This window comes from Polypterus senegalus, chromosome 10 (assembly GCF_016835505.1).
Source record: "Polypterus senegalus isolate Bchr_013 chromosome 10, ASM1683550v1, whole genome shotgun sequence".
Classification (NCBI taxonomy): domain Eukaryota; kingdom Metazoa; phylum Chordata; class Cladistia; order Polypteriformes; family Polypteridae; genus Polypterus; species Polypterus senegalus.
In genome coordinates, this window is record NC_053163.1 from 153,580,118 (window position 1) to 153,724,296 (window position 144,179).

The 144,179-nt window shown below is 42.8% G+C and overlaps 1 long non-coding RNA gene across 3 annotated transcripts; it reads left to right on the plus strand.

Moving 5' to 3' along the window:
• Nucleotides 1–2,151: 2,151 nt before the first annotated feature.
• LOC120537857 lies at nucleotides 2,152–117,705 on the plus strand. Of its 3 annotated transcripts, none has more exons than XR_005635400.1 (5): nucleotides 2,152–2,244; nucleotides 2,822–2,962; nucleotides 52,035–52,075; nucleotides 101,204–101,292; nucleotides 117,452–117,705. It is a non-coding gene; the product is annotated as an uncharacterized LOC120537857 (long non-coding RNA). The 3 variants fall into 3 exon arrangements; XR_005635401.1 differs by lacking the exon at nucleotides 2,152–2,244 and adding an exon at nucleotides 2,279–2,363; XR_005635402.1 differs by lacking the exon at nucleotides 2,152–2,244 and adding an exon at nucleotides 2,371–2,495.
• The last annotated feature ends 26,474 nt before the right edge of the window (nucleotides 117,706–144,179 follow it).

Below are 144,179 nucleotides of genomic sequence, written 5' to 3' on the forward strand. Positions count from 1 at the left end.
GTGTGTTGTGGCCACTGCGTGCATTGAGGTGAACGTTGTTGTTCATTTATTTAATGTTACTTAATGGAGCGCAAAAAATAAACATTTTCAAATTAAGTGCATTTGGCTAAAATTGAATTGTAGTACTCGTAGACGTTATACTCAGTTCTTTTTAGGTGTATTCCTCCATTTTAAAATTCACAAACATCTACCCAACCAGGAAACATTTCAAGCCATTTCGAAATTTATAATATTTTTATACACTATGTGACGGATGGTCGAGGCCCATGCCCAGCCGAGATGCCCCTGCAGCACATGTTCCAGGGGGGCAAGCATGGGAAACACAATATCTCCCCCTGAATGCCAGATGGCAGTCTCCCTGGGTTTCAGCGCTGCCTTGGACTCCTGCAGGGCTTCATGGGAGTTGGAGTTTGATGCAGCCCTTTTGGGTTCCACAGGCAGTGCCAGGGTGTGGTGCAGCAGGAGCTGTTGGCCCCATTTGGGCACTAGTTTCATCGCACCTGAAAGTGCAGCCGGATGTTGGCAATGAAGCACCTGGAGCACTTCTGGGTGCCTAATAAAAGGAGCCAGCAACCACCAGTCATTGGCCAGAGTCGGGTGGGTGAGGACGAAGCTTAGAGGATTAGTGGTGGTGCAGAGGAAGAGAGAAGTGTGGTGTGTTTTAGTGCTTTATTGGTACACATGGGACTGGGTTGTGCCTGTGGGGATTAGGGGGAAGACATACCGCTCAGGTGAAAAACAATAAAAGCTTGTTGATTTTTATACATGTCTCTGTGTCCATCTGTGTTGGGTCAGGCACCTATATAGCGCCTTTCTTACAACTAGCAATTCTGCAGAATTGTTGATAAAAGAATCGTCCGTCTCTCCATTATATAAAGTTTTGATTATATTTGTATATCCATTCCTCTATTATATAATGCCTTTCATATCTTTGTCTGTCATATACTGCAGATAAATTAATGTCAATCTATCGCTATTTCTATTATATAGTGCCTTTCATGTTAATCTATCTATTATAATCTGCCATTCATATTTACTTTTTTATCTCTGTATCTGTTATTTAGTGACATCTATCTATCTATCTATCTATCTATCTATTATATAGTGCCTTTCATCTATCTATCTATCTATTATATAGTGCCTTTCACATCTATCTATCTAATTTATAGTGCCTTTCATATCTATATATTATATAGTGCCTTTCTCTATCTATCTAATTTGTAGTGTCTTTAATATCTATGTGTTTTATAGTGCCTTTAACATCTGTCTTTCTATATGTTGTATAATGTATTTCATACTTATGTATCTATCTGGCATGTAGTGCCAATCATATCAATATATGCTTTATAGTGTCCTTAATATCTATCTATCTATCTATCTATCTATCTATCTATCTATCTATCTATCTATCTATCTATTATATAGTGCCTTTCATCTATCTATCTATCTATTATATAGTGCCTTTCACATCTATCTATCTAATTTATAGTGCCTTTCATATCTATATATTATATAGTGCCTTTCTCTATCTATCTAATTTGTAGTGTCTTTAATATCTATGTGTTTTATAGTGCCTTTAACATCTGTCTTTCTATATGTTGTATAATGTATTTCATACTTATGTATCTATCTGGCATGTAGTGCCAATCATATCAATATATGCTTTATAGTGTCCTTAATATCTATCTATCTATCTATCTATCTATCTATCTATCTATCTATCTATCTATCTATCTATCTATATGTCTGTCTGTCTGTCTAATTTTCACACCTTTTTAATAAAGTCCCTTCTTCCAGTAGGTGTCCAATGACAATCCTCCCTTTAATAATGATAGCATAAACAAATAATTTGATAGTAACAGCTTTCCTGCTGCCAGTGTTTGTGGCATGCGCTTCAATCTCATACAAAACCGCGTATATATATTTTTTTTTTATTTCACTTTAACGTTTTCCCGATCCAGATGTCATACTCAGCGGTGGCAGAAGACCTGATTGTGCCCCGCCACCTTCATTTGCATGCGTCCTCTTCAAGCGAGGTAGGAAAAACAATGAGGTAATCAAGGACGTAATATGAAGAAGCAACAATTGGTCCGTGTACAGCCCTCCTCTTCGAGCTCCCACCCTTTCTCCTTCGTGGTGGAGTATAAAAAAAATAGACATAAGCCCCCCGAGGCAGAAGCGGAACCTTGGCAAGAAGGTCCGAGGCTTCAGAAAAGTAGGGGGCTGGACTTGGATAAATAAGAGGTGAGGGGGTTAGGGGTTACTGATAAGGCAGCGGGGATGTTTAGCTAAAGGATGCCGGGAAGCGAGTTTACCGCGCGGCGGCGTGTAGGCACGGAGAAAAAAGAGAAAGAGAAAGAGAAGTAACTAATCACCTGTAGAGCGCGGTCGGCGCGTTCAAGGGCTGCTAGACAGCGACGGCAGCAGGCAGACAACGAGCTTTCAGGAGGCAGTCCTATTTATATGCCAAGTTTATTTTTTGTTCCGCATTGCCCGTACGACTGTGTAATAATAATATGTGCTGAAGATGTGACTGTAATGAAAGGTTCAGCATTGTAATGGAGTACATTACTCCATTGAAACATACGCATGCAATTAGTTGGCAGTTCGTTGATTTGTGTGCCCCTTCATGTGTTCATTTTCGAGTGTAAAAGAAACGGGAGCTTAACTTCCGCGGTCGTAGAATATCCCTTAAGTAAAAAGATTATAAAGTGACGAGTGTGTTAAGTAGCCTATTAAGCGAAGGTCGACATCTTACGATTGACGAGTTTGTATCATTTGATATTTTTCTTTTTTTCTTTTTACTCTTTTGAAACGGAAGCTAAGGATGTTTGCTGATGTTAAAAAACCGACACTCCGCTCTTCTTCTACCCGAAGTTGGGCTGCGTAGGTAGACGTCAGATTTCAGCACCAGAAAATGGACAGCTCTCCATCTGTGAGGAAGCCTCAAGACCCTCTGAAGGTAACCAAGGCTTGATTTCTTCTTCTTTTAATGTATGTAATGTTGGATTAATGTTAAGGAAACAACCGTTACAGTTGTATATGTACTAGAAAGATTTTTTTTTTTTTTAAATACATATTTATTTTCTACTCAGCTTTTGCTTTTGTCAATACCTATGAATAGCAGATAATGGGGAGTAGTGGTAATGACTTTGGATTTCAAACCCTGAGCTTGTGGGTTGAAATCTCTCTACTGAAACTATGTGACTGTGAGTAAGAGTCTTCACCTGTCTGTGGTCTAATTGGGAGAAAAGAAATATAAGCAATTGTATGTGAAATGTTGTAAGTCGACTTGCATGAAGGCATTAGTCTATTAATAAAGTAACATAGCGTATGAACAGCTAGCTGCCTTACACTTGAATAGCCAGATGTTTTTATATCCCTGTGTGTAAAACTTAATTTATACTATTTACAATAAGTCAGTGTTCAGAAAGGTTAGTGGTATTGTTTCCTATAAATACTACAGGACAGCAACACAACAGGAATTTTACAAAAACACCTTTCAATTTTTATACCATTACGGTGGACCATTCACATTTTCATTATTTCTTTCTATAATTATAATCATTTGTGTAAATAATTATTTCTTGAAATATTTATTGTATTTTATTTCACTCACTACATTATTTCTCTGTCTTCCTTTTTGTTCATGTGCTGATTAATCGTTTATTGGGTCTTGAAGTGAGTTTATTTATTTATTTGTATTTTTTTTTTCTAATTCTGTTATTCAATGCTTTTCCTATCTTTCTGTCAAAATGCACTCCTACAAATAACAGTTCTTTAATTGCACTTTCCTGGGTTGTGTAGACCCATTGTGTGATAATGAATCGTTTCATTTGTGAAATATATAATATATAACTGGGTCTTTGGGCTTTGAAAAGGGGTCCTAATTTGTGGACAAAGCAGAACTCATTAATTTAGGGTGGGCTACCTAGCAGGACCCTAACAGACCATCAAGAAGACCTCAGCGGTGCCTGGGCTACTGTGTGCAGCAAACGTCCTGTAGAAATCAGGAATCCAGCAGTGTTTCTTAAATGTCTTACCATCTGTTCATGGTTATTTATGGAACCTGTAATGGGTCTAAATAAATGAAAGGTTCCTTCTGGAACCTTCACATGGGTGGGTTTTTGGCTATCAAAAATGGTTCCCTTATGGCACTGATCTGAAGAGCCACTTTGAAACCTTTATTTTGGAGAGTGTTTGTATTGTTGGGCAAGTGTATACTAAATGAACACAATAATGAACATTACACCAAAAATTATTAGAAGAGGAAAGGCAAAATATAACTGAAGGCTTTATATTTGTTTAGAGCAAGAGTGTTCAAATGAAATTATTTACTATTTTTGAATTATCAAGTATTTCTACCAGTGTGGTGTGTGCGTATTTATATATATATATATATATATGTGTGTGTGTGTGTGTGTGTGTGTGTGTGTGTGTGTGTGTGTGTGTATTTATATATATATATTTATCTCTGTGTGTGTATTTATATATATATATATATTTATCTGTGTGTGTGTGTGTGTGAGTGTTTGTGTGTGTGTGTGTGAGTGTGTGTGTATTTATATATATATATATTTATCTGTGTGTATGTGTGTGTGAGTGTGAACTGATGGCAAACAAGGCACCTCAGAGTGGTAGAATCGGAGAAGCAGGCTTTGCAGAGATCTGCTCAAGAGAGCTTCACACACACAAGGACACCAAGAAAAGGCACCAAAGGTACACATAGAGCAAGAGATGTCAAATATTTTAAAATTTAATTAATTACCTGTCTGTTTATGAGAAGTCACACAGCCAGTATATAAATACACAAACCCTGGAAAAAATGATTTCATCCGCATATTTAGAGGCTGTTCACAAAGCTTTTTTACTTCGCAGCAAATAAACAAATTACAGATAAAACACAAAGCAATTCCTCTTTAACAGCTAAACATTCTGGCTTTGTTGAACATGCTTCAAAAAATTAAATTAAATTATTTTAATTAATCGCAACAGCAGATGAGGTGTGGTGCCAGGGGTTATATAGCTTTATAGCACATAGATAGATACAGATATGAATGACATTAAAGCACACACACACACATACATACATATTATGTATAATATAATATATACATTTAGGACTAAGTAGGCTAGGAAATGATGATATCAGAAACACAGATGGACACATAAATATGAAAGTCATTATTAGATAGATAGATAGATAGATAGATAGATAGATAGATAGATAGATAGATAGATAGATAGATAGATAGATAGATAGATAGATAGATGTAAGGCACTATAGATAGATAGATAGATAGATAGATAGATAGATAGATAGATAGATAGATAGATAGATAGATAGATAGATAGATAGATAGATAGATATGAAAGGCACTATATGATAGATAGATAGATAGATACTTTGCAATATGCTGATCGATAGACATGAAAATTATCACATGCTATTAATGGAAGGCACTATATAATGCACATACATAAAAGGTAATATGTAAGATACATTGCCAGATAGAGAAGTAGATGTGACTGACACTGCATTAAGACACTCAGACAGGTGGATAAAGAAGATTCTGTAGATGCTGAGAAATGCTCGTCTCTCACGGAGCCACTGGCGATCTGCTCGGATTAGTCCCTGATTTTGGTTTTAATCGACAGCTTATGGCCTGGTATGTTCTGAAAATTGTTAAAATTTCAAGTAATAAAGTGCAAGTCGTATTTGCCTTTTCCTTCGTTCCGTGTGCCCGCGGGTTTCATTGCATATACAGTAATATCTTTGGTCTTTCAAACTCAATGAAAATATTGCAATATTTTTCTGTTATTCGCTCCCAGTGTAGTCGCTCATTAATAGTTTCATTAAAGGTGACCAACAGTAATTCGGGCGTTCGTTAATTTAATCGGACACGTATTTTCGTCGTTCATGTGCGTATAAAGATTATTATTAACGCGCTAAGTGTTATTGTTCCGAGCAGAGTCCTGACTTTCGGTCTTCTGTTTCATGTGGCGTAGTAGCTGAGGGTTTGTGTGGCTTCACTGTGTGACCCTGAGCACGCCACTTCACCTGCCTGGGCTAAAACGAATTATTATCAGAACTTTTCACTCGTAAAGGGAGCATTCGAGATAAAAAAAAAACGGGCAGCAGACTTGGACGGGGCGCCAGCACAACACACAACGGTGTCCATTCGATTTTTCAATGAAGTTAGCGTGTTTGGAATATGAAATAAGCCCTCAAGACGTTTTCAGGTTTGTGTTACAATAGGTCACATACTGAGAAGGATTGAATTGTTTCATTTTATTGCAGGAAGGTTCAATCCGTTTCTGTTTTACTAATATCATCTCCAAACTTCAAAGCTAAACGGAGATTTAGAGTAACAGTGCGTGTTCCTGTCTTAAAAGAAAACGTGTGTTACTCAATTAAAGTAATGGCCCGCTTTTCCAGCTGAACGTTTCCATAAGGTATGTAGACTTTGAACTGAAAGAAAGAATAATGCAACGTATTGTAGTTTCTGACCATGAACCTTTAAAGAAGGTTCGGAAAATGGAGGGAAGGCTGGCAGTTTAACACGATGTACCCCCCTCGTACGGTTCATGTCCAGCACAGGAGCTTCTGCTTGCAACATAATATCCAGCCATTTGTCTTGCCTTGGATATGTAATGGATGAAGAGGGTTCACAAAATGGAGGGCAGGCTGGATGGACAGGTGTAACACGATATATCCCATTATACTGTTCCCGTCTTGCGAAAATTAGAAAAACAAGTGAAGAGGCTTTATTGTATTGCCATTGCCGTATCGCTCAATTGCATGTTGTGTGACTGTTCCTCCAAACTGTGACAAAATAACGTAATATAAAATTCTCTTTACTTGTTTTGAGTCGTGGAGACCGAAGCCTCTCCCAGCAGTATTGCGTGTAAGGTGGCAAATAACTCTGGACGGGACACCACTCATTCACGTACACATCCACACTCATATCTTTTATATTTAACATGTATTTGCTTAACAAACACTTTTATCCAAAGTGACTTACAAAGGAGGTCAACGTAATCGAGTTAACATCAGTCTAATGGAATAAGTTTGACAGGACAAGTTACAGAACTGGTCTTCATAAGTGAAAAACTCAGACCAAAGTACAAGCGAGGAAGACTTATAAAAAGGCTAATAACTAATATCCATCGCTCGGGAATTCACCAAATACGAGAGCCTTCTAGCGCATCCTAAACACATCGAGGGAGTTCGAATTCCAAATCTTATATTCGGCTAATTCGGAATTGTTCATCCGGTGCCGGCCAAAGTCTATATGGAGCCCTACAGGCCGTGCGCCCCTCCAGTTTCATAAATGGCGCCCCTCGGTGTCCATAGCGCGCATTCAGGTTGGCTTCTGAAGATGGGGGTGTCCAGATCACTCGCACTTTGGTGCCCATGCAGAGCACACAGGGGGATTATATAGATCGCGCGCAGCCTGAGGTTCATAAACGGCGCCCTTCGCCTTTCGTTGCCCTGAGCGCGTGCCATTAGGTGTCTGGAGCGCGCACCCCTTAACTTTCAAAACGGCGCCCAATATGGCGGCAGCCTATACGCCGCCTAAATGTATTTATTGACCAACTCGATATCCGTCAACCTAACACGTGCCTCTTTGGTGATGTGACTGAAAACCGGAGTGGCTGATCACAAAGAGAAAGTTCAAATTCCATACATGCGATGGTCCCGCTTTCTTAAAAATAAAGGTGTTCTTCAGAGTGATGCCTAAAAGAACAATCCACGGGAAGGTTCCTGAAAGAGCCTTTATTTAATTTACATCTGTTACAAACTCCATAAATGTCCATGTGCAGAGGATTGCAGATTTGTGAAACACCAGCGGATTCCCGATTTTAAACGGACTCTTGCTTGCATAATAAAGAAAGCTTAGTTCCTTCTTTCTTGATCTGTCAGAATCATGTTAGATCGCCATAATTTAAAGATTTCTGTCGTATTCACATATTGGAAATTTTTTCAAAAACCAAAGATCCGCAAAAGAACCCTGAATGGAAATGATTATTTACCAAGAAATGGATCTGCGATGAACCATCCATTCATCTATTATCCAACCCGCTATATCCTAACTACAGGGTCACGGGGGTCTGCTGGAGCCAATCCCAGCCAACACAGGGCGCAAGGCAGGAAGCAAATCCCCGGGTAGGGCGCCAGCGTATCGCAGGGCACACACACACACACACCAAGCACACACTAGAGACAATTTAGAATCGCCAATCCACCTAACCTGCATGTCTTTGGACTGTGGGAGGAAACCGGAGTACCCGAAGGAAACTGTGATGAACCGATTTACCGAAATTTAGTGCCATTACAGAACCGTTACTTTTAAGAGTTCAGGATCGATGGTCACTGAACGCCACAATCTTTGACAGCAATTTGATGTATCCAATCCCTTTATTTTCCAAGTTTAATAACTAAAGTCTCGCGGGGTACATTTCAACAACTACAAATGATTTCGAATCAAGCAATCGATTCAAACGGAGCACAGTGTACATCTCCTACACTTCCGAAAGTATGGCGCTTTACTAATTTGTGTGGTTCCTTGTTGATTGAACCATCTTTTGACAAAGAAACATTTCAATCTGGGAAGGGAAGTGATATGAAGTTAGTTCTTTTGGATTTTTTTAAAGGTTCCTAATATGTGGATCAAGTAGAAATCCTTAATGTATGGTATAGGAGATCAAGATACAAGCAGATCAAGAAAACCTGAACTGAGCCTGTGTTACCGCAAGAGTCCTTTTAATATCAGGAAGTCATTGATGTTTCAATAATCTTTTATTACCTGCTCACGGTTATTTATGGTACCTTTTACAGGTGTAAATAAATAAAATTTCATTCTAGAAACTTCATGGATTTTCTGGGAAACACAATTGGTTCCTCTGGTGTCGGTCTGAAGATAGACGTTGGCACATGTCATTTTTACACCGCATAAGAAATACATATATATACAGTATATCAATAATAATTCATTTTGACTATTTATGAAATATAATTTGTATATATTCATCATATGTCGCCATTTATACATTTTTGAGTTGAGGCAGTGTGGCAAAGTATTTAAGGCTTTGGATTTCACGTCCCGATGCTGTGGATTCAAATCCCTCTGCTGACCAAGTTTAACTCTGAGCAAGTCACTTCACGGGCCTGTGCTCCAAATGAAAAAAAACAAAAAACTAAATAAATGGATCCAACTGTATTTCAAATATTGTAAGGTGTCTGCTAATAATAAATGATGCTAACAATGGTTAAGATCTGCAAAGTTTATTTGTTGGAACTTAAAATTATAATCAGTTTGGTGCACGCCGCCTCCACCTCCCCTTCCATATATATATATATATATATATATATATATATATATATATATATATATATATATATATATATATATATATATATATATATATATATAATACAGGGCTCTCTCAGTGCATTATATTTTGTAAGACATTAACATAACTTTTAAAATAATAAATAACCAAAATGTGAGAAATTGAGGATTTACGGTTTATTATACACACTACAACACTTTGAATGTTTCCACTGTTTAACGTTATCATTGTAATTTTAGCAATAGCAAGCCATTAACAGGAACGCTAAGGTGGGCTCTGTTTGCCTCCAGCCCCTGATCTTCGAGAGACAGACCCTCATCCCCTCCCTGTATGCCTTGTGAAATTCCTGGAGGACTCCTGCGAAATCTCCACAGAGGACTCCCACCCCCGCGTCAAATGCGCAAAACTCCACGGGGAGTCCCACCTCACTCCAAAATAACGGAGGTGAGATGGGGGTGTCTAAGCCCGTAATAAATAAGAAGTTAGCGACTCTCCTGGTCACCCCTAACAGCTCACGGTCTTAGCAAATTCAAGTCCCAACTGCTGCTGCCCGTTTTGCACGTTCATCTCGTGTCGCGTATTTTCCTCCGTTTTTCCTCCACTCACCCCTAGGCACGCTGGTTATGTTACTTGTCGACTTTAAATTGACTCCAGAGTGAGTGGGTCCTGCGACTCTAGCGGCGCTCTGTCCAGGGTATTTCCCGTCTAACTCCCTATACTGTCAGGGTGGGCTCCAGCGCTTCCCCGCGACTCTAAATTGGATAAAGCGCGTCTGATAAAACAGTGAATGGACATGAATGCGGGCAAAATTTGCCTTCAATGTCCTCTGTCATTGTATCATGTACGTACAGCGCCAATCCATTTTAATTCTAGATTGTAATGTGACAAAACCTGACAAACAGCGAGGGGGATGAATGATTTCACAAGGCATTTCAAATATCCTTATAATGAAACAATTTGTTTTAACAATGATCGTTAAATGTAGCCCTCCGTGTGAAGTACGATGTACCGACATTCTGTTCAGATTTGGTTAAACCTAGTAAAGGAAAAAAGTGATAAAAGAATGGCGGACGAATGTATTGTTCTAATTGCTAAATTAAATCAGACTAAAGCATGTTGAATAATTGGTTTGGAGGTTAAACTTTTGTATATTTTTATGTGTAAAAACGGTGGACAATGCCACTGCTTCACGGACCCCAGTGGCCCAACGATCGAATTGTGGGTGAGCGGTCTTTTAACGCGCATGCGCAGCTTGCTTGTTCACCCTGGGGTGCGCACCTCTCCTTCTTCTCTAATTGATTGCTCAGCTAATGTAAATAACTCGTGTGTGTGTGTGTGAGTTAGCAGACAGACGCCCCTTTAAAGGCTGGGTAATGCCCATTTGCGCCCAGGGATGTTTGGATAGGCTTCGGCTCTTTGCAGTCTGGAATTAGACTAATGGGCTTTGTTAGGTCACAAAAATCTTCCCATGTGATAGTGCATAGGCAGAGTGCAATACAAAAAAAAAACGCAATGTTCATTTCTAACCCGCTTAATCCTGATCACGGTCGCGGAAATACAGCAGCTAGCATAGGGCGTGAGGCAGGAACAAACCCTGGACAGGGTGCCAATCCTTCACAGGGCGAACATTGTACTTGTACATTCAATCCAGTGTCGGTAATTTCCCTAGCCATCTTATTTTTGGACTGTGGGAGAAAAACGGAGCATACAGAGGAAACCCACAATAGCACGTTGAAAATATACAAAATACACACAGGAAGGACCCGGGAAACACATTCGGGTCTCCTTGCTGCAAAGCGGCAGCGCTACCACTGTGTTCTCGATACGAAAAAATGTCAGTCATTTTCCAACCCGCTATATCCCAGCACATGGTCACGGGGGTCTGCTGGAGCCAATCCCAACCAACACAGGGCGCAAGGCAGGAACAAATCCCGGTCAGGGCGCCAGCCCACCGCAGGGCACACACACACCAAGCACACACGAAAAAATGTGATGAAGCAAATTATTTTAAATTAAGAAAAAGATAAGTGAAAAAAAACCTCCGATATATAATAGTAAGCCGTTCTGTTTCATTCTGAAGTTGTCGACGCTTCGAAACTCAAATTTGCGCGACATCAGTGCCGCTCATTACGCCGCTCTCATTTAACGAAACCATCCATCCATCCATCCTCTTCCGCTTATCCGGGGTCGGGTCGCGGGGGCAGCAGCTTAAGCAGAAACAACAGTCAGGACCCTTCCCCCCACCCGAAGGCGGATGGAGGCCACCCTCTCGTCCACCGGGGTAAACCCCAATGCACAGGCTCCAAGTCGGGGCAATAAGTATGCCCACACCTGCTCGGCGTCTCTCACCGGGGGCAACTCCAGAGTGGTAGAGAGTCCAGCCCTTCTCAAGAAGATTGGTTTCAGAGTCCAAGCTGTGCGTCGAGGTGAGTCCGACTATATCTAGCCGGAACCTTTCGACCTCGCGCACTAGCTCAGGCTCCTTCCCCTTCAGAGAGGTGACATTTAACGAAGCGATCTGTGCAAAAAGGAACTTTATGCCCCACCAGGTCAGGTGGTCGACAACACACCCTTAAGAAATGGCTTTTCAAAACAATGCCATAGAGGGGAACGTTTTGGTTTCCAGAAGAACAATCCGTATGATGGTTCCAGAAAGATCGCTGTACAATTCAGACGAACTAGCCGGTTGTCTATAGTGGCAAGATGTGTGTATGGGAGGATTAGGCATTTTTTTTTTAAATACCGTCCTACTAAAATTCGGGCTCAATAAGACTGTCCGAGGATATTTATGCTAGCTTTGCATACTACCGAAACAAAATCCAACAACAATAATAGTAATACTTTCGCTACTACTACTACTACTACTACTATTACTACTCCGAATATAATAATAATAATAATAATAATAATAATAATAATAATAATAATAATAATAATAATAATAATCTAACTGGCATAGTATAGAAGACACAGACCTGGCAAAATAAAATTAAACGATCAAAACGACAACAGGACTGCAGCTCTTGAACGCGTTGCTAAAGGCTGATTTAATTCAATAATCATCTCCCAAATGGCCTTAACATTAACACTTGGCGTCAAAACTTTGCAAATATCGTTCACTGTTGTTCAGCGCCAAGTATGAGGTTCGCTCTTGGCACTCTAAAGCAGTTCTCGATACTCCGCCTCTCACTTTAACGCATTTGTGCAATGATTGGATAGTTAAATCGCCTTATTTGCATACACGGGATTAAAGTAAGTAGGAATTGTGGAAAAGATTATTATGTAAAGGTAATCATTATGCTTTAGTGTCATTCATTTTTGTGATTCTCTTATTTATCAATTTAATTTATTAATTTTAATGGCATTTATATGTAGCATAGCTGACTTGGTAGTTTTAAAACTAGACTAATACCAACATCATAAAGTGTATAAAAATCTAATAGTTTAAATAGTACTTTTATCTGAATGGTATTTGAAGTTTGGAAAGTGTTTATTCCCTTTTCCTCTCTTAGAAAGAAGAAATATTCAATGCGTCAAATAAATAAAACGTGCCTGATGTGAAACAATTCCTATTTGCTTTTTTAAGCAGCACCTCTCAAAGTCATATTTTTCTGAAATTTGTCTTGTAAACAGACTTTTTTCTAAATAATCAACACCCTCTTTCACATTCTCATATAAATGATCTGTTCCTTATCCAACCCCTCTATACTTCACTGTCCCAAATCCTGTCTCCAGGATTGTCTGTACAGGTCTGGCAGTGATGATTCCATTCAAAGCAAAGCAGGTGGCAGTTGCCATTTTACAACTTCGCCTAGGGCAGCAAAAATATTAGAGCCGGTTCTGTTTATATATCCGTATAATGTTTAGAAGCCCACAAACAGATGGTAACAGATTTGTGAAATACCATTTGGTTCCTGATTTTGAATGGACCTCTGCTGCTCATTCATTCATGTTAAACTCAGGTTTTCTTGACCTTTTGTACCATGCAAAGTAGTTTACTATACAATAAAGATTTTGTCCACAAAGCAGGGGCGATTCTATGGGGGTCGGAGGTGTTGGAGGGGTTCAGAAGCAAGAACGCCTCAATGTAAGCATTGTATATCAAAGAGAGACCTCCACTCCCAGACCTTACATCAGTCTTCCACCACCTGAATCGTTCACTTCCATGGGTGGACAAACACCAACCCCCCAGCCTTCCCCGTCCTGTGAGATCTAAACGATACTCATGAATTGACTCACTCTAACCTCCGATTGGGACCCCATTCTCCTGAAATTCTCCCCTGTTACACAAAAGCTTCTGATTTTAAAATGGTTTATGTCTTGCACATCCAATTCTTTCCAAATACCTCCAAGACACACACACAAACACTCACACACACACACACACAGTTTACAATTTCTGGCTTCACTACTTATTTCAAAGCTAACGAAACAATTTTATATGCAATGAGGCCTGATATAATAAAACGGTCGAGCAAAGGGTCTACAAGGAACCACTCAATGATTCATTTCTTGCCTGGAGTCTCCATGTTTTTTCCATGTTCATATTTATTTATTTACTTTCTTATTTTTTTTTATTTATCTTTTTTTTCCATTTCCTTTCACATTACAAAGATGAGCATGCTAAGTTAATAAATCTATCTATTTATCATATAGTGCCTTTCACTCTATCTATCTATCTATCTATCTATCTATCTATCTATCTATCTATCTATCTATCTATATATATATATATATATATATATATATATATATATATATATATATATATATATATAAATCAAAAATATCCCCACCTAAAGAAAATGTTATACTTTTTGTGTGTCACTATGCCTATGCCATCCCTGAAGGTCGTATATTATTATACTAGGATAATCTTACCTGGAAAAATTTGTAGTTGACATGGACATTTTAATATCAACTGTCATTTATTCTTGGGTTGCTACATCTTATTCCATGTTGTAGTTATTGCACTTCTTTTATAAGCTGCCTTTAAGGTGTAAATGTTAGTCGTGGCTTATGGTGTGATATCACCCTCATTAATTGTTGAATTGAGATTCTAAAACATTTTTATGTTGATGAGCCAATTTTTTTAATAGTACCTACCATGTTTAAGTTTTCAAAATATAACATGTATTATCTGTAGACAGTAGTAGCACTGTAGTTAGTGTAGCATTGCATTAATGGTTAGTGGGCATCATTGTGGCTCCTTAAGCAGTTATTAATATTATTTCCCAGCTCCAAATTCATGGGTTTAAATCCTCATTGGTCAATATCTGTGTCCAGTTTGCATGTTGTCTTCATGAGCTTTGTTTTACACTGTACTCCAGTTTCCACCTGTTTAAAATAAGTTCTTGTTAAGGTTAATTGTCAACTCTGTATTTTCATCCTTTGTGCCAGTGTGCTGTTTAGTGCAATAGCATAATGGCAACTTATGCAGGTAGATTAGAACCTATGTTCTATATGTCAGGTTCAGAAAGGTAAAGAATAGGTTCAGAAAATAGAGCAATGGACCTGAAGTCTTTTATTTACTATTTAACAGAATTATTCACAATGTTAATATGATGATAATGATTGTGGATTATGGTGCATCAGGTAGTCCTGCCATCTTGTATGGACTTCCAATTTCTGTCTTTAGCTACAATTCCATTACTGTGGAGCTGCCTTCTCGTGAGAAGAAAATATAATTTGTAAATCAAGAACATAATTAGATAGATAGATAGATAGATAGATAGATAGATAGATAGATAGATAGATAGATAGATAGATAGATAGATAGATAGATAGATAGATAGATAGATAGAGAGATAGATAGATAGATAGATACTTTACAATATGCTGATCGATAGACATGAAAATTATCACATGATATTAATGGAAGGCACTATATAATGCACATACATAAAAGGTAATATGTAAGATACATTGCCAGATAGAGAAGTAGATGTGACTGACACTGCATTAAAGACAAAGACACTCAGACAGGTGGATAAAGAAGATTCTGTAGATGCTGAGAAGTGCTCGTCTCCCACGGAGCCAGGCACTATATAATAGATAGATAGATAGATAGATAGATAGATAGATAGATAGATAGATAGATAGATAGATAGATAGATAGATAGATAGATAGATAGAAAGGCACTATATAATAGATAGATAGATAGATAGATAGATAGATAGATAGATAGATAGATAGATAGATAGATAGATAGAAAGGCACTATATAATAGATAGATAGATAGATAGATAGATAGATAGATAGATAGATAGATAGATAGATAGATAGATAGATAGATAGATAGATAGATAGATAGATAGATAGACAGACATATGTGAGAGGCGCTATATGCCAGACAGACCCCTCGGTGTGTAGGTGGCTCTCTGCGTGTGCTCTGTGAGAGGCTGGCAGTCATTCTGAAGCTCTGATGATGACGAGTGTGTTCAAGGTTCTCTAGTTTGTCTGGATTTAATTGTCAAATTAGCCTTCATTTCCACTGAGATTCAATGATTGTACTGACATTCTCAGAGATGTTTTATATGGAAATCAAGGATTTTCACAGTATAGGAAACTTTTTTTTTGACAGTATTCTTCTAGTGACGGAATATTAAATAGCATAGAGATTTCTTTAAAAATAGCTTACCCTTATTTTTATTGGATTATAGCTTCCAGTGTGAGTCAATGTTATACAATTAGGTGTGTTGAGTTTATTAATTACAGCTGCTTTAAAGTCCCCAATTTTTTATAGTGGAAATGCAACTTATATAAAATGTAATTTATTGTGTATTAATAGGCAGGGATAGCCAGCTACCCCCAAGACACTGAATTGAATGAGATGGGGATGAGAAAGTTACATAACCTTATGCTATTCAGTAAATTTCCTTTGTTACTGAAGACGGAATGGACTGCAATTTCATTTATGAACATATATTTTATTTGAGTGGCTATTTGAATTTTGCCAGCAATTATGTTAAAGATGCCAAGCTGTACTGTGATCTGCTCTCATCACACACCTAAAATCGGGAGTCTTGTTCCAACCCCTTTAATCGGTGACAGCGTCTGTTTCACTTGTGACTCACCTTGTCTAGCAGGTTGTCTGGGTGGGCTGGCACCCCTGCTGTGGTGCTCATATCTGTGTGACGGTTCAGCAAACCCACGTCCATCACAGCTTAGAAGGAGCACAAATCAGGCAGTCATAAGTCACCTTTTTGTTTTCTGTCATTTAATTCTTAGAGTAAATCACCACTGCAAATAAATAGGTGGATTATTTAAGAAAAGTCTGTTTTTTTGGGGTTTTTTTTAAGCAGAGCGACACAGCAGTTACCACAACTACCTCACAGTTCCATATTCCTGGGGTCAGACCGTTTGCATTGATGCACAAAGCACATACAAACCCTGAAGAGAAAAAATGGCATTACGTGAATAAAGATCAATGGGGACAGTTTGTGTAGTAAGTACCAGTAAAATATTTGCAGTCTGGAGACTTATAATAAATTTAAATATCATCGAAATATTTAGAGAAGATGAGGTAATGAACAAACGGATTCTGGTATTAAAACAGCAAAGAGGATCTGTTTAACATAATATAATATAATATAATATAATATAATAAAATATAATATAATATAATATAATATAATCTCTCTATTATAAAAGAAAATCTTGAGATGAGACGATTGCCAAGAGATGTTTTCAAGTCCCGCCCTCCTCTCCACCATTTTCGGTTAACGGCCCACACCGACAGTCCTCTCGGACAATCCTAGCACCGAAAAACGATGAAGTCAAACAAATTAATGTGAAAATTGTCATTCGGTTACACGGCAAATTCGTTAAATGTGTATCAATAGACTACACTGAAACAGTTGGTGATGATGGTGTGGAAGATGAAAACAACAACTTAAAATATCATGAAGAATATCTACAACCGTTAACACCGTCTGGTCTTCCACCACATGAATTACTGTTGAAAGAAGGATGAATCGTAATGTTATATTGTAATTTATGTCTGAATGATGGGCTATGCAATAGGATAAGATTAGTTGTATTCAAAATTGGTCGAACAATTCTGACATGTAAAATTTTAACAGGCGACAAAGAAAGGTAGCGTAGTACATCTTCACTAATGACATTAGACACCAAAGGAGATCTTGATACGCCATTCACATTAAAACGTTTACAGTTTCCCGTTAGAATAGCTTTTGCAAAGATAATTAACAAATCACAGGAACAAACATTTGAAAAAGTAATTTTATTTATTAGAGAGAAAGGAACGAAATTCAATCACAGGCAGTGATACGTTGCATTGTCACGATGTAAGTCCAAAGACGGAATCAAAATTCAATGCGATATTGACGAAAAGTTAATTCCAAATTTTGTTTTTACTGACATTTTGCAGTTAAAGTGTAAGACAGTTTAAAAAGTATTTGCATGGTAATTTCAAAGCCAAACAATTCGAAACGTATAACACAACGAATACCTCTAACGCAACATGAAACATAATTTTCTTTCAATTTCAAACGTTTTACTATTTTTTACTATGGTTTATTACTCGCTGCGATGTAAAATAGTTAAGTCTATTATGAATTGGTAACAATTCCCATGAAAATAACAATCTGTTTAAATTGTACATCCGCATCCTCAAACGCGAGCGGCAGATCCGCGAAGTGGCTAGCGTGTAGTACCTGCCCAGGGGTTGGCAAGTGAAGCAAGCAGGGGACAGAGCCTCAAAATATAATATAATATAATATAATATAATATAATATAATATAATATAATATAATATAATATAATATGGAATGACAATTGACTGGCTGTTCCTGTCTTGTGCCTGCTGGAATGGGCACTGACTCACCAAAACCCTGAATTGAACAAGGATGGAAAATAAGTGAATAATCTTATATATAAAGGTCTACGCGTGGAAGTGTGTGTGTCTGTCTCTCCGGCCCGGAAGTGTGAGGCTACAGCTTAAAGCTCAAAGAGTCGCCAAAGTGAAACCGATGAGAAAAGAAACTCGCTTAGCCGCTACTACACAAGCAAGACAAGCACATCGGCAAAACGAGACCTCCAAGGAGAGAGAAACTTACTTGGCCGCTGGTAGACAATGAAGGCGAGCACATTGACAAAACGAAACAACAGAGAAAGAAAGAACCTCGCTTAGCCGTTAATGCACAACCGATGCGATTGATTGATTGAAGTACCAGAATCTATGGTTTCTAGGGGCCCGGGCCTTTTACAGCACGAGCTTATACAGCCAGTGCAATATAATGCAATAATTTCAAGGTAAGATTGTCACTTAGGAGAAGGAAGACAGAAGTTTTAACATAAGGTAATTATACTGGCTGAACTTGCCACTTGACTGTGGCAACCTGCTGCATTTTGATTAGCACCTACAAATAAAAAAATCACTTTACTCTGTAAAAATGACAATAAGGACCCTATAAACATATAACAAAGTTCAGCCACTAGGGGGAGGTGTAGTCTGGGATAACATCAGTAACAGAGTTCAGCCACTAGAGGGCAATTTAGTCTGGGATAATATCAGTAATAGAATTCAGAAACTGAAGCTCACGATAGTAGGCAGGATTACATAGATAGATAGATAGATAGATAGATAGATAGATAGATAGATAGATAGATAGATAGATAGATAGATAGATAGATGTGAAAGGCACTATATAATAGATAGATAGATATACTTGATTTCTCCCTAAGGGGAAATTACAACTTTACTGAAGCTTGAGAAGGAGAAATATATAGATGATCGTATATTCTGTAATATCATTAATATCATGCCATGTCCTATTTTAATCTGCTTAGTCCAGAAAGGGTTGAGTGGGACGATTGAGACTACCCCAGCTAGCAAAGCAGGGAGCCACTTCATTGCAGGGAAAACACACGCACACAGTTTAGAAATTAGAGGGCCGTGTTGTCTCAGATATCATTAGTAACAGCATTTAAGCTGTAGATGGGAATGTTGTCAGGGATAACATCAGTAGCAGAGTTCTGACACTAGATGGCAATGTCAGCACCTGACCTCTGTAGTAAGTAAGTTAACTCTACTCCATAATCCTGGAGCAAAAGAGTTACAACATGGTGCATGTTGACTAGCACAGGCAGACAGTACTGTAGTTTCACTGTACTCTGTACATGTGACAATAATGACCCAACAAAACCTATTAACCTATAAATCTATAATATTTTCATTTTGAGGTAAATTAACAATTTAACGAAAGAATGACAGAAGTTTTAATGTAAGGTGATCATAATCACTAAGCGGGGTCACCAGAGAGCAGCATAATGCTGGGTTTTGATTAGCATGTACAAATAAAAATTCACCATATTTTGTACAAGTGACAATAACGACACTATAAAACCTATTATACTAAAACAGAGTTCAAACACTACAGTGTGATGTAGTCAGAGATACTGTTGTTTCACAGTAAGGTCGTCATTTCATGTAAGGAAGACTGATGTTTCAAGGTAAGGTAATGTTTCATGAATCTTGATGCTGGAGAGTGGCAACCTGCTGCATTTTGATTAGCACCTTCAAATGAAATTTTGACTGTACTCTGTACAAGTAACAATAAGGATTCCATAAAGCTATAAACCTATGACAAAGTTCAGACTCTAAAGGGCGATGTAGTTGGCAATATCATTGTTTTAAGGGAATGCAGATATTTCATGAAAGAAATATAGCAGTTTCAGCTCAAGGTTGTTATACTCACTAACCCTGGTGCAGGAGATTGATGTTGATTAGCACATCCACTGTGCTCTGTATATGTGACAATAATGAACCTATTAACCTATAATATAATATAATATAATATAATATAATATAATATAATATAATATAATATAATATAATATAATATAAAGGATACCAGGGTTTGTGTCCCAGGTCCTCCCTGCAGGGCCTTTGCCTGTTCTTCCTGTATCTGTGTGAGTTCTCTACTGGTGTTCCAGTTTCCTCCCACAGTCAAAAGACATGCAGGTTATTATATTATCTTGTCAGTTATTTTCCAACCCATCATATCCTAATACAGGGTCACAGGGGTCTGCTGGAGCCAATCCCAACCAGTACAGGGCAGGAACAAATCCCAGGCAAGGGGGCCAGCACACATGGGGCAATTTAGGATCACCAATGCACCCATCCTGCATGCATGTCTTTGGACTGTGGGAGGAAACTGGAGCACCCGGGGAAAACCCACCCAGACACGGGGAGAACATGCAAACTCCACTAAGGGAGTACCCCGGAAGCGAACCCGGGTCTCCTAACTATGAGACAGCAGCGCTACCACTGTGCCACCATGCTGCCCTATATTATATTATCCATCCATTTGCTAACCCGCTGAATCCAAATAGGGTCACGGGTGTCTGCTGGAGCCAATCCCAGCCAACACAGGGCACAAGGCAGGAACCAATCCTGGGCAGGGTGCCAACCCACCGCAGGACACACACAAACACACCCACACACCAAGCACACATTAGGGCCAATTTAGAATCGCCAATCCACCTAACCGGCATGTCTTTGGATTGTGGGAGGAAACCGGAGCACCCGGAGGAAACCCACGCAGACACGGGGAGAACATGCAAACTCCACGCAGGGAGGACCCGGGAAGTGAACCCGGGTCTCCTAACTATGAGGCAGCAGCGCTACCACTGTGCCACCCTATATTATATTATATTATATTATATTATATTATATTATATTATATTATATTATATTATATTATATTATCCATCCATCCATCCATTATCCAACCCTCTATATCCTAACTGCAGGGTCATGGGGGTCCACTGGAGCCAATCCCAGCCAACACAGGGCGCAAGGTAGGAAACAAACCCCGGGCAGGCACCAGCCCACAGTATTATATTATATTATATTATATTATATTATATTATATTATATTATATTATATTATATTATATTATATTATCCAACCATCCATTATCCAACCCGCTACTGTATATCCTAACACAAGGTCATAACGTCACTGAGCCAATCCCAGCCAACACAGGGCACAAGGCAGAAAACAAACCTCGGGCAGGCGCCAGCCTACTGCAGCATATTATATTATATTATATTATATTATATTATATTATATTATATTATATTATATTATATTATATTATATTATATTATCCATCCATCCATTATCCAACCCTCTATATCCTAACTGCAGGGTCATGGGGTCCACTGGAGCCAATCCCAGCCAACACAGGGCAAGGTAGGAAACAAACCCCGGCAGGCACCAGCCCACAGTATTATATTATATTATATTATATTATATTATATTATATTATATTATATTATATTATATTATATTATCCAACCATCCATTATCCAACCCGCTACTGTATATCCTAACACAAGGTCATGGGCGTCCGCCGGAGCCAATCCCAGCCAACACAGGGCACAAGGCAGAAAACAAACCTCGGGCAGGCGCCAGCCTACTGCAGCATATTATATTATATTATATTATATTATATTATATTATATTATATTATATTATGAAGAAGACTGCAGTGAATTGCTGCCGCCTGAAGCCTTGCAGGAGAGTCTCTTGGTCCTTCCGTCTTTCTTCTTGTCTCCCCTGTTGCTTTCCTCAGCTTTTCTCTCAGACTGAAGCCATCCTTGTCGCGAGGGTATGTTTCAACTCTAGCTTTATTTACTTATTGATTCATTTATTAATTATTGGGTCATCCCAAATCAAACTCAGCTTTTATGGGCTCCCCGTATTTCTTAGATGAGTGCCATTAGCTGTTAAATTATTCCGTACCTTCAGGTTTAGGACCACCCTGGCTACTTTTCAAAATGATTGAGCGATGAAAGGATTACTCCTAGTCAACTGTTTACTTGAATCTAAGTGGTGTTTCACAGTTTAAAAATAGATGCCTACGTTGCCCATAAATTGTACACCTTCGTGACGGTGAGACAACCGTCAGCCCACCATGGTGTATTTTTGGGTTGCAGCTCGCTTGATGCAAACTCAGAATGAAATCAAATAATAATTAAAAAAAAAAAAATGTACAAAAAAAAAAGTATTGTGACATAAATTCAGGCAGCTAGTGTGACACGATAAGCATAATCATTCAAATGTAAGAAAAGCAATCTGTGAACAATGGAAGCTGCCAGCGATTCTCGGCCTAATGTCAGTGCAATTTGGTTCTCCCAAGCCCCCGCCCACCCCCTAAAACCCGATATCTCTTGTTGGTTAAACTCCCCTCTAATGGCCTGTCATGTAAAAGCAGACTAATGGCCCCCACGTCCGACTGCTACGCCTAATGGCTCTGAACCCTCTATGTCCTTACAGCGGGCGGCCTGACTTGAGACGAGATGGAAACCGCCTGGTTTGGGCTTTGCAGGTAGATAACGGGAATAATTAGCGATCAGATATCGGACAATCTGACAGTGGGGTTGTTGTAGAGGGCTGTCGATGACAAACTCCCCCATTGAATTTTCCACTCCCCCTCCTTCATCAAAGTCATTAGGAAATGAATCGCTGATGCTATCTGCGCCTGTTCTCTCGGTTGCCCACTGACTCGGGGCCGTGTTGCGTAGTTACCAGTCCTGCACATTAAATACCGGAAATTCAGCAGAGAGGGACACAACAGCATTGCAGGGATTATTTTAAGAAAAGAGCAAAAATAATTGGCGGCGCTCATTGGAGAATACTGACCAATTACCATCTCCGTATATGACAGATTATTAAAGAGCAGCTGGGACAGATAATGCCATTAATAACGTCACGCTTAATGGAAAAGTCTTCCTCCTGCTCTCTTATCTCGCCTTATAAAAATCTAGCTGACATTCAGTGGTGCCTTCTTTGCTAAGGACGCCTCAGGAAGAAGGCAGAAAGGGTCCCCTTTGTTCCTTGAGGCTTCCAGAGTCTTCAGTGTACGCTGGTTGCTCACCGTATCAGATGGCAGAAGGTGCGTCCGTATGTTTGTAGTTGCCGTCTCATTGATTTTCCCCGTTACATTCCATTTGACTTCGGTTACTAAGATGATTGAAATTAACACCTAATGAAAGGACCGGCTTCTAGTACATTCTATTGAATTCTCGATCAGCGATCGTGATGGCCAACGGAAAATTCTCCAAGCTTGAAGATTTAGGTGATTCAAAGTCATTTTTGCTTCCACCACCATAACCTATAGTCTATCGGGGAGGTGTGAAAGCTTTAGATTCGTCAAAAATTTCGATCTCTGGTGTGATGGAAGGGCCAAACCAGGCCCAAAGAATGGAAGGATGGGGTAAGGCAGCTACATTGCGACATTACCACCCTCCAAGACTTCCCTGCAGCACAGGGCACCATGGGATTTGGAGTTTGGCTTCACAGCCCTACTGGGTACCGTGGGTGCCAACAGGAGCTGCTGCAGGGAGCCCTGGGAGTTTCTACTCCAAAGTCACAAGGACGGAAGCCCCGAAGTACTTCCAGGCTGAAGAAAATGCAAGTTCTCCATCTGACCTGCTTCTGTCCTTCCGTCCACATGACTTGCCAGCACTTCCTAGTCAAGGACTATAAAAAAGGACTGCGAGGTAGAGTAGGGAGGAGGGAGAAAAAGCTTGCTGGGTTCACAGGAGAGAATTGAGAATATCCATCCATCCATCCATTATCCAACCTGCTATATGCTAACTACAGGGTCACGGGGGTGTGCTGGAGCCAATCCCAGCCAACACAGGGTGCAAGGCAGGAAACAAACCCCGGGCAGGGCGCCAGCCCACCGCAGATTGAGAATACCATTGTGTTTATTTAATTGTCTGATGGTGGCTGTGGTGCTAGAAGGGCACCGTGAAAGAAGAACTCTTGAGTAAATATTGTATTGGTGCTTTTAACCTGTGTCCTGTGCGTCTGTCTGTCTGTTGGGTTTAAAGGGGCAACAGTGCCACCTAGCGTCTTACCCTAGGTTTTTCGACAGATCTCGATATTGTAGGTTCCCCTGATAGCGATATGATCGATATCTGTCTGTGTGTCACAGTCACTTGACGATGGTCTAGAGCTAAAATAGCCTGTTACGAGATGACGATGTGCTTATTCGTTTTTGAGCCAAATCATGCAAGAGAAAGAGGCACACGAGAGGAGCCCTCAAATACCGTAATTCTGCAGGGAATGATGAATTCTTCTTGTCAACTGCTATGGTAATGAGCTCTTTTATGATCAGAAAGATCAACAATCGTTATATCAGCATCAGAGCGATAAATAATTAATGAAATATCATAGAAGAGCTTGGGTAACTTGGTCCTGGGGTGCAAAGCCTACTGACGCTCACATGCAACTTTTTATACCAATAGCGTCATCTTCCTCCAAAAATCCTAGATTTCCATCTTCTCATTCCTTGTTGTGTCATAGTTTTACTTCAAGATATCCATATTGTTGTATTCAATTGAGTAAGAATATACAGTCATCCATTTTCTAAATCCTCTCCTCCAGGGTAGGGTCAGGGCAAGCATTGGGCACAAGCAGGGCTATTTTAACACATGGGCACGCTGGGCAGTTGCCCGGGGACCCTATGCTAATCTATGTTTGTTGTGACTTGCTGAGTGGTTGTGCAGGTAGGTGCTTCAGTGCACTGCTTTGCCCGGGGGCCTATAATGCCATTAAGACAGCCCTGGGCACAAGGCAGGATAAATGCCAGCTCATCACAGGGTGAACACACATACACATAACAATGCCAATCCACCTAACCTGCATTTCTTTGGACTGTGGGAGGAAGCTCGTGTGAAGAGCATGTGAACTTCAGCCCCATTCTCTTTGTGGCAAGGCAACAGTGCCACCGCTCTGCCACCATGCTTTTTGCTGTCTTGTGCCATGAGTTATAAAAGGCTACTCTGGAGATAATGGGCACAATGTGTGTTATGTCAGACCCACTCAATACGTGCCATGGTGCTGACCATGTATTTGTCAACCCACTCAATTCAGGGCAGAGTCCCCTGCAGGGCACATTCATGTGCACATCCAAACACACCCATTTAGCACCAGCTTACAGTTTATCTTTGGGATAGGAGAACAATAACCAATGTGTCTCCATAAAGACCATGATCTGGCTGGGTTTTGAGCCCAGGACTCTGAAGCAGTGAGGCAAATTGAAGTTCAGGTTTATTAGAGTGTGTACAGAAGACCATGAAGTTCTCACTACTGCCAGCCACAACCACACAAGATGCTCCTCTGGTCTATAAATGATCTAATCTATCCATCCACATATTTATATTCTAACCCACTTACCCAATTCAGCATTACAGCAACCTGGTGCCCACATCATATCATGTTACAATATTCTCAATCCTGATTAATCCAGGTCGTGGGTGCGTGACATTATGGGTAAGTTGGGGAGGCTGGAGCCTATCCTGGCAGCACTGTCTTCAAGACAGGAAGCAATTCTGGACAGGCCACCAGTCCATCATAAAGCTCACTCATACACACACACACACACTCACAGGGGACTAATTTGGTTAACTTAACCATCACATCTTTGGGGATGTTTGGAAGGAAAAAAAAGACAAAAAGACCCAGGAAGAACACGCAAACTCCATATGGATAACAGGCAGGCTCAATTATGGAATGCATGCTGGACCTGCTGGCAGTAGCAATGGAGAAGAGAATGAAGACCACATTGAGTGCCGTAACGTATGATGCTGTGCATCCTATCTTTGACACTCTAGTCCTTACAAAAATTAAATATATTACAATATACTGTATGTGAAAAATATCTGGACATATGCTTTCAATGTAATGTGGCATATTTGTAGTTCAAAGGTATATTTTTAAGATTATATCTGAAATGAAAGAAGTCATATACAGGTATTTCTCTTAATATATTGTAACAAATTCATTTCCATATATATTGTGCATAAGATATTTAATATACTGTGCGTCCAGACAAATAGCAGATCATTCATGGCTTATTAGCTTGCCCAGTGATTCCAATTTGCCCATCACCATGAAGGGGCTGCCCTCAGCTCTACAAAGGCTGAGGAAATCTCACAGTCCCATGCGGTTCATTGAATGCACTGGCATTGGTGAGTCACTATGGGGATTATTCAGTGCCTTTGTGAATTTACTGGATTTACTGTCACAAAACAGGGTCTGATAAAGACCATTGACACATTCCTGGTGTGATTTTTAGGCTAAACAAGAAATAAATTGTTGGTGTTGGTGGTGGTGGTTGTGGTTTGGTCCTTTTTGGCAACTCGTTTTGCCTTTTCTGCTCTTTGGAACTTCATTGTGCTACAGTGCATTATTTTAATATAATAAATATTTGTTATTTATGAAGATTTGACATTTACCTTCTCATTACTAGAGTCTGACTGTGAGATATACCCTCCCCGTTGGCATTTTTGAGACAATTTTTGGATATTTTGTGCTTACAACAACAACAACAACATTTATTTCTATAGCACAGTTTCATACAAAAAGTAGCTCAAAGTGCTTTACATAATGAAGAATAGAAAAATAAAAGACACAGTAAGAAAATAAAATAAGTCAACATTAATTAACATCGAATAAGAGTAAGGTCCAATGGCCAGGGTGGACAGAAAAAGCAAAAAAAACTCCAGACGGCTGGAGAAAAAAATTTAATCTGTAGAGATTCCAGACCATGAGACCGCCCAGTACCCTCTGGGCATTCTACCTAACATAAATGAAACAGTCCTCTTTGGATTTAGGGTTCTCACGGAAGGACTTGATGATGATGGTCACGTAGACTTCTGGCTTTTAATCCATCCATCATTGTTGGAGCATCATGAAGCTTTGAGTAGGTGGTGGTGGTGCAGGAACCATAAGGTCATGAAAATAGTATATGATCACTAGAATTTAAAAATATAAGGTAATAGCTTTCTAAACTGTATGCTGCAGTATATTATTTCTAGTATTATATATATATATATATATATATATATATATATATATATATATATATATATATATATATATATATATATATATATACTAGAGGGTTCACCCCCTGCTCGCTTTGCTCGCCAATCCCTCCACCACCCCACCTGCGCTACATGCCATTTTGCGTCTCTGCCGCTCGTGTTGTGAAGAGGGGGACTGAACGCACCCCAAAGAAGACACAGCCGCTCCTCCTAAACACCCTCTTAAACAGTGATACAATGGGAAACAAATACAGTTTGTTTTTTTACCTCCTCTTTGCTCGATCAGCTGCTGCTGCTGCTGCTGTGCTGTGTGATCTGCATCTCCAGCGGCGCTTCGAACATTTAAAACTCTGTACAGCAACTGTCCTACTCTTTGTCTTTTATTTCCGACCCTGGGTGTGGTTACATCTCTTGGCACAAAATCTAATCTCGTGGGACATGAGTTCTTTATATTGTTTAGTTTAAAAACGGAATAAGAATCTGAAAATCTAACAACATCACATTAAAGTTTGATAAACTCTGAAAAGAATGATACCAAACATATATATGTAGGTTTTATAAGCCCAATTTAAAGCGTAACAAAAACTGTGACATAAAATCGTTGCACAAAATCATTGCACTTTTAGGCATAGGATTTTATATATATAGGGTATATATATATATTAAAAAATATTGCAACAAACGAAAACTTCAATAGTTTACACATTTTTAAATATGTGTCATTGTACTGGAAGATATTGTAATTTAGCTGTTTTAAAATATATTGTATCATATTTTTAAAACATATTCTTATTGGATCAAAATATATTTTTTTAAAATATATTGTACATATATTTTATTTTTGTAAGGGAGCATTGGGGACCAATGAATATTCAGCAGAAGGGGCTCTGCCACAGCTGTGGCAATACACCTTAAGAAATCTTCATTGTGACTGCTAGCCAGGCAATTAAATAAGATTTCTACAATTTTAGTGTTTCTGAAAAAGCAAAATACCCCCTTGGGATAAATAAAACCTGCTTTATCTATCTATCTATCTATCTATCTATCTATCTATCTATCTATTTATCTATCTATCTATCTATCTATCTATCTATCTATCTATCTATCTATCTATTATATAGTGCCTTTCACAGTTATCTATCTATCTATCTATCTATCTATCTATCTATCTATCTATCTATCTATCTGTCTGTCTATCTATGTATTATATAGTGTTATCTAGTGCTTTTCATATCTATCTATCTATCTATCTATCTATCTATCTATCTATCTATCTATCTATCTATCTATCTATGTATTATATAGTGTTATATAGTGCTTTTCATATCTATCTATCTATCTATCTATCTATCTATCTATCTATCTATCTATCTATCTATCTATCTATCTGTCTATCTATCTATCTATTAAGACCCCCGCAGGCCTCTGGGTCACTTCTTAACAGAGCTGATTATATTTTAACCAATGCGGCACGTGGACACCTGGCTTTGATTTCAGCCTAAAACACTGCAGACAGTCATTACGGGCAGTCATTTGGGTGTCACCCCCTGAGATGGTTTCACCCGGTGTGGTCAGCACGCCCTGCACTCTCCCAGTAACTCCACTGCTATCGGTCTGTCTATCATATGGTGCCTTTCTTACGTATTACACAGTGCCTTTAATATCTATGTTTTATATAGTGCCCTTTATGTTTCTATCTATTATATAGTGCCTTTCATCTCTATCTATCTAAACAGACCAACATCATTCCACTCAGCCCACAGGAAGGCTTCCCTCAGCACACCCCCTCATCCGAGGTCTCGTGAAGTTTGTGCGGTGGGCTGTGTTTGTAAACATGAATAAAAAGAAAGATAAACACCCCCCCCACCCCCACTCCTTTCGCTCCTTGACGACTCGTCGGTTTCCTAAAGCTCATTTCTGATTGCCCAGATTCACTCTGCCTCAGTAAATAGTCTTTGACTGGATGGAAGCAGAATTATTTGCAGGGGGCTGTCCCTGGATATGAATGGATCCAACGTTTGCACAGCGGGAGAGCCATTCAAGAGAGAAATGTGTATTTGTGCAGCAGCCGGGACAGATCTGTACGGTAATAGAGAGCAGCAGTAGCGACATCAAACAAACAAGTAAGCAGTTTCAAAATCTGACAATAAAATGTCATAGTGGTGGGGGTCTGATAATCTCTAGCTGATGGGGGCTCACGCCGCCTTCTGACTATTATGCTGCCTTTGGCTGCTGTCCTCCCCGGTGTTTTGTAGCATCGTTAGATGGGATTTGATTGATTCCAGCAACTCGTCTTTCAGATTGAGTATCTCTGGGGTTTCTTTTTTGGATTTATGTTAATGCCTTGGAATTGTAAGATGCTGCCCCCTTTGAGAGGGCCCTGTGTAAAGCAAGAAAAAAAATATTTTTAGAAGGGGAAGTTGGGGTGGGGCGTGCAACATGCTGATTATAATTTTAACTTCCAGTAAGGAAACCTTGCAGATTTTCACCATTGTTGGCATCATTTATAATTAGGCTGACACCTGACAATGTTTTTTTAGTTGGCGCACAGGCGGGTGAAGTGACTTGCTCAGGGTCACACTGTGTCAGCAGTGCCATTTAAACCCACAGGGTATATAGTCAGTCAGTCATTATCCAACCCACTATATCCTAACACAGGGTTACGGGGTCTGCTGGAGCCAAGCCCAGCCAGCACAGGGCACAAGGCAGGAACAAATCCCCAGGCAGGGTGCCAGTCCACCGCAGGGCACACACATAAACACACACCCAGCACACACTAGGGACAATTTAGAATCACCAATGCACCTAACCTTCATGTCTTTGGACTGTGGGAGGAAAGTCTTAACCACGTATTTGGGAGTTGGTAGTTTTGCCAGGTCAAGTGACACCCAAGTCACAATGTGCCAGAGGTGGGGACTGGACTGGCAGCCTTGTAACAGTTATATTATCACATTGGGCAGAATAGATGGAAATTTGTACTGGCACGTGCCAATCAACACGTAATGTCACCACTCTCCAGTGCCATGTTAAACAACAACATGAAAGTGCGTTACATTATATTACTGTAATATTGTCCAGATCCTAGAACTATAACAGAAGGAACTTTCTTAGATTTAATATGAATGTCTCAAGCAATCACTCAGCAGCACCACAGGGGGGCAGTACTGATAAAGTTTGCACAGTATATGCAATACTGGCTTGAGACTCTAATAATGGAGTGCAAAGGATTATGGGATGGTATGTGTGAGGGGCTTGTCCACAGACAACAGTGAAAGTCTGTATTTGTATTACGTTTACATTTGTAATTGTGTGAAAAAGTAAGTGCACCCTTTGGAGAAAAAAATATATATTTACAGTATATATATATATTTACTTTCTTGTATACAAAGTACAGTAAAACCTTGGATTGCGAATAACTCAGTCTGCAAGTGTTTTGCAAGACGAGCATAAAGTCACTCAGTCAGTCATTTTCCAACCTGCTATATCCTAACACAGGGTCATGGGGGTCTGCTGGAGCCAATCCCAGCCAACGCAGAGCACAAGGCAGGAACAAATCCCCGAGCAGGGTGCCAGCCCACCACAGGGCACACACGCACACACACCAAGCATACACTAAGGACAATCTAGGATCGCCAAGGCACCTAACCAGCATGTCTTTGGACTGTGGGAGGAAACCCACACAGACACGGGGAGAACATGCAAACTCAATGCAGGGAGGACCCTGGAAGAACACCCAGGTCTCCTAACTGCGAGGCAGCAGTGCTACCCACTGCGCCACCATGCCACCCTACAAGCAACAATGTTTAATAAATTGTAACTTGACAAACGAGCGAGGTCTTGCAATACGAGTAGTACGTATTGTGAACACGGTGACCGTGGGATCCAAGAGGACGGGGCCGCTCCTCCTAAACCCCCTCTTAAACAGTGATACAATGGGAGATAAACACGGCTTTTCATCTTCTCTTTGCGGGATCAGCTGCTAGCCTGCTGCTTGCTGTCGTACCCCATGATCTGCATCTCGCGTGGGGCTTTGAATATTTAAAAGACCGTAACCTCACTGCCTTGTCTCTCTTCCCCCAGACATTCTCTCTCTGGTCAGGGCTGCCATTCGACGTGAAAAATTGTGTGTTCTTTTGATCGAGAGCCGGAGCTGTGGCGACCGGTTTTGACAGTGCGTCCGGATCGCTCCTGTAGTTTGTTCCACCTGTATTCAAATAAAGTTTCAGTCTCTTGAAAACCCGACAGTATACGCTTTGTCTGTCGAGCCAATGGTTTCTCTCTCTCTCTCGCTGCAGAATTGTGGGTAATCGTCTCCCATGCTCGGCCTCAGTCGCCGTGTCTCACTCGTATTGTCAACATCTGTGCGAGCGTATACTGTATACTAAAGTATTGTGACCACGTGTGTGTGCGTGTAACGATTCTTTTCAAAGGTAAAGTGTCGGTTAATTTGTTTTATGAATTTTTACTTTATATTTTGTATTAAGCATTTTCATATGAATATTTTTGGGTTGTGGAACAAATAATCTGACTTTCCATTATTTCTTATGGGGAAATTCGCTTTGAAAGACGAGTGTTTGGATTACAAGCACGTATCTGAAACGAATTAAGCTCGCAAACCGAGGCACCACTGTATAGGGAAAGTATTGTAATCACCCATAAACTCAACCTCGAGATTTTGATGAACCTTGATGTTTTAGACCTTCCTGAGTCCGACTTACTTTCTCATAGGGAAAGTAATGTAATCCTCCAAAAATTCGATTTTGAGATTTTTTTTGACGAATCCCAACATTTTAGACCTCCCTGAGTCTGAAAATACCATTCATCCATCATCCAACCTGCTATATCGCAACTACAGGGCCACGGGGGTCTGTTGGAGCCAATAACAGCCAACACACGGCGCAAGGCAGGAAACAAATCCTGGGCAGGGCACACACCAAGGACAATTTAGGATCGCCAATGCACCTAACTTGCATGTCTTTGGAAGGAAACCGGACCACCAGGAGGAAGCCCACACAGACACGGGGATAACATGCAAACTCCACACAGGGAGGACCCGGGAAGCGAACCCAGGTCTCTTTACTGTGAGGCACCAGCACTACCCACTGCACCACCGTGCCACCCTCTGAAAACACCATTTTTGAGATTACGTCTGTGTGTCTTTGTGTGTGTGTGTTGTAACAAAAGGCGCTATATAAGCGCCTGACCCGACACAGACACACACTGGAGGCAAGTATAAAAGAAACTTTTAACTTTTCTTTTCCGTGACCCCCACAGGCACAACACAGGCCCAAGTACACAAAATAAAGCACACCGCACTCTTCTTCCTCCACCACTCCTCCCAGTCATCTTCGTCCTCTTCCACCCGACTTGAGTGGTGGCTGCTGGCCCCTTTTATAGTCCACCCGGGTGTGGCGAATACGCCACCCATAAGGGCGCAACAGTCCCAGCTGCAGCACCCCCCTGGCAGCACCTGCGGGACCCAACAGGGCTGCACCCAACACCAATTCCCATGGAGCCCTGCGGGAAACCGAGCTCCAACCTATGGGGGGCTGCCATCAGGGGGAGGTATTACACAGTCCATGGCTGCTCCCCCTGAACATATAGCGAAGGGGCGTCCCAGCTGGGCATAGACCCTGGGCGTCCACCACAGTGTGTATTAGGTCCAAAACGTGGATTTCTATCAACTTTTGGGCTGTTTCAGTTAACCACAAGTGGTACTTTACCTTTTATTCATGCAGCTGCAGAGTCCGATTTATTCACATTTACTTTTATAATAATTGTTCAATGTATTATTAATTTGATTTGATTTGTTGTTGATGGTTCTTTAATGTACATAATATAAAAATATAATCATTGCAGTTTACCCCTCAAATATCCATCCCGATTTTTAACATACGTAGACATACCAAGATTTGATCTTCATTTAAACAGTATCAATAGATAAGGGTGATTTAACATAACAAACGTCACCACCACATTGAAATGTTGTAGTCCATTGTCAAATTTTAATCAACGTAAATGCAAATGTTGCATGTGGATAAAGTAAGTCCATTCCTCCATTTATCACCGCCGCCAACAACTCAATTTTGAATCAGGTGCTAATGATCAGAACATTTCCTGAAGCTGTCATCTTATATAAAGCTCAGGCATTTTGCTTTGGTTTGCTCTTAGCTTTTGTTGAAGGGTCTTATCACTATGATGAGATCAAACGGGGTCTCTGAGGCCTTCAGAAAGAAGCTTCTAGATGGCCATGAGCCTGGGAAGAGATCCAGAAGAGGTCTCCAAACAACTGGAAATCAACCGTCCATACGATCATCTACAAGTGGAGATTTCCAGCAAATGCTGTCTTGTCCAGGCCAGGCCACTGAAACAAGTTCGGTTAAACTACAATTGGACCTTTCAACATGATAAAGATCTGAAGCACGCCAGCAAATCCACCAAGGAAAGGCTCAATGAGAAGAAATGGAGGGTTATGGACTGGCTTAGTCATAGCCCTTGTTTGAATCCCATTGAAATGTTGAAACAGGTGGAACATCCAAGAAAACCCATAAACATCTTGAAAATGACCAGAGCAGAAAACAAGATGCTGAAAGAAGTCTCCAAGATGTTCAGAATTTCATCATTGGACCTCCGGGTAGCTCTGGCCAATGTTAATAGCAAAGTGCCTTAGCCTACCATTAAAAAGAGGTGTGCTAGGAGGAAGCCAGAAGGAACATCAGGGCACGACTAAACTTCCATGAGCAACAAGGCAAAGACTGGAACTACTAGTCAAAAGCCTTGGTTTGAATCCCATTGAAATGTTGAAACAGGCAGAACATCCAAGAAGACCCACAAATGTCTTGCAACTGATGCAGAGCAAAACAGAAGATAGAGAAACAAGTCTCTAAGAAGCTCAGAATTTCAAAGCTTCACCTCCAGGTAGCTCTTAGCACCGTTGATATCAAAATGCATCAGTCTACCATTAGAAACAGTCAACACAAATGAGCTCTACATGCAATGAGTGCCGTGATGAAACCTGAAAGAACATCGGGGCAAGACTAAAGTTTCTTTGAACATCTAGGCAAAAACCAGAACTCCTGGAATGATGTGCTCTGGACAGATGAGGCAAAGAGAGAGTTATTACGGCCACAGAACCTGGAGACATATTTATTAAAAATTAAAGACAGAATTTGACCAGAAGAGCCTGACACCAATTGTAAAGTATGGTGCTGGACATGTTTTGGTTTGAGGTCAGGGCCAAGGCAGCTTGCGGTCACTGAGTCAGCTATGAATTTGTGCGCTAGAGGAAAATATGAGGCCATCTGTCCAAAATTTGAAGCTGAACTAGAGCTGGACCTTTCAACATGATATAGATCCAAAGCACACTAGCAAATCCACCAAGGAAAGGCTCAATTAGAAGAAATGGAGGGTTATGGACTGACTTAGTCATAGCCCTTGTTTGAATCCCATTGAGATGTTGAAACAGGCGGATCATGCAAGAAAACCCATAAACATCTTAAAAATGACCAGAGCAGAAAACAAGATGCTGAAAGAAGTCTCCAAGATGTTCAGAATATGATTCTTGGACCTCCGGGTAGCTCTGGCCAATGTTAATATCAAAGTGCCTTAGCCTACCATTAGAAAGAGGTTACGCAAATAATCTGCATGGGAGGCGTGCTAGGAGGAAGCCAAAAGGAACATCAGGGCACGACTAAACTTCCATGAGCAACAAGGCAAAGACTGGAACTACAAGTCAAAAGCCTTGGTTTGAATCCAATTGAAATGTTGAAACAGGCAGAACATCCAAGAAAACCCACAAATGTCTTGCAACTGATGCAGAGCAAAACTCAACATGGAGAAAGAAGTCTCTAAGAAGCTCAGAATTTCAAAGCTTCATCTCCAGGTAGCCCTGGGCACCATTGATATCAAAGTGTATGAGCCTGCCATTAGAAGGAGGCAACACAAATGAGATCTACATGCAAGGTGTGATACGAGGACACCGGAAAGAACATCAGGGCAAGTCTAAAGTTTCAATGAACACCTACAGTAGGCAAAGGCCAGAGCATCTCGAATGATGTGCTCTGGACTGACTATGCAAAGGGAGAGTTATTAGGCCACAGCACCAGGAGACATCTTTGGTGAAAACTAAAGACAGAATTTGAACAGAAGAGACTGATACCAACTGTAAAGTATGGTGCTGGACATGTTCTGATTTGGGGTCAGAGCCTGTGCAGCTTGCAGTAATTCAGTCAGCTATGAGTTCTGCATCACATCAATGTGCGCTAGAGGAGAATATGAGGCCATCTGTCCAAAAGTTGACGTTAAACAAGAGCTGGACCTTTCAACATGATTAAGATTCAAAGCACACCAGCAAATCCACCAAGGAAAGATTAAATGAGAGGAAATGGAAAGTTATGGACTTGCTTAGTCACAACCTTAGTTTGAAACCCATTGAAATGTTGAAACGGGCAGAACATGCAAGGAAAAAAAGCAACTGATGAAAAGCAGAAAACAAGATGGAGAAACAAGTCTTTAAGAAGTCCAGAATTTCAAAACTTGACCTCCTGGTAGCTTTGGCCAATGTTCATATCAAAGTACGTGAGTCTACCATTAGAAAGAAGCTACAGAAATAATCTGCATGGGAGGCATGCTAGAAGGAGGCCGGGAAGAACATTAGGGAAAGACTAAAGTTCCATGAACATCTCTGGAACCAAGTGTTCTGGAGAGATGAAGCAAAGAGAGAGCTATTTGGCCACAGTACGAGAAAACATCCATCCATCCTTTCATTATCCAACCCGCTATGTCCTTACTACAGGGTCACGGGAGTCTGCTGGAGCCAATCCCAGCCAACAGAGGGCACAAGGCAGGAAACAAACCCTGGGCAGGGCGCCAGCCCACCGCGGACCAGAAAACATGTTTGATGAAAATCAAAGGCAGCATTTGACCCGAAAAGCCGGATAACAACTGTAAAGCAAAGTTGGTGGAAATGTTCTCGTTTGGGTTTGGGCAATTCACCATCAGAGAATACGCTAGGAATTCTTCATTATACCAGAGAGGGCTTGAGGACAATGTGAGACCATCTGTGAGAAGACTGAAACTTTCAACATGAAAGTGGACCTTGCAATATGACAATGACCCTAAACATACCAGTAAATCCACCAAGGAATGGCTGAAAGATTCTGGAATGGCCACGTCAAAGCCAGCAAGATGCTGTGGTGGGGAGGGGAGATTTGTGCAGGCAAGACCCCCCACTCCCACAACCCCCTCGAACATCTCACAGCTGAAAGAATTCTATATGGAGGAGTGAGGAAAAATCTTACCCCCAGCCAATCTCAGAGACTGCTAGACAGTTCTAGAAAATGCCACCTTGAGGAGGGAACACCAGCAATTAGAGCCAAGGGAGGGGGGCTCACTTTTTCCACAGATAGAAATGGCATATCTGTTTATTGTTTGTTAAATACATTATTGCAAGCTTGAATTTTCTTTTTTTTTCAGTTATATCACCTTTATCTAAACATAAATGTATTGTTTAAAAGAAAGTCAGATCTTGATATGTCCACTGCAAAACAAAAGGCGCTATATTGACTCCTCCTCCTGACTCAGACTCCCGGAGTGGTGGCTGCTGGCCCCTTTTATGGTCCACCCAGAAGTGCTCCAGGTGCTTGATGGCCAAGTTCCGGCTGCACTTCCGGGTGTGGCGAAAACACTGCCCATAAGTGCTCAGGAGTCCCAGCTGTAGCACCCCCTGGTGGCGCCTGTGGGACCCAACAGGGCTGCACCAAACTCCAGTTCCCATGGAGCCTTGCAAGAAACCAAGGCACCACTCCAACCCAGGGGGGTTGCCATCTGGCATCCAGGGGGAGGTATTGCCATGGCTGCTCCCCCTGAACATATACCAATGGGGCATCCCGGCCGGGCATGGACCCCGGCCGTCTGCCACACCACATATGTTAAAAAAGCAAAAAACATTTCATAGGGTGCACTTACTTTTTCACATCTCTGTATGCGTAATGCAAATGTGGGCTTTCTCTCTTGACTGTGGACAGAGGATTCACCTATTGCTCCTCACTCATCCCACCCCACAATCCATTGCCCTCCGTTATGTGAGTCTGAAGCCAGTGCTGCATATTAATACACTAATAGTGCTGCCCCCTTGTGGTACCCTTGTGTAATTGTTTGAGGCATTTGTTTTAGATCTATGAGAGCTCCTTCTAGTTCCGGACAACATTAATATTTACATATTTTGCAAATCAAGACTTCTATCATTTTTGAATATTTCCAAAAAATTTATAGCACTTTTGTATACCTCACTTTCCATATTTCAGAATCTTTCTATGGTGAAAGCCAGGATGGAGAAGCTCTGTGTGGCATTTGAACAGCAAGCATTTCATTTTGACCTTTGGCTCAGTGAATCAACGTGAAATAAAAACGAGAACGACTCTCATGCAGACCCTTGATTTGCCCAGCCTATTTGAAGGGGATCTGTCCCCCCACTACCACCCCCCTGTGACCACTCCACCCCCACCCCCCACCCCGGGAACTGAGAAAACAAGAGATGCCTTTGAAGCCCTGTTCTCTGAAAAATATGAATTCCCAGCAGGTGTGAGAGAAGAGGTCCTCCTATCAAGGCTACGCGGGGTCTCGCTGTTTACATTACCATTTCAATCTTCCAATTTAGAAGAAGACCACAGCGGTGTTTGAAATCTTATTTATCCAAAGCCGCAATTATGACAATGAAGTGCCCGCCGCACATGCCCACTCAGCCTAAAGATAAGTGTGTGGCTGACAGATAAGAAGAATCTGGAGGACTCAAGCACTGCATTGAAAGACAGCAAAGCGAGCGTAAAATCTCCTGCACAACAAAGAGAAATCTGAAAACGCAGACTGGGGCAGACCAACACAAATGATTCCCACCCTTTACTTTATATAGTGCCTTTTGCTTTTGGCTGACTCCTTTATTCAAGATGACTTTCAACATCTAAGATGTAATTGGTTACATTTCTGCATTAACCCCCCCTCCCCCAATCGTTGGAGCTGAGACTGGCATTGTGAGGAGTGCCAGGCACCTGGTAATGGTCACAAGATTTGAACCCACAAGCTCACGGGGGTCCAAAGCCTTAACCACTGCCCCACACTGCCTGTCTGTCTGCATGAGACACCAACTCAAGGAACATTTTTTTTTGGTTTATACTCCCTCACTTTGGCCACTAGGGGGCCTCACTGTCACTTTACCCAATGAAGCCGCTAGCTTTCCACAGTCAGCCAGTCAATCATTTTCCAACCCGCTATATTCTAACACAGGGTCACGACCTGCATGTCTTTGGACTTGTGGGAGAAAACCGGAACACCCAGAGGAAACCCACGCAGACACGGGGAGAACATGCAAACTCCATGCAGGGAGGACCCACTGCACCACCGTGCCACCCTAGCTTTCCACAGGTAAAGTGAAATTTATTTTATAACACTGCCACTGTCCCCAAGGAAATAAGGGGTTGTGTTTACAGCTGGAGTGGTGGTGGGTTAAGGGAGCTCTTCAAGGGTCACCCCACAAGTCTCTACGCAGTGTTGAACCTGCAACCTTTGGCTTGCAATACGTAGACATGGCCATTAGGGTTAGGGTTAGGGTTATGGACCACAAATTACTTGCTTCACTGTGTGAGTCTGGGTGAAGAACTTAAGCCAGAAGTTCTCTGCCCGGAGAAAGAGTCAAACTTGACCTACTGGCTAGATTATTTCTTGTATATTTATTCATCTTTTTGTTATTTAAATATCATTCATCTGCAAACTCCAGTCGTGCCCTGATGTTCTTTCTGATTTCCTCCTCACAGACCTCCCATTTGCGTATCCTCTTTCTAATGGTCAAACAACTCTGTCTTTGCATCATCTGCCCAGAGCACATGCTTCCAGAAGTTCTAGTGTTTGCCTTGGTGCTCATGGAAGTTTAGTCATGCCCTGATGTTCCTTCCTAGCACACCTCCCATGCAGATTATTTGCGTACCCTCTTTCTAATGGTAGACTCTGGCACTTTGATATTAACATTGGCCACTGGAGGTCCAGTGATGAAATTCTGGATGTCTTGGAGACTTCCTTTTCCATTTTTTTTTTGTTCTGTTCTGATCATTTACAAGACATTTGCTGGTTTTCTCGCACATTCTGCCTATTTCAACATTTCAATGGGGCTCAAACCAAGGCTTTGACTAAGCCAGTCCACAACCCTCAATTGCTTCTCATTGAGCCCTTCCTTGGTGGATTTGCTGGTGTGCTTCTTTATCATGTTGAAAGGTCCAGCTCTTGTTCAATGTTAACTTTTGGACGGATGGTCTCACATTCTCCTCTAGTGCTCATTGATGTGAGGCAGAATTCATAGCTGACTCAGTGACTGTAAACTGCCTTGGCCATGACCTCAAACCAGAACTTGTCCCTCACCATGCTTTACAATTGGAATCAGGCTCTTCTGGTCAAATTCTTAGTTTTTCACTAAACATGTCTCCTGGTTCTGTGGGCTAATAACTCTCTCTTTGCATCGTCTGTCCAGAGCACATCATTCCAGGAGTTCTTGTCTTTGCCTACTGTAGGTGTTCATTGAAACTTTAGTCTTTCCAGCATCCACATGGCACACCTCGCGTATAGATCTCGTTTTTGTTGCCTCTTTTTAATGGTAGGCTCATGCACTTTGATATCAATGGTGCCCGTTACTTCTCATTGAGCCCTTCCTTGGTGAGTTTGGTGGTGTTCTTCAGATCTTTATGATGTTGAAAGGTCCAGTTCTAGTTCAGATGGTCTCATGTTCTCTTCTAGCACACATTCATATGCATAGCTGACTCGATGACTGCAAGCTGCCCAGGCCCTGAGGAAGAAAAGCAGCCCCAAACCAGACCAATTCCACTGCCATACTTAACAGTTGGTATGAAGTTCTCCTTCTGAAATGTGCCAAACATGTCTATTGTTACTACTGGCCAAACAACTCTATCTTTGCTTCATTTGTCCAGAGCACATTGTTCCAGAAGTTCTGCTTTTTGCAGAGATGGTTAATGGCAGACACGATAAACTACCACTTGCATTTCATTGTAGTTAACACGTTGGAGTGAATTTAATGTTGGCACAGATAATCTTCCATGGGGGTGGCACAGTGGTAGCGGTGCTGTCTCACAGTTAGGAGACCAGGGTTCGCTTCCCTGCGTGGAGTTTGCATGTTCTCCCCGTGTCTGCGTGGGTTTCCTCCCACAGTCCAAAGACATTCAGGTTAGGTGCATTGGCGATTCTAAATTGTCCCTAGTGTGTGCTTGGTGTGTGGGTATGTGTGCCCTGCGGTGGGCTGGCGCCCTGCCCGGGGTTTGTTTTCTGCCTTGCTCCCTGTACTGGCTGGGATTGGCTCCAGCAGACCTCCATTACCCTGTAGTTAGGATATAGCGGGATGGATAATAGATAATCTTCCATGGTCTCTTGACAGAGAGTGAGGGAAAGGTCAAGTGCCCACGAACACTGCAATCAAGTGACAAGAATTCAACAAAAGCTATAGGTACACATCGACTTTTAATTTAGTTTAAAGTTTACTAGAGATGTTTCAATATATAAACAGAGTGGTAGCGCAGAGCTGGCATTCCTTCCTTATGGTGTCGGCTGTATTAGGTTTGCATGTCCCTTTCTTGTGTATTGGCTGCTATTAGTGTGTGTGTTGAACTGAGTAGTATCCCCTGTTTTAACAACGAATACTGGAGATGTGTCACTAACAGTTTTCATGTTTAAAATACATTTAGTCCTTCATGTAGTAAATAACATGCATCCCCTTTTTTCCATCCCCAATCCGAGCCCCGCGGGCTGAACTTTATCCACCGTGCCACATTGTTTCAAAATTTCTTTCACAAATAACTGAATTAAAACCAAGCAGATACTCTAATAAGAGGTTTCTGTTTGTGGATTTCAAGCAGCGCACTCTTTCCTGATCGGCTGTGTGGCCAAACCCTGAAAAAGGATCAGCACAACATCCACCATTTGGGCTTCTTGCCTTATAGCCAGTGCCACCGCGATAATCAGAGGCTCCTGGTGACCCTCAACTGGGCAGATTAAATTTAGCTGTTAGCATATTCAGGATTAAATGTGTGTGGATTACAACAACATATGTTCAGTTCTTCCAGTTGATTACCACTGTGCACAATAACCACTTCCTCAGCAGCTGCTATTAGACGTCTGGCTGATGTGGCACTGATAGCAGCAGGCAATTTTTTGTGGGGAGGGGGGACCACCTCCTTCTTCTTCTTCTTTTACTGCTTTTTCTTCTTTTTCTTTTTCTTCTTCTTTTCATCTTCTTATTCTTTTTTCTGTTTTTTCTTCTTTTTCTTCTTCTTCATCATCATCTTCATCCACGTCTTTTTCCCATTCTGCGTGGAGTTGATATGCTTGATCAACCTTCTCCACACAGCTTGGCCCTGCACCTCCAACCCCAAGCAGACCCGTTTGCCTTCAGGTCTTCTTTTTCTTTATCCATCCCCATTGGCCTCCAACCCTCCTTGTCTCTTCCCCTGGACTTCAATTCCCATCACTCTTTTTCCCACATATTCCCTGTCTCTCCTCATCACATGTCCACACCAACTTCAACCTCATTTCCTGTACTTTCTCAGATATCTCTCCCACTTTTGGTGTACCTCTGAATGTCTCTTTTATTTCTTATCCATCCATTATCCAACTCTTTATATCCTAATTACAGGGTCACGGGGGTCTGCTGGAGCCAATCCCAGCCAACACAGGTTGCAGGGCAGGGCACACACCAAGGACAATTTAGGATCGCCAATGCACCTAACTTGCATGTCTTTGGACCACCAGGAGGAAGCCCACACAGACACGGGGATAACATGCAAACTCCATGCAGGGAGGACCCGGGAAGCGAACCCAGGTCTCTTTACTGTGAGGCAGCAGCACTACCCACTGCACCACCGTGCCGCCCTCTGAAAATACCATTTTTGAGATTACGTCTGTGTGTCTTTGTGTGTGTGTACCCACCGCAGCTTATTTCTTATTCTGTCCTTTATTGTAACTCCACTCATCGACATTCTCATTTCTTACACATGCAACGTCTTCTCCTGCAGTGCCCATGTCTCATCTCCATACATCCTTACTGGTCTGACCGCAGTCTTAAAAACCTGACCTTTAACCTTCTCCTTAATTCTTCGATCACACAATACTCCAGACACCAGTTGCTCCATCCTGTCTCTAGCTTGGGGTGCTTGCTCCCTGGGATTGTGTTCTTTATCGATGCAGAACAGACTCCAGCCATACACACTCCTTTAGTAATCATGTAAGAAATAATTAGATGAGCACAATATGGTACAAATAGAGATATATGTATTTAACTTGCTTTCAGATGTAGTTTCCAGGCCCAAAATACAATATATAATCATTTATACATAAATATCCAGGCTGGAGAGACGTATAGTTGCCATTCAGTTCTACTTTGGGAAAGGCCAACAGCAATACGAGTTTGGGTTGGCAGGGTGGGGGGCAGCATTGGTCAGTTCCTGGCTTTGTGATGGATCCTCATCAGTGTAAATACTCACATCTTTGCGTAGAATTCTTTATGAACCTTGCCTGGTATGGGCAATTGTGCACATCCGTCTCCCCATTCTCATCTCTCATCTCCTTTTCTCCTGCACTCCCTTCACTGCTCATGTCTCAGCTCCATTCATCATTGCAGTTATACCACTGTCTTACAAACCTCACCTTTAACATCCACCTTCATTCTTCAATCACACGACACTCCTGATAACTTCTTCCTTCTGCTCCATCCACACTGCACTCTGTTGGGTTATCTCTGCATCAGATCTTCCATCTTGGGCTACCACCGATGCTACATATTTCAATTTCTCCACTCTTTTCAATGGCTCTCCATGCTTCTAGATCCTGATTATCATTAAACCGCATATATTCTCTCTTCTGTATTCCTATTAATCTTCAATCGTCCATCTTCCTAAGCCCTTCCCCAACTACCTCTCCATATCCCCTTTGCTGGTACTAACACAAGACAGAGTCATCAGTACAAAAGCCTGCACCGGGGGGACTGGTGTTTTATCCCACGAGTCAACATATCCATAACCAGATTAATGAGGTTTGTACTCGAAGAAAATCCCTGGTGCTGACCTCCCCTAACTGGAGTCTTCTCTGTTACCCCAATACTGCTTTTCCCTCATACATCTCCTGGACAATCCTCACACACTTCTCTGGTCCTTCTTTCTCTCTCAGGCACCTTCAAAACTCTTGATGCGGCCCACTACTATCTACCTTCTCCAAATCAATACACACCGCATGCAGTCCTTACCATTTTCTCAATGCTTCCCTATCTTTAAATCATTCTTGAGCTCTTTTGCTCTTGCAGTGATCACCACTTTCAGCTCAAGCAGCTTGTTTCGGTTTTCCCCGTGTGCCGCCGATGAAGTTGATGATTCCAGCTCGAGAGGATTGGTTGACAACGCGGAAGGTAATTCCATTTTCAGTTTCAATGAATCTTCTGGAATCGACGAGCTATCCTGGCCCCTTTCACGCTCGACGACGCAGTATCAATCAATCAATCAATCAACATTTATTTATATAGCACATATTCATACAAAAAAATGTAGCTCAAAGTGCTTTACAAAATGAATAGAAAAATAGAAGACACAATAAAAAATAATCATAAGTCAACATTAATTAACATAGAATAAGAGTAAGGTCCGATGGCCAGGGTGGACAGAAAAAACAAAAAAAAACTCCAAAAGCTGGAGAAAAAATAAAATCTGTAGGGGTTCCAGACCAAGAGACCGCCCAGTCCCCTCTGGGCAATCTACCTAACATAAATCATCATATTTTCATGGAAGGACCTGATGATGATGGTCACGTAGACTTCTGGCTTTCAGTCCATCATTGTTGGAGCATCATGATGCTTTGAGTAGGTGGTGGTGGCGCAGGCCGCCACCACAAAGAAACCGGAAAAAGAAACAGAAGAGAGAGTAGGGGTCAGTACGGATTTTAGAGCCACCATGAATAGTTATTATGAAGAATTGAACATACAGAGTATCAGGATTATGTTAAAGTGAAGTTATAAAAAGGCCATGTTAAAGTAATGTGTTTTCAGCAGTGTTTTAAATTGCTCCACTGTATTTGCCTGGCGAATTCCTATTGGCAGGCTATTCCAGATTTTAGGTGCATAGCAGCAGAAGGCCGCCTCACCACTTCTTTTAAGTTTAGCTTTTGGAATTATAAGGAGACACTCATTTGAAGATCTAAGGTTACGATTTGGAATATAACGTGTCAGGCATTCCGATATATAAGATGGAGCGAGATTATTTAAGGCTTTATAAACCATAAGCAGTATTTTAAAGTCAATCCTGAATGACACAGGCAACCAGTGTAGTGACATCAAAACTGGAGAAATGTGTTCGGATTTTCTTTTCCCAGTTAGGATTCTAGCAGCTGCATTCTGCACTCGTTGCAAGTGATTTATGTCTTTTTTGGGTAGTCCTGAGAGGAGTGCGTTACAGTAATCTAGTCTACTGAAAACAAAAGCGTGAATTAATTTCTCAGCATCTTTCAATGATATAAGAGGTCTAACTTTAGCTATGTTTCTTAAATGAAAAATGCTGTCCTAGTGGTCTGATGAATATGCGATTTAAAATTCAGATTACAGTCAACGGTTACCCCTAAATTTTTTACTTCCGTCTTAACTTTTAATCCTAGTGCATTAAGTTTATTTCTGATAACCTCGCTGAATCCATTATTGCCAATTACCAAAATTTCAGTTTTCTCTTTATTTAGTTTGAGAAAATTACTATTCATCCATTCAGAAATACCAGTAAGACATTGTGTTAGTGTATCGAAAGAGTCGGAGTCATCAGGTGCTATAGATAAGTACAGCTGTGTGTCATCAGCATAGCTGTGGTAGCTCACATTGTAACCTGAGATAATCTGACCTAACGGAAGCATATAGATTGAGAATAACAGCGGACCCAGGATAGAGCCTTGTGGAACACCATATCGGATATCATGTGTCTTTGAGATTTGATTACCACAACTCACAAAGAATTTTCTCCCTGCCAGGTAGGATTCAAACCAATTTAAGACACTGCCAGAGAGGCCCAGTAGCGTCCGGTCCCAGGAAATCTGTACTTTCGCCTATCTGTTCCAGGTCAGTTTCTGAAAGGCCATACCTTGAAACTTGAACTTGGACTTGATGCCTGTCTAGGCTTGGATGGAGCTTTAGCTGTCTTTTCCGTATTTTTCTGAGCCCGTTTCTGCTGGTTATGTTAATATATGCTTAGATATACTGTAATTAAGACTCCTTGGATTAAGAAAATACAGGATACCTCAGGATGATAAAAACAGAAGAGAAAAAATAACACTGCTGCTAACGGAGTTCCGCTCCAGATGTCCATCTCCAGTACCGGATGAGACCAAACCTTGATGCTTCTCTATAAGCCGATTCATTGATAAGACTGCATCAGCTGTTCCTCTCCCTGGAATAAAACCCAAACTGATCCTCTTCTATGGTGGTCTCTCCCCTAAGCCTTCTCTCTATTACCCTTTCCCAAATTTCCATTGTTTGTGACATCAGATTTATCCCTCCACAGTTTCCACCATCCTGAATGTCGCTCTTCTCCTTATAAATGGGCAAAGTCACACCATTTCCTCCACGTGAGGATGCTGTTTCTACACTCCTCTGGTATTCTCTTCTTTTCAAAGATCTGAATTTGATCCTACAGGACATCTTTTCCCTCTTCTTCTTAGATCTTCCATACTTCAGCTGGAATTTCATGTAGCCCTGTTGCATTTCCATGTTTCCTTCTTTACTTCCTCCCTTCGTATTCCTGGGACTCGTCCTTCATTTGGAACTCCATCCCCAAATACCACCCTTGGATTTTCTTCAAAGTATGTCTTCCATCCTTTCTTGATCCTATCATGCTCATGCAAGACCACATCTTCTTTATCTGACTTTAAGTCTTTGCTATTCTACAAATCCTTCTCTCTCCCTTTTTTGTCTCCTATTTTTCATTCGTTTCTTCCAAAGCTTGCATCTTGCCTCTCACCACTGCCCTCTTTGCCTCCTTGTTCTCTATCTTTCTCCTTCACTGTTTGGTAGCATGTCTTCTTTGCCTCCTTCTTAGTCTTTATCACATCCTGTACCCCTCTGTTCCACCATCTTTTTCTTCCCAGGTGGGCTCCACCCTGTCGTTCTACCCAACACCTCTTCACCTGCTCTTAATACAGCTTTGCTATTCTTCTCCCACCCACCATTCCCCCACCCTCTCAAATGACAGCACTTCACTTTTATAGGAAATAACACAATGATTATGTTTCTGGTACATATCCCTTCTTATATGCTTATGTGCCATGAATGAATCAGACAACAAGTCAAAAAGGGTTGGGGGTCCCTAAGTATACCCCATATAATCGAGAGTTGAGATATACAGTGGAACCTCGGGTCACGATCGTAATTTGTTCCAAAACTCTGGTCTTGACCCGATTTGGTCGTGACCCGAAGTAATTTCCCCCATAGGATTGAATGTAATGTGGGGTACAGCCCAGACACAGACAGGTAGACATGATGTTTTCACCCAACGCACTTTTATTTTATACTATTATTTACAATAGAGTGCACAAACCCAGTGCCGCAGCACCAATCACTCCTCAAGTCCAGGCCTTCTCGCAATGCCTCCACTCCGCTCCTCCGAGCTCTGTCCTCTTCCACCCGACTCCAGCCATCGAATGGAGGGAGGCGGCCCCTTATATACATGCCTGGATGGGCTTCAGGTGCTTCCCGACACTCCCCTGTGTGACGTAAGTGCCGGCTGTGCATCCGGAAGCACTCCGAGTGTCCCCGGTCCTCTTCCCCCCAGCACTTCCGGATGTGGCGGAAGTGCTGAGGTCCAGGGCTCCAAAGACACCGGGGCGCCCCCTGGCAGTGACCATGGGCCCCTACAGGGTTGAGCTTCAAAGCTCTGTACCCGTGGTCCCCAAAGCTATCAGGGCGGTCGCCCCCCACATGGTCTAGGGATGGCGCAAGCTCTCTTCCGGTCCTCCTGGGTGTCTCGGCCGGGTCGCCACCCCAGCCATCTCTGACAGTAAATACAATGAATCCATTCCAGATCGTACAAACTGTATGTAAATATATATTTTTTAAAGATTTTTAAGCACAAATATAGTTAATAATACCATAGAATGCACAGAGTAATAGTAAACTAAATGTAAAAACATTGAATAACACTCAGAAAACCTTGAACAACGGAGAAAACTAACATTGCAAGAGTTCACGCTATAGCCTTACAAACCGATCACTTTTGTTTAATGAGTTTTAAGCACAGGGAAGAAAATGAACATTTGAAAAATCCATAATTTAATAAACCACCACATTGCCACAATGTTACTCTCCATGCCTTACCACACTATGAATGCCACTTCTCTTGCGAAACTTTTCAAACCTTCCTCTACTGGCTTTAAATTCCTCACTTTCACCACTCGTAGAAGGATAGTTTTGCAGCAAATCTCCATGAATCTTCCTGGCTTTCTCACATAACATCACCTCGCTTACGCTATCCCCTGCAAGTTGCTTCTCGTTCAGCCACACTAGCAACAGTTTTTCAAACTCTTCCAGCACTTGAGGCCTCTGCTTGGTTAACATCGTAACTCCTTTTGCAACATGAGCTTCTTTAATGGCCTCTTTCTGCTTTAGAGTAGTCGAAATCATAGATTTTGACATCTTGTACTCGGCGGCAAGATCAGTAACATGAACGCCACGCTCATACTTTTCAATAATTTCTTTCTTTACTTCGATTTTTAATTTTCTTCAAACCTTTCTTCTCACCACTCTTCACTTGCTTAGAAGCCATGGTTAACTGCAAAAGCACACGAAATACTGTAGAGCAGGAGTGCCCAATGCGTCGATCGCAATCGACCAGTAGATCGCAAAGGTAGTGCAGGTAGATCGCGTTGCATTCAAAAATGTTTTTTTTTAAACGTTAGTTTATCATACTGTATATACTCCCTATGCCCATATACAGTGGGTACGGAAAGTATTCAGACCCCTTCAATGTTTCACTCTTTGTTATATTGCAGCCATTTGCTAAAATCATTTAAATAATTTTTTTCCCTCATTAATGTACACACAGCACCCCATATTGACAGACAAAAAAAAATAATTTTTGAAATTGTTGCAGATTTATTAAAAAAGAAAAACTGAAATATCACCTGGTCCTAAGTATTCAGACCCTTTGCTCAGTATTTAGTAGAAGCCCCCTTTTGAGCTCATACAGCCACTTGGGAAAGATGCAACAAGTTTTTCACACCTGGATTTGGGGATCCTCTGCCATTCCTCCTTGCAGATCCTCTCCAGTTCTGTCAGGTTGGATGGTAAACGTTGGTGGACAGCCATTTTTAGGTCTCCAGAGATGCTCAATTGGGTTTAAGTCAGGGCTCTGGCTGGGCCATTCAAGAACAGTCGCAGAGTTGTTGTGAAGCCACTCCTTTGTTATTTTAGCTGTGTGCTTAGGGTCATTGTCTTGTTGGAAGGTAAACCTTCGGCCCAGTCTGAGGTCCTTAGCACTCTGGAGAAGGTTTTTGTCCAGGATATCCCTGTACTTGGCCGCATTCATCTTTCTCTCGATTGCAACCAGTCGTCCAGTCCCTGCAGCTGAAAAACACCCCCACAGCATGATGCTGCCACCGCCATGCTTCACTGTGGGGACTGTATTGGACAAGTGATGAGCAGTGCCTGGTTGTCTCCACACATTCCGCTTAGAATTAAGGCCAAAAAGTTCTATCTTGGTCTCTTTAGACCAGAGAATCTTATTTCTCACCATCTCGGAGTCCGTCAGGTGTCTTTTAGCAAACTCCATGCGGGCTGTCATGTGTCTTGCCTCTCCTCAGTGTGGAGAACCGGAAGGGAAACGAAATAGAGCACAAAGAGTTCCCAGTGAAAGCACGCATGCAAACACACACATCTGACAGAGAACAATGCAACACGTGCGGAAATCATTGGCGCGCACAAACCGAAAGGGAAACTGGCTTGTTCGTATACCGAGTGTGTGGTCGTGAACAGATGCAAAAGTTTGGTGAACTTTTTTGATCGCAACCCGATTTGTACGTGTTCCAAGACATTCATGACCCGAGGTTCCACTGTAGTTGGAAAATATACACAGTAGCTGCAGAGACGTCTTCTTCAGATGAGAGTCTTTTTAGGGTTGACCTGAAGACAGAGCCACTTTTTCAGGAACACGAGGCCAAAGGGGCAGATTCCAGTGGCCGGAAAGCGGAAGTGACATCATAGGTGGATGGCCTGTCAATCATCCATTCTGCAGAGCGAGGGACAGAAAACGCATCATGGGACAGTGCCATCACTCCCTGGATAGGAGTGCAATTACCAGTATATGAGCCCAGAAATGGTCTTGTGTGTGACAGCACTTATCTACGCTTGTCTGTAATCCCTGAGCGTTTCAGGATGCTGTCTGCTTCATGCAGACCCCTGAATTGTCTTCTCATCTCCCTTTGTTATGGAACAGGGTGCCCCTTATATGTACAATCACGACTCTGACGGCACCGGCTCTGACTTGAAGTTGGCAACAGAGTTGTTTGTTCAAGAACGTGAGGAAAAAGGGGCGGATTCTGGAGGTCGAAAGGCAGAAGTGACATCATAGGTGGATGGCCTGTCAGTCATCCATACTGCAGAGCAAGGGACAGAAAAGGCATCATGGGACAGTGCCATCACTCTCTGGATAGGAGTGTAATTACCAGTATATGAGCCCTTGAGCTGTCTTCCATGCACACGAGTGTGACAACACTTATCTACGCTTGTCTATAATCCCAGAGCGTTTCAGGATGCCGTCTGCTTCATGCAGACCCCTGAATTGTCTTCACAGCTCCCTTTGCTACAGAACAGGGTGCTCCTTATACGTGCAATCACGACTCTGACGACACCTGCTCTGACTTGAAGTTGGAGACAGAGCCATTTTTCAGTAGCATGAGACAGAAGGGGTGGACTCCGGAGGCCAGAAGGCGTAAGTGACATCATAGACGGATGGCCTGTGTGACATCAGGGGTCGCATTTGCCCCCATGAAACCCACAGACAACACGTCCAGACACCAGGGTAATTAAAGAAATTAATTTAATATTTCTTCAGTTGTGCACAAAGCACCTCCACCTCCACAATACTCAATAATAATAATAATGAACGCAATAATCAATAACAATAAATCCTCCTCTCCACCCAGCAGCTCAGTCACACTTCCTCCCAACTCAGGCTCAGTCTGCTGGGTTTCCCACAATCTTTTTTATAGTCCTTGACCCGGAAGTGCTTCTGTCCTTCAGTCCATGTGATTTCATAGCACTTCCGGGTCAGATGAAAACTTCTTCTTTTCTTCAGCCCGGAAGTACTTTAGTTCTTCCATCCCCGTGACTTGTAAGTACTTCCTGGTTATAATAGAAACAATGTTCATGTCTCCCTGCAGCAGCCCCTGGTGGCCCCCACGGTATCCAGCAGGGCTGTGAAGCCAAACTCCATGATCCATGATGCCCTGCTGGAATTCGGGACACCTTCATGTTGCAGGGAGGTCTCCATCTAGCAGCGTGGGGGTATTGGCTGGGATAAACTGCCGGCCATATATCACACCTGTCAATCATCCATTCTGCAGAGCGAGGGACAGAAAAGGCATTATGTGACAGTGCCATCACTCCCTGGCTAGGAGTGTAATTACCAGTATATGAGCCCTGAAATGGTCTTGTGCGTGACAGCACTTATTTACGATCGTGTGTAATCCTGGAACATTTCAGGATGCTGTCTGCTTCATACAGACCACTGAAATGTCTTCTCATCTCCCTTTGTTATGGAACAGGGTGCCCCTTATATGTGCAATCACGACTCTGATGTCACCAGCTCCGACTTGAAGTTGGAGACAGAGCTGTTTTTCAGGAACGTAAGACAGAAGGGGAGGATTCTGGAGGCTGCAAGGCAGAAGTGACATCATAGACGGATGGCCTGTCAATCATCCATTCTGCAGAGCGAGAGATAAAAAAAAGGCATTATGTGACAGTGCCATCACCCCCTGACTTGTTATGTAATTACCAGTCTATGAGACCTGAAATTGTCTTGTGTGCGACAGCACTTATCTACGCTCGTGTGTAATCCTGGAACGTTTCAGGATGCTGCCTGCTTCATACAGACTCCTGAATTGTCTTCTTGACCCACTTTGCTGCAGAACAAGGAGACCCCCTTATGTGTGTGATCACAATGCTGATGACACCTGCTCTTCAGTACTGTGATCTCCAGGATTAAAGGCCTAAAAGGCATAGAAGACATTCTGGAGACTCAACAAACACCTCCCAACCTATAGAACGGAAATGCTTCTTTGAAAATGCTGGAAAAATGCTCAAGAAACACCTGAAAAACTGGAAAAACATCTGTAAAAAGTTATTTAAAAAAATAAAAATTGCTAAGTAAAACCCTGGAAATTGTCACCATTGAAGTGTGAAAAGTTCCTTAAACTCTTGGCTTAATTTTTTTAAGAATGTCTATCTAGACAAGACTCTCCATTTGAAAACTCCTGGATGTTTTATTTTAATGGACGTTTTTCAGAGCGTTTGCTGTGGTACAGCACTGGGTCACCATAGGGTTGTATTTGATCATAAACTTTGTTGTCTAAACTTTTCATGAAAATTGGAGATTAATTTTTTTTTTTGGCCGTCACGGCAAGACACAGGGCGTGAAACTTTTGGGAGAGTATTCTTTTAAGCCGAAACTTCAGAGTGTTCATCAGCTTTGGTATAACTTAGCGATTGTGGTTTGTTGATGACTCCTGTTTTGTTTTTTGTAGATGTTCGGACTTTCTGCTCTTGACCACGGATCTTGGATCAGGTACAGTCCCTTGATTTTGTATTTTGATTTTGTTCTTATGATTTTTCTTCTTTTTACTTTCTCATATACAAAGTATAGGGAAAGCATTGTAATCGTCCAAAGATTCGATGTCGCGATTTTGATGAATCTCAACGTTTTAGACCTCCCCGAGTCTGAAAATACATTTTTTATATTCTTGTATAGGGAAAGTATTGGAATCGTCCAAAAATTCAGTTTCAAGATTTTGATGAATCTCGACAATTAGACCTCCCTGAGTCTGAAAATGTAATTTTTACTTTCTTGTATAGGGAAAGTATTGGAATCGTCCAAAAATTAGATTTTGAGATTTTGATGAATCGTGATTTTTTAGACCTCCCTGAGTCCGAAAATACCAATTTTGGAATTATGTCTGTGTGCGTGTGTATGTAAATATGATAACTTGAGTACGCTTTCACTTCTGTCAAGCAAAGTTTGTATACAAGTATTAGGTACAAAATGTACATTTCTTTCAACTTTTGAGCTGTTTCCGCTAACCAGAAGTGGTAGTTTACCTGTAATGTTTCCGCAAAAATATTAAAAAGTTGATCATTTCATATTATTGTAAAGCGCCACATTCTACGTATTTTTTGCTGTTTTGCATTTTTTCGAAAAACGACCAGTTTTCGAGAAAATCACAATTTTCTGTTTGATGTTTAAATCGTAATAGATATGTATTTCAGAACATTTTCCTTTACGTAAACAAAATTTTGTGTATACGTATTACATTATACACATTACTAAAGTCTCTTGCAACTTTTGACCCACTTCCACTTACATTTACCTGAACCAAAATTAAATTATCATGGCAAATTTTTTGTTCATGCAACTGCAGGGTCTGATTTATTCAACTTTACTTTTATAATAATTGTTCGATATATTATTGATTTGATTTGATTTGTTGCTGATGGTTTTTTAATGTACATAATATAAAAATATAATCATTGTCTTGTAGTTTACTCCTCAAATATCCATCCCCATATCTGAGTATAAGAGAAAGTCGAGGGGAGGCCACTCCCAATTTTTTCATTTTGTAATGCTATAATCTCCTTAATCCTTAATAGTATTGTGATTTGTGTTCATTTACATTTTTTTGTTTGTTGTTTCTGTGGTACTGTAGTGGGCTTTTTTAGATTCATATTATGTTTCAAAACAAGTAAAAATTCCGTTAGCTGTTATTTGATTTATTCCAGTTTCTTACTTTTTTTGCATCTTTTCTGACACCAGTTAGTTTATCACTGGCAGTGCCATTTTCTAGAACGGTCACTACCACATCGTTTAGGAAACGACCCTGAAATGTGTGACATCACTGACCCGTCATTATAAAGGTCACATCATGCACTGCCTCCATCATCCGAGTTTACGGAGAGCAGGTGTGAAATCAAGATCAGTGTCACGTCTGGAGAAAACCAGGCACTGCTGATGAGCTACCTGATTCTATCCCTACAGTGGTGGTGGCAGCATTAAGCTGTGCGGAGACAATGGGTCAGGTTTGAGTGAAGGATTAGTGCAGCCAAATACAGAGAGGTCCTTAACGAACGCCTGCTCCAGAGTGCATGCCACCTTAGACTGGGCTGATGGTTCACCTTTCAGCACGACAATGACCCAAGTATTCAGACCTTTAATTCAGTACTTTGTAGAAGCTCCTTTGGCAGTCTTCTTGGTAAAATGTCTACTGTACCTCGATTTGGATATTTTATTCCATTCTCTCTGGCATATCCTCTCAAGTGCCATTAGGTTGGATGAGAAGTGTCTGTAAACTGCCATCTTCAAGTCTCTCCACACACGTTCTGTTAGGGTTTATGTGTAGGCCACTCAAGGACACTCAGAAACTTGTCCCAAAGTCACCCCAGCATTATCTCGGTTGTATGCTTTGAGTCACTGTCAAGCTGAAAGTTGAACCGTTGCTCCAGTCTGAGCTGGCATGCAGCAGGTTTTCTTCAAGGACGCCTCTCTGTATTCATCTGCATTCATCCTTCCCTGAGATCTAACAAGTCTCCCTGTAACCATGTTGAAGAGCGAGGGTACGGGGACGACTTGGTGATTCACCATCTGAGGTATAAAATCTTGCTGAAATACACTCACGGGCCACTTTATTAGGTATACCTCACTGGTACCAGGATGGAACCCTTTTTGTCTTCAGAGCTGCTGTAATTCTTCCTGGCATAGATTCAGCAAGGTGCTGGAAACATTCCTCAGTAATTTTGGTATATATGACAGCATCACATAGTCCCTGCAGATTTGTCAGCTGCCCATCCATGATGTGAATCTCCTATACCTTCACATCATAAAGGTGCTCTGTTGGAATGAGATCTGGTGATTGTGGAGACCATTTGAGTCCAGTGAGCTCATTGTCATGTTCAAGAAACCAGTTTGAGATCATCTGAGCTTTGTGGCATTGAGCGTTATCCTGCTGGGAGTAGCCATCAGAAGATGGGGACACTACGGTCATAAAGGAATGGATATGGTCAGCAACAATACTCTGTGGGATTTAAATGATAGTTGGTACTAAGGGGCCAAAAGTGTGGCAAGAAAATACCCCTGACATCATTACACCACCACAACCACCATAAACCATTGATAATAAGGCATTATGGATCCATGCTTTCATGTTGTTGATGCAAAATTCTGACTCTAATATCCAAATGTTACAGCAGAAATCGAGAATCATCAGATCAGGCAATCTTTTTCCAGTCTCGATTGTCCAATTTGGGTGAGTCCGTATGAATTGTAGCCTCAGTTGCCTGTTCTTAGCTGCCAGGAGTGGAACCTGGTGTGGTCTCCTGCTGCCGTAGCCCACCTGCTTCAAGGTTCGACATGTTGTGCTTTCAGAAGATGGGCACACAGTGGTCATAAAGGCATGGACATGCTCAGCAACAATACTCAGCTCAGGTAGGCTGAGACATTTCAACGATGCTCAGTTGATACTAAGAAGCCCAAAGTGCACCAAGAAAATATTGCAAATACAAGAATTAGACAAGAGCACATATTTACAGATCATACTGACTTCTTGTGCAATGACAATGACTGGCTTCGAAGTCGATTTAGATTTCTAAGAGCTCTCCTCTTGGAGTTGTTTGAGGAATTGTGCTCTATCTACTCTGTTGGAAGTTCTGCCCACCCAAAAGAGCTTTTCAACGTGAACTGTCTGTCCAATCGGGTACTTCTCAGTCATCACTGAGTCGCGCCATACCAGCTGTATAGGATGGCATTATCCGCTTGTCATCCAGATACATAGGATTTCCTTACACTGTGATTGAACGGGCAAACATCAAAGCACAATTCGCAGCAATGTCTGGTTTTTCAAATGTTACCAGAGCGGTCAACTGTACACATGTTGCTATATAGGTGCCTTCGGAGAATGAATTTGCTTATTTTTTTAAGCTTCACATTCTGTTAATGTGAAAATGATCTGTGATGTGAAAATCCAGCTATCCATCCGTTATCCAACCCGCTATATTAGAACATTAGAACAATCTAGACGAGAACAGGCCATTCAGCCCAACAAAGTTCGCCAGTCCTATCCACTTGTTTCCTCCAAGAAGTCGAGTTTTGAAAGTCCCTAACGTCTTACTGTCTACCACACTACTGGGTTGCTTATTCCAAGTGTCTATCGTTCTTTGTGTAAAGAAAAACTTCCTAATGTTTGTGCGAAATTTACCCTTAACAAGTTTCCAACTGTGTCCCCGTGTTCTTGATGAACTCATTTTAAAATACAAGTCTCGATCCACTGGACTAATTCCCTTCAGAATTTTAAACACCTCAATCATGTCACCTCTTAATCTTCTTTTGCTTAAACTGTAAAGGCTCAGCTCTTTTAATCTTTCCTCATAATTCAACCCCTGTAGACCTGGAATCAGCCTAGTCGCTCTTCTCTGGACCTTCTCTAGTGCTGCTATGTCCTTTTTGTAGCCTGGAGACCAAAACTGCACACAGGATTCCAGATGAGGCCTCACCAGTGTGTTATAAAGCTTGAGCAGAACCTCCTGTGACTTGTACTCCACAGATCAAGGCGCTATATAACCTGGCATTCTGTTAGCCTTCTAAATGGCTTCTGAACACTGTTGGGAAGTTGATAGCTTAGAGTCCATTATGACTCCTAAATCCTTCTCATAAGGTGGACTCTCGATTTTCCAACAGCCCATTGTGTATTCAAACCTAATATTTTGACTTCCTATGTGTAATACTTTACATTTACTGACATTAAATTTCATCTGCCACAAATCTGCCCAAGCCTGTATGCTATCCAAGTCCTTCTGATAGATAGATAGATAGATAGATAGATAGATAGATAGATAGATAGATAGATAGATAGATAGATAGATAGATAGATAGATAGATAGATAGATAAAAGGCACTATATAATAGATAGATAGATAGATAGATAGATAGATAGATAGATAGATAGATAGATAGATAGATAGATAGATAGATAGTGTGAACGATAGGGGGCACTCTCGCTCCCTTGAACCCCTGTCCACGACTCCAGACACAAGGTAAAAGTCCAAATGTTGACTTTATTTTTCTCCCACAGTGCACAAAGCACACTCTTCTGCACAATAATCATATAATTCACAAATACTCAATAATAAACAATAAACCAATCCTCCAGCTCCCAGACGCGTTGCCACCCTTCCACCCAGCTCAGCTCGTTGTCTGGGAGTTCCCATAGTCCTTTTAGAATCCCTGACCCGGAAGCGTTCTCAATCCCCAGTCCATGTGATCCTCAGTCAGTTTCAGGTCAGGTAAAATTTCTTTTCTTCAACCCGGAAGTCCGTCGCTCTTCCTGTGACAAACCTCTGGGTCACAGGGCACGAAGAAGCCCTCGGTCCTCCCTGCAGCTCCCTCCTGTGGCCCCCACGGCATCCAGCAGGGCTTTGCATAAAAACTCCAATGTCCATGATGCCCTGCTGGTCTTCTGGGGACCTCCACGCTGCAAGGAGGGCTCCACCTGGCGGCTTGGGGGTATTGGCCGGGATAAATGGCCATCCATCACAATAGATAGATAGATAGATAGATAGATAGATAGATAGATAGATAGATAGATAGATAGATAGATAGATAGATAGATACTTTATTAATCCCAAGGGGAAATTCACATAATACTGTAATGATATAACAGATTTCGAAGTATCTGCTAATCCACCTATCTTGGTATCATCTGCAAACTTAACCAGCTTGTTCCTTATATTCCTATCTAAATCATTTATATATATTAAAAATAGCAGCGGCCCTAGCACTGACCCCTGTGGAACACCACTCTTAACATCGGCTAGTTCTGATGAGGTTCCTCGCACCATCACCCTCTGCTTCCTGTGTCTGAGCCAATTCTGCACCCATCTAAAAACATCACCCTGAATTCCCACTTCTTTTAACTTGATGCCCAACCTCTCATGTGGCACCTTATCAAATGCTTTCTGAAAGTCCAGATAAATAATATCATAAGCTCCACTTTGATCGTATCCTTTTGTTGCCTCCTCATAGAATTCCAACATGTTAGTAAAACACGACCTCCCTCTTCTGAACCCATGCTGACTGTTCAGAATTTCTCCTGTCCTTGCCATGTGTTGCTCAATCTTATCCTTAATAATTCTTTCCATTAATTTTACTGTGATGCATGTTAAGCTTACTGGCCTATAGTTTTTTGGATCTGCCCTGTCACCCTTTTTATATAATGGGATGATATTTGCCATTTTCAAGTCCTTCGGAATCCTACCAGTGCTCAGTGACTTCCTAAAAATATATGTCAACTACACATATCCTAACTACAGGGTCACGGGGCTCTGCTGGTGCCAATCCCAGCCAACACAGGGCACCAGGCAGGGAACAAACCCTGGGCAGGGTACATTAATGTTGTGGCGAGATATATAAGTGTTTCTGAACTTGAACTTTTGAGTCTCCACCATGCTGTGCCACTCCATCACTTTCCTTTGGTTGTTTACACCACTGCTTAACCCACCAAATTGTACAGTTTTCCTTACCTACACTTCACTGAGCAGGTCCTCCATTTGCTGAAATTCGTCTTTTTTTATTTTTTTAATTTTAGTGTAATCATTCCATACAAATCGATCAATTTTTACAAAAAATAGGATTGAAAACAAGTCGACCCCGACCCCTGAAAGAGAGAGAGCATAGCCAATGGGGTAAAACTTAAGGCTTGTAAACATACCTAAATTGATGAATTTAATAGGCCAATAGAGATGAATGGAGAAGAAAAAGAAATGCGGAAATAATCGCTTCCTCTGTGCTTTAAGAGCTTATTCTAAAATATTATTGATTAGATCCTGCCAGGTTTTGAAAAAATTCTGTACAGATCTTCTAACTGAATATTTGATTTTATCCAATTTCAGATAGTATAAAACATTGGTTTCCCATTGACTTAAAAGAGGAGAGTTAGGATTCTTCCAGTTAAGCAAAATCAGTCTGCGTGCCAAAAGTGCAGTGAAGGCCATTACAGTTTGTTTGTCCTTCTCCACTTTAAGCCCCTCTGTGAACCCACCATACACCGCTGTTAGTGGGTTAGGAGGGATTGTGACCCCAAGGCTGTCTGAAAGGCACTTGAAAATTTTGGCCCAAAATGATGTTAGTTTGGTGCAGGCCCAAAACATGTGACCCAGTGAAGCTGGGACTTGATTGCAACGTTCACAGGTTGGCTCTCACCCTGGAAACATTTTGGACAGTTTTAGTCGAGACAGATGTGCTCGATATATCATTTTGAGTTGAATAATTGTATGCTTTGCACATATGGAGCTCGAGTGAATTCTCTGCATTGCTACTTTCCACTCCTTTTCTGAGATGTTGATTAAGAGATCTTTTTCCCAGTGTCCTCTTGGACCTTTGAAAGGGAGGGACTGTAAAATAATTTTATATATTGCAGAGATGGTGTCTAAGTCCTTGAAACTGAGCAAAATTTTTCCAGCATGGACGAGGGTGCAGGATGAGGAAAATTAGGCAGGTTCTGTTTTAAAAAGTTCCTAATTTGAAGATAGTAAAAGAAATGTGTAGCTGGAATGTTAAATTTGGAATGTAATTGTTCATAGGATGCACAGATGTTGTCTATACAAAGATCTCTTAGCAAGTTAATTCCAAATTTTTTCCAGATATTAAAAACTGCATATGTTTGTGAAGGTCAAAAGAGGTGGTTCTCTTGCAGAGGTGCCACAGATAAAAGCTTCTCCATCTTAAAATGCTTTCTGCATTGGTTCATATTCTCAGTGAGTGAAGCACAATTGGGTTATTAGTATATTGCCGATAACTTGCATTTATTGGGGCACAAAGCAGGGAATATAAAGAAGTACTGCAGGATTTTAGTTCTATTGCAGACCAGGCCTGTGTGTGTTCATCTATTTGTGTCCAGGTTTTTATAGCTTGTATGTTTGCTGCCCAGTAATAAAACTGAAAGTTAGGTAGAGCCATGCCACCTTCTGCCTTAGATCATTGTAGGGTCGCTCTTTGGATACGTGGATGTTTTGAGTTCCAAATAAATGAGGTTATTGTTGAATTTAATTGCTTAAAAAATAATTTATTGATGTACATTGGAATGTTTTGAAATAAAAAAAAGAAGCTTCGGAAGGATATTCATCTTAACAACGTTAATTCTTCCAGCTAGCGTGAGATGAAGGGTTGACCATCTACAGTATACAAGTCTTGCTTAAATTCGTCTTTTTCACACATGCTTTTGCCATTGTCTTTTAACAAAACACTGAACGGGAGAGGCTATTTGTATTGATTTGAATATTTAAATAGGTGAAATTCTTGGAGGAGTTGGGGTGGGGCTATAGGCACGTGGATTCGTGTTTAAAATTCACGTTAATTGGGACTTATAAAGGGAAACTGAGTGGAACTTGGCTTACACACAGTTTTACTCATCTGATTTTTTTTGTGCGTACACACATTTCTCGTTTTGTCCATACAGCATGTCCCATACAAGGCGTTATAGATGAGGCCCCTAGAGGTTCGTTAATAAAATTTTATTGTGGATTTGAGCAAGAAAATACACTGTAAGAAAAAACACAGACAACTGTGAAGAATTGGGGCACATGAAGGCAAACCGCATATAATCTAAATAAAATGCAGGTTTATAAACACATTGAAAGAAAAGTGAAATATCATTGTAGACTCGAGTCTCCAAAATAGACTGCTCAAGATAGCGGAGCTCTTGTTGAAAAAGACTTCCAGCAAGAAGAGGCAGGTCCAGGCAGGAGGACACCAGAAGTGATATCAAGGGTGGTAAAGCCGTCAGTCGTCCAATCTAAAGACACAAGATATTAGACAACAGCGCCCTCTTGTGTTCCATTACCGTTATCTGAGCTTTTAAGCTGCTCTGATGCGCAAAACCCCGTACGGCAAAAAAAATATGAAAATGTGAATATCAAAAAAAATCTTGTTTATAAAACCTGTATGCAGTTAACCCTTTAAATATCAAGGTCATCTTATAAATGTGCGTACGTGAACGTGTCTCAAACCCCACCCAGTTGCCATCCTGAAACATCCATATATGGACTGTGCCGATCAACCTCACACACATGTGATGAAGGTGAGACAATGGCGACAGCAAGAGAAGAGAAGTTAAAAGCAAAACCTATGAAGGATAGAAGTTCTCGTCTCCAAAGAAGGGGCACGCAGAGAACCTTTATTTGGTGGCCTAAGTGTGAGTGTAAAAAGCGCAAATGCTTTGATTGGCAACCTGTTATCACCCCCATGAATGTGGTGAGCTCTATTAGTCACACCAAGCTTGAAATAAGAAAAAGATTCACTGGCAGAGTGTGAATGCAATGTGAGTGGAAAAAGCCCGTCTACCTTTCCTGATTTCTATGTGCGACTGGCATAATAATAATAATTATTATTATTATCTTCTTCTTTTAGCTGCTCCTGTTAGGAGTCACCACAGAGGATCATCTTCTTCCATATCTTCCTGTCCTCGTCATCTTGTTCTGTCACACCAGTCATCTGCATGTCCTCTCTCACCACCAGTGCAGGATTTAAGTATAAGCTACACAAGCTATAGCTTAGGGCCCCCGCCTTCTTGGGGCCCCCCAAAACAAATCATATTTGGCACTTACATTGAATATCTGGACTTATAAAGGGCCCCATGTCTCAAATAGCTTAGGGCCTTATCAAGTCTAAATCCGGCCCTGCTCACCACATCCATAAACCTTCTCTTAGGCCTTCCTCTTTTCCTCTTCCCTGGCAGCTCTATCCTTAGTGCCCTTCTCCCAATATACCCAGCATCTCCCCTCTGCACATGTCCAAACCAACACAATCTTGTCTTTTTGACTTTTTCTCTGAACCGTCCCACTTGAGTTGACCCTCTAATGTCCTCATTTCTAATCCTGTCCATCCTCGCACACCCAATGCAAGTCTTAGCATCTTTAACTCTGACTAATAATAATAATAAAAATAAAAAAAAAAAAAAGAAATAAAAATTTTAAAAATCAATAATAATAATAATTCATTTTATTTATATAGGGCCTCTCCAATATGCCTTTTCCATGGGTTATTATGCGCCATTATGCCAGAGCAGTCCTAATGTGTGTCAGTCTCATCTCTGCATCACAGATAATTTGCACGTTCGTTGGTTTTATCTTCATACGGTTAACAAAAGCAGCTTCATAGTTGTGTGGTGGGCGCCCTTTTTGCAAGGCGGTGAAGTGGTGGCTCTGAGGCTAAGGATCTGCGCTGGTATCATGAAAGTTGCCGGTTCAAGTCCCTGTCACTGCCAAAAGAGATCCTACTCTGCTGGGCCCTTGAGCAAGACCTTTAACCTTCAATTGCTCCAGGGGCGCTCGCTGTACAATGGCTGACCCTGCTCTCCGACCACAAGGGGTATGTGAAAACTAACACATTCCTGATATGAGAAATTGTTTAAGGTAAAACAAAAAAAAAAAGATGAGTGCAATAAGTTTCACTGATTACATTAGGAAAACTGGAAATGACTGCAAATTGCCTTTTGATCTTGGCCTGTACACCCACACCATACAGAAACTGAATGTCTGTTTACGACTTCCAGCACAATCGGCATGATGGAGCTAATGCTTGGCTGAGTAATTCCTGACCTGTTCTTCCAGTTCCCTCTGGTAGGTGCTGTTACCAGAAAGCCAACCATTGTTAAAACCTAAATTAGAGCTGGTAAAGCCCGATTTCATGCAGTATGACTTTATAACGCCAGTGTTAAAATTTACCACACAGCAAGTCATACATCGGGGGTAACAGAATTCTGCTGGTCCATAAAAGTTTGTTCCCTTTGTACAGTATATGATCATTTGCATTGTTTTCAAGCAGCCAAATTGTGTCATACCATTAGGCTCTGAATAGGGTGTCGGGTGTAAGATTGTAAAGGTGCTCACAAGTTGCATCAGCCAGTGATGAGTCACTCATAGTATCACCAGCTACAGGGACGCCTATAAAAACGGCAAGCCGGCAAAGTCGCACACAGAATACCATCTGGATTGTCAACGGTGAGCAGTCCGTTTAAGGATTGTGATCCACCTAAAAGAGTCACGTATGGAGCAAAGAATCCATTCTGACTCTTAGAAAAAAAAAATGAAAATTTGACTTTGCAATGGGTGGCACGGTGGCGCAGTGGTAGCACTGCCGCCTTGCAGTAAGGAGACCTGGGTTCGCTTCTCAGGTCCTCTCTGCATGTGTTTCCTCCAGGTGCTCCGGTTTCCATCCAAAGACATGCAGGTTGGGTGCATCAGCCATCCTAAATTGTCCCTAGTGTGTGCTTGGTGTGTGTGTGTGTGTGCCCTGTGGTGGGCTGGCGCCCTGCCTGGGGTTTGTTCCTGCCTTGCTCCCTGTGCTGGTTGGGATTGGCTCCAGCAGACCCCTTGTGACCCTGTAGTTAGGATATAGCAGGTTGGATAATGGATGGATGGATGACTTTGCAATCATTTATTCAATGAAAAATGAACAGATACTATTAAAAGGAAGCCCACCCTTGGCTCTAATACCTGGTGCTGCCCACTGAATCTGCATTTCTTAAAACTGTGTAGCAACCTCTAGCATCATCCATGCAGCTATGTGACGATTGAGATATTGAGATGGGGGTACAAATCCTCCCATGCCATCTTGATGGGTTTAAACTGGGGCTTTGGCTTGGCCATTCCAGAACCTTCCATTTCTTTTTTTTTTTCAGCCATTCCTTGGTGCATTTTCTAGCTTGTTTAGGCTCATTGTCATGTTGAGCTTCAATCTTCTGACAGTGGTCTCACATTATCCGCCAACATATCGTGCCCCCACTTTCTGGTACAATGAAGAATTCCTAGTGGATTCTCTGATGGTGAACTGCAAAGATCCTGAAGCTGCAAAGCAATCCCAAACCAGAACATTTCCATCGCCATGCTTTACAGTCTGTGGTGGGCTGGCACCCTGCCCGGGGTTTGTTTCCTGCCGTGTGCCCTGTGTTGGCTGGGGTTGGCTCCAGCAGACCCCCTTGACCCAGCAGTTAGGATATAGCGGGTTGGATAATGGATGAATGGATGGATGCTTTACAGTTGCTTTCAGGCTCTTCTGGTCAAACTGATTTCATCAAACATGTCTTCTGCTACTATAGCCAAATAAGTCTCTCATTGTTCCAGAAGTCCTACTTGGGTGTTTATGGGCAAAACTTTAGTCTTGTCCTGGTGTTAATTTCTGGTTTCCACCTCACACCCCTTATTATTTGTGTAACTTCTTTCCAATAATTCTGCATCCAGCCCTTCAAGCAGGTCCTCCATCTTACAAGGAAAACATGGGACTTGGTGACAGGACTGGCACTCCAGCCACCTTTCAAAAACTTCACACGGTTCCAGTGTGGTGCTGAGGTGTCACCCGCTGCACTCTGGTCCCAATCCAGATGTTACCTGATGTGGTGGGTGCAGCAACGTGCCATCAGCACAGGCTCCCAACCTCTCTCTCTTTTTCCAATGGTAGACTCATGCACTTCGACACCCATAATGGCCAGAGCTACCTGGACATCCTGTGATGAACATTCTGGACTTCTTAGAGACTTGTTTCATCATCTTGCGTTCTGCTCCTGGGATGGTCTGGAGAACTTGGCAGTTGTATGAAATCCTTTTCCCTTGAAGATGACCTTCATTATAGTAGACTGGTTGATTTCCAGTTGCCTGGAGACCTTTTTAAATGCCTTCTCAGACTTATAGACATCTAGAACCTTCTTTCTGAAGGCTTCCGAGAGCTTTTTTGATCTCGGCCTTGTCCTAACGTACACTTCAACAAGAAAGAACAAGCAAAAAACGAAATGTTTGTGTTCGTTTAAATAATGCAGGAGCAGACAAGACCTTCACTCCTGAAGTTCTAATCATCTGCGCCTGATTGTAACTTCAGGTATTTGAGGTAGTGGTAATGATGGGGTGCATTTACTTTGTCCACACTTGATAATTTGCATTTATGTTTCCTTAAATGATACCATGGACTACAAAACGTAAATGTAGCCTGATGGCTGTTATATTATATCACCTTCATCTATAGGGTGGTCCAGATCTAATTATGCAATTTTCATTACGCTATAACTTATTAAGTTTATTACGTAGAAAATCACCCGTTAAATCCCAGACCATCGAGAAGTGTACAAACTGATGACATGAAGAATCGCCTTCGCGGCAAACTGGAATCGTCCCCGCATAAATCAAAGTCATCCAGACAATCTGGATCTGCATAATTAGATCTGGACCACCCTGTATAGGTACGAATGAAGGTTACTTGAAAGATAATTAAATGAAAGTCAAATCTTGAGATGTCCACAAATGTTAAAAAATAAAAAAAAAATCATAGGGTGTACTTAACATTTTCAGTCAGTCAGTCATTGTCCATCCTGCTATATTCTAACACAGGGGTCTGCTGGAGCCAATCCCAGCCAGCACAGGACACAAGGCAGGAACATATCCCTGGGCAGGGTGCCAGCCCATCACAGCGCACACTCACCTACCTACTAGGGACAATTTCTGACCACCAATGCACCTAACCTGCCTGACTTTGGACTGTGGGAGGAAACCCAGGCAGACCATGCAAACTCCACACAGGGAGGACCTGAGAAGTGAGCCCAGGTCTCCTTACTGCAAGGCAGCAATGCTACCACTGCACCACTGTGCCGCCCCTAAGACGTTCACATAACTGTATTTGAGGGAACTTACATAGAAATGCATTCCTTTGATTAATCACTAAGGATGCTCTCTTTTTGCTTTTTCATTTTTCTGTACCTGTGGACATGTAGCCATCTGAGGCTGTTACTTATTTTGTCACAGCCCCCCACTGTCAAAAGCACGCAGAGCCTTTGGAGTTACACGAGCTTAAAGGGGGGGCTGGTCAGGGCCTGGGAAGAGCAGCTGAGCCGATGGCGAGGGTCACACCTTTGAACCCTGTAGGTGGTGGTGAAGCATCCCAACCAGCACATCCACTTCAAAATGGAGCTCCTGGAGCGACTCTCATTAAAGTATGGAAGTATTCTCAGGCAATTTCAGGGTTCTGTTCATTTCATCAGGACAGACACACCATTATCTGTGTTTCCGGGGTACGGTGACAGGTCTGTGCACACAAACAGGCACAAGGCACCTCAGCATACATCGACATACTTCATACTTCAACATACAGTAGACCTGCAGCCCTAAACACAGTGGAAGGACAACACCACCTCACCGAGGGGACGCAGCTGATGTAGTGACTCATTATATCTGTATCTGTAGTATAATGATAATCATCTCCATAGGCACTACACCGCAGAAAATGAAATCTAACATTAAATCTTGTTTTCCTTATTGTATGAATTATTGATTTATCAAAAAAAAAATATTTATGATTATTTAGCTTACTTTAAGAAATCTTGTCAAGTACATTTTGCATAACCCATTAGCAGATGCTTTTTGCTAAATTAAAGCAAAGTTGTTTTGTCTACTGCGGTGGGCTGGCACCCTGCCCGGGATTTGTTCCTGCCTTATGCCCTGTGCTGGGCTGGGATTGGCTCTGGCAGACCCCCGCGACTCTGTGTTAGGATATAGCGGGTTGAGTAATGAATGACTGACTGTTTTGTCTGGTTTTGGCCTGTGCATTTTTTGCAGTGTATATAAAAGATACAAGATACATTGTAAGCATTATGTCATAGATCTGAAAAAAACACAGAGAGGTAGATAAGGCACTATGATTTAGACAGATAGAAAAGGCACTATAAGTCATAGATAGATAGATAGATAGATAGATAGATAGATAGATAGATAGATAGATAGATAGATAGATAGATAGATAGATAGATAGATAGATAGATAGATAGATAGATAGTAAAGGCACTATGTGATAGATAGATAGATAGATAGATAGATAGATAGATAGATAGATAGATAGATAGATAGATAGATAGTAAAGGCACTATATAATAGATAGATGGACAGATATCTATGACTGGCACTATAAGATAGATAGATAGATAGATAGATAGATAGATAGATAGATAGATAGATAGATAGAAGGCACTATATGATGATAGATAGATAGATAGATAGATAGATAGATAGATAGATAAAAGGCACTATATAATGGATAGATAGATAGATAAATAGATAGAGTGAAAGGCACTATATAATAGATAGATAGATAGATAGATAGATAGATAGATAGATAGATAGATAGATAGATGTGAAAGGCACTATATAACGCCTGAAGAAGATGTGAGGGAATGGGATTGTGTGGAGAGGTAGTGGGATGATTGGAGCGGAGTTGGGAAATGTCAGTGGCAGACAGTGGAGGGAGAATGTTGGGTGTTAGTTGGAAGGAGGCATAACGGGTGGCAGCGCGGGTGAGAATTGACTGCTAATGGTGGTCACCCTATCCATAAAGTAATGGGGCAGGAGGTGGATGAGAGTTAAGAGGGGAAGTGAAAGCAGAAAACAGTGTCAGTGGTGCTGTTAATTCTGGTCTGGTAGAACCTTACCTTAGCATTGAAGAAAAGGAAGAAGGAACCGATACTTAGCCAGGTCTGTCCAAGCTTTGGACTTCCTCCATTTCCTTTTGGCTGTCCTGAGCTCGGCCCGTTGGTTACAGAGTGCTTCGGAAAGTCAGGGATAGGAGGGTCTTTCACGTGAAGGCCTGGAAGAGAGAGAACAAACATTGTCAAGTCAGGAAGACAGAATCGAGAATAGGGTGTCTGCAGCAGTGTTGGTGTCAAATAACAGAGAGATGAATGTAATGAGTAATAAAGAGATGAATCTGAAAGATGCTATAAAATATAGACTAATAGATCAAAAAGACTCTATAAAACATAAAGAATTAAGGTACCATTTAACAGAGCAATCAGAAAGGCACTATAAAATATAGACTGACAGATCAGAATAAAACATACAAACATAAGGTACCATATTATAGAAATAGGTGCATCTCAATAAATTAGAATATCATCGAAAAGTTAATTTATTTCAGTAGTTCAATTCAAAAAGTGAAACTCATATAGATTAATTGCACACAGAGTGATATATTTCAAGCATTTATTTCTTTTCATTTTCCTGATTATGACCTACAGGTAATGAAAACCCAAAATTCGGTATCTCAGAAAATTAGAATATTGCGATAAAGTTCAATATTGTAGACTCCTGGTGTTCCACTCCACTCAGCCTGCAAAGGGGTCCTGAGCCTTGAAATGGTCTCTCAGTCTGGTTCAGTAGGCCACACAATCAGACTGCTGACTTGACGGTTGTCCAGAAGAGAGTCATTGACACCCTCCTACAAAGGGAGAGGAAGCCACAGAAGGTCATTGCTAAAGAAGCTGGCTGTACACAGAGTGCTGTATCCAAGCACCTTAATGGAAAGTTGATTGGAAGGAAAAAATATGACAGCAGAAAAGGTGCACAAGCAACAGGGAGAAGCGCATCCTGGAGAGGATTGTGAAGAATTTGAAGGAGATTCCCAAGGAGTGGACTGCGGCTGGAGTCAGTGCTCCAAAAGCCCACCACACACAGGCGTATCCGGGACGTGGGCTACAACTGTCACAGCATTCCTTGTGTCAGGCCACTCCTGAACCAGAGACAACGTCAGAAGCATCTTACCTGGGCTAATGAGAAAAGGACAGGACTGTTAACAGCTCAGTGGTCCAAAGTCCTCTTTTCAGATGAAAGCCCATTTTACATTTCATTTGGAAATCAAAGGTCTCAGAGTCTGGAGGAAAAGTGGAGAGGCACAGAATCCAAGTTGCTTGAGTTTCCACAGTCAGTGATGATTTGGGGAGCCATGTCCTGTCATCTGCTGGTGTTAGTCCACTGTGTTTTATCAAGTCCAAAGTCAGCACAGCCAGACGTCTACCAGGAAATCTGAGAGCACTTCATGCGTCCCTCTGCTAACAAGCTTTATGGAGATGCTGACTTAATTTTCCAGCAGGACTTGGCACCTGCCCACACTGCCAAAAGTACCAATACCTGGTTAAATGACCATGGTATCAATGTGCTTGGTTGGCCAGCAAACTCGCCTGACCTAAACCATTAGAGAATCTGTGAGGAAGAGGAAGATGAGAGACACCAGAGTCAGCAATGCAGATGAGCTGAAGGCCGCGATCAAAACATCCTGGGCTTCCATAACACCTCAGCAGTGCCACAGGCTGATCGCCTCCATGCCACGCCTCATTGATGCAGTCATTCATGCCAAAGGAACCCCGACCAAGTATTGCCAACATTTCTGTATTAAAAATCATTTTGAATTTTCATTACCTGTAGGCCATAATTAGCTAAATGAAAAGAAATAAACGCTTGAAATATATCACGCTGTGTTTAATGAATCTTTATAATATACGAGTTTCATTTCCTGATTGAAGGGGCAGCACGATGGTGCAGTGGGTAGCGCTGCTGCCTCGCAGTAAGGAGACCCGGGTTCGCTTCCTGGGTCCTCCCTGCATGGAGTTTGCATGTTCTCCCTGTGTCTGCGTGGGTTTCCTCCCACAGTCCAAAGACATGCAGGTTAGGTGCATTGGCGATCCTAAACTGTCGAGTGTGTGTGCCCTTCAGTGGGCTGGCACCCTGCCTGTGCTGGTTGGGATTGGCTCCAGCAGACCCCTGTGTTAGGATATAGCGGGTTGGACAATGACTTGATTGAATTGCTGAAATAAATTAACTTTTCAATGGCTTTCTAATTTATTGAGATGCGCCTGTAGATATGAAAGGCACTATCAAACAAAGACACAAAGGGCACTAGAGAGTTCAATTGATCAATCGGTCAGTCGGTGGGTGTTTTTGCCTTCCCAGCTCTTTCCCCAGCAGTACCCTAGTGTGACATTACAGCTGACACGTATGACAAGTCAGACGGCTTTAGTTCTTCTGCGCAATGCCTGACTTGGCTTTCTGAGTGTGCCTTTTCGGTTTCTGACGTGCTTATCCTTTTGATCCCACATGTGCAGCACCCCCAGCCCAACTCACCCCGTTCCGTTCCCACCAAATAGCCCAGCACTTCAAACACTCCTTGAGGTCTCGTGTCCCAGTGAGGACGACTGAACTGACCCTCCGACGCCGTGTCTGCTACTCTGCCTTCCCACATCTGGACAAGTCTTGGCTTTCTTCAAGTGAGAATTGAAAAGTATTGAGTGTTGAGCGAGCAAGACAGAGATGAGGGATGTGAAGAGAGGCTTTGTGTTTTCGTCGGCGACATAGTGAGAGCACACGTACAGTAAGTCAGATATGGGGGGCTGTGTGCGACCTGACATACGTACGTGACCTGGAGTACGCAAGTGACGGGTGGTGTTTGGGTGGTTAGAACGAGAAGATGGCATGCTAGTTAAGCGATCAGCTGCTGACTGAAGCCCACGTCAAAGACACCTTTCATCCGCTGACAGCTGGCATTGTCAGCTGGCACTGCCAGGCAGCATATGTGCTTTCCAGATGTGTAGTGCAGAAATGCTGCTGTGCGTATCAGTCCAGTGATAGAGATACAAAAGTCATTTTCAAATGTTCCCTTGTCTTCAGGCTTCCTTAACTGAAAGTCGGTCGACTGTTCCCAGCGATTCCGGTTGCTATGGAATTAGAAATTGAAGGAAAGAAAAAAGGTGCCAGCTGTTGTGGTTACGATGAGCTCAAAAGACTTGGTAGAAATGGCAGTTACAAGCCTCCCCATCCAGTGTTAATTTTGACAACGCATTTTCATTGAGTTTTAGCCTTAGTCTAAATTACATTTTAGTTTTAGTCCCTTTTTAGTCATTTAATTATTGTTAGTTTTAGTCGATAAAAAGTAAATCTGTGGGCAGCATGGTGGTGCAGTGGTAGCGCTGCTGCCTCGCAGTAAGGAGACCCAGGGTCGCTTCCCAGGTCCTCCTTGCTTGGAGTTTTCTCCTCGTGTCCTCCCACAGTCCAAAGACATACAGGTTAGGTGGATTGGCGATTCTAAATTGTCCCTAGTGTGTGCTTGGTGTGTGTGTGTGTGCCCTGCAATGGGCTGGCACCCTGACCAGGGATTTGTTCCTGCCTTGCACCCTGTGTTGGCTGAGATTGGCTCCAGCAGACCCCCGTGACCCTGTAGTTAGGATATAGCGGGTTGGATAATGGATGGCTGGATGGATATCTTATTTCACATAGAATATACTGTACCTCTAAACTATTATACTAATAGGCACAATAATGAGACAAACCACACATAGTGTTTATTGAATATAAAATGAAGAGTAGGTGAAGGAAGGACTTACTCCAAAGACTTACTCTTGGTCAGATAATGGCAGCTCTGGTCTGTCATCGCAGTGTTCTGGCCCTCAACATGCCTTAGTTATGCTGCTATAAGATTTTACCCAAACAAATGTATATGACAAAAGTGCTTTTCTTGCATTCTTCACATTTTAGGGGTAACCCTAAACCAAACAAATAATTCAAACTAGCCGACCCGCGGTGTAGCATACGCCGCATAATTATTCATTGATGGGTGAACACTTCCTAAAAGACACAGTTCAGCAATCCCCTATTCAGCATTGAGACAGGGCGGCGGCCATCACTCCGGGTTCGGTGTCGGTCTAACAAAGGAAAAAAAGAAGGGGCACAGAAACGACAGGGAGAACAGAAGCTTGCGGGGACAAAAAAAGATGGTAGCAATCAGAGAGACCTGTTAGCAAAGCAAAGCATCCCAAACCGAGAAGAACAATGAAAAGTCAACGTGGCTCAGAGGTGCATGTCTATCTATCTATCTATCTATCTATCTATTATATAGTGCCTTGCATATCTATCTATCTATTATATAGTGCCTTTCATATTTATCTATCTATCTATCTATCTATCTATCTATCTATCTATCTATCTATCTATCTATCTATTATATAGTGCCTTTCACATCTATCTATCTATCTATCTATCTATCTATCTATCTATCTATCTATCTATCTATTATTTATATAGATTTAGTGTTTAAATATTCATATTCAGCACTGAAGCAGTGCTGTTTTGTGGTACTCTAAATGTACGTATCATAGGGTTGCCAGATTAGAAAATTAGAAATATGGGACACTCTTACAATCTCTCTCTATATTATATATTGTGGTAAGCGGCCCGGACACAGACAGGTGGACACCAATGGTTCATCACCCAACACACATTTATTTACACCGTTCATATTTACAATAGTAAAGTGTCACACACAACCCCACTACTTCCCCAAAGTCCAGGCCCTTCCAATGCCTCTCTTTCTTCAGCCCGCCTCCACTCCACTCCTCTCTTCTCCTCTCCGTCTATCTTTCCCCCGACTCAAGCCCCTGAATGGAGGGAGGCGACCCCTTTTATAATCACCCAGATGTGCTCCAGGTGCCTCCCGATTAGCTTTCGCCAGCACTCCCCAGTGTGGTGGAAGTACCGGCTGCGTACCCGGATGCACTCCAGGTGTCCCTGGTCGTCTTCCCCCCAGCACTTCCAGGTGTGGCGGAAGTGCTAAGGACCAGGGCTCTCCAGGCAGTGGGCCGCCCCCTGGTGATGACCACGGGCCCCTATTGGGTTGAGCTTCCAAGCTCAGTTCCTATGGTCCCTAAAGCCACCAGGGCAGTCACCCTCTCATGGTCTGGAGGAGGCGTAAGCCCTCCTCCGGTCGTCCTGGGCGTCCCGGCTGGGTACCATCCCCACCCACATGCCACAATATAAACTAGGGGGCTGTGCCCCTGCTCGTTTCGCTCGCCCACAGACCACCACCCAGCTCCCCCTCCCATCAACAGGGCGCTCTACGCTCCAGGACGCTCCAGCCCTCGCATTGTAAAGCACGGGTGGAGGGGCTGAACGCACACTAAGGAGATGCGGTCTGATCAGCTGCTGTCTTTCTGCTTTGTGTTCTGCTTGTCATCAATCATTTAAAAGCCTGTACAGCAGCTGTCCTTTTGTCTCACTGACTTGTCTCGCGGAATGTCAGATTGTCTTCCGAGAAGATTACGTATCGTCTCCTTCCAAGCCTTCCAAGATTTATGGGTTATGAGAAAAACAAAAGTAAAATCATTTGAAAATTATTTAAAACAAGCTAAAATAAATTCTGTAAAAGTGAAATCATTTGAAAAGATTTATTTACTACAGACAACAGAGAAATAGTATTAGTATTTACTACAGGCAGTTAGGAAAAAAGTGGGCCATGGCAAGCAGCAACAACACACTTTGTTGACAGTCACTGTTATGTTGCAATGCTGATCCAGAACTGCACAGCAGCACCGCTGGAGAGCAAAACAGTAAGAATGTCGCCGTCCTCAGCCAACCACAGCAACTGAACAAGTTACAAACAGGCAGCAAGCACTCGTTTCCTCGTTACATTTGGGTTATTTTCATCAAGGGAACCTGAGAAAAGAAAGTATAATTACTTATAAAGTTATGACTAAGTACCGTAAGAAGGTAGTAAGAATATATTTTTATTACGAAATTTGAAAATGAACAAAATACGGGCTGCGGTGGGCTGGCGCCCTGCCCGGGGATTTGTTCCTGCCTTGCTCCCTGTGCTGGCTGGGATTGGCTCCAGCAGACCCCTGTGCCCCTGTGTTAGGATATAGCGGGATTGGGGAAATTCCTGACTGACTGACTAAATATGGGACATTTGGGTGTCCCTGAAAGGTCAGTACGGGACAGGGGACAATTTATGAAATATGGGACATGTCCCGTATATAAGGGACGTCTGGGAACCCTTACATATTGTATTCATTTGGAGAAGCGCTTCAAGCACTGAAATCCTAAATACTGTAGCGACGGACGGCACTGACGTCCCAGTAGGCTTTGCGGCGCTGCAGCTAAAATTAAACAGTTACTTATGATTTAATTTATCCTGTTTTTTAAAAACGTTCTTGTGTTTAATTGTTGGGTTTTAGCTTCGGGCAACGGTAGTGTTTTATTAAAGAGTAGTAGTGGGTGGAGTTTGCCTGTTCCACCACTACCCGATGCTGCCTGGTGTATGAGTCCGGGTATCGGGACTAAAGAACAGGAGCGGACTGGGTCTCAAAACCATCTTTCAACGAGTGACGTCACGGCCCCCGGCCCATTATTCATTGACATTTGTGATGAGTACGCTGTTCGCTGCTTGCTGTGAGCCTATGATATGAACTCTATCGAAACTATTGCCAAACGTAATCTGAACACTGTTGTTTAGACACAACTTAAAATTTTATGACATGCTTAGAAATAAAATTTAGTGAAAAATGTAGTAACAGGGCTTACACGTTATTAGAGTGCATGTCAAATTCAATGTCATGTCCAAGTACCAGTATCCTAGTAGGCTAGTAGCTGCTCATTTACAAAGGAATAAATGATAACCGAGGTTATAATGAAAACCTCACATGACTGAAAAGTTCCATTAACTTAACGATAAACTATACATGTTCCGTCCTAATACGAAAAATTCCTATCCTGTGCTTTATAACTTTATTTCATCATATTAATAATCGCAGCTGAAAACCACTAATTATCGCTCATGCCGAAGACCAGAGAACAATAACATGCATAATACATAATCTAAAAGTAGAATTTAAATACTAGATATGAGGCCAAATAAATTGCAATATGCTAACCGAAATGTAGAGGTATCGAAACAGAAATCGACAAAAGGCAGTTTTGATCAAATGTTTCGCTGCAACGTTGTGTACTGACAACTAAAACAACTTGATGACGTAATACAGTATATTATATAGGACTATATAAGTCGCAGTATCGGACAGATAATGTTTAGTAATTTAGAAAAATAATTTTAATGTCAAACAGTAACCAGTACATAAAATTAATTTCATGAAACAGCTGGCCCATGACCAGACTAGAGTCCGTGCCCAAATGCCCTAATGGCCAGTCGAATGTTGCCGTTTTGTATTGATCGCGTTACTTGCCTGTACAGTACAACTCTTATAAGAAAAAAATGTTTTTATTCATTGAGTGTGTCTATGTGTCACAATAAATTTTATGTTAGTATTAACAAACGGAGCAGCGCATTTAATCAATGATGGTGACAAATTAATTGCTACGACTGCCACTGTGCCAGTACGTGAAAGAGCAGGCGTGCAAGGTGGTGCCACCCGCAAACCTGATCTGTATCTACCGGGTTACTAAAAGGATGGATGCGCTTTCCAACGTGTAGATGTGCTTATTACAATCAAGGAACGAATGCGAAGCTTCCGTTCCTTTATCGGGGATTTTGTATAGGACGCTGTATTAAAAGCGATTAATCTCCCCGTCATTTCATCTGCTGTAACAACTGCGTAACACTAGAAGCTAAACAACTCACATCTGAGGCTGAGCGCATCTGATTGCGCTCTCAAAGCTGCACGAATCCGTTTCTTAAGTAACCCATAAAGGGATAAAACTGCCAATAACAAAAACCTTTGTGCGTCTGTTTTTTGTTTTCGTTAATAAGCACGTTTTAACCAATCGCACGCTGACATTCTCAAACACACATCATTGACAGACATGACTTATGCTGTTTTTCTTTTCGACGTGTTGATGCCGTGCTGTATCATCATCACTGTTCAGCTTTTATCATGTGTAGTTGTTACTCATATTTTTGTCACATATTATTGTGCCATCCGAAGTTGTTCGTAGATTTGCGGTCACGCAAGAGTGCAGTACCAACATTACTATCGATGTGCCATCCCTACTAGCAGCACGCCTAAAATAAACCAACGCACTTGACGCGTTAGTATTAGCAGGGTGGTCAAGAGCCAAAGTAACGGTATTGGTGTCGGGCAAGTCGACATCGAGATAACGTTACATACATTGGCATGAATCTCGGGATGGCGCACTTCTGAAGCCTCTCAGGTTTGTAAGCCATTCTACATGGCTTACACTGGGCTTTATTTTCATTAGCGTTGTAATAAAAGTTGGTTCATATGTCTGACCGCTTTTTTCCGCCCGAGAATCACATTGGCCGACATAGCGGAGCGGTGTGTAGCAGGATACTGGCTGACGTCATGATTTCCGGAAGGCGCCCAAAATAATGTTAGCCAATTACAAGCGTGCTTACAAGTTTTTAAAACTGAACCGCTGCTTTCATGCTCGTTATTTGTTTGCGGACCACCTCACGTGTAGCAGAGATGCGCGAAGAGCATCACATCGCTCTTTGTCCAGTTGCCCGTTTCTAGCATTTTCGTTTTGTTTAGTCTTCGTCAACAATACATCCATCCATCCATTATCCAGCCCGCTACATCATAACTACAGGGTCACGGGCAACAATACAATACAATACAATTTATTTTTGTATAGCCCAAAATCACACAAGAAGTGCCGAAAATGGCTTTAACAGACCCTTCCTTTTGACAGCCCCCCAGCCTTGACTGTCTAAGAAGACAAGGAAAAACTCCCCAAAAAAAAAACCTTTGCAGGGAAAAAAAAATGGAAGAAACCTTTGGAAAGGCAGTTCAATAAGAGACCCCTTTCCAGGTAGATTGAGTATGCAGTGGGTGTCAAAAAAAGGGGGTAACACAATCTATGTATATAATTCACTAAGGGCACGCAAGACAGTGAGGGCAAGCAAGACAGAGAGCCCCGCCCGCCAACTCACAGAGCCCCGCCCACCAACTCTAAGACTATGGGATACACTCAACAGAGCCCCGCCCGCCAACTCTAACCCTCCTACCATGTCATGGGATACACACGACAGAGCCACACACGCCAACTGTAACTGTCTTCCCGCATCCAGCGTCGCTCTCGAGGCATGTGCACTGCCTGCTCATGTGCCCGCACGCAACAACTCACCAAACACAGCCTCAGTCGCTTTCGTCTGTGCAAAAGTCTACATGCACCTCTGAGCCACGTTGACTTTTCACCGCACGCAAGACAGAGAGCCCCGCCCATAGGTTAATGGCACTAGACTTTCTGTTACCAGCATTCACCGCAATGTACTGGAGTGTAAGACTATCACATCTCCTACCTCAGAAACTGTCCTTATTCTCCGGATTTCCCTGACCCCATCAGATTCAAATTTGCCTTTTACTTTTACACGCAGACAATTTCCTGTTAGATTGGCGTTTGCAATGACTATTAATAAGGCACAAGGAAAAACTTTCAAAAAGATATGCCTGTATCTGACAAAACCAGTTTTCACTCCACGGACAATTGTATGTTGCTCTCTCCAGAGTTCCATCTTTTCATTCACTCACAGTTGTATCCTCAAACCCACCCCATTTGGACAACTGTGTCTTTCAGGAAGTGTTCACACATCAATAAGTAATTATATGCGGTGTATGGCTAGTACAATATAATAGTGTAATAGAAATATTACAAGTACAGAGGAGAATTCAACAGTAGATGATATCACATAATATGATTTGGATTTGTTCAGAGTCCTGGAGACCTCGGCCATCAAGCTGTCTCCCCCTATTGGCCATTCCACAGCTGAGTCAGCGCTGGGCCAGCCAATCCGATGAAAGGACCCCTCTACCTGAAAGTCCTTGAGATGACTTTCCCATAGGTAGGCAAAACCACTAGGCAGGTGGGCCGTGGCACCGAGTGCCACATTTGAGTACAGAGAAGAGAAACAGAATAGGTGAGGGTTAGTAACAAATTACAACTATCATATTACTTCTGTTTTACTGCTAATGACTAATAACAGAGATGCAGTCTGTACAGTTAATCAGCAGCTCTAGTCAGGGTGTGCTAAACTGAAGTCGTGAGTCTTCAGCCGGGATCTGAAAGCTGAGACTGAAGGGGCGTCTCTTATAGTAGCAGGCAGACCAGTCCACAGTTTAGGGGGGTCCTGTAACTAAAAGCTCGACCTCCCACTGTTATTTTATTAATTCTTGGAATCATAAGCAGACCGACATTTTGAGATCTTACAGTGTGCTCTGGTTTGTAAGTCATGAGAAGTTCAGACAAATAAGCTGGGCCTCGGCCATTTAAGGCTTTATATGTTAAAAGGAGGATTTTGAAATCTGCCCTAAACTTAACCGGGTGCCAGTGTAAGGATTTAAGAACTGGAGTTATGTGTTTGTATTTTCTTGTTCTTGTAATAATTCTTGCACCAGCATTTTAGATTAACTGGAAGCTGAATAAAGAACAGTTTGAACATCCAGTAAACACCGCATTGCAGTAGTCAATCCTACTAGAAATAAGTGATTTTAATAGTATTCGTCTTAGTTTTTGTCATTAATGGCATTTTTCATTTAGTTTTTGTTCTGTTTTGATGAGTGTCGTTGACGAGTATTTTTCATTTTAGATAGATAGATAGATAGATAGATAGATAGATAGATACTAGTTTTTATTAGCAGTATTAACACAGTCCCCATCACATTAAGACCCTTCCAAGTGTTATCTGCCAGAAGGAGAATCAGTCAGTCAAAGTCAAAGTCAAAGTCAAAGTCAAAGTGAACTTTATTGTCATCTCAACCATATACAAGTATACAGATAGACGAAATTGCGAAGCTCAGGGTCCACAGTGTAACAACATGATGTGCAAATAGTAAATTAAAAATAGAATAAAAATTTTACACACTCAGTCAAGCGGTCATTATCCAACCCGCTATATGCTAACACAGGGTCAAGGGGGTATGCTGGAGCCAATCCCAGCCAGCACAGGGCATAAGGCAGGAACAAATGCCCAGGCAGGGTGCCAGCCCACCGCAGGGCACACACACACACACACACACACACACACTAGGGACAATTTAGGACTGCCAATGCACCTAACCTAACCCTTGGGGAAACCCATGCAGACACGGGGAGAACATGCAAACGTCACGCAGGGAGGACCCAAGAAGCAAACCCAGGTCTCCTTACTGCGAGGCAGCAGCGCTACCACTGTGTCACCGTTCCACCCTGGAAGGAGAATTCCTCTTTAAATTTTGTTACCCAGTTTCTTCCAAGGTAACGTCACATTGTCATCATACGTCCCTTAAAGCTTGAGCTGAGTGTTAGTCAGAGAGACCAGCACTGGAGTGACATTGTGAAACATTTCTTCTGTCCTCCCATCCACAGATGTATTTATATCCCTATTTATTTCCCCTTCGGATCATTGGACCGATGCACCCCCTCTTGACATTTCCCATTTGTTACCATTTAGCATTTCCATTTACAGTGGTACCTTGGTATACATCCTTAATTCGTCCCAGATCCTTTGACTTGTACCAAACAGGACATATACCAAACAAAATTTTCCCATAAGAAAAGATTACATCTTGCCTGAAGAAGGGGCCTGAGTTGCCTCGAAAGCTTGCATATTGTAATCTTTTTAGTTAGCCAATAAAAGGTGTCATTTTGCTTGGCTTTTCTCTCCCATAAGAAATAAAGGGAAAATGATGAATCCATTCCCATGAAAATAAATCCTATTGTGATTGGCATATTATACATTGATGGGTTGTATAAAATAATTTATCCATCCATTTTCCAACCCGCTGAATCTGAACACAGGGTCACGGGGGTCTGCTGGAGCCAATCCCAGCCAATACAGGGCGCAAGGTAGGAACCAATCCCAGGCAGGGTGCCAACCCACCACAGGGCACACACACACACGGGACAGTTTAGAATCACCAGTCCACCTAACCTGCATGTTTTTGGACTGTGCGAGAAAAGCCACGCAGACAAGGGGAGAACATGCAAACTCCACGCAGGGAGGAAGCGAACCCGGGTCTCTTTACTGCAAGGCAGCAGCACTACCACTGCGCCACCGTGCCGCCGGCCTGGCATTTACATTTATTTGATTAGCAGATGCTTTTATCCGAAGTGAACACTTACAAACATAATCAAGTAAACATCAGTCTGGGGGACAGTTTGGGAACAAGTGTGACAGGACAAGGGGACAAAATTGGTTTCCTCTAGTGGAAAGCTCAAAACAGGGATTCACCCAAGTTCCAATTCCTAAAGACAGAAATTCACCAACCATCCATCCATCCATCCATTATCCAACCCGCCATACCCTAAGTACAGGGTCACGGAGGTCTGCTGGAGCCAATCCCAGGCAACACAGGCCGCAAGGCAGGAAACAAATCCAGGGCAGGCTGCCAGCCCACCGCAGGGCAATTCACCAACCAAGAGAGTCTTAAAACGATTCTTGAGCACATTGAGGGAGTCAGAGTTTCGAATGGAGATGAGCAGCTCGTTCCACCAGCCGGGAGGTCCATATGAAACTGAGATTTGACACCAAGCAAAACTGACATTAACAGCAGACGTGAGGGGGTGAGAAGGAAGAAGCAGAGTACATCAGAAATGTCTCCATATTTATAAGTGCTGACCCACTGGCTACTCTCTAGGCAAGCAGTGAGGATCTCAACTCACTAGACAGCAAATTCTAGGAAGGGTCCTGGTGGTACAAACGTCTTCCATTTCACAATTCTTGAGGCCGCTGTGCTTCTGCAAACACACATATCTTTCAAAATGGTAGTATCCCCTACCCTGATCTATGCCTCGCCTCATTTTGATCGTGGAGGTATACAGAGAGGGGACATGCTGTATATACACAGGTAACACATGTGACTTTCAAAATGATGTTCACTCAATTCAGTGTACCTGTGGTGGACTCCAATCAAGTCCTAGAAACTTCTCAAGGAGAATTAAAGAAATTAGGATTGACATGAGCACCAAAGGAAAGGGTTTGAAAGATTTCAGTTTGCGATTTTTAGTGCACTTTCTGATACATGTTTTCTCTCTCTCATTATAGATTATTCAGTGTAGATTAATGAGCAAAACTGACAATACCTTAATAAAAGGATAAGTGTCCGAGTGTCTGTCTGTGAGTCCATCCAGTCTGGACCAAAAGATTGCACATCCCAAAGATTTTTTTACATTGCATTTGTTATTCCAGTAGATGACGCATCAGAAACATAAAAACTGCTGTTATGAATCCCATTCCGACTGGCATATAATAGAGATATGTGTTGCATTTTTCATTCCAACAGATGGCGCCTCACAAACATTAACACTACTTTTGCAAATACCATAACAAATGGTATATAAAAGAGACATCCCATATGCACAGCAAACATTAAGACTGACATTTACTTAGATTATTTATATTTCAGTCCTTCTTAGATGGGTGGCACAGCTTGTACAAGGGTACGTGTCTGTCTGAGAGTCCTTCTGGTTGCTATGGCTATGTCATTCCAAAAGTCAGTTCATCACAAACATTTTAATAATAAAATGCACTGCATTTATCATTCCAAAAGATGCTCCAGCAGAAATATTAATACTGCTTTTATTACTTCTATACCAAATGGTATGTAATGGAGACATATGCATTACATTTGTCGTTCCAACCAATGGCACATCACAAACATTAATACTGCTTTTGCGAATCCCATATCTAATGGAATATAACAGAGACCTATTCGTCGTGTTTTCCCTTCCAACAGATGGCGCATCACAAATATTAACACTGCTTTTACAAATCCCATACTAAATGGTATATAACAGAAACATTGCACAGTGCACTGTAAACATTAACATTCATCACTTGGATTTCAATCTTTCTTAGCACAGCTAGTACAAGATATTTGTCTGTCTGTGTGTCCGGCAAGTTTCTATACTTCTGTCATTCCAGAAGATGGTGCATTACAAATAGTTTTAATAATAATATGCACTGCGTGGGTCATTCCAACAGATGGTGCTTCGTATATCAGAGACATTTGTATTGCATTTGTCATTCCAACAGGTGGCGTCTCACAAATTTTTAACACTGCTTTCACGAATCCTATACCAAATTGTATATAACAGAAACATATGCATTGTATGGTGCTTTGAAAATGATAATTGTGATTAGAGAGATTTCAGTTCGTCTTAGTTGGGTAGCACAGCTATTTTAACATTAAGTGCAATGCTGGGGTCTCAATATTTTCTGAATACAGTGTATGTAAACATTTCTATTACAGTCCGTACGGTGCCTAGAGATGTCGCTGACAATGAAAGGCACTAAATTATATAACAAGATCCCCACCACTAACTCTCCAGTTTCAAATTGTAAGTGGCATCTCAGAAAAATTAATAAAACAAAAAACAGTAATCCATTAAATTTCCAAAAATTAGAACAAAAGTCCCTGGCAGCAATAGCACAATTCATCCGCACGCCGGCTTCTGAAGGAGTTAATCTCAGAAGCTCCTCTCAAAGTGCTTGACCCCCCAACACCCCCTGATGCCCCCCTCCGCCCCCCACAATCGCTCCCGCTGGCTGTGAAATGAGTCAGCCCGGTGAATGAAGTGCAGCGCCTGGTGCGTTGCCACGGAAACCAGGACGCCATTTGCCTGTCAGGCTTTTCCATTCAATGTGTGACACTCCAAGATCATTTTTTCCCCTTCAGAATTAATAAGCTCTTGCCAATTATTTTTTGAATTTTTTTTCCTATTTTTTTTTTTCATTTAATAGTAATGCCAGCAGTGGTGACACCTATTTGCTTTGCTTAATAATGGATAGTGAAAAGGGAAAAGAGGCCTAGGGTGCAAATTTCTCCCCACAGCCCATACAATTACATTGATTAAATTTAGTCGGCGGGTGGGGCTCGGCGGGCAGGGTGCTTGACATATTCAACACTTTAGAATAGAAGCCTCATAAATTATAATTAATAGCAAAACTCTAATACTGCCATAATTTGAGGAAACATATTGTAATCTTGTCAGCATTTCCAGAAATCATTTCCTGTAATTATGCCGAGGTGTATTCTGCATTGAGCTGCGGACGATTACAAGCTTAAATGTCTACGTTTGAAAGGTCGCGGAAATTTAAAATCCTGCTTTAAAATGAATGTGTGCCAAGGTACTTCACCTTTACGATTCGCTCCTCCTGGGGTTCTGCATACCACAGTCTGTTTACCGTTTTTCGTGTTCAGTTTGGTCTTTTCTGAATGAATGTGGTCGCTGGACCAAAATCGAGGCTTGCTGCTTTTAAGAGATAAGCTTGGTATTTTTCAACGCTTCGTTACCTCTTCCCTGTCATGGGAAATAGTAATTTGCCATATAAAATTGTGTTCTAAAGTGAAGTTTTTCTTTATAAATATTAAAAATTTCTTTTCAATTCTTGAAGCTTACAATAGAGCTAATGGGGACACAGGTCCATAGATAGAAAAAGCCTTAAAGCTTACAGATACATTCATTTTTAAAGGCAAAAATGTTACTGAGTATTGACCAGCACCTTGAGATCACATACTGTCAGGAATGTGCCTTGGCGGATTGCCTTCGGAGCTCTCCTGAGGTATGCAATACCACCCTAGGAAGAGAGGTGGCGCTGTTGTTAGGAATATCTGTCCTTTTTTCTTTCTCCATAGTGCTGTGAAGACTCACAGTGACTACAATTGACCCTAAGAAGCCCCACCCCTTCTGTTCAGCTCACCCAAAGCCACACCCCCTCACCTGAGCCCTTAGTGTTTAACATCTGCAGAGCAGCAACTGCCTATTTCTTGTGGTTTGCATGTTTTTGTGCCAATATTATAGTTTTTCTCAATCAATTTCTCACATAAAAAATGCATTCTACAGCTGTTCACCCCAACCAACAATGCATGCGGTCATAGCACACTCACATTTCTCTAAACACATTCTTCACTGGGTGGTGTATTTCTTATTCAACTGCAAGAAACTTATCCTAACGACGGTCAGAACAGAACATTCATCAGTTAATTCAAAAAGGAACTCTTCTTCTTCTTCTTCTTCTTCTTCCTCTTCCTCTTCCTCTTTCAGCTGCTCCCATTTAGGGTCACCACAGCGGATCATCTTCTTCCATATCTTTCTGTCTTCATCATCTTGTTCTGTTACCCCCATCACCTGCATGTCCTCTCTCACCACATCCATAAACCTTCTCTTAGGTCTTCCTCTTCTCCTCTTCCCTGGCAGGTCTATCTTTAGCACTCTTCTCCCAACATACCCAGCATCTCTGCTCTGCACATGTCCAAACCAATGCAATCTCACATCTATGACTTTGTCTCCCAACCGTTGAACTTGAGCTGACCCTCTAATGTCCTCATTTCTAATCCTGTCCGTCCTCGTCACACCCAATGCAAATCTTATCATCTTTAACTCTGCCACCTCCAGCCCTGTCTCCTGTGCCACCGTCTCCAGCCCAAATAACGTAGCTGGTCTCACTACCGTCCTGTAGACCTTCCCTTTCACTCTTGCTGATACCCGTCTGTCACAAATCACTCCTGACACTCTTCTCCACCCTGCCTGCACTCTCTTCTTCACCTCTCTTCCACAATCCCCATTACTCTGTACTGTTGATCCCAAGTATTTAAACTTATCCACCTTCGCCAACTCTACTCTTTACATCCTCTCATTTACACACATGTATTCTGTCGTGGTGGTCCAACTGACCTTCATTCCTCTTCTCTTTACAGCATATCTCTACCTCTCCAGGGTCTCCTCAACCGGCTCCCTACTATCGCTACAGATCACAATGTCATCAGCAAATATCACAGTCCACGGGGAGTCCTGTCTAATCTCATCTGTCAACCTGTCCATCACCACTGCAAATAAGAAAGGGCTCAAAGCTGATCCCTGATGTAATCCCACCACCGTCACTCCTACCGCAGACCTCACCACGGTCACACTTCCCTCGTACATATCCTGTACAACTCTTACGTACTTCTCTGCCACTCCCGACTTCCTCATACAATACCACAGCTCCTCTTGGGGCACCCGTCATTTGCTTTCTCCAGGTCCACAAAGATGCAATGCAACTCCTGCTGGACTTCTCTATCCTTCTCCATCTACAACCTCAGAGCAAATATCACATCTGTGATCTCACTACCATCCTGTAGACCTTCTCTTTCGCTCTTGCTGATACCCATCTGTCACAAATCACTCCTGACACTCTTCTCCACCCACTCCACCTGCCTGCACTCTCTTCTTCACCTCTCTTCCACAATCCCCATTACACTGTACTGTTGATCCCAAGTATTTAAACTCATCCACCTTCACCAGCTCTACTCCCTCATCCTCACCACTCCACTGACCTCCCTCTCATTCACACACATCTATTCTGTCTTGTTCCTACATGCTGGCTATGGAGCTTCATGGTTTTACAGAGCTTTTCTTTGGGATAAAGTTTTAATTTTAGAAAGATTCAGTGCTTGCTTTTACTACTAGTCCGGGGTTTAACAGTGATTTCCCCCTCTAGCGGCCATTATGGGAGGTGCTTTTGGATTTATGTGCTTTGGGACTTTAAATTCACAGGAACTACACATTGGTGGTAGTCAAAGTGGTCACCACTGGCTATGTAAATCTCTTTGAGAAGGTTAGAAAGCGATATATAAATGTAATTAAAGGTTATTATCATCATTATCATCGTCATTGTCACAGGTTAAGCTGAGCAAAGGTCTCTCCCAATTCCCAGCCCCACCATTTAGGTTGCTGTTGTCTTTCAAGGATATCACCAAGACCAGATGTGCAGTTCCTCCTGCTGCCTGCTGCTGGGTGGAAGACTAGTGATTTTGTTGTTTTTGGAGTTCAAAATGACAACAAGTCATAGTCTCCCATCTTGCGCCTGGCCTCAGTTCAGCTATGAATAAAGGCGTGAGCCTGTTTACAGTCATGTGTACCATCTAAACCTTGAATTCCTCTTTCAGCTATTGCTGTGTTGAACGTTTTATTTCAGGAGTTGGATAGCCAGTAAAATGAACACAGTTCCATCTATCTTCCTCAAATCGTTTCTTTAGACCTGTGAGTTTTTCCCAGCTGTTAACAGTCTTAAGAACCAAAGAAATCCGACAAAGAAGAGGAGACCATTGAGTCCATTTGTCACTAATTTGTTTAACTAATAGCTTAGATGTCCCGATATCTCCTCCAGATTCTTCTTAAAGGTTCTCAAGGTTTCTTCTTCAACTCCATGTCTCAATAGGTTGTTCAAGATTCACACAACTCTTTGAGGAAAGAAGTGCTTCCTGGCTTCAATCCTGAATTCTCTTCCTCATAATTTCCACTGCTGTCTTCGAGTATTTGATTCACCATTAAAATGAAAGAATTCTGGTGGTCTCCTTTACCATTGCCTTCCAGGATTCTAAAGACCTGGATGAGGTCTCCATGTAGTTCCCTCTTCTCAGACTAAACAGGTTTAATTCTCTGAGTCTGTCACAGTAGGTCATGTCCCTCAGTCCCATGATGCACTTGGCTGGCCTCCTCTGCAAATCCTCAAGTGGTGCTGTGTCTTTCTTATACCGTGGTGGCCAGAACTGCACACAGGACTCCAGGTTGGCCTCACTAATGCATTTGGGACCCATTACTTCGACGTTCTGGTTTATCTTCTGCAAACCAAAATGATTCCCCTATAGCATGACTCTGAAGAAACACTTTGGCAAATTTATTTTTACATTAAATGTGTAGTTACTCTTCTCTGGACCTTTTCTTGTGCTGTTATGTCCTTTTTGTAGCCTGCACACCAAAACTACACACAGGACTCCAGATGAGGCCTCACCAGTGGGTTATAAAGCTTCAGCAGAACCTCCTGTGACTTGTACTGCACACATCAAGGCGCTATATAACCTGACATTCTGTTAGCCTTCTTAATGGATTCTGAACACTGTCAGGAAGTCGATAGCTTAGAGTCCACTATGACTCCTAAATCCTTCTAATAAGGCATACCCTTAATTTTCAGACCTCCCATTGTGTATTCAAACCTTACATGTTGACTTCCTATGTGTAGTACTTTGCATTTACTGACATTAAACGGTTAAAGGTCTCAACTCCTTCAATCTTTCCTCCTAACTCAACCCCTGTAGTCCCTGAATCAGCTTAGTCGCTCTTCTCTGGACCTTCTCTTGTGCTGCTATGTCCTTTTTGTAGCCTGGAGACCCAAACTGCACACAGTACTCAAGATGAGGCCCCACCAGTGTGTTATAAAGCCTGAGCAGAACCTCCTGTGACTTGTACTCCACACCTCAAGGCGCTATATAACCTGACATTCTGTTAGCCTCCTTAATGGCTTCTAAACACTGTCTGGCAGTTGATAGTGATGAGTTCACAATGACTCCTTTGTCCTTCACAAAGGGTGTTCTTTCAAATTTTAGACCTGCCATTGTGTATTCCAATCTAACTTTTTTTCTTCTTATGTGTAATTCTTTACATTTACTTATAATAAACAGTTAAAGGTCTCAACTACTTTAATCTTTCCTCATAACTCCTCCTCTGTAGCCCTGAATCAGCCTGGTTACTCTTCTCTGGACCTTCTCTTGTGCTGTTATGTCCTTTTTGTAGCCTGAAGACCAGAACTTCACACAGGACTCCAGATGAGGCCTCACCAGTGTGTTATAAATGATGAGCAGAACCTCCTGTGACTTGTACTGCACACATCAAGGCGCTATATAACCTGACAGTCTGTTAGCCTTCATAATGGCTTCTGAACACTGACTGGTAGTTGATCATGTCAAGTCCACTACAACTCTTAAATCCTTCTCATTATGTGTACTTTCGATTTTCAGACCTCCCATTTTTAATTTCTATGTGTAACACATTACATTTACTGACATTAAATTTCATCTTCCACAAATTTGCCCAAGTCTGTCTTGCTGTCCCTCTGTGGTGATTTAATGGATTGTCAATTATCTGCCAATCCACCTATCTTGGTATCATCTGCAAACGTAACCAGCTTGTTCTTTAAATTCTTATATAAATCATTTGTATCTGGCAGTTGATTGTGATGAGTTCACAATGACTCCTTCATCGTTCACATAAAGTGTACTTTCAATTTTCAGACCTCCCATTGTGCACTCAAACATCACATTTTTACTTCCTCTACATTTACTGACATTAAATTTCATTTGTCACAAATCTGCCCGAGCCTGTATGTGGTCCAAGCCCCTCTGTAATTATTTAACGGATTCTCGATTATCGGCCAATCCACGAGCTTGATATTATCTGCACACTTAACCAGCTTGTTATTTACTGTATATTCCTATCTAAAACATTTATATATATTAACGTGCAGTGAATACACTTGACTTATAGTTATCATACTCCTTCTCTGTACTTTTAGCCTTCATTTGCTCAGAGGTTGATGCGCTTGCTCCTTCCTGAGCAGCTCTTCTTTTCTCCACCCTAGCAGCCCGCTTCTTCTCTTCTTTCGTTGGCATCTTTTCACGTTGAAACTGATTAAGTCCATGTTTGTGTTGCAATTACTTAATACATGTTCTTTAATTTTTCACTTAAGTTGGTACTTAAGTCGTCAATCTGCCTCAAGAATGATTTAAGATATGAAGAGTTAGGTGAAGTGACAGCGAAGGTAGTAGGGAATGAGAACGGCGCCCGTACACATGCGCTATACGGTCGCCTTGCTGTCCGCTGCCGAGAGTTGATTTTACAATATAATAATATAAAAATAAAAAGAGGAATAACTTTGGAGGTCAGTCATCATCCCGAAAGCAGATAGTAGACGTCATGTAGTATATGTGTACTAAATTTCAATAGTTCAAACGTTTTGCGAGCTACAGGTGATTTAAAATCCTGGACAAACAAACGAACAGCCACGGTAGCTTATTATATAAGAAGATAGCAGCAGCGGCCCCAGCACTGCCCCCTGCTGGTCACCACTCTTAACATCACCCAATTCTAATGAGGTTCTTCACACCATCACCCTCTGCTTCACGTGTCTGAGCCAATTTTGCCTCCCATTGACACACGACACCCTGTACTCCCACTTCTTTTAGTTTGATGCCCACCCTCTCGGGTGGCACCTCATCAAATAGTTTCTGAAAGCATAAACTAAACTGTTTTTAAGCAGTTAGAATTAACCTGTACTGCATACACAAGGCTGGCATGGTGGCACAGTGGGTAGCTCTGCTGCCCCACAGTTAGGAGACCTGGGTTTGCTTCCCGGGTCCTCCCTGCATTGAGTTTGCATGTTCTCCCCGTGTCTGCGTGGGTTTCCTCCCACAGTCCAAAGAAATGCAGGTTAGGTGGACTGGCGATTCTACATTGTGCTTGGCGTGTGTGTGTGTGTGGGTGTGCCCTGCGGTGGGCTGGCTGGCACCCTGCCCGGGGTTTGTTTCCTTTCCTGCCTTGCGCCCTGTGTTGGCTGGGATTGCCCCCAGCAGACCCCCGTGACCCTGTAGTTAGGATATAGCAGGTTGGATAATGGATGGATGGATACACAAACAGTATTTTAGCTTACATCTCCCTTGATTAAAAATTAATTAATTGTAAAGCTGCACAACAATATTTATTTCTCATTTTCACACACAGAATGTAGCCCAAAGTGCTTTGTAAGACGTCAAAGAAAACGTTACGAGAAAAGAAAAACAAATTAAATTAGATAAGAATAAAAATGAATAAGTAAAAAAAAATAAATCAATAATTAACATAACATAAATGGAAAAAAAAATCAATCATTAATATAAATGTATAATTAGTCGAAAAGTAGAGTCCTTACAATATTATAACATATATATATGATGTTGTATTCTAAGTTGCTAAAGATGAGTTTCATTATAAGAAAAGAGGACTGGGAGGACATAAAAAATTAATAAATCCAGATCAAAAAAAATTAACAAAGTTTGTCCGTGAGTGTCAGTAGGCTTTGAGCAACAGGAACCAAGTTACCCAAACTATTCGGCAACATTTCAGTCATTATTTACCACTCTGATGCTGATCTTTCTGATCATAACACAGGCCATTATATTAGCAATTGACGAGAAGAAGTCATAATTAATTCTAGAATTACGGTATTTGAGGGTTCCTCTCGAGTGCCTCTTTCTCTTGCACGATTTCACTCAAAAACGAATCAGCACATCGTTATCTCGTAACAGGGTTAAGCTTCAAGTTTGGTATTATTCTGTCCAGCCATTTCAGCTCTAGACCGTAATCGAGAAACTGCGACACACACAGTGGCGTAGCTAGGAGTGGGCAGAGGGGGCGGTCCACCCTGGGCGGCACATTTTTGGGGGCGGCCTTATTCGCCAACAGGCTCAGTACAATTCATGTGTAAGCAGCAGGGTTTGGAAAAATATCACTCATGAATGAAAAAACGTTCACTTCTTTGATTTTTACCCTCAAATGCCTCAAAAATCATTTTCAGACTGTCCTTCAGTGACAACATCAGACACAGCAGTTGAAATTTATGAGGCAATAACAAAAAATAAACATAAACATTACACCGATAAGAATTTGTAGGAAGATAAACAACTAATTTACAATTTATAATTTCGTTTCGTTATCAATCCGGGTGCGTTCTTACTCTGCGCAGAAAACATCCCCACCTATCACTTGAACAGGACACTGGCTCTGGTTTTCACAGCGTAATTATATTAAGCTAATAATCAGAACACGGCTTATCAGTGCGTCTATACTATATTCTTGTCTAAATGATGCTTATAAATAATAAATAAAAACTCCTGTCAATTATGAAGAATCCACTGCATCCACTTAACAGGATCATCTCCAGACAGAGGAGCAGCTTCAGTGACAGACTTTTGTCACCGTCCTGCTCCACTGACAGACTGAGGAGATCGTTCCTCCCCCACACTATGCGACTCTTCAATTCCACCCGGGGGAGTAAATGCGAACATTAATTTTATTTTAATTCTTTTCATTTTTATTACTATTCAATTTAATATTGTTTCTTTGTATCAGTATACTGCTGCTGGATTATGTAAATTTCCCCTTGGGATTAATAAAGTATCTATCTATCTATCTATCGCCTTTCACATCTATCTATCTATTGTAAAGGACCGAGGAGACAGTAGCAAGAGTTGGGGTTTTCCGGCCCCGTATATTGTATATTAGAACAAAAAAACTGGTCAAAATTATAAACAAACAGTTCATAATGCGCGACGCCGACTCCTGGCGTCGCGGCCATTTTATTGGGGAGGAGCCGGAAGTGGAGGGATGCCGGGAAGGACCGCAAGGGAGGATGGGAAGGATGACGTCAGGGCAAGATGGCAGAGGAAGGGCGGAAGTATCGCACTGCGGTCAATCCAGGCCTATGGTGCAGGAAGGTCTTTCTTTCTATGAGGAAGCAGAGGGAGAAAGTTAATACCCCACCATTCCCTGGCGAATGGTTTCCCAGGTGCTATCGAATCAATCCGCGGCCTCCTACTGCGGCGTGCGTGACACGATCCCCCTTAGCCCAGGACCGCCAGGTCGGGCGGACCTAACCGAGAGGTCGTGAATACGAGAGAGGGCATCGGCATTGGCCTGAAGGGTGCCCGCCGATAAGTGACAGTGAACTTATACGGCTGTAAGTCCAGGAACCACCTGGTGACCCGCGGATTCGACTCTTTGTGTAGGGACATCCACTGAAGTGCAGCGTGATCAGTCACCAGAGCGAATTCGCGACCCAGCAGGTAGTAACGGAGGTGGGTCACTGCCCACTTAATGGCCAAGGCCTCCCTCTCCACTGCAGCGCACGGGTCTCCCGTCCATCAGTTTCCGCTAAGGTACATCACAGGGTGCTCGACACCATCGACGCTTTGGCTCAGCACGGCACCCAGGCCTGTGTCCGAAGCGCGGTCTGGAGAATAAACGGGAGCCCAAAATCGGGCGTCCGTAACACAGGTGCCGACGTTAGGGCCTTCTTTAGGTCACTGAACGCTGTTCTGCTTTGTCGGTCCACACCACGTATAGGGGAGCCCTTTTGTCAGGTCAGTCAAGGGTGCTGCTCTTCGAGAAACGAGGAACAAACCGGCGGTAGTAACCGCAAGCCCCAAGAAAGCCTGCACCTGTTTCTTGGTACTGGACGGGCCATTCTAAGATGTCTTTAACTTTGGAGCTCTGTGGCCGCACCTGTCCTTGTCCCACGAGGTAGCCTAAATATTTGGCCTCCTTTAATCCAAAAACACTTCCGGGGTTTATGCGGAGGCCGGCTTTAGCCAGTGTTCGGAGGACAGCTGCGACCTGCAGTAGATGCTCCTCCCAGGTGCCGGAATAGATGACAACGTCATCCAGGTAGGCGGCGCTATAGGACTGGTGGGGCTTCAGCACTCTATCTACCAGACGTTGGAAGGTCGCCGGGGCCCCGTGCAGCCCAAATGGGAGGACCTTGTACTCCCAGTGCCCGCTAGGGGTGCTAAAGGCCGTTTTCTCCTTTGCGGATGCCGTTAAAGGAATTTGCCAATACCCTTTTGTCATGTCAAGGGTAGTCAGATATCGAGCCGCACTCCAGCCGCCAAGGAGGTCGTCAATGCGGGGCATGGGGTAGGCATCGAACTTGGAGATCTGATTCAGACGCCTAAAGTCATTACAGAACCTCCAGGAGCCGTCTGGCTTGGAGACGAGGACAATAGGGCTGGACCAGGGACTATGGCTCTCTTCAATTATGTCCATGTCCAACATACGTTTCACCTCCAGTTCGACCTCTGCGCGTTTTGCCTCCGGGAGTCGGTAGGGCCTCTCCCGGACGATTACCCCGGGCTCCGTGACTATATCGTGCTCAATCAGCGGTCCGCCGGGTGACTCGCCACTACCTCGGGATGGCTCGGAGTGTTTGGGCTAACTCCTGCCGCTGCTTGGGGTCAGCTCTTCGCCGAGGTTAAGGGCAGTTGTGCTTGCAAAAGGGAGAGTGACCTACGGGAGCTGGGGAGCTCCTCTCTATCTCTCCAGGGCTTTAACAGGTTGACATGATAGATCCTCTCACTCGGTCGTCGCATTGGGCTGTTTCACCAAATAGTCGACGCAGTCCTTTCTCTCCTTAACCTCGTAAGGCCCTTGCCAGTGAGCGAGCAGCTTCGAGTGGGAGGTCGGGACGAGCACCATAACTCGGTCCCGGGCGGAACTCCCTGAGGACGGAGTTGCGGTTGTAACACCGGCCTGCGCTGCTTGCGCACGAGTCACGTGCTCTTTTAGGAGGGGCCTGATCTTTGTGAGTCGGTCGCGCAGTTGCGCACGCTCAAAATGTTAGAGGAGGGAAGAGCCTCGCCTCCCAGCCTTCTTTTAGGATGTCGAGGATTCCCCGGGTTGTCGCCCGTATAGTAATTCAAAGGGGAGAAGCCTGTAGAGGCCTGGGGTACCTCCCGGTAGGCAAAAGCACGAGGGAGGAGCTGGTCCCAGTTCCTGCCGCCCGCTGACTACCTTGCGGAGCATCTGCTTAAGCGTCTGATTAAACGTTCGACCAACCCGCCAGTTTGCGGGTGATAGACTGACGCTTTCAGGTGCTTTATCTGCAGTAATTTGGCTACCTCCTTGAACGTATCCGAAGTGAAGGGCGTACCCTGGTCCGTGAGGACCTCCTTGGGTATGCCCACACGTGAAAACAAATTAACCAGTTCCGTGCGATGCTTTTAGTATTAGCGAGCGCAGGGGAACCGCCTCTGGGTACCGGGTGGCATAGTCCACCATGACTAGGATATACTTGTGGCCACGGGTTGAGGGCTCCAGGGTCCCACCAAATCGACCCCTATCCTTTCAAAGGGGATGTCCACGAGGGGAATAGGGACTAGAGGAGCACGGTCCCTCCTAGGAATCTGGCGGGTCTGGCACTCCGGACAGGATTGACAGAACCGCCGGACCTCCTCATTGATCCCAGGCCAGTAAAAGCGAGCTTAATCCTCTCCAGTGTTTTTCGCCCCGAGGTGGGCCTAGGAGGTGAGCATGTGCCAACTCGCATATCTCCCGCCGGAAGGTACGGAATTAGCAACAACTTCCGCACCTCGCCCTCATGGGTAGCCACCGGTACAACAGATCATTCTCAAGGACAAAGAAGGGTTCCCGCGGTGTGGATCCGTCCGCTGTTGAGCTGTTAGGCAGAACGACGCATTCCGGCAAAGCGCAGGGAGTCATCATTCCACTGCTCCCTCTTAAAGGAGGCCGGCGTGGACCGAAATTGATGGTCCAGGCGCCGAGGGTCTTGGGGCCTGGGCCCGGGAAGAGTTCCTGGCTAGTCCCTTCTCCGCGGAATCTTCCGGTCAAGGTCCGTAGCCACGAAAGGTCCCCGAGACACCAGCCCATAGGGCCTGCCCTTGTGCACGGCGTGGAGGCCGCGGGAGGGTGCCTTTTCCCCTCATAACAAGATCCAACGAGGCCCGGGAGCGCGAATGGCTTACCGCTGATTCTTTTAGACCAGTCTTGTCCCAAATCACTGGGAAGGGGGTCAGGTAACACAGCGACCGTCATTTGATTGGTTCCCCTTCCAGGTGACATAGCAGTGAGCGAACGATATGACCTAGTCCCCCATGCACACAGGTGACCAACAAATGCTGTTTTAACCACTGTTGCGGTAAGACAAACGGCGAGCAACAATGGTAATGTTGCTGCCGGAATCAAACAAAGCCACCACGGCGTGCCCATTTAGCAACACCACTCCCCGATTCGACTCGCCAAGGGATGCGGCGGGTACAATACCTCTCCGATGATGTCCAGCTGCAGTCCATAGGCTCCGGGCGATGTGATGGGGCAGTTTGGCAGCAGGTGACCGGTCTCGCCACACTTGAAACAGCGGCGGACCCGCCTCTCTCTGGCTCTGGCTGGCGCTTCTGCAGCGCTGGCCGAGGGGCTCGGGGTGGCCGCCGTCCCTGCCGGTTCCCGCGAGCAGGCTTTTCTGACCCCCCAAGTCGGAGGACCGCCAACTGACGCTCCAGGACGTCGAGGAGGCCCGACATGTTCTGATAGGCGTGTCCCCGGACCTGCTGGGCGAGGGAACTGGGCATTGCATTGACCAGGCCTTCACAGGCCACCCGCTCGACCACTTTCCGCCCGCCGGGCTCTCTGGCCGTAGCCAGCGCCCATCTTGCCCCAGAACTCAACGCCTGGGCGCGAAGGGCTTTTCGGGTCAAAGACCCAGTTCCGCCATTCGCCGCCTGCTGGCCCGGCTAATGCCGTGAAGCGGGCCAGTATTTCGGGCTTGAGGAGGTCGTAATTAGCGCCTCCTCCTCAGGGAGGTCATAATAGGCCGCAGCGCTGGTCCTTCAGGTATGGCGCCAAGATGGACGCCCACTGACCGCTGCCACTCGTTCCGGGTGGCCGTCCTCTCAAACATGCCCAGGTAGGCATCGACGTCCTCCGAAGGGCCCATCGGAACCAAAGGAGGAGGCGGCTGCCTGGGCGGGTCTGGTCTCGCCCGTTGGGCTTCCACTAACCTGGCCTCGTGGCCTCCAGCTCCCGGTGGTGGCGGCTTGCGCAGCTGCAGCGCCTGGAGCTGCTCATTCATGGCCTGCAGCACCGTGTTGAGGTCCTGTCCCTCCGTCATTCCGGGATCTCTATCCTGCCGACTACGCCACTTGTAAAGGACCGAGGAGACAGTAGCAAGAGTTGGGGTTTTCCGGCCCCGTATATTGTATATTAGAACAAAAAAACTGGTCAAAATTATAAACAAACAGTTCATATGCGCGACGCCGACTCCTGGCGCCGCGCCATTTTATTGGGGAGGAGCCGGAAGTGGAGGGATGCGGGAAGGACCGCAAGGGAGGATGGGAAGGATGACGTCAGGGCAAGATGGCGGAGGAAGGGCGGAAGTATCGCACTGCGGTCAATCCAGGCCTATGGTGCAGGAAGGTCTTTCTTTCTATGAGGAAGCAGAGGGAGAAAGTTAATACCCCGCCATTCCCTGGCGTAATGGTTTCCCAGGTGCTATCGAATCAATCCGCGGCCTCCTACTCGCGCGTGCGTGACACTATCTATCTATCTATCTATCTATCTATCTATCTATCTATCTATCTATCTATCTATCTATCTATCTGATTATATGTGAAAAAATATTGCTGTTTCTCCATATATGAATAAATCTATACAAAATGTATCTTAATTTTTCTCTGTACGTCATTTTAATTTTCTATTTAAATAGGTTAACATATTCAGATAGGTTGGAGGGCAGCCAACTGAAGCACCGCCCCATCCCGAACGGCATGAACTCAGCTACACCACTGGACACACAGACACACACACACCCATCATCGAGATATTGATGTTTTTATTTATCGGGGAATCCATCAAAAACTGGAGATCGAAAATTTTGATGAAACTAAAGTTTTCGCTCCTCCCTCATAGATGATAGGTTAGGGTGAGGGAGGCCACAAAGCAATAAGGACTCAATGAGCATGAAGAGAAAGATTCTCTGGTCTGATGAGACAAAAAAAGTAAGCTCTCTGGGCAGACTTGCAGTGTGTCTGGTAAATACCAGGCACAGCTCACCCACCTGCCTAATAACATTTCTATGGGTGAAGTATGGTGGTGGTGAGGGTGCAGGGACGGGGAGACTGGTCAGAAGCCCCCTCTTGACATTCTACCTAATAGAAATGTACTTATGTTGCCCTTTATTGTTTCAAGGTTTCATCTCAGTACATCTCTTGGACAGCCAGGGCTACGCAGTTGACTGCACAGGACTTTGATCAGGTGGTGACAGCAGAAAATGCCAACACAGAAAGCAAAGAAAAGAAGAGATGAATCTTCTTCTTCTTTCGGCTGCTCCCATTAGAGGTTGCCTCAGCGGATCATCTTCTTTTAAACCTTCCTCTTCTTCTCTTCCCTGGCAGCTTTATCCTTAGCATCCATCTCCCAATATACACAGCATCTCTCCTCTGCACATGTCCAAACCAACGCAATATTGCCTCTCTGACTTTGTCTCCCCATCGTCCAACTTGGAGCTGACCCTCTAATGTCCACATTTCTAATTCTGTACATCCTCGTCACACCCAATGACAATCTTAACGTCTTTAATTTGCCACCTCCAGCTCTCTTTCCTGGTTTCTGGTCAGTGCCACCGTCTCCAGCCCATATAACATAGCTGGTCTCACTACCGTCCTGTAGACCTTCCCTTTCACTCTTGCTGATACCCAATCTGTCACAAATCACTCCTGACACTCTTCTCCACCCACTCCACCCTGCTTGCACTCTCTTCTTCACTTCTCTGCCACACTCCCCATTACTCTGTACTGTTGATCCCAAGTATTTAAACTCATCCACCTTCGCCAACTCTACTCCCTTCATCCTCACCATTCCACTGACCTCCCTCTCATTCACACACATGTATTCTGTCTTGGTCCTACTGACCTTCATTCCTCTCATCTCTAGAGCATATCTCTACCTCTCCAGGGTCTCCTCAACCTGCTCCCTACATATCATAGTCCACAGGGACTCCTGTCTAATCTCATCTGTCAACCTGTCCATCACCATTGCAAATAAAAGCCGATCTCTGATGTAATCCCACCTCTGTCACTTCTATCGCAGAACTCACCACGGTCACACTTCCCTCGTACATATCCTGTACAACTCTTATGTACTTCTCTGCCACTCCCGACTTCCTCATACAATACCACAGCTCCTCTCCTCACCCTGTCACTTACTTTCTCCAGGTCTACAAAGACGCAATGCAACTCCTTCTGGCCTTCTCTAAACTTCTCCATCAACATCCTCAGAGCAAACCTCACATCTGTGGTGCTCTTTCTTGGCATGAAACCATCCTGCTGCTCATTAATCATCACCTCACTTGTTAATTGAGCTTCCACTACTCTTTCCCATAACTTCATGCTGTGGCTCATCAGTTTTATTCCCCTGTAGTTACCACAGTCCTGCACATCCCGCTTATTCTTAAATATCAGCACCAGTACACTTCTTCTGCACTCCTCAGGCATCCTCTCACTTTCCAAGATTCCATTAAACAATCTGGTTAAAATCTCCACTGCCATCTCTCCTAAACACCTCCATGCTTCCACAGGTATATCATCTGGACCAACGGCCTTTTCATTTTTCATCCTCTTCATAACTGTCCTTACATCCTCCTTGCTAATCCGTTGCACTTCCTGATTCACTATCTCCTCATCATCCAACCTCTTTGCTCTCTCATTCTCTTCATTCATCAGCCTCCCAAAGTACTCTTTCCATCTGCTCAATACACTCTTCTCTCTTGTGAGTAAGTTTCCATCTTTATCCTTTATCACCCTAACCTGCTGCACATCTTTCCCAGTTCAGACCCTCTGTCTAGCCCACCAGTCCTTTTCTCCCTCTTTAGTGTCCAACCTCTCATACAACTCATCATACGTCTTTTCTTTAACCTTCACCATCTCTCTCTTCACCTTGCGCTTTATCTCCTTGTACTCTTGTCTACTTTCTTCATTTCTCCGACTATCCCACTTCTTCTTCACCATCCTCTTCCTCTGTATACTCTCCTGTATTTCCTCATTCCACCACCAGGTTTCCTTTTCCTCCTTCCTCTGTCCAGATGTCACGCCAACCACCCTTCTTGTTGTCACCCTTACTACATCTGCTGAAGTTTCCCAGCAGTCTGTTGACTCTTCACTGCCACCCAGTGCCTGTCTCACCTCCTCCCTAAACTCAACCTTGCAGTCATCCTTTTTCAATTTCCACCATTTGTTCCTTGGCTCTGCCCTCACTCTCTTGCTCTTCTTGATCTCCAACGTCATTCTACAGACCACCATCCTATGCTACTTAACTACACTTCCCCCTGCCACCACTTTGCAATCTTCAATCTCCTTCAGATTAAGATTAAGAAGAGATTAATAAGGATTGCAAATCTAAGAAGAATAGATTATAATTATGATAATGATAATTCTAAGCTTGTATAGTCTGATTACAACTAAAATGTAGCTATGAAAAAGCCAAATTTAAAAAGTGGATTTTTAGGGTATTTTGTAAAATGGTCCATGGTGTTAGCCTGGTGCATCTTTATTGGTATTCTAATGTATTCTACATTTTTGGTGCCTAACAGCAAAAGGCTGCCTCACCACTTCCTAAATGCTTAGCTCTTGGCAGTGTTGTGCAAGATCACACCTCACAAGAACTCGCTCAAAGTTCAGTTCACGCAGATTAAAATAAACACATTCACGTTCATAGTTCACCAATTTTTCAATTTTGAACTCGTTCATGTTTAGTTCATTTTGTATTTTTTAAAGAGTGAGAATAAATGACCCATGACTTTACTTTTTTCTATTTTGCAAGCCTTATATCAGGCTATTACAATGTTCTTGAATAAAATACAATAATTATGAAGACTTTTTTTATTTAAATACACTTTATTGAGTTATACCCAGCAACAAACGCGTATAACCATATATGCTAATATCCTCCCGGTCAAAAAAGAAATTAAATACAGTGAAACCTCGGTTTGCGAGCATAATTCGTTCCGGGAACGTGCTCACAATTCAAAGCACTCGTATATCAAAGCAAATTTCCCCATAAGAAATAATGGAAACTCAGATGATTCGTTCCACAACCCAAACCTATTCATATAAAAATGATTAATACAAAATATAAAGTAGATAGATAGATAGATAGATAGATAGATAGATAGATAGATAGATAGATAGATAGATAGATAGATAGATAGATAGATAGATAGATAGATATGAAAGGCAATATATAATAGATAGATAGATAGATAGATAGATAGATAGATAGATAGATAGATAGATAGATAGATAGATAGATAGATAGATAGATACTTTATTAATCCCAAGGGGAAATTCACATAATCCAGCAGCAGTATACATAATACAAATTAACCTGCATTTTACCTTTAAAAAGAATCATGGCTGGTGTGAGTTTCTAAACTCATGTGGGAGACAACACGCGGAAGAGCGTCCCAAAGCAATCGCAGTCTCCCAGCGCTGTAGCAGTTCGTCGTATAAGCACACCCAAAAAGATCGCAGACATGCTATAAGCGCCTGTCGTCAATGGGTCATACAAGGAACATTATAAAGATCCCGCTACAATAAATAACAGCGCTGTTGCTGTTTCAAGCTGAATAAAGCTGGTGTTAAAGTACTGAGACTCAGCTTCGTGTTTTGGGGAGCAAGATGGGGACTTGCACTTCACAGCACACACACACAGTCACAATGCTGTAGTAAACAGATGTTGACTATATGAGTGAGGCACACAGACTCAGACGGAGAATAGGAGACGATAGCCAGAGAGAGAGAGAGAGACGCGCTGGGCGAGCGAGTGAGATAAAGAGAGAGAGAGAGAGACGTGCTGGGCGAGCGAGATAAAGAGAGAGAGACAGAGACACGCTGGGCGAGCGAGATAAAGAGAGAGAGACAGAGAGGCGCGCTGGGCGAGCGAGATAAGGAGAGAGAGAGAACCACCATCAGCTCACTTGTGATCACATGATGCTCAGCAGACAAAAGTGTATCCATACTACTCGTATTGCAAGACATTGCTCGTTTATCAAGTCAAAATTTATTACAAATTTTTGCTCGTCTTGCAAAACACTCGTAAACCGAAGTTCCACTGTAGATGTAAGTATACATATAAATTACTACTCTATTTCCAACTGTATCACACAAATGGTGATTGTGGAACCCGAGTGTAGGTGAACTAATCGATTACGTTGCCGATTAAAATTCGTGTCACATATTGCATGACCAATGGGGAAAAATATAAAGTGGCCTCGCAAAGTGCGTTATCCTAAAAGTGAAAGTAGAGCTTCACCGCGTGCTCGTGTCAACGGGGGTGCAGCTTATGCACAAGCAGGCAGACACAGACAGCGCCATTTTGATTTTATATTATTTTTCCCAAATACAAATAAATGGCAAAGAATTCATACAAAATAAATCCATCTATTATCCAACCTGCTAAATCCTAACTACAGGGTCCCGGGGGTCTGCTGGAGCCAATCCCAGCCAACACAGGGCGCAAGGCAGGAAACAAACTCCGGGCAGGGTGCCAGCCCACTGCAGGGCGCACACACACACACACTAGGGACAATTTAAAATTGCCAATGCAACTAACCTGCATGTCTTTGGGTTGTGGGAGGAAACCCACGCAGACATGGGGAGAACATGCAAACTCCACGCAGGGAGGACCCAGGAAGTGAACCAGGGTCTCCTTACTGCGAGGCGGCAGCGCTACCAACTGTGCCACCATGCCACACAAAATAAATATTCGTAAAAATCCACTATTTGTGCCTATCCGAATGCCAGATTCGGATTCGGCTCCACCCCTACATTACAGGGCAAGGAAAAATGCTTAATCAGGACCTCATCCAGATCCAAATTGTCACCTAAAACTGAACTCGCTCACGATCAAGTTCTTCACTTGCAAATACATTACATTAAGTTTGCCATTCTTAGAAAAATGAGTTTCTTCAATGAACGTGCTCTTTTGAACAAGTTCATGCATAGTACTGGCTCTTGGAATAATAAGCTGACCACCATTAGAGGATCTAAGAAATGTACTTGGAATGTAGGGGGACAGGCACTCCAAAATATAGGAAGGACCAAGATCATAGTACTGTATTTTAAAGTCAGTTCTAAAGGACACCGGTAACCAATGTAATGATGCTAAGATTGGTGTGATGTGCTCCCGTTTTCTTCTGCATTCTGGACTAATCAAAACCGATGGATGTGTTTCTTAGGTAAACCAGTTAGGAGTGCATTACAGTAATCTAGTCAACTAAACAAAAGCGTAAATTCATTTCTTAGTCTTTTGAAAGGTTATGACAGGTCTAAATATTGAAATGTTTCTTAAATAGGAAAATGCAGTCCTAGTCATCTTGTTGATGTGTGATTCAAGGTTTAGGTCAGACTCCATGGATGTACCTGAATTCCTCACCTCCGCCTTTTATTATTAAGAAGGATGAGGAGGAGAAGGAGTTTGGGAACCTGCACTGATACGACATGTTGTCGTACCCACCACACAACAAACCACCTCAGGATCCCAGGCAATGGGTGACACCTCAACACCACAGTTGTTTGAATGGAATGAAACAGAGTGAGTTTTTTTTTTTACAGTGGCTGGAATGCCAGTCCTGCCACCATACCCCCCCAGAATTTTACCTTGCAAGTTGGAGGACCTGCTTGCAGTTTAACTTCATACCCGAATCGAGTTGATTTCTAAGACCTTCACTATATCCATTTTTACCAACCAATAAGAGTTCTGTTTTTTCCTTATTTAGCTGGAGATAATTACTACTCATCCATTCAGAAATACAAATAAGGGATTGGATCAGAGAGGCCAGAGCATCAGGGTCATCCGACATGATAGGTAAGTAAAGCTGTGTGTCATCTGCATAACTGTGGCAAGTCACCTTGTGCTTTGAGATATTCTGACCTGATGGAAGCATGGAGATTGAAAAGAGCAGCAGACCCAGAATAGATCCTTGTGGTACACCATGTAGAATATCAAGGGTCTCCAAGGTACAATCACCACAACTAATTAAGAATTCTCTGCTTGTTAAGTAAGACTGAAACCAATTTAAGAGGCCCATTTATTCACTAAGATGATTCATAAGAATGCTGTGGTCTGTGGTGTCAATTCTGCACTCCAAGAGAGCAAGAAGAGGCACATGGCCTCTGCCCACATTAACCCACAAATCACTTTAACCAGTGCAATTCAAAACCACTGGCAATACATTGTCGAAATACTGATCAGATTAAGGGGATTAGCAGAGAAGAACTGGAACAGAAAATCTCATTATATGCAGATGATATGGTACTGTATATATCGGACCCAGAAAATTCTGTGCCTGCAGTCATAGCAGCACTCACAGAATTTCAAAAGATCTCTGGTCTCAGAATTAATCTGAATAAAAGTGTACTCTTTCCAGTGAATTCTCAAGCATATAATATTAGTTTAGATACTCAACCTTTTATCATTGCAGAACAGTTTAAATACCTCGGGGTAAACATCACAAGTAAACATAAAGCTCTTTATCAACAAAATTTCGTCGTCTGCATGGAAAAAATTAAGCAAGACTTGCATAGATGGTCAACCCTCCATCTCACACTAGCTGGAAGAATTAACACTGTTAAGATAAATATTCTTCCTAAGCTCCTTTTTTTATTTCAAAACATTCCAATATACATTAATAAATCATTCTTTAGGCAATTAGATTCAACAATAACCTCATTTATTTGGAACTCAAAACATCCACGCATCCAAAGAGCGAACCTACAAAGACAAAAGGCAGAAGACGGCATGGCTCTACCTAACTTCCAGTTTTATTACTGGGAAGCAAATATACAGGCGATACAATACAATACAATACAATACAATACAGTTTATTTTTGTATAGCCCAAAATCACACAGGAAGTGCCGCAATGGGCTTTAACAGGCCCTGCCTTTTGACAGCCCCCTAGCCTTGACTCTCTGAGAAGACAAGGAAAAACTCCCAATAAAAACCTTGTAGGGAAAAATGGAAGAAACCTCGGGAAAGGCAGTTCAAAGAGAGACCCCTTTCCAGGTAGGTTGGGCGTGCAGTGGGTGTCAAAAGTAGGGGGTCAATACAATACAATACACAGAACAGAACAATTCCTTAATACAGCATAATAATAAAAATTTTAGAAGTACGGTTTAACAGTAGATGATATCACATAATTAGGTTTGGATATTTTTAGATTCTTGGAGACCTCATCCATCTAGCTGCCTCCCCATTTGGCCATGCCATGGCTGAAACGTTGCTCCGATGAAAGGACTTCTCTTTCCCATGATTCCTGTGATCCTCCATCAGGGATGACTTTACCATAGGCAGGCAAACAACTTGGCAGGTGGGCCGTGGCACCAATTGCCACATTTGGGTACCGAGAACAGAAACAGAATAGGTGAGGGTTGGTAACAAATTCTAACTATCATGTTACTTATGATTTAGTGCTAATGACTAACAACAGAGACGCAGTCTGTACAGTTAATCAGCAGCTCTAGTCAGGGTGTGCTAAACTGAAGTAGTGAGTTTTCAGCTGGGATTTAAAGGCTGAGACTTATGGAAGCAGGAAGACCATTCCGTAGTTTAGGGGCCCTGTAACTAAAAGCTCGACCTTCCACTGTTATTTTATTAATCCTTGGAATCCTAAGCAGACCGGCATCTTGAGATCTTAATGTGCGCTCAGGTTTGTAAGTCATGATAAGTTCAGACAAGTAAGCGGACCTTGGCCATTTAATGCTTTATATGTTAAAAGGAGGATTTTGAAATCTGCCCTAAACTAAACTGGGATCCAGTGTAAAGATTTAAGAACTGGAGTTATGTGTTCATATTTTCTTGTTCTTGTAATAATTCTTGCAGCCGCATTTTGGATTAACTGGAGGCTGTATAGAGAACAGTTTGAACAGGCAGTGAACACCGCATTGCGGTAGTCAATCCTACTAGAGATAAATGCATGAATTAATTTCTCACAATCCTGTTTATTTAGAAAGCGCCTTAATTTCCTAACATTTTTAAGATGGAAAAAACATGTAGCAATGCAGAGAATTCACTCGAGCTCCATTTGCGCAAAGCATACAGTTATACAACTCAAAATTATATATCGAGCACATCTGTCTCGTCTAAAACTCTCCAAAATGTTTCCAGGCCGAGATCCAACCTGCGAACACTGCAACCAAGTCTCAGCCTCACTGGGTCACATGTTCTGGGCCTGTACCAAATTAACTTTATTCTGGACAAAAATTTTTACTTACCTTTCAGACATCCTTGGACTCCCAATCCCTCTTAACCTATTAACAGCTGTGTCTGGTGTTCTTCCAGAGGGGCTTAAAGTGGAGAAAGACAAACAAATTGTGATTGCATTCACTACACTTTTGGCACGCAGACTCATTCTGATAAACTGGAAGAACCCAAACTCTCCTCTTTTAAGTCAGTGGGAAACCGATGTGTTATACTATTTGAAATTGGAAAAAATCAAATACTCAGTTAGAGGATCCGTACAGACTTTTTTCAAAACTTAGCAGGATCTAATCAGTAACATTTTAAAATAAGGTCATGAAGCACAGAGAATTTATTAATTTAGGTATGTTTACAAGCCTTAAATTTCACGCCGTTTGCCTTGCTCTCTCTCTCAGGGATGGGGATCGATTTGTCCTTAACTCAATTTTTCTTTTTGTAAAAACTTGAATAATTTGTATGGATTGCAATAAAATTAATAAAAATATAATAAAAAAAATTTCAATTTCGTTTGACAAATGCCTATATACGGTGTTTGTGAAAAAAAAACTTCAATTAAATAATACCAAACTTATCATTTAGCAATGGATGTTGACCATTTCTTCTAAGGATAGTAAGTCAATTCAACAAGTGGTCACGACTGTCATGTATGTGTGCTAGAGGGTCATCTTCCAGGTTAGATAGATAGATAGATAGATAGATAGATAGATAGATAGATAGATAGATAGATAGATAGATAGATACTTTATTAATCCCAAGGGGAAATTCACATACTCCAGTAGCAGCATATTTATCGTGGAAGTTGACCCGGACACAGACAGGCGGACATGTTGTTCTCAACCACCACAAGTTTATTTATAATATTTACAGTATTTATATTGGTCACACAGACCCAGTAATGGTCACTAAGACCCCAAATTAGTGCACAAAAACCCCAAATTCACAGTCCTGGCCACAATGCCTTTCTTTGGGCCGCCTCCACAGCTCTCCTGAGCTTCGTCCTTCCTCCTACTGACTCCAGCCTCGAATGAAGGGAGATGGCCCCTTTTATATATGACCCGAATGAGCCCCAGGTGTTCCTCCTCTAACCACGCCCCAGCGTGGTGGAAGTGCCGGCAGCTCTCCGGGCGCCGTCCTAATTCTTCCCCCCAGCACTTCCTGGTGTGGCGGAAGTGCTGGGGTAACAGGTCCCCAAGGCATTGGGGCGCCTCCTGCCGGTGACCACGGGCCCCTACAGGGTGGAGCTTACATGCCCTGTACCCGTGGCCCCCAAAGCAACCAGGAAGGCGACCCCCATGTGATCCAGGGTGGGTGCAGACCCACATCTGGTCCCTCATGGCGTCCTGGCATCCCTGACATTATAAAGAACAATATTAAATTAAAGAGTGATAACAATGAAAGTATAACAGACAGACAATAAAGTAAAGTAAAATAAAGTAACCAAAAGTAAGTAATACCACCCAAACGCACAAAAGGGGGCGCTGCTGCTAACAGTGTTGTCTCAGTCCTCCCTTGTAGCCTTGACGAGAGACCACCCACTGAGGGTTCTAATACAAAAGAAGCCCCGCCCCTTACCATTCCGCTGCATATAAAGGAGACCTCTCCAGGAGGATGGCATCACATTTTGATGGTGACCAGGCTTCCATGTTAATCCAAGCCAGAAACAATCTCTTTATAAGAAGAATGTCTGATTGACAGGATTTATAATCGATAAAGAATGCATGTTTCTTTTAATTTGGTATAATTAAGTGTTTTTTGTTTTTTTTTTTGTTTCGCCCAGTTGGCCCCCCAAGCTGCCTGTTTTTGTCCTGCATCATCATTTCGTCCCATAACACCACAAAAATACAAATTAAATTTTTTTCTAAAATATTAAGTTAATGATATAAGAGCCCTGCAGTGGGCTGGTGACCTGCCCGGGGTTTGTTTCCTGCCTTGCACCCTGTATTGACTGGGATTGGCTCCAGCAGACCCCCGTGACCCTGTAGTTAGGATATAGCAGGTTGGATACTGGATGGATGGATGATATAAGATCCTGTACCAACAAGTGTACATTTTCTACAAAATTTCCAATTTTATGCTTCTGGGAGATTATGGGGAGGTGCTCCCTGATAAACAAAGTGTGGCCTGATAATTAAAAACTTTACTAATTTTACTTCAATGGCTACACCATGTGCCCCTTTTTCCAAAAATTCTAATATTCTGCAAATTTCTCCATGTTTATTAGCCATAGATGTATCAAAAAGAATTGAAAACTGAACCAACCAGTCTTGACTACGGAAGCCGAGAGAGGACGTGCAATATTGTTATTTTTTTAAATGGTCTTCTCGAGATAACAGACTAATTTGTTTTCTCAAAAAAATGGAATAGTTGTGTCACAATCTCAAGAAAACGAAACTTTTGCTCCTGGCATCAGGCTCGCTTAGATTACGATGCCTATACAGCTGAAGCTTTGCTAACCGTCTTCTTAAATGACGGACACTAACGTTATTATTTTCTAAACTAAGGCATAAACATATTTCAGCCTGCGTCAGCCCTTGATTGAACATAAATGTGACACGCTGATCAATACAGTTCTGCTCTTCTGCCATTTCAAACAGGACGTGGCTTCAATAAGCTAAATATTAAACGTTAGATACAATTATTTCATAATTTCGAGAAAACAAGATCTTTTGTTTTATCGAAATCTCAATAAAATGATTCCTCTATCTCAAAAAAACAAAGTTCACTTTCTCGAGATCTTGACAAAATTAGGAAACAATTTTAAAAAATAATCATATTGCAAATCCTCTCACGGCTTCTGTACTTGACAATGCACCCATTAATAATAAATAACTCAAAAGTGTTGGTGAGACGTTGTAGAAAATATAATCCTAACAGGTTGTCCTTCTTTCTGATACCAGACAGTGAATCTAGAAGTCCTTCGATATGAGGTGACATTTTTTTGAGCTTTTCTCCCATGCGTTCCAGTAAAGCAATCAATCCAATAAAGCAATAAATTCAACTGTAATGTCCACACCGGCAGACAATTTTAGAAAAATACATATTTTCCATGAAACGTTTCTCCTTTCCAATACCAGAAAATTACCAGGTGTCATAATTTGCCTGATGAGTTTATTTTTTTTTCTGTCTGTTCTTTGGTCTTTCAATATTTTTTTTCTCAGATTGTTTTCTGGCTTTCAAAGAGCTGGGAATCCATTGGTTAAATCTATTAAAGTGTTTTTAACAATGCTCAAGATTAATTACGTTCTCCTGCGGCACCTTGTGTTTTCCTTACGGTAGTTGAGGGTCGCTTTGCTGCTACCAGTCAAGAAAGACGATCAGGAGCGGGCAACGCGTGACATCAACAACGTGACTGTAAGAAGGACGGCGTGTGCATTTCCTGAACCCCACTGATATTTCAGATTCCTGTTAAGAGAAACCTTTCTGATCGTTCTTATTACGTTATTCCGATTACAAATCCTTCTTCTGTTCCTTGATTACACCTAACATTTGTGAGGCAGGCGGTGTGGTGTAGCAGTTAAGACATTGGACATCAAAACCTAAGGTTGTGGGGTCAAATCCCGCTTCTGACACTGTCATGTGACCCTGAGCAGGTCATGTGACCTGCCTGTACTCCCATTGGGAAGCCGAAAAGAAATGTAGCCAATTGTATCATAAGTGTCGTATGTCACCTTGGACAAACATGTCCGCCTGATCGGTAAATGTAGATCTGCGTGATTTGGCTCTGCTTATGAGTCCCTGGTTAGCTATGAAATTTTGTTCTGTATCCCGGCTTCGATTTTTGATTCTGTGCTTTGTTTATTTATTTCACGTCCTCGTGATTTCGAGCTTTCGCTTGGTGTGATGCTGGGTAAATCGATAGATGGTCTAGGGCAGCGTTTCTCAACCTTTAAGTATCTGCGACCCGAGTTTTAATCATGCTCTCCTAACGTTTTTTTGAAAGGAGCCCACTTTCTTTCTTTTTTAATTAATGATATATCATAGATGACATTTATCTAACTCTATATTTATTTTTCTAGTATCAGCATGTAGTTTAAGTTAATTTGTTTTGGTTTCAATAAATGTATTTTTCATATTTTTGATTCTTGTTTTCTTTTTTTCACATCTTCGCCTTTTTGTTACTTAGCCCCTAGAGGCTGCCCACAGTTTGAGAACCACTGGTCTAAGCCAGTGTAACAAGAATGTAAGTTTAATGTCACTGCGCTCTGTACAAGAAATTATTTTAGAAATTCATTCACATGTGCAGGCCAAAGTTAGAACACAGGGGCTAGTCAGCATTTAGAAACTGCTAGCCTAGCATTTGGAGAATGAAGGGGGCAACTGCGAAAATAGGCATTGTACTATTCCTGTATGTTAGAGATGAAATCGAATCCTTTCCTTTCCTTGTTTGGAAACCAAGGAAGGGCCTACATGTGGAAAAGACAGTATATAAACACCTGGACAGCAGCCAAACACTTTGAAGCTAACGGACGAATGAGTGATATCGTCATTCGTCCCGTAAATACTTTCGGTGCAGTGACGGAAAATGGCAGACTGTATACATCGAGATCCCACCTATATAAAAGTATTGTCTTGCTATAGCTTATTCCGTCTGTAATGCCACATAAATGATCAGTAAAGAAAGCTAAGTTATTTTCTCTTATGTGATTTTTATTGCCGTATCACTATAGGAGGGATATCGCCTTTTAATATCATATCTCTATATAGTTTCTGGTTACTTAAAATGCCGCAATTTAAAAGAACTTATTCCAATTAGGGAGCTATTGCCCCTAAAGGAAACAGGCAGTGGTGGCGAACTCCAGGCCTAGAGTGCTGCAGTGGCTACAGGTTTTCATTCTAACCCGTTTCCTAATCAGTGACCAGTTTTCACTGCTAATTAACTTTATTAGCCCTGTTACAAGAGTTCAGCCCTCTGAATTGATTCCTTTCTTCATTAAATGACAGCCAAGCAGAAATGAGATGTGAAATGAGCTGACAGATGACCAACTAAACTGGGGCTTCAAACTCCAACCAATTTCACTCCAGTCACTTTCTTAATGAGAAGCCATTTCTTGCTGCTAGTTAAACCCGTTATTGAATTCCATGGCTTGTTGCTGCTCTCATTCTGCCACAGCACACATTTCGAAAACGTTGTTGTGGTATAGTGGGTCCGTGGCTTCTGAAAAAAGGGTCGGGTTTTTAAATCCGTATAGCCAAGTCGTTCTCCGTGGGAGCGATTGCACGACCGTGGGGAGTGAATGAGGTGATTGGAGCAAATCGAATCTGCACGTGTGGGTGCGGTCATTCTTGTTTGCCTCATTGGTTTCCTGCGGTGTGTAATTAAGATGCTGCACCCACGGAGGCACCCGTGTATGTCTATGTATATATACAGTGGGTACGGAAAGTATTCAGACCCCCTTCAATTTTTCACTCTTTGTTATATTGCAGCCATTTGCTAAAATCATTTAAGTTGATTTTTTTCCTCATTAATGTACACACAGCACCCCATATTGACAGACAAAAAAAAGAATTTTTGAAATTGTTGCAGATTTATTAAAAACGAAAAACTGAAATATCAACTGGTCCTAAGTATTCAGACCCTTTGCTGTGACACTCCTATATTTAACTCCGGTGCTTTCTATTTCTTCTGATCATCCTTGAGATCCCCTTCATTTGAGTCCAGCTGTGTTTGATTCTACTGATTGGACTTGATTAGGAAAGCCACACACCTGTCTATGTAAGACCTTACCGCTCACAATGCATGTCAGAGCAAATGAGAATCATGAGGTCAAAGGAACTGCCTGAAGAGCTCAGAGACAGAACTGTGGCAAGGCACAGATCTGGCCAAGGTTACAAAAAAATTTCTGCTGCACTTAAGGTTCCCAAGAGCACAGTGGCCTCCATAATCCTTAAATGGAAGACGTTTGGGATGACCAGAACCCTTCCTAGAGCTGGCCATCCGGCCAAGCTGAGCTGAGAGAGAGGTAAAGAAGAACCCAAAGATCACTTTGGCTGAGCTCCAGAGATGCAGTCAGGAGATTGGAGAAAGTTGTAGAAAGTCAACAATCACTGCAGCCCTTCACCAGTGAGGGCTTTATGGCAGAGTGGCCAGTCAGAAGCCTCTCCTCAGTGCAAGACACATGCCAGCCCGCATGGAGTTTGCTAAAAGACACCTGAAGGGCTCCGAGATGGTGAGAAATAAGATTCTCTGGTCTGATGAGACCAAGATAGAAGTTTTTGGCCTTAATTCTAAGCGGTATGTGTGGAGACAACCAGGCACTGCTCATCACTTGTCCAATACAGTCCCCACAGTGAAGCATGGCGGTGGCAGCATCATGCTGTGGGAGTGTTTTTCAGCTGCAGGGACAGGATGACTGGTTGCAACCGAGAGAAAGATGAATGCGGCCAATTACAGGGATATCCTGAACAAAAACCTTCTCCAGAGTGCTAAGGACCTCAGACTGGGCCGAAGGTTTACCTTCCAACAAGACAATGACCCTAAGCACACAGCTAAAATAACAAAGGAGTGGCTTCACAATAACTCTGCGACTGTTCTTGAATGGCCCAGCCAGAGCCCTGACTTAAACCCAATTGAGCATCTCTGGAGAGACCTAAAAATGGCTGTCCACCAACGTTTACCATCCAACCTGACAGAACTGGAGAGGATCTGCAAGGAGGAATGGCAGAAGATCCCCAAATCCAGGTGTGAAAAACTTGTTGCATCTTTCAAAAGAAGACTCCTGGCTGTATGAGCTCAAAAGGGGGCTTCTACTAAATACTGAACAAAGGGTCTGAATACTTAGGACCATGTGATATTTCAGTTTGTCTGTTTTAATAAATCTGCAACAATTTCAAAAATTTTTTTTGTCTGTCAATATGGGGTGCTGTGTGTACATTAATGAGGGAAAAAATTAATTCAAATGATTTTAGCAAATGGCTGCAATATAACAAAGAGTGAAAAATTGAAGGGGGTCTGAATACTTTCCGTACCCACTGTAGATAGACGGAAGTACACCAAGGGGAGAGATAAATCATGGAGGATGAAAGGGAAGGAGAAAGGCTGATTGAGAAGGAATGCGGTAAAATGACGGAAAACAGCAGTCAAGAGGTTACGATCTGGCCACCTGCAGGGTGAAGACACCATGAGCTGGGGCCCCGTGAAGGAGCGTTATGTTGATTCACTCTGGGGGCTAGTTCGCCCTACTGACTGTATGTGTGAGTGGGATGAGCAGGAGAGATACCCTCCCGGGGGACCTGAGGAGCAACTGTGGGTGCGCGAAGGATCGAGGGAGGAGAGCTGACCTCGACGGTCTGGCAGTGACATCCGGATGGAGGCCAAGATGGAGGCTAGCTGGAGGAGCTCGTGGTTGTTGGTCTGTGAATAATGGGTGAGCCAGAGAGGAAGAGATGGAGGTGGACTGGAGAGTAAAGAGGGAGACAGAGACTGCTTTTTAACTGCTGCACATATTAACCTTGTGTTTTAAAGGATTTATTTATTGATGGTTTTAACCCCACTGGACACTTGTTTTACGGATTTATTTATTTATTGGAATTTGAAGCATTGCACTGTTTGGAAGATTGTTTTAATAAAAGCACTTAAGCACTTTTTTGAATAGATCCCCTGGTTTCATGTGAGATTTGTCCCCATTTGTCCGCTCATTATCGACGGTGTTGGGTTCAGGGCTCTCAGACGAACAAGGGGAGCGTGGAGGAGAACCCGCATCGTCACAGTTGTTTTTCTGTTCTTTCTAAGAGCACCGTCAAAATGTTTTGGTGACCTGAGAGATCAACCTTACCAAGACCATCACCTCTCTTTAATTTCAGATATTGTGTAATGGGCACAAGGGAGCTGGTCATGTGGTGGCTTGTTTTGTGTCTCATTATTGTTTGGCTGCTAATTAAAGAAAAAGAAATAACTATGGGGCCTGAGTCAAGTTAATTAAAAGAAGTAATCAGCAGCAAAAACTGGTCACTAAGAAGATGGTAAGAATGGAAACCTGCAGCCACGGCGGCACTCGAGTCCTGGAGTTGGCCACCCCTGGTCTAGATGTGAATAAGGACCCCCGACCACAAGATCCCCTTCATTTGAGTCCAGCTGTGTTTGATTCTACTGATTGGACTTGATTAGGAAAGGTACACACTTGTCCATTTAAGACCTTACAGCTCACAATGCATGTCAGAGCAAATGAGAATCATGAGGTCAAAGGAACTGCCTGAAGAGCTCAGAGACAGAACTGTGACAAGGCACAGATCTGGCCAAGGTTACAAAAACATTTCTGCTGCACTTAAGGTTCCCAAGAGCACAGTGGCCTCCATAATCCTTAAATGGAAGACATTTGGGACGACCAGAACCCTTCCTAGAGCTGGCCATCCGGCCAAGCTGAGCTGAGAGAGAGGTAAAGAAGAACCCAAAGATCACTTTGGCTGAGCTTGTGAGATGCAGTCAGGAGATGGGAGAAAGTTGTAGAAAGTCAACCATCACTGCAGCCCTTCACCAGTCAGGGCTTTATGGCAGAGTGGCCAGTCGGAAGCCTCTCCTCACTGAAAGACACATGACAGCCTGCATGGAGTTTGCTAAAAGACACCTGAAGGACTCCGAGATGGTGAGAAATAAGATTCTCTGGTCTGATGAGACCAAGATAGAACTTTTTGGCTTTAATTCTAAGCGGAATGTGTGGAGACAACCAGGCACTGCTCATCACTTGTCCAATACAGTCCCCACAGTGAAGCATGGCGGTGGCAGCATCATGCTGTGGGGGTGTTTTTCAGCTGCAGGGACTGGACGACTGGTTGCAATCGAGAGAAAGATGAATGCGGCCAAGTACAGGGATATCCTGGACAAAAACCTTCTCCAGAGTGCTAAGGACCTCAGACTGGGCCGAAGGTTTACCTTCCAACAAGACAATGACCCTAAGCACACAGCTAAAATAACAAAGGAGTGGCTTCACAATAACTCTGCGACTGTTCTTGAATGGCCCAGCCAGAGCCCTGACTTAAACCCAATTGAGCATCTCTGGAGAGACCAAAAAATGGCTGTCCACCAACGTTTACCATCCAACCTGACAGAACTGGAGAGGATCTGCAAGGAGGAATGGCAGAGGTTCCCCAAATCCAGGTGTGAAAAACTTGTTGCATCTTTCAAAAGAAGACTCCTGGCTGTATGAGCTCAAAAGGGGGCTTCTACTAAATACTGAGCAAAGGGTCTGAATACTTAGGACCAGGTGATATTTCAGTTTGTCTGTTTTAATAAATCTGCAACAATTTCAAAAATTCTTTTTTTTTTCTAATTAAAGAAAAAGAAAAAGAAACAACTATGGGGCCTGAGTCAAGTTAATTAAAAGAAGTAATCAGCAGCAAAAACTGGTCACTAAGAAGATGGTAAGAATGGAAACCTGCAGCCACGGCGGCACTCGAGTCCTGGAGTTGGCCACCCCTGGTCTAGATGTGAATAAGGACCCCCGACCACAAGAGCTGATGCAAAACAATACATACAGTGCTTTTTGTTAATCCACAAAGTGCTGTGCAAGAGCCATAAATAAATAATCTTCAATAAAATTCATAACCCCAGCCATAAATAAGTTCTTTCAAATTCAAGACTAAAACCTTACAGACATCGGGTTCTCGACTCTCCAAGCCCACTGTGTTTTTCTCTTGTCTCCTAAGTTCACCCTCTGCTGGCAGAGACTTCGGCAGCTGCGGCCCTTTCCTCCAGCTCTCATCTCGACCATTGTCTTTCAACATCTGTCAAGACACTCTGAGCCTCCCTCCATCGTCCACAAATACTTCAAATCTAAAAATATTTAAAAATAAAGGTATAAGTTCACTAAAAAAACAATTAAACCAAAATTTTGTAACTAGATTTTTGCTAGATTTTAATAAAACAATAAGTCTCGAGACTCAAGCTCGGAATTTAATCTTAACATGGTTAACCTCAAGTAAGACTTGGGGTGACAAAAATGATCCGTTTTACATTTTTGAGTCCGTATAATACCTGAGACAGCAGTCTGCTGCCAACTAGTGGATAGAATAACATTATGCTGTAAAATATCTAATTATAAAATATATGCTACCGTGGCTACTATTTGATGAGGTGCCACATGAGAGAGTGGGCATCAAACTAAAAGAAGTGGGAGTACAGGGTGTGGTGTGTCGATTGGAGGTAAAAGCAGAGGGTGATGGTGTGAGGAACCTCATCAGAATTGGGTGATGTTCAGAGTGGCGACCAGCAGGGGGCAGTGCTGGGGCCACTGCTGCTATCTTCTTATATAATACGCTACCGTGGCTGTCCATTTGTCTGTCCAGGATTTTGAATCACCTGTAGCTCGCAAACCGTTTGACCGATTGACCTGAAATTTGGTCCACACATACTACGTGACATCTAATATCCGCTTTCGGGGTGACGATTGACCTCCAAGGTTATTCCTCTTTTTATTTTTAATTTATTTTGTTGTAGAATCAACTCTCGGCAGCGGCCAGCAGGGTGGCCGTGCAGCACATGTGTACGGGCGCCGTTGACATCCCTACCACCTCCGCCGTCACTTCCTCTCCCTTTTCATATCCTAAATCATTCTTCAGGCAGATTGAAGACTTAAGTGCCAGCTTAAGTGAAAAACTAAGGAAAACGTACAAAGTAATTGCAACACAAACACTGAGTTAATCAGTTTTTAACGTGAAAAGATGTCGACAAAAGAAGAGAAGAAGTGGGCCGCTAGGGTGGTTGAAAAGAAAGGGCATCAACTTCTGAGCAAACGAATGACAAACGTACAGAGAAACAGGATTAGCACTAGGAATACTCAAGTCAAGTGGATTCACTGCACGTTATCGTACAGTCCGCTGTTACTGGTCATGAGTATTTCTATGCGTTCTGAGAAACTCTAGGGCAGGGGTCCCCAACTCCGATCCTGGAGGGCCCCCGTGCCTCAGTTTTCATTCTAACCTTTTTCTTAATTAGTGAGCTGTTTGTGCTACTAATTAACTTCTGTAAAACTTTAGTAAAAACAATGTTTTAATTAACTTTTCATCAATATCGCATTGAATTTTGATTCTGTGTTTGGACTTTCATCGCGATAACGCAACGTATAACTGCCTGTGAGTGAATTCCGGTTCTTTCTCTCTATTAAATAATATGACTTTCTCGAATGTTTGGCTATGAGATTTGTTAATTGTCTTTGCAAAAGCTATTCTAAAGGGAAACTGTAAACATTTAAATAAAATGGCATATCACGATCTCCTTTGGTGTGTAATGCTATCCCCTGAAGATGTACTACATTACCTTTCTTGGATACATCCTTCTTTTAACAGTAATTTGTGTGGTGGAAGACCAGACGGTTTTAACGGTTGTAGATATTCTTCATGATATTGTAAGTTGATGTTTTCATCTTCCGCACCATCACCACCAACTGCTTCAGTGTAGTCTACTGATACGCATTTTAAACAGTTTGCCATGTAACCAATTGACATTTTTAGTGTGAATTCGTTTGACTTCATCGTTTCTCTGTGTTAGGATTGCCCGCGCACTCATTTCTTCTGTTGATAACCCTTCAAGATGAAATTCTTCAATAAGATTTGGACATAATACATCTTTTTTAATTGGGAACTTAAAGTGAGGAAAATGTAAAAATTTATAAGAGCTAAGAGTGCAGGAACTGAGTCTGACAAAAGCATTCACACAAATGAGAGGTGAGAGGGCCGTGGGCGTGATTGAATATGAAAGACGAAAGGAGGGCGGGTCCTGAAAAAATCTCGTTGGCCAAAGTCTCATCTCACAGGATTTGAAAAAACCTTCCAAAAAGTCTTCTCTCGTCGCAGGATTTTTTAATATAAAAGAGAGATGTGTTTATTGTGTAATTAAAGGAAAAGCAGAAGCATGGTGGACGCTGTTGGGGGCATAGGGGAGAAGCTGCTTATGTGACGCCCTCTTCTTTTTTCCTTTTTTTGTTTTTGGAAAGGAAAATAAAAACTTCTGTTTCGACCCTACATGTCTCTGACTTGACTGTTGTTGATATGACAGACTACAGATGGTTACAGCAGCACTAGAAAAGGTCCAGAGAAGAGCGACTAGGCTGATTCAGTGCTACAGGGGATGAGTTATACAATACAATACATTACAATTTATTTTTGTGTAGCCTAAAATCACGCAAGAAGTGCCGCAATGGGCTTTAACAGACCCTGCCTCTTGACAGCCCCCCAGCCTTGACTCTCTAAGAAGACAAGAAAAAACTCCCAAAAAAAACCCTTGTAGGGAAAAAATGGAAGAAACCTTGGGAAAGGCAGTTCGGAGAGAGACCCCTTTCCTGGTAGGTTTGGTGTGCAGTGGGTGTCAAAAAGAAGGGGGGTCAATACAATACACAGAACAGAACAATTCCTCAATTCAGTATAAAAATAAAAATTGTAGAAGTACGGAGTAGATTTTAACAGTAGATGATATCCCATAATATGATTTGGATTTGTTGAGACCTCATTCATCAAGCTGCCTCCTCCATTTGGCCATTCCACAGCTGAAATAGTGCTAATCCAATGACAGGACCCCTCTTTCCCACGATTCCTGTGATCCTCCATTAGGGATGACTTTACCTTGGGCAGGCAAAACAACTTGGCAGGTGGGCCTTGGCACCAAGTGTCACATTTGAATACCGACAAGAGAAACAGAATAGGTGAGGGTTCGTCACAAATTTTAACTCTCATGTTTTAGTGCTAATGACTGACAACAGAGACGCAGTCTGCACAGTTAATCAGCAGCTCTAGTCAGGGTGTGCTAAACTGAAGTTGTGAGTCTTCAGCCGGGATTTGAAAGCTGAGACTGAAGGGGCATCTCTTATAGTAGCAGGCAGACCAGTCCACAGTTTAGGGGGGTCCTGTAACTAAAATCTCGACCTCCCACTGTTATTTTATTAATTCTTGGAATCCTAAGCAGACTGGCGTCTTGAGATCTTAATGTGCGCTCAGGTTTGTAAGTCATGATAAGCTCAGTTATGAGGAAAGATTAAAAGAGCTGAGCTTTTAAAGGAGATTAAGAGAAGACTTAACTGAAGTGTTTAAAATTATGAAGTGAATCAGTCCAGTGGATCGAGGCGGACACTTTAAAATGAGTTTATCAAGAACACGGGGACACAGTCGGAAACTTGTGAAGGGGAAATTTCGCACAAACATTAGGAAGTTTGTCTTCACAGAGAGAACCACAGACACATGAAATAAGTGAGTGTGTTAGACAGTAGGACTTTAGGGACCCTCAAAACTCGACTAGAAGAATTAAGAGGATAGGACTGATTAGCTTTGTTGGGCTCAATGGCCTGTCCTCATCCAGATTGTTCTAATGTTGTCACTCTGTGAATGCCCTTGAGTGGCCCAGTCTTGAATTCCTTTCAAACATCTCCGGAGAGACCTAAAAACAGATGTCCACAGATGGTCTCCATCCATCCTATCAGAGCTTGAGAAAATCTGTGTATAATAATGGAAGAACATCCTTAAATCCAGGTGTGTGAAGCTTGTCACGTCAGACCCACAGCCAAAGGGGCTTCAACTAAGTACTGAGTAAAGGATCTGAATATTTGTGTCAGCAGTGGGATATTTCATTTTTTTTCAGAAATCTATAAAAGTTTTCTTTTTATGGAGTGATGACTGATGAGGTTAAAAATGTAAATGATCTTAGCTCGAGGCTACAACATAACAAAATGTGAAAAAGTGAAGGGGGTCTCAATCCTTTCTGTGTTGTTTGCCGTTTGAGGACCGGTTCGAGGGGATCACCTGAAATTAACCTTCTTCCTTCTTCCTTCTTCCTTCTTCCTCCACAGCAGCGGTGACTCTGGAAAATTCCTGTCACTTCACCTTCCTCATCAGACTAACTCTGCCACTTCCAGTCCTCCTAAAATATATCCCTGAAGGATGACCCGGAACTTGTCGAGAGACCAGATAGTGACAGTGGCTCACCAGAGTGATGGAAACACAAACTTTCAAAGATGAATATTTTGTTCCCTTGGTTTTTTGTTTTTCATTTGCTTAACAGCATTAAATGGGATCAGTCCATCTTGGACCCCCACACTCTCCACACAGTTTTGTGGTTCCTTTATTACTAGATATGCCTGAGGTAACGAATATTTCTGAACAGTTTCAGTATTTCTGAACTTATACACGAATACTGTAAATGTTACATGCAAAACATGAATCATTTTCTGAATGACACCCCATAATATGTGCACTTACCTTTCCTCAATAACCGTGCCTTACAATATTTATAGTAATGTGTCCATCCACCTTAATAAAAGGATAAGTGTCTGTGCGTCTGTCTATGCGTCCATCCAGTTGCTTTGACATTCCAACAGATGGCACATCACAAACATTAACACTGCTTTTCCGAATCCCATTACAAATGGCATACGACAGAGACATGTGCATTGCATTGAAGGGCTGGAACATGCACACCAAACGAGAGTAAAGCCCAATAATGGCAAATGTCGACTTAACAATGGATGATCCCTGCTGCGGGGCGGCACAGTGGCGCAGTGGTAGCGCTGCTGCCTTGCAGTTACAGTAGTAGACCCGGGTTCACTTCCCAGGTCCTCCCAATGTAGAGTTTGCATGTTCTCCCCGTGTCTGCGTGGGTTTCCTCTGGGTCCTCTGGTTTCCTCCCACAGTCTAAAGACATGCTGGTTAGGTGCATTGTGCTTGGTGTGTGTGTGTGTGTGTGTCCTGCGGTGGGCTGGCGCCCTGCCTGGGGTTTGTTCCTGCCTTGTGCCCTGTGCTGGCTGGGATTGGCTCAAGCAGACCCCCATGACCCTGTAGTTAGGATATAGCGGGTTGGAAATTAAATGAATGACTGACTGACCGACTGATCCCTGCTGCATGTATGTGACCTCACCTGCCCGGCTCATCTCAGCACTATTACTATCAACAGCCTCTGGGAGAGTGGAGCCGACCCGGCCTGTCCCATAACCCCAGGCTTACCTCCTTAGACCCGGGAAGGTGGTTCCAAACTCCATACATCTCAATGATGATCAGCAAAGTCAAATTTCAAGTGTCATAGCAATCAGTATGAATGCTTGTGTCCATGTGATATTTCACTTTTTTTATTTTTAATACATTTGCAAAAATTTCAGCAATCCATTTATTTTTAGCCAGCAGCCATACCTCAAGCACTTCAGAAGAGGTCATCGACCTGCAGCTAAACATGTTCGGGCATGGCCAGTATTTGGATAGGAGACCATCAAGGAAAAGCTTGGGTTGCTGCTGGAAGATGAAGATGTTGGTGAGGCCAGCAGGGGGCGCTTACCCTGTGGTCTGGAAAGTGGATCCCAATGCCACCAGTGCAGTGACTGGGACACTGTGCTATATAAATGGTGCCATCCTTTGGATGAGACGTAAACCCGAGGTCCTGACTCTCAGCTTGGGTTGGTGTTTGAAGATGAAGATGTTGGTGAGGCCAGCAGGGGGCGCTTACCCTGTGGTCTGTGTGTGGATCCCAGTGCCCCAGTGCAGTGATGAGGACACCGTGCTGTAAAAATGGTGCCTTCCTTCGGATGAGATGTAAACCCTCACTCTCTGTGATTATTAAAGATACAATACAATTTATTTTTGTATAGCCCAAAATCACACAAGGGATTTAACAGGTCCTGCCTTTTGTTAGCCCCAGCCTTTACTCTCTAAGAAGACAAGGAATATCTCCCACAATATCCCCTTATAGGGGAAAAAAATGGAAGAAATCTCGAGAAAGAGAGACCCCTTTCCAGGTAGGTTGGGTGTAGAATTAGAATTAGAACAATCTAGACGAGAACAGGCCATTCAGCCCAACAAAGCTCGCCAGTGGTGTACAGTGGGTATCAAAAAAACGGGGTCAATACAATACAATACAACACACAGAGCAGATAACAAGTAATACAATATAATAGTGCAATAGAAATATTACAAGTACAGAGCAGAATTTGTTAGTCGATGATATCCTATAATATGATTTGGATTTGTTTAGAGTCTTGGAGACCTCAGCCATCAAGCTGCCTCCCCCAATTGGCCATTCCACAGCTGAAACAGTGCTGGGCCAGCCAATCCGATGAAAGGACCCCTCTACCAGACGATTCCTGCGATCCTCCATCAGAGATGGAGGCAGGCAGAACAACGGCAGGTGGGCAGTGGCATCGAGTGCCACATTTGAGTACAGAGAAGAGAAACAGAACAGGTGAGGGTTAGTAACAAATTCTAACTGTCATGTTACTTCTGTTTTAGTGCTAATGACTAACATCAGAGATGCAGTCTGCACAGTTCATCAGCAGCTCTAGTCAGGGTGTGCTAAACTGAAGTTGTGAGTCTTCAGCTGAGATTTTAAAGCTGAGACTGAAGGAGCATCTCTTATAGTAGCAGGCAGACCAGTCCACAGTTTAGGGGGGTCCTGTAACTAAAAGCTCGACCTCCCACTGTTATTGTATTAATCCTTGGAAACATAAGCAGACCGGCATCTTGAGATCTTCATGTACGTTGTGGCTTGTAAGTCATGATAATGTATCTTTAATGATCACAGAGAGTGAGGGTTTACATCTCAACCAAAGGACGATGCCATTTTTACAGCCCGGTGTCCTCAGCACTGCACTGGGCCGTTGGGATCCACACACACACCACAGGGTAAGTGCCCCCTGATGGCCTCACCAGCAACTCTTCAAGAAGTAATCCCAAACTTTTTCCTAGATGGTCTCCCATCCAAATACTGGTGGGGCCCGAACATGTTTAGCTGCAGGTCGATGACCTCTTCTGAAGTGCATGTGTTTGGATGCTGGCTAAAAAAACAAGTCAAGTCAAGTCAAGTAGGGGAGCATGCACTGGTACGGCATGTTGCCGCACCCACCACAAAATGAAACAGCTCGGGATCCCGGTTGGCAACCCCCCAGGCAGACACGCAGTCCAGTCCCACCCTCCGGAAATGACCCTCTATCTGCCACAGCCAGGTGTCACATGGGTGACTCCTTGGCCTGGTCCAGCCACTCAGGTCCCCAACGATGAGGATCCTACGAGCCGGATCACCCTCGGGGAAACGCGCCACATGGCATTAGTGCCATAAATGACGCTCCCTCACAATGTGCCTCATTCGGGACTCCATGAGCAACACAAAGTCACACCAGAGGGACCCAAAGATCTGAAGAGATACACATGAAGGAGTCCAGTCTTCATCTCAGGTCACTGGATAGCGTCCATGTCTCACAACCATATAGCAAGACAGGAAGCACCAGGACTCTAAAGACTTCGTCTTCGTCCATTTGCAGATATCGGGAGCACCACACACCCCTCTACAGTGACCTCATGACCCCCCATGCTCACCCAATCCGTCTACTGACTTCATAGGAAGAGTCACCAGAGTCATGAATGTCACTGCCAAGGTAAGTAAACCTCTTGATGAGGTCAACACCCTCTCTGCAGACAGACACACTGCTGATGGCCGTGCCCAGGAGGTCATTAAAGATCTGGCTCTTTGGTTTTTATCAGGACCCTCACAAGCCGAGACACTCAGACTCCTCACTCAGTCTCTCGAGCACCCCATCAGAGCCTCCATTGACTCCATGAAGATCACAGCATCATCAGCAAAGTTAAGATCAGTGAATCTTTCTTCACCAACAGATGCCCCATAGCCATTGAACAGAGCAGGAGCAAAAGAGCCCCCCAGACAGGACCCCAGAATCAATGGGAAAAATGCAGAGGTCCTGCCTCCACTCTGCACAGCACGCACAGTACCAGTGTACAGGCCGGCCATGATATCCAGTAACCTTGAGGGGATCCCGTGAACCCTCAGGATGTCCCACAGGGCAGCTCGATCAACTGAGTCAAACGCTTTATGAAAATCGACAAAGGCTGCAAAGAAACTCTGCTGATATTCGCGTTTGCGCTCCATAAGAACCCTCAGTGCCAGGATGTGGTCGATGGTAGACTTCTTAGGCGTAAAGCCAGACTGTTCCGGTCGCTGGTAGGTGAGCAGGTGATCGCGGATCCTATTGAGGACGAACCTAGCAAGTACCTTACCCGGCACCGAGAGCAGTGTTATCCCCCTGTAGTTGCTCCAATCCAGGCGATCACCCTTCCCTTTCCAGACAGGGATGACAAGTGCTGTTTTCCAGTCAGTTGGAATGATGCCAGTCTCCCAAATGGAAGCAAAGATTGCTTACAATGCCAGGAGGACAGCCTTACCACCAACCTGGAGAAGTTCACAGATCCCTGTAGTCTTTCCTCCCCTCAGCGGGTTTACCGCCTGTGCCATCTCAGTGAGACTGGGGGGTTCACAGCTAACTGGTGAATCAGCCTCAAGAACTGCAGACCCAGGGAAATCCAACATAAAAAACAGGATTATAATAATCTTTCAAAAAGAGTAGATAGATAGATAGATAGATAGATAGATAGATAGATAGATAGATAGATAGATAGATAGATAGATAGATATGAAAGGCACTATATAATTGATAGATAGATAGATAGATAGATAGATAGATAGATAGATAGATAGATAGATACTTTATTAATCCCAAGGGGAAATTCACATAATCCAGCAGCAATATTAAATTAAATAGTAATAAAAATTAAAAAATGAAAAAAATAAAAATAAAAAAGCAAACAATAAATGAGTAATGTTAGCATTTACTCCCCCGGGTGTAGGGTGTAGCCCAAACTGTCCACCATTGCCTGGTCATCCTGGCCCCGTAATCGTCCCCTGTCTGTCATTGGCTATCACTCTCACCCCTTCACCACCTAATAGCTAATGTGTGTTGAGTATACTGGCACAAAGATGGCTGCTGTCACATCATCCAGGTGGGTGACACACATTAGTGGTGGCTGAAGTGGCTCCCCATTTACTAAAGCACTTGAGTAGTGTGAAAAGTGTTACATACATGTATAGAATTATTATTATTATTATTATTATAAAACCCGCTATATCCTAATTACAGGGTCACGGGGGTCTGCTGGAGCCAATCCCATCCAACACAGGGCGCAAGGCAGGAAACAAACCCTATATGGGTATATGGGTGGGACATTAGGCCACCGTAGGGCGCACTCACACACACACACATACACACCAAGCACACAATAGGGACAATTTAGAAACTCCAGTGCATCTAACCTGCATGTCTTTGGCAGGTGGGAGGAAACCAGAGCACCCGGAGAAAACCCACGCAGACACGGGGAGAACATGCAAACTCCACGCAGGGAGGAAGCAAACCCGGGTCTCCTAACTGCGAGGCAGCAGTGCTACCACTGCACCACCATGCCTCCCATTACATATTAAATTGAAAATTATAAATCAACTTTTTTAGGTGTGCACAGAATTATGTGCTTTGGCCTCGGGCGTAGAAATGTGTAAATCCGGCCCTGTGAAAGTGAAAGTGCCTGAAGATGTCCTAAAGGCAGAATGCTGGCCCCATACCAGGCCTCATTACTTCATGACACCTAAATGGCGTCCTGGAAGTAAACCCACTCAGTTACGTAAGAAAGTGCCAATTGTGCCCAAACAGTCACCAGCCCCAAAGTAAGGATAGATCTTAAAATTAAAAAGCAAAAAAAGAAATCTCTTTAAATTTAGTCACTCATTGAAAACTCAGGCAGCTCATTGCCATTCAAGTACATAAGGAGTCCGCCTGACAATCCAGCCCCCTGAATGTGTGGGCTGAAGCAGACCACGTAGTAATTGCGCCGTGACGCCAGCAGTGCCCACCACGAGAGATTCTCTTCTGCGCACACATCCTATTAGCGGGCTTTCTAAATAAAAATTGGAAAAGGTTAGTAGCGCCATGGCAACATTTGAAAATGTGCCTGCATTTCAGCAGGGGCTTCTGCTTCCCCAAAGCCTGTGGATTACTTGCCATCATCATGGAGGTGAGTGGCCCCCCCATCACCACCTCAGCAAAGCTTTAATTATTTCCTCATTTGTAGGAATGCCTGGGTAAAGACATGGAAACCAACATCCCATCTGATCCAACTCCCACTCTAGTCACATAGGAGGAGGAGTGGTCAGGGGGTCTCGCGGCACAACACAAAAGCAGCCCACTGTGTCTTGCGAAGCCACCGCGCTTTGGGATTGCTAATTAATATCAATTAGACATTCATTAGGAAGAGGGGCCAGGGAATGCTCGCCCCGTTCCCCGTTTCCTCACATGGCTAATTGGAGTGAGCGCACTCGTTATCACAACCGATGGGACTCTAATTAGTAAGCAGACGATGGAATCTGCAATACTTGTTTGTTCATTAATCCCCCACCCCATAATAAGGGGAAACTCGCTAATTAAAGGCATCGATGTAGCTAAAGGTATTCACACCGCATCCATCCAGTTAGCTTGATCTTCTCTACGTTGTCCCCTTTCTACTCCTTTCACTCCTTACGGGTGTCATGCAACTCAAAGGATCTGGTGATTGTAATTCCCTGCCTGACCAGGGGTTGGCGCTGTGGACTGATGCCTTCTCCTTTCCTCCTTCTGCAGAATGAAAGACTGACAGCCACCGCACCTCCAATGTCACTTCCGCTTCCCGCCCTTCCTTTTCCTGCCAAGTCACCACATCACTCGAACCCGGCCATGTTGGCTAACCTGCAGTTCCATTTTGAGCCCTCGTCTGAAAAGGCACATCCACAGATTGTCGCGTGTGTCATTGTGCTTATGGCTTTTGTAAGGGTGGTGGCCCAACTCTTTGACGTTGTTGTGTCTCCTCTTTACTCCGATTGGAGGAGTGCAACTCAGCCAGTTTCTTATTGGATGGGTCTGCTCTTGCAGCCTAAACTTGCCCCCCACACAGGGTTGATCCTCAGAGGCTCTGATTACGAGAAAAACCAGCACAGGCCATCACTTCCCAGTACTCCCCTCGTTAGCTTCGGGGGTCTCCAGACAGAACCTTAGCCTAAGGCAGGGAGAGGCAACGTCGGTCCTGGAGGGCCACAGCGGCTGCAGGTTTTCGTTCAAACCCAATTTCCTAATTATTAGCGCTTTTCCACTGCATAGTACGGCACGACACGGTTCAGTTCAGCTCATTTTTGGGGGGTTTTCCACTGGGAACAGTACCTGGTACCACCTCAGCCGAGGTTCCAAGCGCGCCGAACCGTTACCAAAACGTGACGTGTAAACTCTGCTGGTCACTGATTGGCCGGAGAAAATCGTCATTACTGCGTCACTGGCTATTCTTTTCTTTAAAGGTACACACACGCGGAAGTTTGTGACCCCGTCTCTCCATCGCTGGACGCAGTTTGTTGCATAACTTCAGACATTCGAAAGTTCTCCAGCCACTGAGTGTTTGTAAAACTGGGAACAATCACATCCCACCACTCTGAAGGACGGTTAAATGTCCAAACAGATGGTCTGTTGCGGCGACTTTTTTGCAAAATGTGGAAGATCTGTAATATACAGAATCAGCATTTTAATGTTACACTGACAGTTAAGTTCATTTTATGCTTTGCAACAGTAATAAAAGTTAGCTAGTGATGTGCTTTTTTTAGTTGCTTACCCTTGCGTGTCGTCGAGCTAAAGTGTTGTCGTTGTCTGCGTGTTGTTGTAAAAGTTCCACGGTGTCACGGCAGTAGAGGCGGCGCAACTCTAACGACACGTGAATAATCCCGCCCCCTCTAAAGCGGTACTAAACTGCAGTCGAACCGCAAACCGAGCCGAACAGAGCCGAACCAAGGTGAGCTGTACTGAACCGTGCTGTGCCGTACTATGCAGTGGAAAAGCGCCTTTAGAAACCAACGATTGCCAGGCTCAGATCTTATTTCATTTGTTGGCCCGTGTGAAGGAAAACATAGACACACAGATTAAGGGTTGGAGATTCTGTCCCCGTGTACTGTAAACCACAGCAAAAGTAGCGAGTATACTGAATAGCAGTCAGGTTTGCAAATTACAATTGACAGAAAATGGTGGTAGCATGGACGTATTTATGAGGTGGGAATGGAAGTAGGATGGTGACGTCATCTGGAAGGGACCAGAGGTGAATCCACAACACGGGAGCGGCTTGGACAAAAAAAAAAAAAACAAGGAGCTGGTGGTGGATTTAGGAGGCCCAGGCCCCTCATGGACCCCGTGATCATCAGAGGTGACTGTGCAGAGGGAACAGACCTATAAATACCTGGGGGTGCAGCTGGATGATAAATTGGACTGGACTGCCAATACTGATTCTCTGTGCAAGAGAGGACAGAGCCGACTATACTTCATTAGAAGGCTGGCGTCTTTCAACATCTGCAATAAGATGCTGCAGATGTTCTATCAGACGGTTGTGGTGAGCGCCCTCTTCTACATGGTGGTGTGCTGGGGAGGCAGCATAAAGAAGAGGGACGCCTCACGCCTGGACAAACTGGTGAGGAAGGAAGGCTCTATTGTAGGCACAGAGCTGGGCAGTGTGACATCCGTGGCAGAGCGACGGGCGCTGAGCAGACTCCTGTCAATCATGGAGAATCCACTGCATCCACTGAACAGGATCATCTCCAGACAGAGGAGCAGCTTCAGCAACAGACTGCTGTCACCGTCCTGCTCCACTGACAGACTGAGGAGACCCCACACTATGAGACTCTTCAGTTCCACCCGGGGGGGTAAACGTTAACATTATACAAAGTTATTGTCTGTTGTACCTGCATTGTTATCACTCTTTAATTTAATATTGTTTTTATCAGTATGCTGCTGCTGGAGTATGGGAATTTCCCCATGGGATGAATAAAGTATCTATCTATCTATCTATCTATCTATCTATGGACGTCTAGACAAGGTTTTTGAGACAAATTCAAGATGTCGTGGTTTTTTGTTTTTCGTCTTTCCTGTTAAAATAAAGACAGGGGCGTTATCATGCTGACTTAGTCCCCCGCCTTGTGGTTTCGCACAGCTCGTCGGGTCCTTTAGCTGTCCCCTAATCGCTCGTATGTGACACCCATTAGTCTGCAATGTTGGGTTCTCGTATCGAAACTTTTTTTTACTTTCCAAGGAAATCATTCAAATGATTTGAAGCCTGACACGGACAGCGTGGTGCAAGTTCACACCTCACGAGAACTCGATTTGAGCGAATCCAAGAGAGACGCAGCGGGCTGAGGGGAGGGGGAGGCATGGCCTCAGGAGTGGGGAGCCAGGTGGGGCCCTCCTCACTCACTCACTCACTCACTCACTCACTCACTCACTCACTCACACGCCTGCCTCCATTCGAGTCAGTCTGCCTTGCACCACATGTTGGAGCGCACCCTGCCTCCACTTAGCTAGTAATACCCTTTTGTTCAGCAGACATTATCATCTGATCATCAGATTGTTAAGAAGTAACGTTTGACGTTTTTCAAGGAGAGATCAGAGCTACGTGTGTTTTAGAGGGTAGCTGCTGATTGCCAGAGATATCACGGCCACGTGCTCTTCTCCCTACGTGGGGGACACTCTCCCCTCACAGCTGAACACGATCAGATACAGTGCCAACGTTTGACATTCGAGCGTGTCTAATCTTCCACTTGGCCAAAATTATATTTTTTTTCTTTTAATTGATTTTTAAAGTTTGTTCGTTTCCACTACTACGTGGGAGGAGCCGCGGGGGACAGCTAGTTTAAAATAAGCATTCACTACCTTCATATCAGAAACTTTGTTAAACAGAACCTGCCCTAGTTTTCCTCACCTCCCACCTACTTCTACACCGGAAAAAATATCGATCAGTCTCAAGGACTCAGCATTTCCGCAATACATAAAACCATTTTACAGTCCCTCCCTTTCAAAGATCCCAGATTTCAGTGGGAAAAGGATCTCTCACTCAACATCAAAAGGAGCGGAAAGTCGCAATGCAGAGAACTCACTCGACCTCCACATGCGCAAAGCATACAATTATTAAACTCAAAACGATATATCGAGCGCATCTCTCACATTTAAAATTATTCAAAATGATTCCCGGGCAAAATCCAACCTGCGAACGTTGCAATCGAGCTCCAGCCTCATTGGGTCACATGTTCTGGGTGCTGTGCACCAAATTAGCATCATTCTGGACCAAATGCCTTTCAGAGAGCCTTGGGGTCACAATCCCTCCTAACCCACTAACAGCTGTGTGTGGTGGGCTCACGGAGGGGCTCAAAGTGGAATGGCCTTTACTTCACTATTAGCACGTAGACTTATCTCGCTCAACTGGAAGAATCCTAACTCACCTCTCGTAAGTCAGTGGGTAACTGATCTTCTTATATAATACGCTACTGTGGCTGTCCGTTTGTCTGTCTAGGATATTAAATCACCTGTGGCTCGCAAACCTTTTGAACTATTGACCTGAAATTCGATACACGAATACTACGTGACGTCTACTATCTGTTTTCTTGGTGATGATTTTTATTACTCCTTTTATTTTTTATTTTATGTTATCGTAGAATCAATTCTCAGCAGCAGGGTGGCCGTGTGGCGCATGTGTACGGGAGCCGTTCTCATCCCTACCACCTCCGCCGTCACTTCTCCTGCCTCTTCATATCTTAAATCATTCTTGATGCAGATTGAAGACTTAAGTGAAACATTAAAGAAAACGTACTAAGTAATTGCAACACAAACACTGACTTAATCCGTTTTAACGTGAAAAGATGCCGACGAAAGAAGAGAAGCAGAGGGCCGGTAGGGTGAAGAAAAGAAGAGCTGCTCAGGAAGCAGCAAGCGCATCAACCTCTGAGCAAACGAATGCTAAACGTACAGAGAAGGAGAATGAAAACTAGGAATGCTCAAGTCAGGTGTATTCCACTGCACGTTATATTATCTGAAACTGGAAAAAATCTAATTCGCACTTAGAGGATCTGTGCAGAACTTTTTCAAAACCTGGCAGGGTCTCATCAATACCATTTAAGAATAAGCATCTAAATTGAGAGTGGCACGGTGGCGCAGTGGCTGCTGTCTCGCAGTAAGGGTTCGCTTCCAGGATCCTCCCTGCGTGGAGTTTGCATGTTCAAATTATTAGAAGTTAAGTAATTGGTGAGCTGGGAAGCTACAACACGCTCAAGAACTTTTCACAGAAAAGGTAAGTGGGAAATAGGCTGAAAATGTTTAAGATCGTCACCATCAAGACCAGACTTTTTTAACATTGGGGTTACAGAAGCGATTTTAAAAGTGAGCGGCATAGCGCCAGTGTCAAGGGATGAGTTTATTATTGTTGTAATAGTTTATAAAAGTAGCGCTGCTGCCTCACATAGCAAAAGTTAGACCTCTTATATCATTGAAAGATGCTGAGAAATTAGTTCACGCTTTTGTCTTCAGTCGACTAGATTACTGTAACGCACTCCTCTCAGGACCACCCAAAAAACACATCAATCATTTGCAACGAGTGCAGAATGAGCTGCTAGAATCCTAACTGGGAAAAGAAAATCCAAACGCATCACCCCAGGTTTGATGTCACTACACCGGTTACCTGTGTCATTCAGATTGACTTTAAAATACTGCTGATGGTTTATAAAGCCTTAAATAATCATCTGCTCCATCTTATATATCGGAATGTCTGACACGTTATATTCCAAATCGTAACCTTAGATCTTCAAATGAGTGTCTGCTTAGAATTCCAAGAGATAAACTTAAAAGAAGTGGTGAGGCGGGCGGGCGGCCTTCTGCTGTTATGCACCTCAAATCTGGAATAGCCTGCCAATAGGAAATCACCAGGCTGATACGGTGGAGCACTTTAATAAACTGCTGAAAACTCATTACTTTAACATGGCCTTCTCATAACTTCACTTTAATTTAATCCTGATACTCATTATAATAACTATTCATGGTGGCTCTAAAATCCGCACTGACCCCTACTCTCTCTTCGGTTTCCTGCACCACCACCAACCTACTCAAAGCATCATGATGCTCCAACATTGATGGACTAAAAGCCAGAAGTCTACGTGACCATCATCATCAAGTCCTTCTGTGAGAACCCTAAATCCAAAGAGGACTGTTTCATTTATGTGAGGTAGAATGTCCAGAGGGGACTGGGTGGTCTTGTGGTCTGGAATCCCCGCAGATTTTATTTTGTTCTCCAGCCGTCTGGAGTTTTTTTTTTTGTTGTTTTTTCTGTCCTCCCTGGCCATCGGACCTTACTCTTATTCTATGGTAATTAATGTTGACTTATTTTATTTTCTTACTGTGTTTTTCATTTTTTTATTCTTCATTATGTAAAGCACTTTGAGCTACTGTTTGTATGAAAATGTGCTATAGAAATAAATGGTGTTGTTGTTGTTGTTGTAAGGAGACCTGGGTTTGCTTTCCAGGTCCTCCCAGCGTGGAGTTTGTATGTTCTCCCCGTGTCTGCTCCGGTTTCCTCCCACAGTCCAACGACATGCAGGTTAGGTGCATTGGCAGTTCTAAATTGTCCCTAGTGTGTGCATGGTGTGTGGGTGTGTGTGCCCTGCGGTGGGTGGGCACCCTGCCCGGGGTTCGTTTCCTGCCTTGCGCCCTGTGTTGGCTCCAGCAAACCCCCATGACCCTGTAGGTAGGATATAGCGGGTTGGATAATGGATGGATGGATGGATGGATGGATTAGGCATGGGCGACACGGTGGTGCAGTGGTAGCGCTGCTGCCTCACAATAAGGAGACCCGGGTTCGCTTCCCAGGTCCTCTCTGCGTTTAGTTTGCATGTTCTCCCCGTGTCTGCGTGGGTTACCTCCCACAGTCCAACGACATGCAGGTTAGGTGCATTGGCGATCCTAAATTGTCCTTGGTATGTGGGTGTGTGTGCCCTGTGGTAGGCTGGTTCCCTGCCTGGGGTTTGTTTCCTGCCTTGCGCCCTGTGTTGGCTGGGATTGGCTCCAGCAGACCCCCGTGACCCTGTAATTAGGATATAGCAGGTTGAGGAAGCAGGCTCTCTCCCCTCTTTTACTCCATTTATCTTTATTAATTTATCTATTCACTTATCTTTACTAGCTTAAAGTTTTACTCTGCTGGCCTAGCTCTCTTTCTCAGGGGTGGGAGTTGATTTGTTTCAACCCTTCTTTTTATTTGTAAAACTTGAGTTATTTGTATGGAATGTTATTTCATTTTAATGAAATCAATAAGATAAAAAAAATAAATAAAATTTCCATCCATCCATCTATTATCCAACCCACAATATCCTAACTACAGGTTCATGGGGGTCCGCTGGAGCCAACACAGGGCGCGAGGCAGGAAACAAACCCCGGGCAGGGTGCCAGAATTTAAACTTTAAAGTAAATAAATAAAATAAACGTGCAAGAAAATGCCACATGTGGAAAAACGAAATCCACCCCTCCATTTCTCACCACCTCAGATACCTGAAATTACGATCAGGTGCAGATGATTAGAACATCATGAGAGGAGATCTCAGGCCAGTAGGACAATCTGAACAAGATCAGGCCAATAAGGCCGACCAAAGCTCGCCAGTCCTGTCCACTTAATTCTTCTAAAATAACAACATCAAGTCGAGTTTTGGAGGTCCCTAGAGTCCTCCTGTCTACCACGCTACTTGGTCGCTTATTACACGTGTCTGTGGTTCTCTGTGTGAAGAAACACTTCCTACTGTTTCTGTGAAATCGGCCATCATATGACGCTGCCCCCTTATTCAGACCTCAGATATTTACTTTGGTTTCCTCTTTGTTGTTGAAGTGCTGAGGTTCAAAGAGCTCACTGAGGCCTTCAGAATGAAGCTTGGAGATGCTTAGGAGTCCTTGTGGGGGGTGTTGTTGATTTTAAAAGATCTCCAAACAATCAGAAATCCCCCCCTCTACTGGCTGGCAGATCTTCCGCGAGTGAAGAAGACCTCCAATAACGGCCATCTTGTCCAAGCCTTCCCAGTTCAACCTGAGAACAGAACCCAGGATGTTGAACGAAGTCTCTTACAAGCCTACAATGCTATCACTGGAGCTCCAAAGTTGCTCTTGCTGTTGTTCTCGGCCAAGTGTACGAGTCCGCCTTGCTTTACGAACATTTTGTTGGAGATTTTCAGACGCCAGAAACTCAGTGGTGCAGCTTCAGACATTACTTTGAAAACTTTATTATTGTCCACTGCCAGATTCTGCCTCCATTTGGGGAATAGTTAGGTGAACATCGATGGGGCTGTCCTTCCCATGATGCACTGGGAGTGCACGACAAGTGACGTCCCTGAGACGCGACTGTATAAAGGTCACCAGGTGCATGGCCAGCTGATCTGGGGAGCATTTTAAACAGCAGATTTGTGATTCGTATTTTCTTCTACAACTCTGTGCTGTCCGGTGTGGTGTCCTGGGCTGGACACATCACAAAAAGAGAGGAGCACCAAATCAACAAGTTAATTAAAAGGGCAGGCACAGATATGGGACACAATGTGGACCCCTGGAAGTCGCAGCAAAAGAGAGAATGAAAACAAAACTGAGTGCCATTATGAACAACGCTGCACATCTTCTCTCTGTGACACAACAACACCAAGGACTTTCGACAAATGAGTCATTCAGCAAAAGTGGGACAGGAAACATGACAGGGGTCTCCTTTATAACCCGAGAAATACACCTGCATAGCACATCACTGGAACTGCTAAGTCAAACGTTGTCTATCTTTGTAGTATTCTTCCTTTTTAGTCATTCTAGAGTGTGTTCAGACCATAGTGTGTGTGTGTGTGTGTATTTATTATCTATCTGTTTATCTACTCATTTATTTAAAGAATTTTGTAAAAAGCCAAGGACAAAAAAGTTCAATCTATTGTAACCACAAGGAGGTGCCACTGAGCCCCAGCCCTCAGACACAACAGCACCCAACACCGCCACACATTCAGATGAAGGGTTTTTATTTGATGTCCATACCTTCTAAGTGTGTACAGCCAATAACACCAGAATGACAAACTCTCTGTGAGCTCCTCATCTCCCACCCCAACCGGGTGAAAGTCGCTCACCGTCTCCCACCTCTGACTCCCTGAGCTGAGCCTGCAGATTCCTGTAAAACTGGTGCAGGGAGGGCTTCTGTCTGTTGTGTGCACTTCTGGGTCGTCGTGTGGAAACCACGGAGGTGGAGGCCAGGTAGTACCCTCTAGCGGCACCCAAAGGACCTGACAGGGCTGTGCTTCTCCACTCCAATTCCCATGCAACTCCATAGGTGTCCTGACTGGGATCAGCGTCAAGGAACACTGCCACCTCTCGAGTGGGGGTATAAACTGCTCACAGTATTCAGGTTCACCCACTTCACTTATTACAGTTCAGTCCCACCCGGGGTGAAGATTAGAGCGTGTTCTGTGTCTCCACTCCAGGAGTCCTTCCATTGCAGCATCCTGACCAGGCAAGAACTCAGTTGGGGTGCCCGTCTGTCCATTGTGGCATTTACAAAAGATATGATAGGTGCGATAGATAGATAGATAGATAGATAGATAGATAGATAGATAGATAGATAGATAGATAGATAGATAGATAGATAGATAGATAGATATGAAAGGCACTATATGATAGATAGATAGATAGATAGATAGATAGATAGATAGATAGATAGATAGATAGATAGATAGATAGATAGATAGATATGAAAGGCACTATATAACAGATGATAGATAGATAGATAGATAGATAGATAGATAGATAGATAGATAGATAGATAGATATGAAAGGCACTATATGATAGATAGATAGATAGATAGATAGATAGATAGATAGATAGATAGATATGAAAGGCACTATATGATGGATAGATAGATAGATAGATAGATAGATAGATAGATAGATAGATAGATAGATATGAAGGGCACTATATAACAGATGATAGATAGATAGATAGATAGATAGATAGATAGATAGATAGATAGATATGAAAGGATAGATAGATAGATAGATAGATAGATAGATAGACAGATAGATAGATAGATAGATAGATAGATAGATAGATAGATGATAGAAGGCACTAGATAGATAGATAGATAGATAGATAGATAGATAGATAGATAGATAGATAGATAGATAGATAGATAGATATGAAAGGCACTATATGATAGATAGATAGATAGATAGATAGATAGATAGATAGATAGATAGATAGATAGATAGATAGATAGATAGATAGATATGAAAGGCACTATATGATAGATAGATAGATAGATAGATAGATAGATAGATAGATAGATAGATAGATAGATAGATATGAAAGGCACTATAAGATAGATAGATAGATAGATAATCGTCTTAAGGTTAATGGATTTTGACATTTTTAATTTTTTATCTCAAAAGCACAAAACCAATCGAGTAAAAAGGGCACGAGGGAGGAGAGTTTTTTCTTATTTTGTCCACGAGAGGGCGCTATTGAACAACTATACTGTACATATGATGTCCCTGTAAATAAAGAATTGTCACATTTACTCGTTCAGTCTAATTATTTATTTTGTAGTTGCATATTCAGTGCATAAAACATTTAAGGCAAGGTAAATTATCATTTGCAGCAATACTTAAATGTTTTAAAAATATCTTGAAATGTTTCACCGATTTCAATATATGGTTAAGTATTTAGAGACGTCTTTCCTAGCTTAGCTCTCGATCATTTGAAGATATCTTAAATCCTTATATATCTAAATGTTTTAAAGATGTCCCTAAACGCGCCACTAAATTACATATTAACAGTCCACGCCAACACATCGTTAAATGTAAAAACAGATATCTTACATCAAACATCCATCTTTAAAGGCTTATTCAGATATCAGAATTATTTCAGCGTACTTTCTAATATTCACCTGACCCGTTGACGGTATCCTTACTCGAATTTACATTTGTTACTAAGTCATGAGCAACAAGACTCCGACAGGAGTACAATCGTCTGTTTATATACTGAAGCTTGAAATTCTAACTAATAGGCGTTTGTCCGCACATTGCCGTAAATCTGGGAATAGCAGGAGCTCCAAAGCGCCCAGAAGATAAAAGTGCAGGTTGAAATCGACAGGCGCTAACGGACTTAGGCCCACTTTGTGGTGGAATATTGAAGAGCTGGACCCCCCGTGTCGAAAGCGCTCAGTTCAGACAAAGGATGGTGGGACTGCTGCTATACACTGTTATTAAGTTATTAGACAAAGTTAAAGGCGGGCATAGTCTGAGAGTTACGGTAACATCTAGACTATCGCTCTAGACACATGGACGGCTTGAAAATCGGGGGCTGTTGAGGTCCATTTTCTCTTATCATTTGAAAGATCAGACACCTAAACTGTTCACCAATTTTGGAAATTGGTGTTCTTCAAATGAAGTGCGTCAAATCTCCTGTTGTGGCTTTTTGAATGTTGATGTCAAGTGACATTACTCCATAGACAGTGTAGCATACAGAGGCATGAAATAAGGACAGCGGCGCAACATAAACACACGTAGTGCACATATACCTAAGAACCTTCTCCCACAATTTGCTCAGTTTAACCAGGTGGCCAGCTGTAGGAAGAGTCTTGGTTGTTCCCAACATCTTCCATTTAAGAATTATGGAGGCCACTTTGGTTTTTGGAGCCATCATCACAGTATCAACTTTTGTGTAGCCTTCACCAAATGTGTACCTCGACACAATCCTGTCTGACTTGGACATCATGGATTGGTTTTTGTTGTTGTTATGAGGCCTTCTATGGACAGGTGTGTTCATTCAGTCATTCATTTGTTTTCCACCGCTTATCCGAAGCTGGGTTGTGGGGGCAACGATCTTGTGTGCCAAACTACCCTTTCCTCAGCCACACTTGCCAACTCATACTGTGGGATCCCAAGGTGTTCCCAGGTCATCTGAGAGATATAATCCTCCAAGCGAGTCCAGGGGGTCTTCCCAGGGGTCTCCCCCCAGCTGGTCACACCCTTAAAATCTCCACAAGGAAGTGTGCGGGAGGCATCTGATAACCTCCTCAGTTGGCTCCTTTCAATATGGAAGGTCAGCAGGTCTCCTCTGAGGCACTCCTGGATGTCACCATATCTCTAATGGAGAGCCCAGCCGCCCTGCATAGAAAGCCCATTTCAGCCACTTGTACCCTCGACCTCATTCTTTAGGTCAATGCCCAAAGTTCATGAACATAGAGGTTAATCAAGAACTTCACACAAAAGGGTCCAAATACTTGTGTCAATGTAATATTTCAGGTTTTTGTTATTTAAACATTTACAAAAATGTCCTAAATTCTGTTTTCGCATTGTCATTCTGGAGTATTGAGCGTTGTCTGATCTTCTTCTTCTTTCAGCTGCTCCCATTAGGGGTCGCCAAAGCGAATCATCTTCTTCCATCTCTTTCTGTCCTCTCCATCTTGCTCTGTCACACTTGCCACCTTCATGTCCTCTCTCACCACATCCATAAACCTTCTCTTAGGCCTTCCTCTTCTCCTCTTGCGTGGCAGCTCTATCCTTAGTACCCTTCTCTCATTATACTCATCATCTCTCCTCTGCACATGTCCAAACCAACACAATCTCTCCTCTCTGACTCTCTCCAAACCGTTCAACTTGAGCCGACCCTCTAACGTCCTCATTTCTAATCCTGTCCATCCTTGTCACGCCAAATGCAAATCTTAGCATCTTTAACTCTGCCACCTCCAGCTCTGTCTCCTGTACCACCATCTCCAGCCCATATAACACAGCTGGCGTCACTACTGTCCTGTAGACCTTCTCTTTCACTCTTGCTGATACCCGTCTATCACAAATCACTCCTGACACTCTTCTCCACCCACTCCACCCTGCCTGCACTCTCTTCTTCACCTCTCTTCCACAATCCCCATTACTCTGTACTGTTGATCCCAAGTATTTAAACTCATCCACCTTCACCATCTCTAGTCCCCTCATCCTCACCATTTCACTGACCTCCCTCTGATTCACACACATGTATTCTGTCTTGGTGGTCCTACTGACCTTCATTCCTCTCCTCTCTAGAGCAGATCTCCACCTTTCCAGGGTCTCCTCAACCTGCTTCCTACTCTCTCTACAGATCACAATGTCATCAGCAAACATCACAGTCCACAGGGACTCCTGTCTAATCTTGTCTGCCAACCTGTCCATCACCATTGCAAATAAGAAAGGACTCAGAGCCGATCCCTGATGTAATCTCACTTCTGTCGCTCCTACCACAGACCTCACCACAGTCACACTTCCCTCGTACATATCCTGTACCACTCTTACATACTTCTCTGCCACTCCCGACTTCCTCATACGATACCACAGCTCCTCTCAGTCACCTGTCATATGCTTTCTCCAGCTCCACAAAGACGCAATACAACTCCTCCTGGCCTTCTCTATCCTTCTCCATCAACACCCTCAGAGCAAACATCTCATCTGTGGTGCTCTTTCCTGGCACACTGCTGCTCACTAATCATCACCTCACTTCTTAACCGAGCTTCCACTACTCTTTCCCATAACTTCTTGCTGTGGCTCATCAATTTTATCCCCCTGTAGTGTCTGATGTACGGAAAAAATGAACTGACGTGATTTTAGCCCAAGGCTGCAACATAGCGAAACGTGAGAAAAATGAAGGCATCTGGATCCACAGTGAGGAGACCCTTAGGTGGCTGCTCTTATTTTATTGCCACGCTTATTTTAACTTCACCTGTTTGTTGTCTGGTACAAATCTTGTAATCGATATTTAACCCACTTCCTATTGTTCAAATGACTTGAAATTTTGCACACTAATTGGTAAAAACATTTCAACGGTGCCTCAGAGTGAAGCAGCAGCTTATTGAACATTTTACGGCTCATTGCTTTTCAATACGGGGAGATTCACTCGAAAGAGGCCCTTAGATATTCAGTTGTAACTACTGTTAGGATGAAGCAATCTGAACCAAACAATCCGCTCTATACCTTGACGTATGTGTCATCGATTGCATTACATGCAATGCTGGAAGTTTCCTGCCAGACACATTTCGACGAGGTGCTCCATGTTCCTGAATGTATTGGCAAGCGTCTCGGGGAATAGCAGCAACTTCATGTCGGATGTTGTCCTTCAAATCTTCCACAGTGAGAGGCTTGTTTGAGCAGACCCCAAAGGAAGAAGTCGGGTGGTGTCTGATCCGGCGACCGTGGTGGACAAAGCCCCTTTGAAATGACCCCGTTTGCCAAAGAAGGACTCCATTGCTGCCAGGCTCCTTGCTGATGTGTGACATGTTGCTCCAATTTGCTGGAAGAAACCTTCTGTTAAGTTGATCCTGACATCCCTTAAACGAATTGGTGAGCCAATAGGTTTGCACCGTGAAGACGCGCCGCTCAATATGGTACACCGCCATCCTGATGAGGAGTCGAGTGACTGAGTGAAGGGATCCAGGCGGGCAGTAGGCACACAGAAGTTACAAACAGAGGTTAAACGTCACAGCGGCCGTCCGGCGCCCACCTCATCGTTCCGACGCAGGGTCATCCCAGCTTGTTCGAAGCTCCATATACTGAGGAGCACATTGCACGTTGTTTCGTTCAGATTGCTTCATCCCAGCGAGACTTATTACAGAATGTTCAGGGCCTCTTACGAGTGAATCTCCCTGTAGAATTTAGAGATAGACTTCACTATGAAAGGTCTTGTGTAACATGACTCTTGGTTTCTAGAGTAGAAAGGGCAGAGTCAAAGGTAAAGAACTTTGTGATGGGGTCGACTATGAAAGGCACTATATCAAGGGTGGGAAAAGTCATTCTCGGAGGGCCGCAGTGGCCGCAGACTTTTTTGTTCCAACCCAGTTGCTTCATAAGAAGCCCTTATCGCTCAAGTAACACTTCTGCTTCATTTTAGTGGTCTCGCTCGTTAAGATTTTGAACCCTTTGCTTCTTTTAGTCTTAAACAGCTGTACTCTCGGGTTTTTAATGGATTTTTATCAGCAATAAGATGTAAATGACAAAAGAAGCCAGCATTCCCCTATTTAGCGTGTTACAATTTACACGGGTTCAGATTTATCGTGCACTATTTGGTTTAATGAAATACTTAGAATTTGGGAATCCATTCCCGGACATTTTTCATTCCCAGGAATGAAACTGCTGTCATTCCTGGGAAACCGGGAAACGGCCAAGCTTACATATATATAGTGTGTAAAAGTGTAAAAATTGATCAAGAAATAATTGAGTTATAGTTGAAAATAATTAAGTGGCACGGTTTTTGGCCCACGGTGTAGTGTGTTGCTCATTAATTCAGTCAACAACAGACCAGCAGCAGTCGTCAGTCTCCCGGCTCCCACTAAGACTGAGCACAGTGGACTGGGAGGAGTCTGCACTCTGCAGCTCACGAATGCCAGGACGGGGCAGACTTCATTGACGTCTGTCAGACAACAATCCTAACTGTACTGCAAAGGAGACTCTCAATTAGTTCTATAGTCGTGGCCAAAGGTTGTGAGAATGACACAAATATTAATTTTCACAAAGTTTGCTGCTTCAGTTTGTATGATGGCAATTTACAAATACTCCAGAATGTTCTGAAGTGTGATCAGATGAATGGCAATGAATTGCAAAGTCCCTCTTTGCCATGAAAATGAACTTCATCCAAAAAAAACATTTGCACTGCGTGCCTGGTCCAGCCACTCGGGTCTTCAACTATGAGGATCACCTTCGGGTAATCGCGCCTCATGGCCGCAGTGCTGTAACTGACACCCCCTCACAATGCAGTTCATGTGCCTCACGCAGGACACCGTGAGCAACACAAAGTCAAACCAGCGGGACCCACGTGAAGGAGTCCAGTCTTCATCTCAGGTCACTGGATAGCATCCATGTCTCACAAACATATAGGAAGACAGGGAGAACCAGACTCTAAGGACTTGGACCTTCGTCCTTTTGCAAAGATATCAGGACCACCTGCAACCTCATGACCCCCCATGGTCTCCCAATCCGCCTACTAATATATAATATAATAATATATATAAATAATTTAGATAGGAATATAAGTAATAATAATAATAATAGTACATTTTATTTATATAGCGCCTTTCCCATGCTCAAGGCACTTCACAGAGTTTAAGACAGAACGGCGGGGTATACAGTATATAGCATTGGTCAAAACAGATAAATAAATAAATTAGATTAAAACAGTAAATTCAGAGACAGACAACATAATTGATGGCCCAGCGCACACACACACACAGGTTACATGACATCTTGACAGAGAGGTAAACTGAGAGAAGGGGAATGAAGTCAAGTAGAGCTAAAGGCCTTCCTGAACAGATGAGTTTTGAGTTGTTTTTTAAAAGAATTCATGGAGTCTGCTGACCTGATTAATTTCGGTAGGTCACTCCAGAGTCTGGGCGCCATACAGCTGAAGGCCCTGCTGTCACCCATGGAGTGTAGATTAGTGTGGGGCACAACAAGATTGCCAGAATCAGTGGACCTTAGTGGGCGGGCAGGCACATAGTGATGGAGAAGGTCACTGATGTAGGTTGGCGTGAGGTTATTTAAGGCTTTCTAGGTTATTAGTAGGATTTTATATTCGATTCTGTAAGACACAGGGAGCCAGTGAAGACGGAGCAGGACGGGTGTGATGTGCTCACTGCTGCTGATGGTTCGAGTCAGGACTCTTACAGCCGAGTTTTGAATAAGCTGGAGCTGTGATATAAGATTAGAAGGAGCACCTGCCAGCAGGGAGTTACAATAATCAATGCGGGATGTGATAAAAGCAGGGACAAGTTTCTCAGCGTTAGAGAAGGAGAGGAAGGAGCAAACATGGGATATGCTACGGAGGTAAAAGTGAGAAAGTTTCTTAATGTGATTTATGTGGGTGGAATAAGAGAGGGAGGAATCAAAAATGACACCAAGATTCTTTACATTAGAGGCAGGTCTGTTGAGCTCACCGCCAAGATGGACTGGGAAGGAGCTCATTTTATTATTTAGCGCTTTAGTGCCAATTTACAAGAGGTCAGTTTTGTTGCAATTTAATTTTAAAGAGTTCTGCTCCATCCAGGTAACAATCTGGTTAAGTTTGCAGATGATACCAAGACAGGTGGAATAGCAGATAATTTGGAATCCGTTAGATCATCACAGAAGGACTTGGATAGCAGACAGACTTGGGAAAACTTGTAGCAAGAATCGATATATCAAGAGGTTTTAAAAATGGACGCTCAAGACATTACAGGCAGATTAGCTGGTGGCCAAGAAGTGAATGAAGCCTTTACAGAGTGCTTGCTGGATTTTTATTTATTTATTATTATTTTTTTGCCCTGCAGGGGGCGATAAAGTCCAAGTTTTTCTTTTTATTTCGAGCGAATGCTCAACACGAGGAGACTTCTTATCTGATTCATTTACTTTTATTTCTTTTATTTATTTTTGTGTCCAGGAGAATTACTTCGGAATGCTTTGGAAAGCATTTAAGATTTTTTTTTTGTCCTGCGTCTCCTGACTCACCTGTATGAGAAAAAAATAAAAAACTTCAGAAGTGATATACCATTCAACTCGTCTTGATGTTTAGTTATACAAGACGTCAGGCTTTTTGGGCTTACCATCTATCTATCTATAATATAGTGCCTTTTTAATCTATCTATTAATCATACAGTGTTTTTCATCTATCTGTGTATAGTGCCTTTCTTATCTATCAATCTATTATATAGTGCCTTTCATATCCATATTTATATATCATATAGTGCCTTTCATATCTATCTATCTATTATATGGTACCATTGTTATATATCTCTCTCTATCTATCCATCCATCCATTTTCCAACCCACTGAATCCGAACACAGGGTCACGGGGGTCTGCTGGAGCAGGAACCAATCCTGGGCAGGGTGCCAACCCACCGTAGGACACACACAAACACACCCACACACCAAGCACACATTAGGGCTAATTTAGAACCTCCAATCCACCTAACCAACATGTCTTTGGACTGTGGGAGGAAACCGGAGCGCCCGGAGGAAACCCACGCAGACACGGGGAGAACATGCAAACTCCACGCAGGGAGGACCCAGGAAGCAAACCCAGGTCTCCTAACTGCGACGCAGCAGCGTCTATCCATATATTATATAGTGCCTTTCACATCTATCTATCAGTCTATCTAAGTATTAAATAGTGCCTTTCTTATCCATATTTATATATCATATAGTGCCTTTCATATCTATCTATTATATAGTGCCTTTCACATATATCTATCTATCTATCTATCTATTATATAGTGCCTTTCACATCTATCTATCTATTATATAGTGCCTTTCACATCTATCTATCCATCTATTATATAGTGCCTTTCACATCTATCTATCTATTATATAGTGCCTTTCACATCTATCTATCTATCTGTCATATAGTGCCTTTCTTATCTATTATATAGTGCCGTTCATATCTATCTGACCTGTGGGGTATCATTTTGGACTATTTTATAGTCAGTGATTATGAATATGGTGTTACTTCTGATTTTCGTTACTTTATTAGCGGTTTAGCCTTCTATGGATTCTTTATCAAAGGGTGATAAATGACAAATGTATATTACAATCAACCATATTTAGACTTTAAACATTTAAATTGAGGCAGACATTTTAATATTTTAACAGAACTGTTCTTGAGGAGCCTCGGGTCTGTTGATGTGTGCAGCAAGCGGCATGAGATGTTCCATCAGTTCATAGGAGCCTCTGTGTTCTTCTATGCTTTATCTCTCCTGGGGAAGCAACCTGAGCTCAACATCTGAACAAACCTATCAGGAAAGTTTGCCCCATCACAGGGCAAATCCTGGGCACACTTGAAGCTGCTGTGGAAAAAAAGAATGGTGGCAAAATTAGATGCCATCATGATTAACCCCCTCCAGGAGGCGCTCTCTTAAAGCATGTTTAGCCACAGGCTCATTCCATCACAGTGTGGTAAGAAGCACCTCTTGGGGGTCCCTTCTGCCCACTGCTATCTGGTAGTTTAATGTTTCCTTACAATGGACTCTTTCAGTTTATTTTAAAATGTGTGCACAATATTGATTATCTGTATTATTTATCCTTTGACTCTGTATCCTTGTTTTTTTTTTTTTTTGTTTCTGCTGCTGTGTGCATCTGAATTTCCCCTTGGGATTAGTAAAGTTTATCTAAATAAAACTAATTAATTATTTAAACAGCTTCTGTAAAAAGCCACATTTACCTCTGGGGACAAATAAACATCTATCTATCTATGAACTTTCACTTTTAGCACTGAAATAGATCTGCGTATCATCCACATAAAAATGAGAACCCAGTCCGAAGCTACAAATAATAAGGCCGAGGAGAAGCATGTACAGTAGAGACGGAGCAGCTGGAGGACGAGGATCGAGCCTGGCTGACCTCCTTGTGTGACCGGCGTCGGGCCGGATTTGTCATTGCTTTCCTATTTCAGTCACTTTGTTTAAGCACAGCCTCTGCTTCTTCTGTCTTTTTCTAATTTATATTCTCCTCCATTGAACATAAATGTCCATTTTACGTTTATTTAATATAGGACCTACCTAATATATTACTGGACGAGAGTACAATTTTACTATTGTTTTATATATCTGTGTTTACTATATATAACGTTGGGATGATGTCACATATTTTATAATATATTGTTTAATTCTATGCCCCTTGTTTATCAGTTCAAGTAGCATTTTTTTCGAGACACGTATCTGTTACGCCATCAGTATTATTTATACCTTAGCTCTACTTACTTTCTTCTTTCTCGCGTTACTTTGAACATTTGAATTTTGAGATTTCTAAAACAACAACTATTTATTTGGTGTGCCTTTTTTCCACTAAACAATTAAAATGTTCACTTCCGCTACACGTAAAAATTAAGAATTGTGCACGATACAAAATGTGGAAATATACCTGGATTCACATGATGCTTAATAGTCTGAGTACTGTATATAGTTTTTGGCATAATTTATTCTAAATGTTTAGATATATGCTGATTGTTAGGACATTTCTTTTGATTGAAATCCGGGCATGTGGACCTTCTGGAGTTTTAACTTAATACCCCGCCGTTGACTCTCACTAGCCAAGTTTCCATCCAGTTTTTTGCGACGTTTTGCTATCGACAAACAGAATATACGTAAAAAAAATGTGCGAAATTTGCTGTCTCCAGCCTGTTTCCATCCAACTGGCTTTTTATCGATAAAATGGTGTGCGTGATGACGTCATCCCCCCCAAAACGAACTGTCGCATAAGTTTTGTTGTATCGCGAAAAAAAATCTGCCCTTGAGCCGTTTCCATACATAATTTTGTGTATGTCGCAAATTATCTACCTTTTGTTTTCCACGTTACACCCCCTCCACTAAACAAAGAAATGGGAGAGATTATTTAGACAGTTTTTTTGAAATTTGCCAGCTTACTGTTATTTCAGTTTCACAAATAATTGGAATTGTACATAATATCCGAAGACAACAGCAGAATGAAGCAGTTGCTTGTCTGATAGCCCTAGAGCTCGAAGAAAGTACCCCAGTGCGACGAAACCCACAGGTATGGGAGAGACGACGGAATAAGACCTTCTGGGAGGAGGTGGTGGAGAGACACTTCACAGAAAATCTCTGGCTGCAACATTTTAGAATGACACGGCCAACGTTTGAGATGTTGTGTGGATTCATCAGTCCTGATGTTGCGCCATCACAGGTTGCCATCGACCACGGTTCCAACCCAAAAGCGGATTCCCATCGCCCTTTACAAGCTGGCAACCTGTGCCGAGTATAGAGTAGTTGGAGAAACTTTCGGGGTTGGTAAAACTACCGTCTATCGATGTGTATATGCTGTGTGCACCGCTATTAAAGAAAAATTAATGCTGCGTTATATCAGACTTCCGACTGTA